At 40.0% G+C, this 144,179-nt stretch overlaps 6 protein-coding genes across 9 annotated transcripts in view; 2 read left to right on the top strand and 4 right to left on the bottom strand.

Annotated features, from left to right (window-relative positions):
* The window catches only part of LOC131129612 (insulin-like growth factor-binding protein 3), a 17,978-nt gene extending 6,386 nt beyond the window's left edge, over positions 1-11,592 (bottom strand). Inside the window, exons 1-3 of the mRNA XM_058073335.2 lie at positions 11,097-11,592; positions 5,718-5,965; positions 4,195-4,314 (exon numbers count right to left, since the gene is read on the bottom strand). Of these exons, the coding sequence (XP_057929318.2) occupies positions 4,195-4,314; positions 5,718-5,965; positions 11,097-11,460 (732 nt within the window). The 5' untranslated portion in view covers positions 11,461-11,592. The remainder of the gene's footprint in view (positions 1-4,194; positions 4,315-5,717; positions 5,966-11,096) is intronic.
* Positions 11,593-33,687: 22,095 nt separating this feature from the next.
* Positions 33,688-58,731, bottom strand: tns3.2 (tensin 3, tandem duplicate 2). Of its 3 annotated transcripts, none has more exons than XM_058072985.2 (16): positions 58,519-58,731; positions 52,502-53,263; positions 50,876-51,012; positions 49,228-49,309; positions 48,416-48,484; positions 40,296-40,452; positions 39,805-40,232; positions 38,578-38,661; positions 38,354-38,491; positions 38,157-38,252; positions 37,747-37,824; positions 37,560-37,637; positions 36,528-36,696; positions 36,363-36,431; positions 36,123-36,152; positions 33,688-35,299 (listed from the first exon to the last, which is right to left on the bottom strand). In XM_058072985.2, the coding sequence occupies exons 2-16, from the start codon at positions 53,103-53,105 to the stop codon at positions 35,158-35,160; spliced, it is 2,361 nt and encodes a 786-aa protein (XP_057928968.2). In that variant the 5' UTR covers positions 53,106-53,263; positions 58,519-58,731; the 3' UTR covers positions 33,688-35,157. The 3 variants fall into 3 exon arrangements, with proteins under 3 accessions (XP_057928968.2, XP_057928967.2, XP_078646151.1); XM_058072984.2 differs by lacking the exon at positions 58,519-58,731 and adding an exon at positions 55,536-55,581; XM_078790025.1 differs by lacking the exon at positions 58,519-58,731 and adding an exon at positions 53,730-53,860.
* Positions 58,500-72,001, top strand: LOC131129419 (PH domain leucine-rich repeat-containing protein phosphatase 1-like). The gene is made up of 17 exons (XM_058072981.2): positions 58,500-60,441; positions 61,411-61,607; positions 61,787-61,912; positions 62,040-62,188; positions 62,659-62,805; positions 63,535-63,762; positions 64,167-64,369; positions 64,453-64,513; positions 64,589-64,684; positions 65,342-65,497; positions 65,579-65,779; positions 66,251-66,413; positions 66,798-66,928; positions 67,016-67,132; positions 67,461-67,655; positions 67,774-68,011; positions 69,463-72,001. The coding sequence occupies exons 1-17, from the start codon at positions 58,827-58,829 to the stop codon at positions 70,594-70,596; spliced, it is 5,157 nt and encodes a 1,718-aa protein (XP_057928964.2). The 5' UTR covers positions 58,500-58,826; the 3' UTR covers positions 70,597-72,001.
* An 818-nt stretch (positions 72,002-72,819) lies between these two features.
* On the bottom strand, positions 72,820-77,110 carry LOC131129422 (MARVEL domain-containing protein 3). Its single transcript, XM_058072987.2, has 4 exons — positions 76,867-77,110; positions 75,708-75,817; positions 75,280-75,398; positions 72,820-74,017 (listed from the first exon to the last, which is right to left on the bottom strand). Exons 2-4 carry the CDS (start codon positions 75,806-75,808, stop codon positions 73,359-73,361), a joined length of 879 nt encoding a protein of 292 aa, XP_057928970.2. The 5' UTR covers positions 75,809-75,817; positions 76,867-77,110; the 3' UTR covers positions 72,820-73,358.
* A 568-nt stretch (positions 77,111-77,678) lies between these two features.
* lg4h8orf82 (linkage group 4 C8orf82 homolog) lies at positions 77,679-79,776 on the top strand. The gene is made up of 3 exons (XM_058073013.2): positions 77,679-77,981; positions 78,054-78,102; positions 78,956-79,776. The coding sequence occupies exons 1-3, from the start codon at positions 77,814-77,816 to the stop codon at positions 79,426-79,428; spliced, it is 690 nt and encodes a 229-aa protein (XP_057928996.2). The 5' UTR covers positions 77,679-77,813; the 3' UTR covers positions 79,429-79,776.
* A 5,661-nt stretch (positions 79,777-85,437) lies between these two features.
* LOC131129440 (carboxyl-terminal PDZ ligand of neuronal nitric oxide synthase protein-like) lies at positions 85,438-142,875 on the bottom strand. 2 transcript variants are annotated; one of them, XM_058073011.2, is made up of 13 exons: positions 142,379-142,875; positions 142,054-142,125; positions 120,924-121,016; positions 119,549-119,607; positions 112,259-112,367; positions 110,799-110,940; positions 108,508-108,704; positions 101,185-101,346; positions 99,910-100,075; positions 96,660-96,836; positions 87,370-87,566; positions 87,177-87,298; positions 85,438-86,827 (listed from the first exon to the last, which is right to left on the bottom strand). In XM_058073011.2, exons 1-13 carry the CDS (start codon positions 142,481-142,483, stop codon positions 86,209-86,211), a joined length of 2,220 nt encoding a protein of 739 aa, XP_057928994.2. In that variant the 5' UTR covers positions 142,484-142,875; the 3' UTR covers positions 85,438-86,208. The 2 variants fall into 2 exon arrangements, with proteins under 2 accessions (XP_057928994.2, XP_057928995.2); XM_058073012.2 differs by having other exon boundaries at positions 108,508-108,683; positions 142,379-142,874.
* Positions 142,876-144,179: the final 1,304 nt, after the last annotated feature.

Below are 144,179 nucleotides of genomic sequence, written 5' to 3'. Positions count from 1 at the left end.
GCGGTCGAGTGGTTAGCACGCAGACCTCACAGCTAGGAGACCAGGGTTCAATTCCACCCTCGGCCATCTCTGTGTGGAGTTTGCATGTTCTCCCCGTGCATGCGTGGGTTTTCTCCGGGTATTCCGGTTTCCTTCCACATTCCAAAAACATGCTAGGTTAATTGGCGACTCCAAATTGTCCATAGGTATGAATGTGAGTGTGAATGGTTGTTTGTCTATATGTGCCCTGTGATTGGCTGGCGACCAGTCCAGGTCGCCTCTCGCCCGAAGACAGTTGGGATAGGCTCCAGCACCCCCGCGACCCTTATGAGGAAAAAGTGGTAGAAAATGAATGAATGAATGAATGAATAAAACCATTTTCCACAAAATTGTGTCTGCTCTTCATATAACTGCGCACTGCTGTTTGTCAAATACAGTGTTTACTACTACGATAGTGAAAGTAAACATGTCTGACTACGAAACAAGTGACAGCGACTTTACTTTTAGCACAAAGTCAAAGGGATACCTTTATGAAGCGGAATAAACTGAAGCCGAACTTCGGCAGATGGAGTTCGAATGGGCAGAGAGCTGTTGACGTGAGTAGACTACACTTGGATCAACTTTTTTCCATGCTATTTTGACTGATAGCTTCTTCAGTTTTCTTAAGAAACTCATACAGGTAACAGATGAGTATACTCATAGAAACGTGGAGACTGAGCATAATACCTCGTCACAGGATTTTACCTGGGGTGTTGGAAGAACAGAAAAACGGGTTTGTGATATAAATTATTTACACTTTTGAACGCATATTGCTTTGAGAAGTGACCCCATCAACTAGTCAGAATTACTTTTTTCAGAACAAAAACTGACCAGAACTTGTCTCACAGGACAAAGTAGGGGGGAAAGTCACTGTTGATGCACTACTCAAGGCTGAGGCGGATTTTATACTACTTCATGTCAAACAATATAAAGTATTCAAATCTGACATGATTTCAGTTTTACAATAAAAATGTGAGTTACACTCAGTTGGGCTATTTGAGGTTCGGTATTTGCTCCCCAGTATATTCCCTGCTTTAAATTGTAAATATATATATTTTTTATGGTGACTTAAATAGAGGTTTGATAGCGCGACAAGGGAAATATAGTCCTAAATATGAATATTTAAAAATGTAGTTGTTTGTAGACATGTTGGTATTGATTATTAAACGAATACAGTTTAAACACCCCCCCCCCCCCCCCCCCCCATACAAAGAGCCTGTGCCTGGGTCCCCAGGGTTATTACTGTATAAAGCTAAGGGATTGGTGAACCCTTTTGCACACATCCTTCTGAAAGGGAACAAGGAAAGAGACAGGGCTTCTCATTCTTCTCCTCCTCCTCTTAAGACACACACACACACACACACACACACACACACACACACACACACACACTGGTACAGTCAGAGCCGCAGACACTGCTGTCCCATTCACAACCCCTACCCACGGTGATTCCTGAGCAAAAAAGGAAAGGAAGGAAAGGCCAGGTGGGCTGAACAGAATAATGGAATGGGCTGACAGAATCAAAAATGAGTAAATGGCTGCAGTGATGACTCCCTAAAATTAATACTGGAAAAAAGTGTGTGTGGACGGTAGACCGGAGGAGAGAAAGAGACCGAGGCATGTAATGAATGGGTCAGCATGGGCCATGCATGGCCTCAGCTGGGGTACTGAACCAATTAATTTAACTGCCGTTAAAAATAGGTTGTTCTGTAGCCAAGGTAGACCAACAAAGCTCAGATATCTCCTAAGGCAGTTGGTCCTTAACCTTTTTGAGAGTTTATGTCAAACTTGGCGGACTTTATAGCCTAATCTAATGTTATAATCATTTACGGATGTACATATAAGTACAACATCAAATTAGATGGAAATAGTTACAACATCTTTAATGTCATTGTGAAAACGTTAACTTCAATCCAAAATGATCAAACAACAAAGTTGGTGGTTTAACACATTAGCATGGAAGTGACAAAACTATATTCTGTCGTAACAACTCTGCACTTTTGGCTAACAACCCAATAGACACCTGATTACTGTCTGCTGCATGGGGCATAATAGCCAATCCACTTTGGTGCGTACCAACGTGCCAACCCCTCTTTGAACACATCAATTACAAGTCAAATACATCGATTGATGACTGACACATTGACTAGCCAATGGTAATGTCTGGTTGGTGGTTAGGCAGTTGGCCAGCATAACAACAAAGAATAGACATAGACAGCACATATTTACATATGTGAGGAGGTTATAAAACACAATGCATAAGACATAGGATAGTAACAAGAGGAAGGGAGGGTTGTGTGATGTTGAGAGTGCGTACATATAAACAAAATAAGCAGAGTATACGTATATGTATATACGTAGCAGACAGTCCAAGATAATTGATAGGTTGCAAGTTACTCATGACCAATAGGAGTGGTCAACAGGACTGTTGTGGCCTGTACTCTAACTACAAAATTATTCAATTTATAAAGAAGTAATCTTACCATGTGGAAATTCACTTATCACTGTCGGGTCTGCAACCAATTAACCGTTATAATGTGGGAATAATATATTTAGAAAAAATTAGCTTGTTAGCTTTTAAAAGAGCCCACTTTGTATGATTTATTTAGGCGTCCTGGAACTTAAGCAATTTGCTGATTAATGATTTTTAAAAAAAATAATCCTGTACAATCCAGTACCAACATGCAGCCTGTGTAACACCACACAGATCAGCTATAACCTGGTAGGGTCGCCAGCAGTTTTAGGTTTTATTAAATATTGCACTGTGGGGAGGGGTTAATAGCAAGGGGTGTGGCCACCCCAGTTGCAATATTTTTTTTTGCACTTTTACCTATGAGGAATTAGTTAAATCCAAGCAATTTGTGACAGCTAATTGCTTTCCGGAACAATAAAAAAAAAGTACCTAGGTTAAAACTTGACTTTCAAACAATCCTGTTTACTTGCATAATGTTTGCGGTTCACAGGGTCCTCCTCTTCAACGTGTTTCCGGTCATAAATCTGTAACTCACTGGGAAGATACATTCCCTTGGATAGATTTAACACAACACCCCACTGACTATCTAAGTACAGGGTGATAAGGGTTGGCACACTGCTACACGCACACACACATACAATACACAGATTAAGACCAGACTTGACACATTCCTAGTAGATATTTGCTGACAGAATACTGGAAAAGAACTACGACAAGACTTATTTTGCACGACAGAATGAGACTACACATCGGGAACTTTGGGAAAGGGTGAGGTTAGATTCTGAGAGGTTGTTTTCATTATGTGTGTTGTTGTTTTGGCTTGGATTGATCTCTGAATCATGGTTCTTTCGGGTAGTTTTGGTGACTCATGCATTTTCAGAATGGGATCTAGCTGAGAGAAATCCTTCAAATCAGAATTAATAAGAAACAAGACTGTGATATTAATTTAACACACCCTTATTTTGTATTCTATCTCTTGTTTACTTATTACAAATTGTGTTCTTTTTCTCTCGCCATGTAGATACATAACATAATACAGACATAATTTTACCATCCAATTCCAGAACAGCTATTTTGATATAAAGTGGTAATTTTGTTTAAACAAGCAACATAGTGGTGGGCCCATTTAGCACAGTCAATGCCTAAAAGTGGCCTCTGGAAACAAGTTTTAACTTCCTTGTTTTCTTGACACTATCGTCCAAAATGGGTTGACTTTGGGTGGCCCAGGTCTGTACCGCAGACAAGAACAACTAAACCACTATTTGTTTTTTGCCTCACCAACAGCACCCCACTCCTCCCTACACCAAAACTACCACCATCAAACAAGCACTATCCATACATTCCCCTGCCGCCACATCTACCATGCCACACACACACTCCCAGGCCACATTCTTACATCCCTACCCCCCACATTCTCCCACACCACACACCCACAAACACACCTGACCGACCTCATTTCCTGTGAGGCATGAGTCAGACGACTGCAGTGCATTTACTGGAGTAATACATGGTTGTTAGTCATTCAGATAATATGGTGGTGATGTGACTGTCAAGGCAACCGGAGCAGCAAAAAAGGGGGGATTGTGCATGTGTGGGTGGGTGGGATGATTTAGTGAGGATTCTTTAGAAATGTTCAGGCACGTGGCAGATCCATTTGAATGTCTGCAGGGTTGTATTTGAGAAAAAAAGAGCGAGTTAGTCACCTGTTTTTTCTTATAGAAACCCCTTCGATCACAGTTGGGTATGCGGAAGCCTCTTGGGTTGAGTACATTGCTGATTTTGAGATTATTTAGGATGCTCTCCATCTCCCGCCGACACGGTCCCTGGAAAGACACGGAATAATGATTCCACTGAGCTCAACATCAATCTTTTTTTTTTTTGCTAACTTTAAAAATGTCGGTCTTTTTTGGAAATGTCATAAAACCGACTGGAACAAGGAGTTACCTCCCCTTAATTACATGTTTAATTACATATAATCAGAGCTGATGATGTTTAAACAACAGCGGATAACTTGAAGGTGAAATGTGCAGGGTTTACCACAAATTGTGCTGTCGAGTGAAGTTATAATGACTTAGTCAAACTAGTGTTTGTATCTTGAGCTCTTGAGTGTATAAGTGGAGACAATACATAGTCAAACAAACACTGAGTTAAATAGCACTGGTATGAAATATATATAATGCATGTATTTTCATGACTTAAAGATATATTTAGAGTCGACTGAGGGTAAATCTGGTGGCTAAATTCAGCAATGAACTTTTTATTGAAATATTTCAATGTAAATTGGTGATGTTATGACATTGTTAGTTTGCAGGTAGAACATCATTTTGCTTTTATGCTCATTGTTACAAGCTCATATTAACATAAATGAAAATGCTACAGTCATCTCTATTGTTCTGATTACGGATACCTATAACTATAACAAAAATTAATCCTTCACTTGTAGCAGCTTGTACAAAAAAAGTCATCTGTTTCATAGCTGCACTTTGTATCAGGAACTCCACTATAGAAATGTGTGGTCGTCTGTTAAACTACTATTTCATTATTAAGTGGAAAATGTGTGCATTGCTGAAACCTTTTTTATATTTACCGATTCTATCAACTTCGGCTGTAGTGTCTTTTGCATAATACCTATCATGTGAATGTGAAATAGGAATCATTAGTATTTAATATACTAGCCTTAGTTTACCGCTTAGAATTTGTAGGTTATGTGTTTTATAGTAAGAGGTAGATCATATTGATTTGAAACTTGCATGGTGCACCCCTGATATACATGATATATTGAATTTTGAACCCAACAGCTTATACAGTGGTGCGGCTAATTTATTGTCATGTTCAAATCTTGTGACTTCTCTTACACTTTCCGCTTGTGAATCGGTGTGGAAACACTGATTCACTGTTTATTTGGCAGTAGCCAATCACAAGATACAAGGGAACTCACGACAAGCTTGTCAACCCATCGAAAATCGCAGGAGGTGATTACGCAATACGTGACAGTCTGAAAGAACATTCAAATCTTCACACAGCAACTTAACACTGAAAAGGTAGCTAAGAAATATACAGGACAAGTACCAATATGGGTTTAGAATACAAATCAACTATTTGACTCAGCTTCATTCAGCTGCCTTGTGCACCAGAGGGTGCATCCTTAACATCATGGCAGCATTTGTTGAATAGTTCATGTATATCAGAGGATGTAATCCTTGTGATACCATCGGATTTGACTTACATACTCAGTCTCCCTTTTGTTCTCCACCGAGAAGTTTTGCATATCCATATTGGCTCCTTCTGACACCGATTCCACCTTGTAGCTGTGGGTCTTCCTGTTCTGATCTTTCTTGATCAGCTTGTTGTGTAATGAGGGCCTGATGTCCGTCACACCTCGACTCTGCCCCGTCTTGACAGTTGATAAACCAGGCAACGCAGTCATTGTGGCTGTCTTGTTGGCGTAGCCATCCTCCTGATTTCGGCCATGGTCTGCATGGGTACGATATAAATGGGTTATGAGAGAGGGTCAGTAGCAAGGACAGTAGAAATTAAATGGACTGTCAACTCGGCATCCACTTCCATAGTATGCCCTGTGCACATCCAGTCGATGTTCAGCTTTCTGACAAGCAGGACACAGCAGATGAGGATGGAGGAAACCAATTCACTACCACCCCTACCAACACTGGGCCCCCCCAAGGATGTGTCCCCTCTCCTCATCTCTCTCTACAATAACAACTGCATCGCAGCTACGATTATGACATACAGTACAATCAATTAATCTGTAAATATGTATCCAATATATTTATTTTTTTTACTCCATTCTTGTGTCTCGCTATGCTCCCTGCCCAAGTACCTGGCCCCACAAAAGCACACACAGCTCTTCTCCATCAATACACTAAACTTTAGAGCCATGTTGTCAGGGCCCATCAAGGAGAACATTTGAACATTTTCTTCATGCAGGTTTTAGAAAGTGTATTACGTCATTATAAAGAGAGAGGTGCAACTGTTAATCCACACGTCCACCATGATCAAATATAATACTATAATACAGCTTTTTAAAGTTTCATAAATTATCATTGTGAGATAAACACAAATAGAGGCAACTGTTAATCCACATTACTATCCAATTTAAGACTATTATATTGTGTTTTAAAGGGGACCTATTATGTTTGTTTTTTTGACCCTTTGTATTGAGTTGTGGTCTCATAGAGCAGCTACACACAATAACCCGCACAGAAAGCTTTTAGATTTAGCAGAATCTGCACCTATCCCAGCTGTATTTCCTTTGATTTGTGCTTCCTGGCAAAACATTTTTTTTAATTTATTCCACCCATGGACCGCCTCAGGGCATGCCCACTCCGCCGTGATTGGTCACACGCCCAAAGTGCTTCCTAACTACAAACCACATAAGAACGTCACAGAGGGGCAGTTTTACCACTCCTTTTGAAACTGAGTGTTTCGAGCCATCCCAAACTTCTTTCAGGTATCACGTCCAGATACGCAAACCTCATTATTAAATGAAGCGTTGGCATCGTTGAACACGAGAATACAACATTCTAACTACATTTAGAAGTCAGAAAAGTGTAAAAAATGCAAAGTAGGTCCCCTTTAAGGTAAAATATAGCTAAATGCAAGTGTTAACTCCCATGTCTGTCATTAACATAAGACTACTACACAGTGTCCCACTTCACTTCATACTTCCATCCAGGATTTACAGAAGCTCATACATTCACAAGTTAATGTCTTCATTAAAGTCATTTTGAAAAGTAATGTATTTAATTTTTTGAATTTTATATACTGCATGTTTTATAAGCAGCTCCATTGTGACATAAAATGTAGGTTATTAAGTCAAATAGACATGATGCATGTGTTGATTATTGATTATTTTGTTTATAGTCAATGATTTGCTTTTTAATGTTTGCCTCCGTATTTGTTTTTGAGATGTACATAAATACAGCGGCTGCAGATGGAACCTTTCAATAGCTAGTAAAATGACTAATATTATATAGATATTGGTAAGATGTTTTTGTGACTACGCCTTTTATAAACACTTAATGTGTTAAATGGAAAAACACCTCACGTTAGCTTATATATTATCATGTGCAGCCAAATGCAGGCACTTGTTTTTATTATTGTTTTTGTTTATTATTGCTTTTATTAAAAAATGGCCATCTATAGTATAAAATAAAATAAAATGTAAAAAAAAATGTTAAATTCTATGCTAATTACCAAAATGCACTAAATGTATGTACTGTAGGCAGAGGAGACAAGTAAGGTATGGAGCCATTTCACAAAAGACTCTGCAGTACACAAGCTAGCCAAGGCTCCAGCACCAGAAAAGCAAAGAACATGACAAATATGTGGCAAAACCTAAAAGTTACCCTAAATCACAAATTGGCATTTAAACACGCGTAGGCTGAAATGGCATAGGCAAACGCACCCAATTCACAGCCAACACAATGCATGATTGCTCAAGTGTTTGACAAAGCCACAAAGTGGCCATCAAATGACCAGAGGTCAAAGGACATGGACAAACTCATCATGGAGGTAATTGTGATAAATATTCTCCCTTATTCAGTTGTAGAGCACTTTAGATTTAAACGATAGCTGACAAAGGCAGAGCAGAGATACCAAATGCAAAGTGAAAAGTAATTCTATACTCAGCTCGTGTCTTAAACATACACAAATGTTGTAGGAAGGATCAAACATCTGTTAGAAGGCAATGCTACAAACTACAGTTCCTTCAAAACTGCCGGTCTGGTTCCACCGAACAGCTCATTTCACAGATGCAACTTCTGCTCAATGTAAAGACCATGTCAGGGGGTCCAACACAGAGGAATACATCAGCCAGGTCTTTTTAACAATGCTCCAAGACGCATGTGCACTTGGTACTGATGTACAATGGTGGCAACGTTGTGAAAAGGATGGCACAAATTCCTGATCTGAGCTGCACTGCCCACACACTCCAACTGTGCATCAATGCCTAGCTAAATGCACAGAGGATGGTACTAGGTGACATGTTGACCAAAATGAAAACAATTGCCACACACTTCTACCACTCAGTCATTGCACAGGAGGAAGTTGGGGTCCGGTGGCATTCAATACTCCAAGATGTGTCAACCAGATGGAACTCTACATTGCATATGCTCAGCAGAAGAAACAGCCATCACCACCTATTCCAGTGACCATGGGCCTTTTGTGTGTCCAGTAGCAGAGAAGTGGGAGATGTGGCCAATCTGGTGGAGACTGACAACACTGGAAGGAATTAGCAATGAATTAAGCAAAGCAGATACCTCAGATGCCTCATAGTGAAACATCTGCTCATTGCAGAGGGACACGCCATTCGAGGAATTCAGATACTCTGAAAACTGTGAACAGTGAATTGGTTATTCACTTGAGACAATCTCTTTGATGAAATGCTCAACCCAACTGGTCATGAATAGGATCCAAAGGGTATCCTGGAGGAACTGGACACATACCTGCAGGAGCCTGTCCCAGACCGAAGAAGAGGGAACCCACTGAAGTGGTGGAATAAAAAGTCTAAGCGCTTCCAGGGATTGTCTGTTCAGGTCAGGAGATACCTGTCATGCCCTTCTTCCTTTGTGCAAAGTGAGAGAGTGATGCAAAGTGGAGCTCCCTCAAAAGAGGGAATGGAGAAAAACGGCTTTCCTGACACAAAAGTGCAACACTGGGTATTAGTATATTGCACTGGCCTTTGGCTAGCAAGTGTCATTGCTCGCGATGATGCCAAAGAGCCTGCACCCCCTCTTCCATCGTTCAAGTGTCTCGCACATTTCACCTTCACAGTGAAATATGTAAACAGACAAAGACAAGAGGACAAAAATAAGACAAAAATAGTGTGCCAACATTGTTCAGTCCACATGGGGAACAGCGGACAAGCTGGAACTATTTGTGCTGCACTTCAAGCTATAATTAAGTTATCTAAAAATAAAATACTAATTCAGACTGTTCAAACTGTTGCATTTGTTTACGCATAATTTATTATTATTGAGATATTGGACATTACACTCATTTGCTTTGTCATCTACGTATAACATAAAGCTAGAATGTCAATGTTTTGTTCAGATGTCTCCTGATTAAGACCAAGTGTTGCAAGAATTTTTCACTTTTGAATATTAAGGAAGTTCTCTCAGTCCATAAGAAATGAGGATGAAACAATAAAAGAATCATTCAAATTCAAACAATGCCCTTGTACCGAACCAAGATCATGTCGTCCTTAGTGGCATACCACCATTTCTGTATGACCACCTGATCATTTTATGATGTGGTGAATCATCACAATCTCAGATTGCTCAGAAATAAGAAAAACAATGTAAACTACAGCATTATCGGCGGTCAGAAGACAGAGGGCGGGCTCAACTTGATAAGACAAAACATTGTTCCAATGTTGACTATCCATGTTTACTCCTTTCTGTTCTATAAAACATGTAAACACAAGTTGAATGTTGCTATGACCTTTAAAAACATACAACACTCAAAATGAAGCCAAGTCTGTCATCATAGCACAGTGAGGATCAGCACAAAACAGCCTATTACTGTGAGGAGGTTAAAGGAATAGTTCATATTTGTTGACATAAAGTTGTATGACATCGCCATCAGCAGTGTAACTACTTACCCTCCCCCAGCCCCAATTGGTCCGGTGAGCCCAGTTCTTGTTAGGGATCCAAGATGTGGAAAGTACTTCCACTTAGTTGCTGGGGCCATTTAGGTAAAGAGTTTGGCTTTTCAAAACAATATGCGTTCAAAAGAGTAATGCATTTGCATCACAGGCTTGCAGGCATGTGAAGAATACATTCTCTCTTAAAGCAGAGGTTGATTTTTCAGGTAATGTTCTGCAATTTTGAATGGATTTATGGATTTATTTTGTTTGTGTTACAATGTCAGTGACTACTGGGTGCACATTTGTTGCAGCCAAACCAAATACCCAAGGAGAATACAGTAAATGCACAGACCTGAAGGCCTGACGTCAGTAGTGCCTAAACACACAGCTGTGTGTATTCACATAGAGGTGGCATGTGTGCCATCTCACCACTGTGAGCAGCAAGTGTTCATTCACACCAAATACTGTAAGACTTATGTACTATGTTGTACAAAGATTAAATGGGAAAAGTGCTCATTAAGTTTGGCTTGGGAGGGTTTGTTATTGCTAGGAGAATTTATGCTGCGTATTTGAGAGCATCTATTTTTTTCAGCACTGCCTTACGTGTGTGTGCGTGTGGTGGGGGTCGGGTGCAGTTGCATGCCAGTTTGTGAGCGTGAGCTTTACACCAAACCTGCTAAATCACAATATTTCTGCCATTTTTCATTATTCAGTATTGTGCGTGATACAAAACTTTCACTAACTTCAGGAAGTGGGGCTTTTTTAACCCTGAGCGACAATGTCACGCACGGCCAGGCTGTATGCTCAACTATAGGCAAGGTGTCAGTTGCCATCATGATGCGTATTTTGCGCAGCCTTGTTCCTTAACGATGCACACCTAAGCTGATATAAAACGTTTTCCTTATTTTAACTGTATGGTCCAGTGTGCCTTATCCGATTGACCCAAATCACAGCGTGCACAAGACACCACATGGGTTGCATAGGCGCACAGGTGCCTACCTTGTTTTTGCGCCGGAACGAGAACAGTGTTGAGCTTTTTAGACGCCTTGCTCGTACATACTCCCCGTCCTTCCAGCAGAGCTTGCAGGGGTCGGATCTCCCCCGGTTGGTGCTGGCAGGTCAATCCTGAGCCGCAGCGCGCCGTGTACACTCCACAAGCCTGCCCTTGGCCTAGGGCGCACGTCATGCAGCAGCCGCAGCCGGGCTCCCTCACCCGCACTGCACAGTCCTTAGGCAGAGGCTTGCATTGCAGAAGCGCTACGGCGTCGCATGGCTCGCATCGGACGACCGGACCCACGGCTGCAACGAATCGCGCTAATAAAACCAGATTGGCCGTGAGACAAAGCACAAAAACCGTGGGCATGATGCCGGTTGAGATTGTCACAGCGGGACACAGTAGGAGTGGTCGCGGAGGCACACTGGGACTCTCTGTGACACTGAGAGCCGGTTGGACTTCTCCATCTGTATTTTCTTTTTCGCGAACTTCTCGTTTTATACAGGCAGAGAAAACGCCAACAAGTCACACCCTCCCCCGTATGAATCATGTAAACTGAGAGCCCTGACATGAGGACCCGCTGCATCCGGCAAGATGACAGACCTGAGATAATAACTCTTTTATTCTAAAATAATACACCTCAATTCAGTCTGCTCAAACATATGACAATAACAAATGCACATCCATAGCAAAATTGTTGTCATATTTTTCAATATTTTTCTCGACAGACCTGATACATATTCACTCATGGCCACCGGAGTGATATTTTTTGCACTTAACATCACTACTACTTTCAATTTAACCAAAAAGTATTAATTCAAAAATAATTCAAGCTGTGACATGTATAGCTATAGCTTGTTTTGTGTTGATTCCGTCAAATAATTTAATAAGAACTGTCAAATTGCATTATTTGACACGATATGAGAGTGTTACATGAGTTAAATAGGCTTACAATGACATTTAATGGCAAAAACTAAGCCTGAAAGTACCTCACATTACCTGACACATTTTGGGAAAGCCATATTATGTGATAGTCACATGACTGTCACATGACGGCCACTTCAGGTCATTCTCCTGAAAGGGGTACGGGAAAGGGTCCCGTCATTTTGAGGGGCATGACGAACAGGCTACCAACAATTTATAGCCATAAACAAATAAATATACATTTTTCAGCAGGTGGACATATAATTATTTTGTGACATGTAAAAGTGTGTCACAAACACGATGATAGAAATAATCCAAAACAGTGGAACCAACGTTTCAGCTGCTGTGATTTCTGGAGTGTAACACTGTACCAAATGCATTTTGCTGCATAAATGTGAGCACATTGCAAAAATAACAAAAAACACTCAAATATGTTAGGACGCAAAAAGTCTATATTATATATTATTGTGTATATATTGAATGTATTACTGTGACAAAGCGTGTCACATTCAAACTGCTAGCTCATGCATTCCCACACTTGTTTCAGCCTCTGACCCGGCAACTTTGGTTCCTCCTCATTACCCAGACTTATTAAAGCACTTCATGTTATTACATAAACAATCAATTCACAGTCAATTATTTTGCCACTCTCTCGCCAATGGTGTGTGGTAATTGTGCTTGACTGTAAGGGTTGTACAAAATGCAGTGTTGCAGACCACACTGCATACCTGGCCCCTTTGTTGAAATACCATAGCAGCCCTCACTTTTCATATAAACACACCATGCAGGACCTGGTGACCCATCACCTCCAATGAGCCCCAAGCATTCAGACACCATTGCACCTTCCCCTGTTGCATGCCAAAAGACCCCACAAGATTTTGAATTATTAGAAAGGGAATGCTCAGATTGTGCAGGCACAGCATGGCCCCCCCTCTATCGAGCATATCCTCCTGTTCTGCAATAACAAACGCAAGAGGTGGGTACACACTGAGAAAATAAAGCAATCAGTATCAGTCATTGTGTGATTTCCACCACAGAAGCAGAAAAGGTGTTGAGACTGCATTATGAATAACAAGCACACTGTAAGGAAACACCCCCGAAATAGCAATAACATTTCTCAGAGCTAAGATTACTTTTCTTATTACTTTACCCTCTCTGCAGTTTTCTGTGTCTGGAATATTCAGCTTCTGACCTTTGGCTTGTTTACTGTCTGCCTGTCCACCCAGGTTTTGAGTTTCCTACCTTTTAAACTAATCAGCAAAATGGTTCCCCCCTGGTGTGAATGGTTTATTTTGTCATGCATGTGGCAGAGTTCAAGCTAATGTGCCATTGCTTTTGTTTTGGACGAAGATGGCTTTAAAACCAGCCCTCAGACTATATACAGTGTAAACCTCCAGGAGGGATATGACATTCATGGCATTTTTTCTTAAAGGAGACGTATTATGCTTTTTCCACATTTCTGACAATCCTCACATTGGAATGTTGTATTCTTGTGTTAAACGAGGCCAAAGTTTCATGTAATGAGGTTTGCACATTTGGAAGTGAGCACTGAAAGAAGTTTGGGATGGCTCAAAACACTTGGTTTCAGAGGGCGTTGCAAAACTGTTCTTTTGTGATGTCACAGAGGCACAGGCTGGGTGTGGCTGGAGGCGAAATTCGCTCTCTGCCTTCCCCCAAGCTCTGCTCACCCTGTTCTTTCCCAAGCTCAGGCAGAAGTTATTGTAGTTGGTGATTCCCAGCAAGAGAAACATTTTTTCGTCTGTCAACAGCATTTCACATGGGACTGTTTTTGTGAACATGAACGTGAAATATCCACCATACTGTTGCTGATGGAAAAGTGCATTAATGTCGGACACACTGTGCGCCCACAGACGTTGAGAGAACCACAGTGCTCACTGTCTGGAACAAGGTAGTCCCGCAAAAAAACGTGTAATGACACATTTCCACTGCCGATTTTGGGCCAAGAGAGAAGAAGCCCTCACGTCCAGGTTTTGAGCTCCAGGGCACCAGCAATGCCTCTGACAAAGCGTGTCCGACAATGAATGCTCCTCCTCGGACAGGCGAAGTTGGAGGAGCACCAGTGGTGCCTATTCTTTGAGTTCATACACGGCAGTCAATTTCCAGTTTAGTTTAGAAAGTGTAGTTCACAGTAGTCAGGAAGTATTTTGGGAGTGTGACCAATCACAGCAAATACATTAAAACAGACCTTTCTAGCGGGAAGCATAAAATCAAGGAAATACTGTTGGAATAGGTGCAGATTCTGGGAGATCTAGAAAGTTTCCTGTACGGGTTATTTCGTGTAGCTGCTCTATTGGAGTTCACAACTCCATTTTTCTCAATGGAGGATGTCTTTAAAAAGTGACAGTGAATTTTCTGAATGCCTACACACCAACCTGGCACATGATCATTTTCCAAAAAGTAAATTATGTAATAATTCATCAAATATATCAAACCAGGATGATTTAATCTGGTTTATTGTGGTTTTAAGTGTGCAAGAGTAAGGGCTACATTATTCGGGTCAAATGTCTGAAGGAGTATGGGACTGTGAAAAGTTTGGGAAGCACTGCTCCAGACCAAACATTCTACATTTGTGCCACAGTCTATATTTAGAACTGCTGTATGACAATAATATAACATTATTTATCTTCCTCAACAGCTGCACCTGCCAATTCACTTTCACACTTGGTCTTCTCCTTTTCAAGGTCTTTTTCCTTTGTGTCTGTGCTCGTCAGCATCCCTGTAGCAGTGGTTGCCAATCTTTTCACAGTCATGTCAGACATCTGACCTGAAGTCATGTACCCCTACTTTTGCACACTTAAAAGACATAAACCACACCACACTACAGCAATCTTCATAGCCTAGGAGTATGTGACCCTAGGCTGTAACACATTCACTCATTGGGAAACACAAAGTCAGATCACTAACACTGGTGCAGTGCACTTAATAATTTGAGGTTTGTGGAAGCTAAAAGATATTGACTGATACATTTGTTCGCTTCAACTCAGTGTGAGAATGTTGCTTTCTGAGCTAAGGCTGGGCCATTTTGGTATTGATTTGATATCAAATAAATACAAGGAAAGTATTGCGGCTACTGATATCGATACCGATACTTTTCACTTGAAATTCTTCAAGATCTTTGACTGATTTTGTATTAGTTTGTTAATCATTATGAGAATCTGCAAAAATAAGATGAAGATTTTTGTATTTGTATACAAAATGTAATGGTACCTGCTGCTGCCTTTAATGCAGATGAGATGGGTTCCATTCTGGGTCTGTGTTGCAATGCCTTTCTGCTATTAGAGTCAGCGACTTCAGTCTTACCTTTTTCCCCCAACAAAGTACGTCTGGCTTTCCATCAAGGAAGTGATTAAGGTGGAATTTTGTTGAATCTTTTTGACTGTGGCTTAGCAGCAAATCATAAATAATGTTCATTGCCAGCTTTTTGTTGGGAAAAAAGGGCTTGGTGGTCCTTTGACAGCAAAGTCACGGCTCATGTGTCACAAGGACATAAATATTGTTAATGTAATGGAGTAATATGCAGCAAAATTGCAAATATGTACACAGTTGTTGATTCGTTGCCAAAGCCTGATTGGTAATGGAGCTGAAGAATTACCCACAATATTTATAAATGGAGCGAAATCAACTAAATAAATGTTTTTGTTTTATTTGCTTTTCTTGGATAATCTCACATCTTTCACATTTTCCACAAAGGCTACCAACAGTGCTTTGTTGAGGAGCACAAAGCTTTTTAAGTAACTGTTGAGCATATATATGACTTTTATACACGAATTGTCTCCTACTTCAATGTAATCTGTATCTAGAGATAAATTTTCTATACCACTTGTCCTCACGAGAGTCGCAGGCATGCTGGATCCTATCCCAGCTGTCTTCGGGCGAGAGGCGGGGCACACCCTGGACTGGTCGCTATATAACCAATCACAGGGCACATATATACAAACAACCATTCACACTCACATTCATACATATGGACAATTTGGAGTCGCCAATTAACCTAGCATGTTTTTGGAATGTGGGAGGAAACCAACGCCCAACCAACGGGAGAACATGCAAACTTCACACAGAGGTGCCCGAGGGAGGAATCAAACCCAGTTTCTCGCCGGAAGACAGTTGGGATAGGTTCCAGCACCCCCGCGGCCTTCATGAGGATAAGGGGTATAAAATGAAGATCATAGTTCTCACAACCCAATATCAGTGAACGTTCCGATTGTGTTGTTGTTGTTGGGTATATGTGACTTTCTTGGCTTTTCATGGCTCAATGTGTTTGAATGTGTTTCCAGGAATATGATCAACACTTCATTTCACTCTTATTTCATAGTTGTTTATTTACCAATGACAGCGGTATGAAAAACTGAGGGAGTACTTTCATTTTTTTATTGTTTGTTTCAACTTTTTGGTGACTTTTTCATGAGCATTTTAAAGCCAAAGATTTGTGTTGTTAATTATTAGTATCAACATGGCAGCTTTTTTACGTTGTGTCTTTGTTTTTTCCACATTTTTGCTGTATATATTGTTTTTCATTTACAAAATAGTTCATATTTCTACAACAATAATAAAGTCACTGGCTACAAAAGGTCCCCAGGTTAGAGAAACATCTGGAGACCACAGAAAACATGTGCAGAAAGAAAGGTGAAAAGAGGAGGTTTTTCTAATTCAGACAACAAACAAGGTGTCCTTTTTTATTCAGGGCATCTGTATGTAAGAGCAGCAAAGAGATAAAGAAGTTAAGGTTCAAGTTATGATGTGTTTGTGGTGAAGCCTGCAGTTTGTCTGGGATAGAGGTAGATCTGCCTGGCAGCTCTCAACAGGAGGTCTGAATCCTACCCAGTAGAGTTTCACTCTAATTGGTCAAAGAGGCCCTGTGGCACCTCAGACTGAACTGCCTGGAAGCCAGGCATGGCATACTTAGCAACATACTGAAGAAACATCGCAGTTATGTGCTTGCAGAAGTTGACTGCATGGCTTGAGGCCAGCAGTCCTCCCACGGGCAAGCAACAGGGCAGAGGAGGGCTCCACTGCGGGAAGGAGTTACAAGACAATCATGCTTCTCAGGTTGCCCCCACTGAAGCGTATGCCAAGTCCAGGCTGCTAAGAGGATCTGTCTCATGTCTTCTGCAGCAAATTATACCCGGTCTGTGATGCTGATGCATCTTCAAGCTGCTCACCAAGCAAATCTTTCTGAAACAATTCCTAAAAGTCGTGTCAGTCTTGAGCAAAAGGAACCCACAATGTTGTTATGATCCAAAAGGTTAGCAACATAGATATATGATTGGTAAATCGAGAGCTTTGCATTTTGGCTTCATTCCCTCCCTCCTCGACTGACTGATGTAGAGTCTGCGTCAGTGTAGATGCTCATAGTCCTTACTTAAACTCCAGTAGAAGCAGTATCTCACACAGAACTGGAGCTGGCACTGCTCAGGTTCAGATCAGGATGACCATTCTCAACAGTCACGCCTCTCCAGGTCACACTGTCGCTGCCAACATTTAAGTCCTAACAGTGTATCAGAATTATAGTGCAACATAGGCTGCTTTTAAAATATTGGGCCCTATTTTCCTATAAGGAGGAAAGGCAGGACACTTCCATTCAAGGGACGCACGTTGGGTGGCGCAAACCTAAAATGTGGGGATTCCCTGTCAGAGCTTGCATGCATTCTCCCCTTGACTTAAGTGCTTTTGTCCAGCGCCCCGGGAAAGTGAAACATTCTACTGCACTTGAAACTTGGCACGTACTAATCTATATGAATTCATACTGCCATTGTGCAACCAGCATATTCATTCATTCATTCATTTTCTACCGCTTATCCTCACGAGGATTGTGGGGGTGCTGGAGCCTATCCCAGCTGTCTTCGGGCCAGCCAATCACAGGGCACATATAGACAAACAACCATTCACACTCACATTCATACCTATGGACAATTTGGAGTCGCCAATTAACCTAGCATGTTTTTGGAATGTGGGAGGAAACCAGAGTCCCACGCATTCATGAGGAGAACATGCAAACTCCACAAAGAGATGGCCGAGGGTGGGCAACCAGCATAGTTATGAACAATTTCATAAAAAAAAATACTCATACAGAACACTAAAAATGACCTAAACTGATAATGCCCAAAGTGCAACTTCACACACATGCTTGTTTTTTTTTTTTTTGCTTGATTCTTCAAGGGGTAGCTAGGGAGTGTTGGAGAAATTAATGGTTACATCTTATCTCTTGCCAGTGGTGGAGTGAAGATGGGGGTGGTATAAGGTTGGTCAAATAAATACACTCACGTCAGTACTGGGAAAAGAGAAAAGAATGACAGTGTGCAGTGATCTCACCCCTTCCATTAAATCTGTCTCCCCTGTGAGACCTTGAGAACAACACATTTCCCATCTAACAGCAGATAAATCCTGTATAACGCATGTACAGGAACATCTTGGTCTGAGGGCCAGTGCTGGGAATGTTGTAGGGGAGTCCTGTGGGGGAGGGATGACAGAGGAAGGCCGCAATACTTGAATTATAGCATAAGATTTATGAGGAGCATAGAGCAATAAAACAATCTGGGTTTTGCATTCCACCTGCTATTGTAATGAGACAATTACACAGATATTAGTCATTAGGATGGAATGGGGGGGGCAGACGAAATAACTGATCTCCATTGTAGATGTTCACATTTACATCTGCATGTTGAACTGAAATGTGCAAACCAAATGTGCAACAGTATTACAATTGCAAACACATTGTGCAGCCAGGAACAAATCACATGACCCCATAAAACATTCATTTTATTCTGTTTGTAATTTGCAAGAAAGGAATTATATTACTTATTCCAGATGCCAGTTTGTAATAAAACTAAATGTAATTTGCCATAAACAGAATATGAATGAATATTTCAATTGAAAGGGACATTTAACTGGTAGCGTTAATATCCATGATATTAGCGTAAATTTTGGTTTCTGATGGTTGGAGACTCATGGGAGCCTACGATGGCAGTGATGAGATATACCATGAATCTAAATTTTGAGACCAGTTGAAAAACAGCAAAAATGTACATTTTGCACGGTTCATCAGCAGATTGAAAGTTTAAGACCGCAGCTTTAAAAGGCAACATCTTGTCAAAATTGTGGATTAAATGTCATTTTCTATTAGGTATTCACACTGTCCTGATTGCATAATGACAAAAGCTTTTTCTCTTTGAGCTCGGACGGATTGTTGAGCTGCCTAAGCAAGGCCTCTTGCAGTGCGTCATTACTGCTGAGGTTGGACACAGTAAGGCGTGGCATGCAAGCCCCTGAGCCACCAGTACCCTCCAGTTGAAAACAAAGAGAGCATCCCTGAGTCAACAGGAATAACCTAGATGTCCTCCCTAGATCCCTGATGTCTACACATCCATCCATCCATCCATTTTCTATACCCCTTATCCTCACTCGCGGGTATGCTGGAGCCTATCCCAGCTGTCTTCGGGTAAGAGACAGCCTGGACTGGCCAACCAATCACAGGGCACATATAGACAAACAACCATTCACACTCACATTCATACCTATGGACAATTTGGAGTCTCCAATTAACTTAGCATGTTTTTGGAATGTGGGAGGAAACCCACACACGCAGAACATGCACACTCCACACAGAGATGAAACAGTTTGGTACAGGGTAGTGAAGGGGGTGACATTTGTTCACTTCCTGTATTCAACATGGACTAATTCACTGTTTATGTACATTACATGAATTATGTACATTATGTACATCCACCAGAACCAGCAAGGACCACCAGGCAACCCAGACCCATCCCCAAGAGAGCAAGGGAGCTGGCCCCACAGAGCAGGGAAGCACCAACCTGCCCCACCACAGCATGGTCACAGGGGGCTCCGACCACCGACCTGACCCTGCATAGCGCAGTAAAAATTACATTAGCTTTTGTGCTGTCTATGTTAGCTACCCAACATAGCCACGTAGAAAGGTCATCGCAGATCCTTTTCCTTAACCTCTGCACAGAGGTGCCACAGGGTGTGAAGATAGTTATTTTCGCAATCATCTGTGGAACCTCTAAGGTCGTACAAAATATTCCGGTACGCTGGTCAATGTCCGATTTCACTTTTATTTTATCCCAATCACTTATCATATAACAATTTTTCAAAACTAGTAAGCCATCAGTTATTGAGTAACCTTCGACTGGAGTGTTGACATTTGTTGTGCAATCCAAAAACCAAGGTCTCTCTAGTTCACTTGGATTTACTCGGACATTTCACACTCATATTACCTGGCTATACAGTCTATGTATTTTTGCCACAACCTCTTGTGAAATTCCTCATGAGAACTTGAATGTCTGACAGAAAATATTTGGAACCTCTCAACATAATAAAAAAGTAACAAAAGTGTGTGCAAAAACACTGTCCTGTGTTTTACATACATTCTGACACACAAAAATGCACACACAATTATCCTGGTGTGGAAAGCCACAAGTTTCTCATTACATCTTGACTTTCAAATAAAAAGTGTTTACAGCCGATGTGTTTGTGTAACTGCCATTCTTGCCTGTATGGAGTGATGAAACCATTTCTAGTCAGGGACGAGAACTAGTTTATTACTTTCATTTGCCATTGCCTTTTATGTTGTATTGCCAAACCCTCAAAGAAATCGAAAAAGCATATTTTCCTACTAATGACGCTATGATTTGTAGTGTCTTTGACATTGGGGTGTTTGTGTGTTCAGACCAAGAATAATTAGACCTCTGGATCCGGATGAAGAGCAGAACACATTTAAAACAATGATGTGCTTCCCAGAGAGACTCTGTGGTGGGGTTTGGGTATGATGCTGAACAACAAAAAATGCCAGGAGATGTTTCTTTCCGGGTATACTGTACGTACACAATACACACATGTCAATGATATGTGAAACAAACGCACTTTCAGGTCCAAAATGTTGGTCAAGAATGCGCTGCTCCCTGCTGAGCACACGGAGAGTAGATTCCCTCCCTCCTTTGTCCTCACTGACCCTGAATACTCACTGAAAGATAAAAAAAAAAAGGTCACAAAAAAGCAGGTGAAGATTTGTGATTTTTGACACCCCTCCTCCCTGCTGCTTTTCATTTGACTTCAGCCCAAGAGCTGAGGCTTTTCTGTTTTGTGTCTCTGTCAAGTGATTTCTAATGACGCATTATTCTTGTGCGCACAACATACACTTAAAAACGAAAATGAATCAGGCCGCACATGTCTCGTTAAGTTGAAAGCCCCTCTTCCAACCACTAAAGTACATGGTGCACCGGTTCCAGGCCATTCACACCAGCATCATAAAGTGTAAATAGGAGTTGTATGTGCTTTGTGTAGGCCGCGCAGTGCCCTTGTGGTTAGTATGTTGGCCACACAGTCAGGAGATCTGGAAGATCTGGGTTTGAATCTCCACTTGGGCATCTCCATGTTCTTCCCGTGCATGGGTTTTCTTACAACCTTCCAGAAAACATCCATGTCAGGTTAATTTGCGACTCCAAATTGTCCATAGGTATGAATGCGAGTGTGAATGGTTGTTTGGTGACAAGTCCGCCTCTCGCCAGAATTTAGCTGGAATGGGTTCCAGCATACCCCCACTCCTCTAAGGAGACATTTTTTCATAGACAAAAATGAATGTGCATGGTGTGTGAATGTGAGTGTGAAAGGTTGTTTCTCTATATGTGCCCTGAAATTGTCGTAAAGCGAACACGTAGGCAGTAAAAAATCTCATTCCTCTCCTGATAAACCTAACTGAACAGTCCCTTAAGGACATTCTACGCTTTTTTATCATTGTTGTAGCCTCAAATGTCTCATTTTGCAACAAATGTTGATGTTTCATTTCAAACTCTTCAATAACGATTTTACATAGCGGCAATTCGAATCCAGGTCTTCCCGATCTCCTGACTGTTTCTCCTGAAACAGTGACTCGGAATATCAGAAACCCCTGCCTGAGTGTGCTGAGTGAGTTGGAGCCAGTGTGACACACAGGTCCTTGGAATGTTTTATGATCAGTACACCCAACACCAATTACCAATGCATTCAATTTTTCTGTAACACAGCAATGCTAAGCATCACAAAGAAAACTACATATTACATGTTGCCTTTACAATATTAAAAGTGTACAAATGTGATGTTTGAGTCCTAAAATTGCAAACTTTGCTAAAACTAAATTTTGCAAACTATACTTGTTTCAAAAACTTAACACTGAGTCATTTTTTGAATATCATATTTCAATTTTAGGGTGGTTTCGGGACTTTTTTTGGGGGGGGGGTCTTAAACCATTAATCAGGTGATGAACAGCCTATTTTAGCTTGCAATACATTTTATTAGTATCACTCCAATTTCTTTTTTTTTTTGTTTGTTTGTATTTTGAAGTTTGACTTAAAACACCTTTAAGATCCAACAGTGCAAAATGTAAATTCTTGCAATTTTTCAACTGGTCTTTTATATAGACCATATTAATCAGGAATGTGTTAAAAGGTGCCAATACGGATCCTTATATATTACTTCTTATTATTTTGTTGTAGTTTTGGCACAATTTACTCAGATATTTGACAAAATAGGATAAAATAAATGTACCTCACATCCTGCAAGTGAGTCAGTTTAAAAAATATATCCGATGTGGTACATCTGCAGCTGGCAAGATGAGTCACAGCAGGACAGCAGCACACATTCACATCATCTTTAGTCACACACACATCCACATCCACACAGTCTTGTGTAGACTGAAAAGTTTGTCATTTTGAAATCTGAGATTAGTGCCCATTTGCTCCTAGCTGTAATTAAATATTCAACAAGGATGCGGGGAAGCACACTAAACATTTCAGCTTCCTATTAGCTAGTTACTTTCGCTAGTGACGACAGATTGATAATGTTGGTATTCCAGCATCACAGTCACCTGACTGGAGAGGACTGGTGGAGACTGATCAGGAGGTTTCAGCAGCCAATCGTAGCTCGGCGTTGCACTCAGTCAATCATCTCGTCACAACCAATAGCTGACCCCGCAGGAGCATTAAAGACTGCCCCCTACATTTGCAGCTGAAGGGTTAAAAAATGCTCTTTAAATCAGCTGGTTGCTTGAATGAAAGGAAAAGGAAGCAACCAGGCCTATTTCGTCTTTCTCCTTGAATGAACCACAATGCAGAGGACAGACTTCACTTCAGTCTAAATTTTAAATGTGGTATTGCCCAGAAGCACCACAAGGATCACAGATCACAGTAGACTGTTATTTGTTGTACCGTATACAGTAGTATAGTACATTTGCCTGCAATTGATGCCTGTCAGTGATTAAATGAGGAATGAGTATGAATGAGTATAACTAATTCAGATGTTATGTGCATGTAAATGTATATGAAAAGAAGATTATTATTTAAATTTTGACAGCTCTTTGTATGACAATTATATATTTCACACCACATAATATCCCACAACTGACAACAAAAATAGTGGCATTTTAAACATTAAATAATTGAATATAAACACCAATATATCATTGAAGAAATATAAATGCTGAGGTTTTGTCGTCAGCCATATGTTTTGAACATTGGGGTGAAAAAAAGGGTGGAGCCGTCTACCAATCACTACCAGGTGGTGAGTCGGCTCTGATGGTGGTGTAGGATGCCGGTCAGACCTGCCAGGCCTAATTGCATTGTGAGAGTCTACTCGGAATGGCCGGTGTCAAAGGTTGGTTCGTAGTGCCGAAAATAAGTCTGACTCATTTCCAGAGTTGGACTCCACCAGGGCTGCCCTTTGTCACTCTTCCGCGTTGATGAAGATGTCCTGCTGGCTTCATCAGGTTGTGATCTTCAGCGCTCACTGGATCTGTTCGCAGCTTAGTGTGAAGGGGCTGGGATGAGATACAGCACCTACAAAAGTCCAAGTCCAGGATGAGGAGGGGTTGGGGTGGGATCCTGCCCTAAATGGAGGGGTATAAGCACCTCGGGGTCATGTTCACGAGTGAGGCAAGGAACGTGAGATTGACAGGTGGCCATAATCTTTGGGAAGTGACTGAAAGGATAAGATTGCAGGTACAAGAGGCCGAAATGAGTTTTCTCTGTAGGGTGGCTGGGCTCTTCCTTAGAAGAGTTGAACCATTGCTTCTCCACATTAAAGAGAAGCCAGGTGAGATGTTTCGGTCATCTGGCCAGGATGCCTCCCAGACATCTAGGGAGATGTATAGGGCACGTCCATCCACGAAGAGGAAGACCCAGGACATGTTGGAAAGACCATGTCTCTCAACTGGCCTCGGAATGCCTCGGGTCCACCAGAAGAACCTGGAAGAAGTAGCTGGAGTAGAGTTGAATTGTACAAGTATAATCAAGTGATATTCTATAATGTAATGTGTTAAGCATGTCTAAAACAACAGCTCCTTTGGGCTGAAGCCATTGAAGGGTTAATCCCACACAGCCTAGATGCGCATAAAGTCATGTCTAAATCAGGTAACACAAAAGTTGCACATTTACTACAACAGTGTGCTTTCTTTTATGAAGCCCATGCCAACCCCCCACCTTGAACCAAAGTGGCAGGTGGGAGAGATAAAAAGTTGGGAGATCCAGCGCACAGGACATCAAAAGGATGCATCACCGGTGAGTCACTTCCACAGCTCCAGATCACTGCCCTGCATCGTGAAAACAGGGCGGTGGGGCATAAAACACTCAGCCCGCACAATGCAAAGCGGGATATGACAGGTGACAGAAGAATGTAATCAAAGTGAATTTTATAACGGCAGCAATGCCGTAGGACACCACAGTCCTGACAGACCATCCACTCTTCCACTTTTAGAGTGTGTATGTGTGTAAGGTTAGGATGAAAGTGTGTGTGTTTTCCATTTAATCATTTCAGGAGTGTGCAGGAAGAGGTTGCCTGAAGTGTCCACACGAACATGGATATTTTAAAAAAGACACTGTTTTGGCCTTTCGTCCATATGTCAACAGACGTTTTTGACCTTAAAATTTTGCTTGATGGGGTCATCAAATGGTTTGACAGTCAAGTGTTAAAATAATCCACCATGGTGGCAAACTGCCTGGACGTGACAGCCCATGGGCTCATCGTGCAGTTTGACTCTATGCTTGATGGCGTAACTTTGTGAGTTAGCAAAGAACTACAGAGTCAACCAACGCATGACGTCCTCAGCGACGGAGATGGGGGGGGGGGCAATGAACTACAGTTCCGGTTTCCACCCCCCTTACCTTTGCTGTGTAAGTGCAAAAGTCAAGTTTGAGTGTAACCATTGTTATGGCCTTAAAAAAGGATGCATTAGTGCACCAAATCACGTTTTCGGGCGAGAGGCGGGGTACACCATGGACTGGTTGCCAGCCAATCACAGGGCACATATAGACAAACAACCATTCACACTCACATTCATACCTATGGACAATTTGGAGTCGCCAATTAAGTCCCCGGAGAAACCCACGCATGCACAGGGAGAACATGCAAACTCAACACAGACATGGCCGAGGGTGGAATTGAACTCTGTTCTCGTAGCTGTGAGGCCTGCATGCTAACCACTAGACCGCCGTGCAGCCACAACTACAATAAGTGAAACAACGATTTAACAACGTGTTACACTGCAGCCATGCTAACAATGCATCGTCACAGCCAAATAAATGAGTCAAGTGAAGGACAGCTTGGTGAAAGCGTGACAATATAACCCCCCTTCTTCCTGTATTTCTTTCTGTGACAGCCTCCTACTTCATCCCTCAATGAACCCAATCTATGTTTAGACTGGCGAGAGATCTCAAGGGCCAACATGAATAAAGCACCCCCGCTCTTGTCTATGCATGGTGATTCTGTCAGTAAGGAGAGTTATAAGTCCTGCCCTTCCGCCACCCCTTGGCAAGTGGCAGTTAGTCAGCTGATTTGTGCTGCTGGGGAGGATTTGATGTTCCACATAGGCTATTTAAATCGCTCCGGCACCTCTCTCTGTGTCTCCCTCACTTTTCCACTCAATCACTTTTTCACAATCTCACGCACCAGCTCTCTTACAACCACATTTGACTTACCGATGTCAACATTTTAACTCACAAGCCAGCCCAAAACATGGGAACTGGAAACAGCACGGAGTCTTCGATGGGTAAAGCTGTTCATCAATGGTCGACCAGGGCTGTAGATTAGACAGCAATAAATAGCCATAAATTCCATTAGTTCAGGGGGTGGCATGAACCAATCCACCACCTCTGTTTGCCTTGCATGTTGAATAGGCCATTCAGTTACGAAGCATGTCAAGAGTGATGAAACAGAGGCAGCTCTCAAGGCAGCTCTCGAGTGGCCTTAGCTGCTGGCTCTCCATCTGCCGCGTATGGTTCTATTAGGGTGAAATGAAGATGTTTCTTCATGGCTGTTCTTCAGGCTACACTGTGCCATCTTTCCGAGTCAAAAGGATTAGGGTTGCTTCGCTCAGGATCATTTCTAAAGCCTGTTGAGTGCTGATTCTTCTCTGTGTCGTTGTTCCTTGAAGTGGTAGGCGATGTGCAGTGAGGTTTTACCTGAAGGAATTACCTGGCAATTTCTATGCATGTGTGAACTTACACTAGGGGTGCTCCGATTGATCAGCCACCAATCGGTATCGGCCAACTTCAGTGAAAAAGTAGGTTGCAACTGGCCAATCACAGAACATGAAGCGTGAATACATAATGAGCATTTTCTTTGGACACGAATACAAATAATAATAAATAATAATAACGAGTATCTGGCTCATGTCTAGTGTGTATACAGTGAGTAGGGTTGCTAATAGCCTTTTCCCACTACAATTAGAAGAATCAGAATCAGAATCGCCTTAATTGTCATTGTAATTGCATACAACGAAATTTGAGTGCAACTCCACGGTGCATTTATTGTCAAATCCGCTGCTCGCGGCACAAACCGGAAGTCCTTTTAAGCATTCGAGAGTGTGACCAACCACAGCGGAGTGGGTGAGCCTGCAGGCGGGGAGTCGGTGGAATAGATTAAAACAGATTAAAACAGACCGTTTCCGCGGGAAGCCCAAAAGCCAAAGAAATACAGCTGAATAGGTGCAGATTCTGGAAGAACTAGAAAGCTTTCTGTGCTGGTTATTGTGTGTAGCTGCTCTATAGGAGACCACAACTCAATTCAAAGGGACAAAAAAGCATACAATTCCTTTACTATCATAGTGTGGAGGGACAAGGCTTTGATCATATTGTTTTCCCATTTACATGCCCTGCAATTTTTTTTTTACTAATTCCTTCCACAAAACATAACTTATAAATTGACAGCTGTGTTCTTCTTTTGTTGTAATTATCTCTTTGGCACATTTCTTTCCATCTGTATTGTACTTGCACTGAAAGCATGATCGTCACAGCAATCAACACAGCAGTAATAGTTGCTCTTATGATGTCAATACATTGGGTTGCCATTTATATTAGTCTCCTTATATTGGTGTACGTGTGTGTGTGTATCTGGTTTTGCCGCCTCCATTCGCCATCATCCTGCTGGGGAGATAAGCTGAATAAGCTCATTGTCGGCCTGTGGAGAGTGCAGGTGCACCTCTTCTTTTTCACCTCCGACCCTGAGCCCTCGACCCCACAAAGCCCTTTGTGAACCCTATTTACTGGTGACTCCAGTGAAACTGCAGTCCATTACCAACATTTCTTCACTCCTATTCTCTCCCTATTTTCTACTCTTCTCAAGAAACCAATTAGCAACAATACAAGTAGGTTAGACTCCCTATTCAGAGTTTGCATTGTTGAACACAATACCAGGAAGCATTGTGAGCGAACAATTAGCAGCAGTGGGGTAGAGTGTCACTGACATTGTTGGGAGTTACACAAGGCTGGGTTTGTTCCCAAAGAGGGAGTTGGACAAGGGTGGAGGAAGCAAGCAGAGGGGTTGCCAGGTGATGAATTAGCTAGAATTCGGACACTTATCTCAAGCAAGACCAAGTCCCCAAGAGGGTGCGCTACTTTTTTGATGGGTGTAGATGTTCAAGTTAAAGGTAACCCTACCTGGATGGGATTATCTCTGCTTTCATGCATTCCTGTATTTGTGGAGGGATGATTTGTGTGAATGAAGTTACCTGTGCCGTTTCTGTTGTCCATTTGTTCTTTGTATGTAGATGCGGTATTTGATTACTCCTAAAAAAGAGGTGTTGGGTCAGGGTCCTCCCCTGACCTCCAGGCCATTAACCCATGCTAATGCTAAGTTGCCACGTGAGGCCCCCACTGACGCAAAAAGGGTTTGCCCGGCCAGTGACTCCATGCTAGAAGGTCACAATCAGAAGGTCAAGGGTTCAGCCATCATTGTTATCCTGCCCCCGCACCATCCACCCCAAACACATTCCCGTGACAGAATGACATCGTGGCTCACTCAGCCGGGTCAGGGAGTCTGGGGGAGGACGGATGGACCAGTCTCATTGACGTAGAGCAGCTGACAGTTGACACTGGATCAACTTGTGAAATTGGAGTTTTTACGGCAGCCAGGTCGGTCCATCCGAAAAAGCGGTGGACACTCACAAATGGCAAAAATGGTCCTTTGAAAAAATATCCTGGATGCAGTCAGTGATCAGGAACATCCATGTACCATTGTGTCCCAAAATGTCATCTAAATCCAACTTTTCAACCCAAAAACAGAATTACTGTGCGGACTCTGTATTTAGTTCCTGAGTGTGCATGTTTTGACAGTGTGCTTTCTCCAATTGATTACCGTTGTTGCACACTGACCAAACATGACCACAATATTTACCCCCTTTTTTGTCTTCTCTTTTGTTTAATGGTGAATTACAATCACAGTTTCGCCTGATAAAATACCTAGCATCTTTTTCCACCCCATGAGAATCAACCACACACACATACATAAACCCTCCCTCCTTTGGTGTCTTGCGTGGATGCTAATGCAAGTTAATCTGTTGGCCTCTGGTTGGCTCGGTGGCTGAGCAGGAACTCTTTGTGTGGAATATTACCGCACTCCCAACCCTTGGAGACAGATTCATCAAGACTGATGCTGACACACAAGTAACCGGGTCTTTGAATATGAATGTGTGTGTGGGTCAATTATGCCTGATATAATACAATGAAGAGGCCCACCATAAAGGCACTACTTTCTCAGATGTGCCGGGGAGCACGTAGGCCAGAAATCTTGATTGGCACGTAGGACGCATCAGTGCGCACGTGAGTGTGTGCATGTGTGTGTCTGATTATCTAATCCATCCGAGCCGTTTTCTGTGAAGCTTTCAAATTTCTCTGTTGCTCAGAGTGTCAGATAAGTGAAACATAATTTATAGATTAGAAACATAATTTCAGCCCTCAGTAAAAAAAAAAAATGTTACTGTTGTGCATTGATTTTTCCCAATTTTGGTAAATATTTTTGAAAAAAAACCCAACAAAAACAGTCTTTGTTGAAATGCATATACAGTAATCCCTCATTTATCACTGTTTATCAATCGATTCCAGACCCAAAAGTGATAAGTGAATTATCCGCAAAGTAGGATTCAGTATTTATACATTGAATATTTTCATAGTTAAAAAACCTGTTTACAACCTTCAAGATACAGTTTAAACATAATATTAACCCTTTCTACTGAGGTCTGTAAGTTTATCATTGCAATATACTTCAGTCTACAGCACAACTAAATACTAGGGATGAGCGCGTACACCACTATCTATATCTGTTCACCCATCTAAATGATGTGGGTGGGGTGAAAAAAACAGAAGTGGGCGTAGTTTAACCGGAAATGTGTGGGGCTTACATCTGTACATTATTTTAAGTCTAAAATTGACATGTATTGATCAGAAATTGTTATATTTATCATTTTCCTGCTGTATGTGTACTGTGTATGTGTGTAAGTGATCTGTAATTATTTTTTTTAATGATCTGTGTGAAGAGTCATGCAAACATGCAATGATGGCAAACAGGGAAATAATCAGCCTGCATTTTTCCCCAAAAAACACAGCGTTCAGTCGCAGCATATTGAGAGGGGGGTGTAATATTTGACATTCAATGCAGCCACTGTGTAAGTGTACCTAATGTTATGGCCATTAAATGCGGTAGTCGGTTGGTTATTGTTACCACTGTCTGTTTTACTGCCAACTGAAAATTAACAAAATTCTAGTAGGCCTGTTTTATGATGACTTCATGGAAAAAATAATAAAAAATACATGCTACATGCTACCCCTGATGCATAAGTGACTTACATACAACAAGCCGGCGTACGTTGTAATGAGTATCCGGCTCATCGCTACTAAATACATGCAGCGCTAACTGCATATAATTTTGCAAAAACATTCATTCTTAATCTTAAAATATATAACAATATATATATATTTTAAATAATTAAAAATAAATTGCCTTTGTGTGCCTGATTGCAGCTGCCATAGAGGCCGTGTTTAAAAATAGAAATTATTTGTGGGCCGCTGTGGTTTTGGTGTGTGCACAGCTACAGCAGTGCACTTAGCGTGCGCTTTAAATAGCTAACTCAAATAAAGTGAGAGTCGGCTAGGGGATCAGAGGCTGAGAGTCGGCCATTCGTTGTGAGCAATTCCAGGAATGTGATCTCGCCGACTGCAGCAAGCAGTAGACATGGCTGCCAGGCCACCAGGTGCTACCTGGTGACTCGACAGAAAATGCAACAGGAAGTTCAAGCAGAGGTCCAGTGAGAGGAGAAAATGGTGACAAGTGAAGGAAAAGAAAGGAAACAGGAGCCCATCCCCAGCCATTTGCTGCAATGGTAGAACTTCTATCATCCTGGAAGATCTCAATAGCCATAAAAAAAGGGAAGAGGACTCCTCCTCAGAATGAAGCTCTTTTTCATCAGCCATTGCCTCCTCTTTTTACATAGTCTGTTAAATTTCTATTCTTTCTCATCCTTTTTACCTTTTGACGGCCTTCTTTGTGGGCAGGCTGTGGGAAAGTTTCCCGAAACGGTGAGGTCATCCACCACCAACACCCCCCACCACTACCAGCCCACTCTCATACTCTCACATCATCACTTCACCCCCACCCTTTATATGCTGTTCCCCTTTTTCCTGACCTGGCTGGATGACGTGTACCATTTCCAGTTCCACAGCTATCACCGCGGAGACCGGGATGTTGAATAGACCTTCAGTCTAAGTCTGTATGGGATGATCTGACTCTGAAAAATATCAAGTAAGACACGGAGGATGAAGAGAACCATTGTCTGTGTGCTTAGCAGGAGACCGAGCAATCTTCCACATACATTATTTCACCTAAATCCATCTGCAGTAATCCACCATTTATTACGGTTATTAATTCAGACCCTACTGTGAATGTGAATGCATGAAAACTGTATTTCCGAAAAGTAAAATTCCTTACTCAGAATTCTAATAACGAACAGCTATGACATACAAACCTGTTTACGACCTTCTAAATACACATTAGAGCCCTCTAGACATGAAATATCATCCCTATAGTCACCTTTACACTCATATTACTCAAAATAGTCTATAATATCAGAGAGCAATTTAAGACCAAATTAAAACTTGTGCTTGTGTGTGTCACTTTGAATGTGTTTCGGATGTATGGAGGACAGGAAATGACGTTGGGGGGTTTAGAGTTGAGTTTTAGCTTGGCATGAGTTACAGTCGCAACAGTAGCTCATTGTGATTGTAACTATTATTAACATTATGTTATCATTATTGTGCCTGTTGGGAGATCATTCAAACCTGCAATAAAAGCCTGCTGTTTGGGTGATCGAGTGTGGAACTTTAAAGTAACATCACTGACACCTAGTGGCCAGTGTAGAATACTACCATCACAATTTGAATGCATCTTCTTAATTCCTTGTATTTGTATTTTACCACATTTAGTCTTTAATATTCTTGAAAATGCTTAATTTTAATGCAAAATTTGCTTAAATATGCACATTTTTTTTAATATGTAGGTTGTTACAAGATCTCGTGTCACAAGATCTCACAAGATTAAAACGTGTCAAAATGTTCTTCCCCCCCTAAAAAGTGACCATTCATTCATTTTCTACCGCTTATCCTCAGGAAGGTCGCCGGCATGCTGGAGCCTATCCCAGCTGTCTTCAGGCGAGAGGCTGGGTACACCCTGGACTGGTCGCCAACCAATCACAGGGCACATATAGACAAACAACCACGACCCGGTGGTTCAGTGGAGGCGAGGCTGGTAGCATACACACAGTGTAGAAGAGTGTAAGAAGCAGAGAATATCATTACAACACTGAAAACAGCTATTGAGCAAAAATTCTGTTTTTAAAAAAAGATGGCGGCGGATTAGGTTGGCGGCTGCACGGCTAAGAGACCCAGGTTCGATTCCCCTTTGGCATCTCAGTGTGGAGTTTGGATGTTGTCCATGTACATGCGTGGGATTTCTCCAGGTACTCCTCCCACATTCCAAAAACATGCTAGGTTAATTGGCGACTCCAAATTGTCCATAGGTATGAATGTGAGTGTGAATGGTTGTTTGTCTATATGTGCCCTGTGATTGGCTGGCGACCAGTCCAGGGTGTACCCCGCCTCTCGCCCAAAGACAGCTGGGATAGGCTCCAGCACACCCGGGACCCTAGCGAGGATAAGTGGTATAGAACATGGATGGATGTTAGGTTGGCTACAATAAAAGGCCACTCCTTGATGTGAAGTTTGTCTATCTCGGGGGAGTCTGGGGGGGGGGGGTGGTCAGACAGTATCTAGTGTAACCACCATTTGCCTCAAAAAGGAAAGGTTTTACATCTTTGAATCAAGCTCATGAAAAATCAATATTTTTGTTGACTATATTTTAAAATGACCTGTATATAATTTTTAGTGTCAACTTATACTGTCCTTTTTGAAAATATACAGAATATAAGAATACATCTCTACACAGTAATCCCTCGTTTATTGCGGTTAATTGGTTCCATAGCCGACAGTGATAAGTGAATTTCTGTGAAATTGTATTCCATATTTATACATTGAATATTTTCATAGTTGTAAGTAGAGAACTTGTTTATGACCAGTTTTAAACATTATTAGAGCCTTCTAGATGTGAAAAATCGCATAGTAGTTATAATAACAGAAAATAAGCCATTTCACACACAATCAAGACTTGTGCTGATGTGTGTCGCTATAATTGTGTTCCAGTGCCGCAGACAGGAAGTGATGGTGGTCATCCAATATATTACACTTTACTTCATTCTCAAGTACATTTATGGAACTAAGCACAATAAACTGTCAAGTTGAATAATTCTTTATGAAGGATGCATTTACTATAAACAGATATTTCACATTGATTAACAGTATTTTAAAAATAAACATGTGTCATATATACTCCATGTTCCATGTTCCATTTTTATATTCCTAATCATTTTCCTTTAAGCAGAAATTAGCCGGGATTCTGATGGGTAAACAGGGTCAAATAAATCGAGTCTTTGTTAAATCCAAGTGCCATAAATTGAATCATCTATCACTTCCCAGCTCACGCCGTTAAAAAGTTGTCAAATACCGCCATCTATTGGCAGAACTCTAAAACACAGGGTTAATATTGAAGGGTTACCAAATGAAAATGATACGGCAGAATTACAATGTGTTGCAATAAGAGTTAACGGTTGTAAAGTCTTGATAAATTATGTGAAATTCATTTCATAAAATATATTAGTTAGTGTTGAAAAGTTAATAGTTGACAGAAACACAGTTTGTTGCAGAGTGATACAGACAATGAAATACTTGAAATACTGCATTGTTCTTCCTTATGTTTGCACGTTTGTTAATACAACTTTTTTCTCTCTTAAAATTTGTGCACCCTTTTTGCTCAATTGAATTTTCCAAAAACTATTTGTTTTGTAATAAATGTTTTTTAAGCTATTTAAATTACGTTTTTTTTCCCTCATAATATTACAATGTTATTCTCATAAGACTATTAAGACTTTTTCTCATTAGGTTATAACTTTTTGCTCTTAATATTTGGACTTTATTTTTGTAAACTTTATGCAAAATTTTCCAATTTTGCTGTTTTTTTTTCTTGTTCATTGGCCCACAGTTTGTACACCCCTGGTTTGTAAGTGTTTTTTTTTTTTTTTTTTGCCAATTTTTAACATGTTCACCAGTGGAATGTTTATTTTTTATGATAAACTGTATACATGAAAAGTGTATGTGTTTGAATGACATGAAACATAAAACCTTTTCCAGTGCAAATCAGATTTTTATTTTTGTACATTTGAACGTGTCAGAGGTCATGTTCAAGCCTGTCTCTTTAGTGTTTTGTTGTTGCCTAGAATAGGCCTTATTTAAATCATGCAAACAGGAGAAATGGAGTGCAGGTTATGTCATTCAAGAGAATATTCTTTTTTTCATGACGTAACGCCATTGGACAGCCAATCAAATGTTATTCCTCAACATGGCCTCAACCAGGTAAAAGAGGTGACAGTTCTTCAAAAGAAAACTTTTGTCTTTAATGACATTCCAAGTAACACATACTTTGACTGAAAACTGTTGTTTTGGGGAAATATGTTAACAATTGTACAGCTCTGAAAAAAAGAGAGACCACTGCAAATTCAATTCTCCTTAACCTCTTAAACCCTGGGTTTAAAATTATTTTGAAATTTGTTTTCCAGAGCGATATAAAAATGTTTCATTCAAAAATCATACACATCAAATTAAAATCAGATTACATAAAAAATATGACATAATAGTACAAATCCTGAGGTACACTGTCTTTTTATGACAATGTACAACATGTGTTAATATACAAAAATACAGTTTCTGGCACACATGAAGTATATTTGGGAAAAATACTTTTATACATCTGAATAAATGGATACATAGTGTGGGGAACATCAAAATGGCACATATTCCATCCAACATACAAGGTAGCAAAATGTCTTATAATGTACACTTAATGTTTAAAATATACTTTTAAAAGTTAAGTTAAATCTTTTTCCAATAAAAAATGGAATCTATAATAAAAATGCTGCTGTATCAATGAGAAAAAAAACACGGGAGTAACAAAAAACGTGAAATATCACATTTTCACAATAAATCCTCTGTGGAAAAAGCGCTATAGTGTGTTTCATTCTTTCAGCAGTTATGGATGAGTTAAGAGAACATTAGCACCTTATAGCGGCAACAGCACAAACCTATGGCGGTGTTGCAGAGTCTTTGCTTGAGCATTTGAACCGCATGTGATTTCAGGTTTTGATTTGTGAACTCACCATTTCAATATCGCTCAGTTGGTGTGGTAACTCAACTTCAATTTGCCTCACTTCTTGTGTGACCCGATCATGACCTTTGAGACAAAGTTGACAATCGCACTCGCTGGCTGCTCTGGGTCGTGTTCAGCAAAGAGATGGCAAATATTTTCAGTCTCGCTCTGAGATTTCCTTGCCACAAACCCAAAGATCCTGGCAGAATCCAAATAAAAATATTGGAATATAAGCACAGTTGCAACGTGTAAGAAAGTGTCTGTCATGAAAGGACCATTGACCATGATGATCAACTTGTAGTTCATAAATGTTAAAATACCGAACATTGATGCATCAATCACACAAAAAATGACAAGGATTTACTGGTTGAGGATTAATGTTCCTGTTATGTTCAGACATATCGTGGACTCTGCATAAATGGTCAAAAATATAATTTCTTCAAATGAAAGAACTATACTCTAAGATCGTCCAAAATGGTCACTACCCACATCTTGTGACCATAGGGAAGGGTGGCAATGAAGATCTGAATCACCTTCTTCACTACAACAAACCTGTGCAGAGTCCACATCACTGCTGACACGGCACCGCTTCGCCTGCCAATCTCCCTCTCCATTCTTCCCTCAATAATGAACAAGACCCAAGGTACTTGTGGGGTGTTCTACTTGGGGAAGTATCTGGAGTTGGGCACCTCACCCGCTCCATCAGCTCATGGGAAGAGGCACCCATATTGCCACATCATAAGGGCACTTTTGAGCTGTTCTTTGTCTGGACCTTGGACCTTTTCGACTTGGGCGAGCCGACCAGGAGCATAAAGCACCTGAGAATTTAGCACTTAGGATCACTGGGATGCAAAAACTCCCCCACCATGAAAAGACGGTTCTGTTTTTTTTTTTAATTTTATGTCTAAACACGTGGTCGAAAACTGGAGGGAAAAGTATTTATTCACAGTTCCCTCAGGGCTTTAACATGACTTCAGATGTTGAGAAAACACAATGCACCATTACACACGGGAAAAACTTACTTTGCTGTAGAACTGCTGCCTCTTGTCCATCTGTGTGCAACACATTACTCATTAGGCCAAACTGTCCAAAATAGCAAGGCATTTAAAAAAAAAAGTAATTTGATAAGTTATTAGAGCCCTCTAGACATGACATAACACACATACAGTAATCCTCGCATTTTTATAAACCATATATAATATTATATATATACCATATATAACAGAAAAATAATATTATGTTTGAAATATCACAGAAATTACCTTCTGCCCTGCGGGTCCAGAGAACAGAAGATGACTGTATTGACTACGTAGTGTCTTCTGAAGAACAACCTGAAGAATAATATACAGACAAAATACATAAGGTAATACTGTTGTAATTGTATAGACATATCTCAGGATCCATTTTTAAAAAGTAAGAACACTCACTTCCTGTGGTTGTCTGTGAGTGTGATTCCCTGTGCTGACACCTTAAAGTGCACAACAGTTGAGGCTGATGGGGGGTCCATGGCGAGTGTCAGCGTGGTCGCTTTCTGAACTGCTTGGTGTCCCGTGAGAGACTCCAATTCCACAGAGCCCAGGTACCACACATTACATGCTATAAAAATATGTCAAACACAATATCGACAGTTCACACAATTACACAAGTAAGTGTAAAGTCTCGTTATATCGATATTCTCGAGAGTCGGAAAAAATACCGATATAACCAGACTATCCATATATCCGATCCTGCGCCGAACTGCATTAAAAGTGGGCGGATCTTTGATATGGCATGTAATTTTCTCCTTGAGTTCATGGATTGCGTATCTAGCATGCTTTTATACTACAATAAATTTTGTACTACAGTAAATAAAAATAAACTTACGCTGTAGTGATTACCGGTTACCGGTACATAATTCACTCCGGAACTATCGTTAAGGAAGGTGTTGCCACCCAGAGGGGTAGGCGCAAGGGACGGGTGTTTTCCGCTGTGTGTGCTGCACTCTGGTGGTGGAAGTGTGAAAAATAAAGTTGACTGGAAGCAGCCGTTCGCCGTGTTCTTTTTTGGTATTGAAATCCTTAAGCAAAGATTGATTTAAGCTGCTTTTGTATCAATATAAGCAGACCAAATTGGCTGGCAGGAGATGAAAAGGGCATCCTAGTAACCGGATTATCATAATAACCGTGTATCGTACTAACGGAGCTAATTATATCATAAAAGACTAGAAATTTGCCGGGAAATGAAAATAGTATCGTAATAAGTAGTAATTCGTTTTAACCGATATCGATATAACGATCTGACTGAGTTGTACAGTATGTTTAATGTCAGGGCAAAGTATTAGAAGCATCTTGATAGTCTGCAATAAAATAAAGTATTCCCATTACTGTATTATCTTTGTAAAAGTAGATTTCATGTATTTTGCATCTTGAGTCTCAAATAAACCACACAACTACATAAAGTACAAATACAAATTTCTGCACCTGCCCCTTGCTTTAAAAGTTCAGCTGCTGAGTTTGTTGCCGTCTTTACAGAAGATTCACTAAGCTCCTCCAACGGGTCTGCAAGAAAGGTCAGACATGTCAATGGAAAAGAAACACAAGCTAATTTATTAGCGGAAGACTAATACAATGCATTCTCACATTTAGTATGAGAGTACATCAAGCCTACCTCTGTCAGGCAGGATGAGTTTGCAGGGCAGAGCGAGAGGTGTGATGGAGTGTTGACACACCAGAGCAGTGAGACTTCCTAACGGAAATTTGAAATGAACATAAGACAACAAGGCATTAAAAACGACAGAAGAATTTCAATCAATATGGAGCATTCAACTTTAGACTTTCATAAGACTACAAAAACTAGGTGAGCAAAGTTAAACTGCTGACAGCACTGGCAAAAAATTAATACAGACTGTGTATTTGACTTATTTTACTAAAACTACATTTCAAATTGCAGTACAGTCATCAATATTGTGTAAGCATCATTTATATAATTTACATCTTGGTCTAACATTTCTGTTTTGGTCCACAAGTAATTGACTGGAATTATCTCCGACATTTTGATTGCAGCGGGAGTATTCTCACCAAAGTACGGCTCATTGGGGCAGCCTTTCAGACGAACTCCTTTCTGTGTGCACTCGATCAGAAAATGTCGAACTAGCTCATTGGAAAGATCTCCAACTGCATAAACACAACACAAACATTACATTCGTAATTGTTCCAAAGAGATTTACAACACATATTCAAGACTAAAATAGGTACTATGTTACACTGCAGCTTACCTTTTTTACTGTGTGTACTGTGCAACACAGATGGAGGGGGTATGGCTACCTTCATAGCCAATCCATATGCCCCGCGGAATGAATGACTGTCTCTTACAATGAAAGAACCTGCTTCTTTATCTTTTAACACTGAAATAGCTGTAACAACAAAAATTTAAAAAACATTAGAATTGTAAGAAATACTGTTAAAATACTGGACACAACTATTAAAGATCAGTATTTACCCTGGTCTCTGGAAATGTCAGGCTTGTACCAGAACTTAGAAGTGTCTTGAACAAATTTCACAGTGTCCTGCTTAGTGCCAAACTCTAAAAGAAAGAGTAGAATATACTGGATCACAAAACTCATACATACAGAAACAAATATCTAACATTTCAAGAATAAAAAAAAAAAAACAACAACTTAAAAACGGGCCATAAGCCTGGCTATATCACTGTAGCTCAAACCGGCCTCCACCATACCCATAGATGTTCATGTGATAGACGTGGCATAATGCCGTTCACTGGACTAACAATGCTGGCTTTTTTTTAACCTTTTTTTTATACCCACTGAGTATTGCATTGTATGTGTTTTTGATCCACTTTTGCACAAAGACTAACCCATGTGGAATGAATTGTGACATGACAACTCATTATCAAAAGTACCCAAGCACTAACTAAGCACAACAAAGTATAATGTGCATACTTTTCTACCTCAAACCTTTATTAACTGTCAGTATATTTTTGTAGTTTGCGCTTATTAAACTTGTTTACAACCAGTGTTGTAAGATCAGTGTTGCCAGGTTCACTTACTAGAAGCAACTTTGGTATTTTTTTTTTAGTCAAGCCACTTGCAAGTTCTCGAGAAAAAAACATAGCCTTCGGTTCATTTCATTTGATATACACTTACTACACATTCACATAGTACTTATGTACGTGTACATTATAATAACAGATCCACAAACAGTTTTTACATACAGCTATTAACATGTGAAAACAGTGCAACTTGCTCAAAATTAATTTTGTTGTTTTTATGCTTGAGAAAGCTTAATTTAGGTGAAAAGCATGTCAAATTTGCTCAGGAAGTAGTCAGGGGTCTCATTTAAAAGTGTTGCTATGCATTGTTGTGGCTCATTGTGTGGAGGGCTCAAAGGCAGAATTGGCAGGCAGTTCTAAAGGTAAGGTAGAATACATGGGCAGGGGTCGGTACACAAGATCAGTTCAGAAAGACAAAGGCATTCAAATACAGCAGGTGCTAGGATGTAACATAGGAGTACAACAAACTAGCAAACAGCAGGAGGGTGGAAAGATAGGGTATAAATAGGGCAGAGGTAATCAGAGGTGATGAGGGACACCTGTGCAGAATCAGGCAGGAGGCGGGACTTCCATGATGAGGGATTGGTAACAGGTGTGACAGGACTGGTTTGCTGTGGACACAACCTTCCTAAATGAGACCCTGGATTGTATGAGTACCTGTTCCACTTGATGGGGCCCCGCTTAGACCCTTGTGGAGGTCAGAGGTCAGTGACGTCAAAGGTATGCTGACACAGCTTCCGCTGTGAGGACTTGAACACCCGCTCAGAGAAGGCGAGCAGTAGCCAAGCTCACCACCGTCACCCCCTCTCCCCTTTTCAGGCAACAATGGAGGGGCATCCGCTTCGCCACCGAGGCTCAAGTCCCTGAGGTCCCCCATGGCTTCCAGGAGGCTGTGCTCCAGGTTGCCATTTAGCATCAATAATGAAGAAAAATCTGTGGTGTCTGTCTCCATGTGGATTTCTGGATTCCTGCCTTTAAGCGCCCCCCGAGGAGAACTGTGGACATTGGGTGTGCTGCGCTTGGTCGGAGTTGAGGGCTGCGAGGAGTTTGGAGTTTGCTGGTGCCACACAGGAGACGGCTTGCAGCTGCATAGGAAAGAAAATTTACATGCACTGAAAACACAGCAATGTTGTGTATGGTGTCTGTACCTGTCTGAGTGTGGGAGGGGGCTGCTTGATGACACAGAACACATGGAACCAAATATCCGTGGACAGGAAGCAGAACTCGCAGACATGTCTGATCTGAAAAGCTCTCCATCAATAGAATTCCCCGTGTGGTTTCCACTGTCCAGGAAACATCGAGAATCTAGAAAAAAAGAGCCAGTTTTTAACGTCTTGAGTAATGTTAAATATTAGGGACGGATGTCAGGACACTGTTTGATAAATTGCCAACATTTTATTCAATTGGAATATCAACAGTTTCCCAAAGGACTGCAATCAATCTGTGGTGATGGGTTAAATGACAATGACGCACATTGCAACAGTGCTTTGAGGTCATGTCTGCACAAATTGCTCGATTTCATGTGACATAACATCAGGTTGTTGTCGGCCCCACCTCAATATCGGGGCTAAACAAGCATATTTGTAAACACAAGTTAAGAAATGCTGCACACACCATACATCTCATTAACTGCAGCCGAGTATGGACCAGTTGACAGTGAGCAACAACATGCACAATTTATACTAAAAATAAAACAAATACATACAATAGTTTTCAATAGCGCTTTGAGAGTATGCCAAAAATACTTGGCACAAAGGCACTGGGGGTTAAGCTTTTTCAGGTTTCTGATTGGCCAAAATGTGCATCACAGCCTGTGAAAGTGTTTTTATGTGGTGTGTACATAATCCGCGTGGTTCGGCCAGCCCCGCGTTTGCCGTGGACTCAAACAAAGTTCCAGATTGAGAGTTGAGAGAGCTAGCCATTGAGCTAAAATTTACAAACAATGTCATTTTTCAGAGAGATTGAGTGATCCTTATTTTACACAAATATCCCAGCATGACAGTAGAAAATTGTAAAACTTAACAAAAAAAGACAGGCTGCACAGCGGACGAGTGGTTAGCGTGCAGGCCACACAGCTAGGAGACCCGAGTTTGATTCCACCCTCGGGTATCTGTGTGTAGAGTTTCCATGTTGGGTTTTCTCCGGGGACTACGGCTTCCTCCAACATTCCAAGATGCATGTCAGGTTAATTTTTAACCCAAAATTGTCCATAGGTATGAATGTGAGTATGAATGGTTGTTTGTCTATATGTGCCCTGTGATTGGCTAGCGACCAGTGCAGGGTGTATCCCGCCTCTCGCCCGAAGACAGCTGGGATAGGCTCCAGCACGCCTGTGACCCTCATGAGGATAAGCGGTAGAAAATGAATGAACAATGAAGACAGCATTTTAAGGTAAAAACAAACATTTCCAACATAACTGAAGCGATGCTTTCAATGACGGAGCACAAGTGAAGCATGCAAAAGTGTGGCATGTAATCTTAAACATCCCAGTTTGACATCCTGACATTCCTACAGCAGTGTGTCATGCAGCAAACATGAGCACAGGCAAGCCTGAAGTAGCATGAGTCACTGCAAACAGTCAAAGAGCTCCTTGTTCTGACAGACGCCCCCAGCCCAACCCCCCCATCACTCCCACCTCTCACCCAATCGTTTCATTCAAGGAATGGAGATGAAGGAATTCGGATGAGTCCAGCCTTTTTTTCAAGTCATTTCACTTGTAATGCTCAACACGCATACAATAAATCACCTTAAGCTTATACAATAACATGTGTGACTTGGACTGTATTTAGTGTTTCAACAGCATCCATAAATCAATGCCACCAAAACTAAATATAGTAAGAGTAAACACTGGAAAGAAAATCTGTTACTACATTATTGCATTCTTTACTTTACTTTTGCACCTCTATAATGGTGCAAAAGTAAAGTAAGTAAAGTTATATTTATTCTTATATTGTCTACTATATTGGGTAATGTGAGGAGAACGATGATTATGGGGTGTTAGTTCATGTCTTGCTAAAACTTGCAATGCTAAAACTATACTTAGAAGGTTGTAAATTTTCGACAATAATATTCTAAAATATTCAATTCATGAATAAGGACTCTTACATCACACAAACTCACTTGGGTTTCTAACTGCAAAAAATGAGGGATGTATATAGAACTCGTATATTGACAATAATTAATTAAATTAATCAATTTAATTAATTAATCAAATTTTACTGTTAAAATAAAAATCATAGAACACACATATTGACAATAGTTAATTACATTAATTAATCAATTTAATTAATGAATCTATTAATTTTACTGTTAACAAAACAAAAAACACAATTGCCCCCCACATCTTTTGCTTAGTAGTTGCGTTATTATTACATTTAGATATTCAAAATAAATAACTGTATTCAATTAGTAACTAATTTTATTTTTAACACAAATTCAAAGTGTTCTTTTAAAACATTCAAGCTTATCCATTGTTTTCTACTCCTTTGCACAGCTCTGAGTGAACACAAAGCCTGCTTAGTTTGTGTTGAAGCTCGTTCACCCACTTCCAGATGGAACATATTCATGCGTTCATGAGGGGGTAGGCGGATTGATCCAAATAATGATAGTAGTGATATCCAAGGTAGTATCAGTACTGGATGGATACCAGTGGGGTCAGGCTATACTGCCAGTGGCAGATTTTAGACCTCTGTTCTAAATAAAGTTGATTTTGCTGCATTTTTATACTCATCTTCATGTCATGTGTCATGTTGCAACTTTTACTTTATCCTGCAATTTGCAACATCTCTGCCACTTCCATTGCATTTTTGGGGAAAAGCTCCTTTCAAATCAGGGATTTAAGGCCACAAAATCTCAAGAAAGACCTAAGGGACTACACTACTTGAATTTATAGTTAACATGGCATCCATCCATCAGCGTGGTGCTCAGTTGGAGCTTACACCAGCCGCTTAAAAGTCAGATAGGAATGCTCGGAGTTAGTCCTACATGAGAATGTGATGAGTTTTCTGTCATTCATTTCAGTCCGTTAAGCTCAGTGATTGCAGTGCCTTCCCGCCAGTTTCTATTCAAAGCTGTGAACTCTAGGAGGCATGTGGCAACCACATTCCTCTGCCCTCACTTGATGTTTGGACAGCCAGCTTTATCCACTCAACTAAGGGGCAGCGATGAGCCAAGTTATGAGGCAGCTGAGGAGGAATAATAACCAGTGGAGAGACGAGTGTGAAGGGCAAGAAAAGTACATGGAAAGTATCATGGTGACAGATTGATGTTTATGAGTGAATATATTATTTTATTCAAATTAATAACAGATAAAAAAATAAGTATCATAGTGGTTCACTACATGGCTGAGGGGCTGTGTGTGATGCCTGCAGCATGTTGATGCTGAAGTAGATTACCGTACTTTCAAATTCTATCCAAGGTATTTTGATATATTCCACAGAAAAAAGTTCCAGACAATCAACTTTTGCAGCTATTCAAATTTCCTGAGACCTTGCCCATATGGTGGAGAAATCATCTCTTTTTCTTCTAAAGTATGTATTTAGGAAAGTAGCCAGTGTTCAGTCTATATTCTACACGAGGACACTGGAATCATGCAAACATTGAATAATGCAAAATATTAGTCCAAACTAAATCTACCTTACCTTTACTGTATGTGACATCACAGTGTTTTCTACTTGGTCTGTAGACATTTTCCTCAAGGCATTAACGAGTCTGGGTTGTTGTGGGTTGTGACAACATCCATCCATTCATCCATTCATTTTCTACCGCTTAGCCTAAAGGGGGGGTATGCTGGAGCCTATCCCAGCTGACTTCGGGCGAGAGGTGGGGTACATCCTGGACTGGTTGTCAGCCAATCACAGGGAACATATAGACTAACAACCATTCCCACCCACATTCATACCATATGGACAATTTGGGGTCGCCAATTAACTTAGCATGTTTTTGGAATGTGGGAGGAAAAACCCACGTACCCAGGTCTTCCCGATCTTCCTGACTGTGTGGCCAACATGCAAACCACTCGGCTACCATGCGGCCGGTTGTGACAACCTAAACAATAATAATAACCGTATTTTCTGGACTATAAGTCGCTCCGGAGTATAAGTCGCACAAGGCCAAAAATGCATACTTAGGTAGAAAAAAACATACATAAGTCGCACTGGAGTATAAGTCGCATTTTTTACGTTAATTCATTTAACAAAATACTTGACCAAAACAGACATTAAGTCCTCTTGGAAGGCAAGTTCTAACAATAAAAGACTAGAGAACAGGCTGAATAGGTGTAAGATATGCTAACACAATGGTTATTCAGCGACACAAAAAACAAACAAGAACAGAAAAGGTGTCCAGTCTTTATGTAACATAAACAGTTTTTTCATTTATAAGTCGCTCTGGAGTATAAGTCGCAGGAACAGCCAACCTATGAAAAAAAGTGAGACTTATAGTCTGGAAAATACAGTATATGACTATGGAAAAACGGCAACTCTGTTTTTACTTACAAATTAGAGTAAGTAATTAGTAAGTAACGTCGCAAGCGTAAAACAAACCTTCCGGCATTTTCAACACAAACTCACAAATGTTCCTTCACCTGCTGCTATGTGTACTACACAGAATAGGGTTGCACTGGGGGGTGCTGTGTGTCAAAAATAGACATTTCTATGTATAGGAAATTGATATGCCTATGGATTTTAGTGGTGGGTCTGGAATGGAAGACCCTGGAGAAGCAGGGAACGTTTGGAATGTTAGTGCAGAAAAATAAGTTAATTTATAAGCGGCGGGCCACTTTGATACATTCTGTGCATACTAGTACAGGGGATGGTGTGGTTGTGCTTGGTTGCTATGGTAACTGTACAGTGTTTGTATTAATATACATTTGCTCAGTGACGTGTGGTGAGGCTCATGGCTGGTGAGGCACTTACTCCATTGGTGTTTTTTTTTGCTTGCTCTTTAAGAGGCAACAAAAACAACTGAAAAACATTTTGTATATGAAATTTTGTCCGATATGCTTTGGTATATAATTCTCCATCTGGTCAGTGAAATACATTTATTAATTCAGCTGAGCATATATAAATATATACATATCGTATATATTTCACATTCAGACCAGTCCAGGAAGTGCCCGCGACTCTCGTGACGATAAGGGGTATAGAAAATGAATGAACGAACGAACAAACAAATGAATGAATGAATGAATGAATCATTCTTGTTTCGCTAAAACTCACTGAACAATCAACTCTCTTTTGCATTCATAGCGACTGTGATTGGCTGGCGAGCAGTCTAGTCTGTACCCCACCGTTCGCCCGAAGTCAGCTGGGATAGGCTCCAGCACACCCCAGCGACTCTAATGAGAATAAGCAGCATATAAAATGGACGGATGGCATTCATAGAAAGCACTGAAGTCTCCTGTTTACTTTGAAACCAAGAACATCCACGTAGACCTTGTAGATGCTGAGAAAATCATGTATTACTGCCTTTCTAGTCGGACTGGTGTATGTCCCACCTAGTCTGTGAGCGTGAACCGATAAAGTCTGCTTGGATGAGAGGCGGAACATCTTATAAGACAACCTGAACAGTCCAGTTGTTTCCTGGGGACGCACTTTGGACAGTAAATAAACTACTATCCAGCAAATTAAACCAATCCCATCAAAAACAAAAACATTACCTCGACATACAAAACCTTTACTTCAATGGGTTTTGCAGGTGAGCGTGTTTTGAAAAGGGGGAGGCCATCTGGGATGAATAAATGCCAAATATTTCTGCAAGACTGAAGGATATTTCAGTGCGTACTCCTTTAAAATCTCAGGCATGGACAGACTACACAAGAGAATAAAAGAGATGAATAACATAAGAGACATGAGCATACACATACCAAGAGATGCAGTCATGATGTGACACCTAATAGGCCAGTTTCCTGTTTGCCCACAGATCTCCTGCTGTTGTACGCTGTAGCTTCCAGTGTGAATGAAACACTCCTATTATACTTGGTAAAACTTTCTTCTTCTCTGGGTCACTTCAGTGTGCTAAGAACAATCTGGATCCTGTCTCACTCCGGCTCTTTGTCAGTTTGTTGCGTCGCCATGGCTAATTTCTTCGTCCCACTGATGGAAAAATAAGCTTGTTGTGACACCACTCGACTTCTGTGTTTCCATGGGGGGAGGGACACAGCGAAGGGAGAGAGCGCTAGAGAATACCCCCACCTCCAACCTCTTCATGCCTCCCTCCTCCTCTTTCTCTGACTGACCACTGAGCATTGTTGAATCTGGGCAAAGACTTTACACCAATCAGAATGGATTGCAGGGAGGTCAAAGGTTACATGTGGTATTTTATGGACTACAGAGAAAAGAGGGTGGGGATCGTGGTGGATGTTGGCGGGGGGGGGGGTTCATGTGGCCGTTTCTATGGCCTCTCTGTCAGGGTATGTGTGTCCACTCCTACCATCTGCTCGCAAACAAGAAAGGGGCGGGCAACACTGAAACATTTACGAGTAAATACAGAGCAAGTATTGCAAATACCGATACTGTAACCAATACTTTTTCTTTACATTTTTCATGAATCTTGAAATATTTTGTAATTTTGCCAATAAATTGTTGATCATGATTATAATCAGAATAAAACAATGGACAAAGATATTAGACACACCGAATACATGAAGGACGAATACAAGCTAGTCTGAATGGATGATTTCCTCTTCCCCTCCCAGATCTCCTTTGTAACAGCGCATGGAATCCATGACCTCTCTAACATTCATTAGCATATTGGTGGGCGTTTCTTCTCTATCTTAGATTTTTATGCTGTTTTTTTCACCTACACATGGCTTTCATTTTTTTGGCACTCTTCCACTTACAAGACATAATTAAAACTGCAAAAGTAACTAATCCTCATCAGTGTTGCGGCGCAGGCACACACTGCATACTTGCCCCATGCATGCTATTTTGAAGTCTTTCTTGTTTGAGACGTTAACTTTTTTGTAAATATGTAAATATTTTTTATTGTTGTGATAATACAGTGGAACTTTGCTGGAGGGTTCAGCCCAGTCATCACTTATCACTTCTTGCATCGCCATAGCCTCTGGTCATGTTGTGATTACAGTAATCACTGTAAACATGACATGAAAATAATTGAAATGCCGAAGCTAACTGTCCCAGTGGGACAAACAGATTCTTTCCCAGACTGTCATCTGGCTTTTCAGTGGTAAACAGGAAGTAGGGGTCTCTGTGAATGGAGAGAGGGTCGTTGTTTTCTTGAAATAGTTCAGCCCAGACATTTGGGAAAAGAACGATTACATTGCTTCGTCTCCTGATGCCTCTATGCTCTTTCTAAACGTGGACAATAAACAAACAGACATGCCATCATACATATCAGACTCGATTTGTTATTAATAAACAGCTATGCGTCATATGTAAAGGGCAGACTTGTCATTGCATAACATACTGTCTTTATAAATATATGTATGAGTTGCAAACTAATATAGCAAATAAACCCTACTCATTGCATAACAGACTGAAGTCAATATTAGTAGCACAGTGGAAAAACTGATAACCTAACAAACATGTCTTTAGTATACTGTATTAGCAAGATTAAACAAACTGCCAAACCAATTTCCAAAAAACTACAGTATATCAGCTGGTGGCATGCGAAGGGGAAGAAATAACACCTAATAATACTTTTTAAATACTTAATCATTTACTTTTACTTAACCATAACCAAGTCAACAAATTACCAACACAAGAGTTGTTTAGCACGTATCTCTTTAGGCACTTGTCCCTCAGGATGTCCCAGCAACAAAAGACCCTCCCCTATACCCTTGTCCTTTTCCAGAACAGGATGTGAATGGACATCCTGTCAGCAGAGGTCTTCCTTTATCACCCAAATATATTATTAGATATCCAGTATCAACTGTTCTCCGTGAATCTTAAAATCTGCTTTTCAAACAACCATCAAAAAGACAAAAATCATAAAGTAAATTAAAAAGACCCGGATACTGAAACAACGAAACAAGATCTTTCTCTCCTTTTACCAGACATGATTTACCAACAACAAAGTCATACCCACATTGCACACCAATAGCAACAACATACTTGCCAGGTCTGTGTGTGCGTGTGTGCGTGTGTGTATGTGCTATGCCAAGACAACATTCCAGCCAGCTCTTGAACCCTGTCTAGCAGCCACCAGCAGTGGATGTTTGAGTTCAACCTTCTTTGGCAGTCAAGCAGAAAATCCAGTCTACATGCTGGCACCTCTGCATATGTAAATGCTCACAAAGAAATCGTACCTTGTGTCCAGTTGTCTTTTCCCCACTGGCCACCAGTCTTGACATGAGAAAATTCAGAAAAGTGTTCCACTGGGAAGAGAAAAATGAAAACAGATAAGATTCCATAACATACAAAAATGGAAAATGTTCAGACACCCCTGCTCTTGGTGCTCAGGGGTATCCGAACATTTTCCATCAAGGACCAACCATTTGTTTTCTATGCTGCTTATCCTGGACTCGTCGCCAGGGCATACATTTATCCCTTTCGTTTGTCCTTTGTAATGCATTTGGAATTGTTTTATGCATGTAAACTATAATTGTAAAAACTATAAAAAGGTGTTTTGTAATAACATTTTTGGGAGTCAACCACTGATAGACAGGCGACATGCTGTAGCTGACGTCGGGTTCCGTTTACCAAGCTAACAGAGGAAGGGCACCATCACTTTTGTTCTTTTTTAACAATTTAAGTTTAATCTTCATTATGGCAGATTTGTCTGACAGCAGCGCATAAAAGAGAAAGTGAAATTGAAGTGGTAAGACGCTCAGTGAAGAAATCAACATCGGTTGCATGTCCGGACACTCCTGCAAAAAAGTGCCAACCCGCATGAAGGATATAGTGGTAAATGGTCCTTCACTTGTGTAGTGCTTTTGCAGTCAGTATCTTGCCGAAGGATACTTTGACATGATCACAGGAGGATGGAGAATCGAACCTGCAACCTTTACGTTGGAAGACGACCACTCTACCACCTGAGTCATGCCACCCCCTAACATAATAGGAAATAATCATAGGAAATAGGAAACATGTGTCTGTGAAAATGATGATGATCTCTTACCATAAGGTGTTGGCGGAGACACTGGGAAGGCTGGAGTCGATGGGACAAATTCAGAGCTTTTGCTTGGTCCACTGTTGTTGTGCTTGAGCAGAGAAAACAAGGAGAATAATCAATAATTCTTCCACGGTCACATGAGATGATAAATTCACACACACCAGCAGATAACAGTCTTGTGACGTGTGTGTGAGTACAGGCTGTGTTTGGAGTAAACAAGACTGTCTCTTCAGGCCAGCCAGCTTTAAGAATAAACAGAAAAAGCACAACTAAAACACAATAAAAGGGAAATATATCTCTAAAGTCAATTTAAAATATTTGATGCCTCAGCTGTTGATATGTTAGTTTACAACAAATCAACAAAATGATCAGTACATAATATTTGTGGTAGTTTTAAGGAGTATTTGATCCCCTCCCGACCAGCAGGAATTTTGAGCCCCACAGATCAGTTATGTGCCCATGAGGACACAAATTAATCCTGTTTCTTCAGCAAGATGAGTGCACCGGAAATTTGCTGTGGGGCTGCATGCAAGATCTCATCATGTGGGGATGGGATGATTCTGGTCTGATCAACCCACAATTACAATACATGGGATGAGCTTGCTAATGACGTCAAGGGCATTGGGACCACAATTAACACACTTTGCTGTGATGAACTGAGATTCATTTATCAATGTTCATTCATTCATTCATTTTCTACAACTTATCCTCACGAGGGTCGCGGGGGTGCTGGAGCCTATCCCAGCTGTCTTCGGGCGAGAGGCGGGGTACACCCTGGACTGGTCGCCAGCCAATCACAGGGCACATATAGACAAACAACTATAATTTATCAATGTATTTAATTTAATGTTTTTTATGTATTTTTTTTAATATCCTGTCTCTGTTCTAAGAAACCTGTCAAAAAATTGTGGACTGTTAAAGTCTTTGGAAGAGGGTGAACATCAGCAAGGGATCAAATAATTATTCTTCCATACAATATGTCTAAAGCTGCTTTGTTATTAATGCTTATATGCTTATATTGATATTATATATATAATATTACATTATATATATATATATATATATTGACATATATTGCACATTTTCTAAAATGTATGACATGTGCATACACAAGTATCAGATTCCTTTATGAATAACAAAGAACCAGGTTGCGTGTGTGCTGCTCAAGATAATGTTCTTGATAGCATTTCTCCAGTGGAGTATTTCCTGATACAGTACCAGTGAACATTACTCACATAAGTCACATTTTTCAACCCATGTGCAGTAAATTGATGTACTTTGGTGTACTTACATTTTTGCCAAGTCACCTTTTCAGTCAATGATGAGCTTCATAATTCAGAATGAGGTTGAAGGTCAAGAACACATTGACCATATTTTAAGTGGTCATAGACGATCAAAATTACACTGACAATCGCCATGGCCAGATTCACTAACCTACCCTAAAAATGAAATTGTAGTATTTGTTCCATTAAATTATACTATTTTTTTTATGACAATCTATTATCTCCCTTTGTATATTTATTATTTTGCCCAATCAGATTTCAGCTTCTATGTGTTGCTACATCAATGTAATCTGCCCAGGGACTTCAGGTCTTCATGTCAAATAAACGTGTGTTTACCATCAAATTATGTGTCATTAGGATACTAATTTTACCTGTGATATTAAGAAAGGGGGACTGTCGATCAAGGAATCCCCTCCCCCTCTTGATCCTGGACCATGCCAACCAGGTTTTAGCATCCAAAGACTAGAGTAGTCAGTCACGTCGCTGACCTGCTTCTGCCGCTTCCAGCCTGAACAAGAGGAGAGACAAAACCAAGGGTGAAGGTGGGGACAAGAGCAATGTGGAATCAGTCAGCCAGACAATGTAATCAAGATACACTATGTTTGCCATTGTGAAATTTAAAAATACGGTTTGCATTTTGTATGTACCATACCATGACTTTAGTTTACTGTTAGAACCCTCTACTTTGGACTAAATTAAAGCAACCATAGGGCATACTGTACATAAACCTCATTGAGAAATAAGTGTTGGTCACAATTAAAAAAAACAAACCCAAAACAACAAGTTAGGTATTTAGTCGGGAACATTGATTGCCAGTGGGCAGGGCAGATAAACTGGAAATTAAGGTTGCTTAACAGACAGGAGGAGCATCAACTGGGTAGATGTCTAAAGTGCCACTCTGTCTGCTGAAAACAATCATATTACCTCTCAGGGAAATATTAAATAAGTAATGGGCTTCATTTGTTAAATGCAAACTTCCCTTTTTTTGTGTCCTGCTAGAATTTCATTGATCCATTAAGTATCTGCATGGCTCGTCTAATTGTAAGAATGCAGTCCAAAGAGATTGGACAAAGGTATCATGAAAAGCACAGCGGGAAGTATCATGTTTGTCCAACTTCAAAAGCATTCCTAATCACTTACAAATACCTGACTCAAAACATCTACAACATGTAATACAAACATCTGTGCACGTAGTCATTGTCCAAGTATCTTAGCTGTAAAACATCAGTGTTTATTATGCCCTTGAGAAATATTTATCACCAGTCCACTGACAGACTATGGGACATACTGTACATTAATCTAAACACCTATTCCACATTTCCTGTGTTCGAATTCCACTAAATGGGTAGGAATGACAGAACCTCTGTTTCCGTGATTTAAAAAAATGCAGGGTTAGAGGTTATTACCAGAAAAGACACAACCTTGCATTGCTGCATCACCACTGGTCACTGAAATCACTAAACTAAAATAAATAACTTATCTGGCTCTTAAATTAACCATGGCTATGATGATTTAAGTGTTGCTTTTGCACACTTAAATTTGGGAAGTGGTGACATTCCATATTACCAATGATTTTTTTTGAATAGAGGATGGAGGTCAGAGATGAAATGTAACTCTTACGCCAGGCTTCACCACAGTGGAAATGAGAGACAGTAAATCTGTCATTTTTACCAGCAGGCTTAAAAAGCATTTGCATTGAGTCAGACATTACATTTTTCATTTTGAGACTATGGCACAAAAGTAGGAATGGAACAATTTGTTTGAACAGCACACTGCATTTGTCTTATCCACTAGTTCAGATATTCGAAAAGTGAAAGTAATGTATTAACTGAATGTCCCACCCACATATTAAAATGATCAAATTATACTGCAGTATTATCCTACCATATTACTACCATACCCGTACAAACAGTTGTTGATCTGTTGAACTATTAACAAAAAAGTCCGCCTTCCGTGTTATATAATTGAAACAAATCGTTTGTTTTGAAAGGTCTTACCAGTTCCATGAGTATTTCCTTTATCACTGAGGCTGCTGCTGTTGAGGGAGGTGGCTCGAGACATGGGGGGACAGCCAGTAGGAACAGGAACAAAGGCGGGGTCCAAATCCAAAATCAGTTGGTTCAACTGTTCTATTGAGTCATCTATGTCCGTAGATAATGAGGCCAACTCATCTTCTTGACAAGTATTTTTGGAAAAAGTTGAGTTCATTGTGTCTGATGTGTAACCCTCATCCAGCAGACCTCTCTCCACCGGTTTCTGGCTGCTGATGCCTCTGGTTGGTGTATGAAGAGCCAGCAAAGGTGACAGCTTCTCATTTAGCACTCTGTCTGAGCTGTATTCTCCATTTAATGTAAAGTTATATTCAGTTTCCATTTGCAGCTGAATCCTGGTGTGAGTGGAGTGGACAGCATGAGCTGATGTCATGGGCTCGTCAGGGTGCTCAAAGGAGCAAATATTATTCTCCATGCCTGAAGAAGGAGCTGCCATGCCATCTCCTGTATCCTCATCTTCCAGTATATTAGTCTCCCTTTCACTGGATGAAGCTTCTCCATTTGCAGACATTCCCTCCTTTGTTCTATCAGAGGAAGCCATCTCAGTCATGACTTCCACTGCTGCCAGCTTGCCTGGTCGTGTCCTATGCTGTTGTTGCACTTACAGTCCAACACAGAGGCCTGAATTATGACCGATGGATGGAACTCATTCACTGTAGATAACTTATTTCCCTCATCTTCTTCTCAGCCCGGGCTGTAGATGTTCAACTGTGAAGACATAATAACTGTGCTCAGTGCCACATTTAAATGGATGATCAGATACAAACGCAGCCCAACAATGGAAGGGTGCAGGTTTGGAATAATTCAACAAATTTAACTAGAATCTTTACTTATTGGAGATAATTTTCAATAATCACCAAACTGTGCACCCTCAAAGACCTGCATATAACCTGCATATTTCTACCAAAATAAAGGTGTTTTTCTTTAGTTTTACTAGGGACTTAAATGACTTTTTGTGAGTAAAGCACAAATCATACAAAAATATACATATGTAATTTCAATTTTTAATTTGGCTGATCCAAGTTTAGGATTGTTCAGCCCGGGTAGGCGTTGGTATTTTACTGAGTGCCATTTTGGTTTGCTGAGAAATTATGTATATTTAGCTAAATGAATGCCAAACATATCATATCACACATACTGGTCTATTGGTGACAAAAACAGTAGTGGGCTTCACCACAGAGGTACGCATTGTGCCTAGTCTGCTGGAATTTCAGGAAGAAGAAGAACTGTGAAAGAAAACATGGAGAAAGGTAGATGTACTATTACAAGAAGAATATCTTGGTATGAAAAGAAGAGGACCACAAATGTGCACCAGCTATTGCTCCAACTTGCTGCTCCTCGGTGCCTTTTAGTTATGATTATGGCTCTGGATTCGAAGGGTAACTTGTTTTTATGGCATATAACACATGGAAATGGAATGCACTAGCAATGTCAAACAGCTTTGCTTTTCTATTTTTCCTTTAATTACAGTGTAAGCGATTTACAATAAATATTTAAAATGGTAAAAATAATACAGTAATCCCTAGTTTATTGCAGTTTATTGCTGTTGCTAGTGTGCATTTCACGCAAAGAGCATGTCTGTCAAAGACGTCTGCCAGAGGTCAAGAAGAGCTGATTGCTCAAGCATACAGAGAACACAGTCAGGCATTCTCATTCACTCTTACTGTTATACTTTAACAGACACAGGCAGCTACACAATACACTCCTTGTTGGAGGCATGCTTGAAAATAAAATATTGAGCAAGGTTTTTCCTGATAATACGTTGCATTTACAGTTCTAGTTAGAAGTTTACGTACACTAGAACACAATTTTTGGCCTAAAAGTGTTCATGTGAACACTTTTTTCCAGGATATAGTCATAATATTATTCACTTGCACAGGAGTGAAAGTTGTTTACTATGGATATCTCACCACTTTGCCAAGGCCTGGAAATTGAATAGGATGTGCACATGCAGGGATACAAGTGTCACTGCATAGCAGCAAAAAGGACAGATGGAATCCTGCAAAAGGACTACCTTCATTATTCAACTTTACTGAAAATCAATTTGGACCTAAATGGTGTTTCAACAGAACAGTGATGGCAAATACATATGAAAACTGGTTTTGAAGTGGATAAAGCAGGCTATAAAAGCACACTACTTTTGCTAATTAGTTGATATGACATTCATTACAGTGTGAAGTGTATGTAAACTTCTGACCAAAACGGCACAGTGCACTACATACTGCTTGCAGCAGACCATACAGTGCATACCAGGACTAGAAGAGCATAGCCTGTTAATTCAAGAGAGGCAATAAATACCAGACATGCATGGTATAATAACCAAACTGATCCAATAGAACTCACTCATTCAGGTGCACCCACATATATAATACATTTTTAAATTTACATAAAACATATTAGATGATTAAGCATTATCATTAATATAATCAGAGAAACACATTACAGTCAGTTCTAGCAAAGGGTATAAAAGCAGCCTACCGCAGTCAGTAGAAAACTTTCACCTTCCCTCTTTAGACAAGCAGAACAATAGCATAGCTGCTGAGTTCTCCCATCAGGGTATGCAGAAGTGGAACAGATGATGACAAACAGGAAGGAAAGAGATGCAAGGACAAGAACAGAAAAATAAGTGATAGCCAAGGAGATGGTTAAAAAAAAAATCAGATAAGCCTAAGATAAGCTAAGCCTCTTCCAGTATTACTCTTTCTGAATCAAGCAGTCACCAGAGGAAAAGAAACTTTTAAGGTGCTAACAGTCCACACACCCTCTGTCCCTCCTATGTGTCTCCCCTCCCGTGTCCCTGCTACACTACTCCCGCGCATCCTGTCCCAGCTGTAATAGGTATCTGCAGAGTAAGTGAGTAAGGACTCGTAATCATGCATTGTTGTGTATCAGAGGAAGAGCGAGGTTGAGGGTTGATCATCCACACCATCACATACTTAATTAGGTAAAATAGTTCAGACTGCACCCACAATGTACTTACTTGTCAGGAAACAGCATGCACAAAGACCTTGAGCTGCACAAATATGGAGAGGGGAATGTAAACATGGGGGCGGGCTCTGAAGTGTCTTGTGTACAGAAGGGGGAGGTGAAAAGGCATGGACAAATTGCAACCTGCAACTTGAACCTGAAAGGCACGAGACAAGCTGGAATTTGGGAGACAGGATCCAGATAAAGAGAAAAGAACCCAAAATGAGAATGTGAGGGATAAAAGAAGAAGGCACACAGATAGAAATGAGGGGATGCAGCTTCTGAATGGGCTGAGAGGATAAAGTAGTGTATTGGAGAAACCCCTGTGGTTCAACACCATAATAATCAAAAACAACATCATGTTGTGTGGGTGTTGCTTTGTTAGGGTTAGAGTTAGAATTAGGTTTCACAAGGGTTAAGGTTTTCGATAGGGAACATCCTGTTTTGGTTCTTTTTGTTTTTTATAGAAAGTGATGAAAATGTCCTAGTTTTCAATGTTTTTCACTGGGCCATTTTATGATGCTTGCAGCTTTGAAATTCATTACATTGGGGACATCATGCACAACAGCCATTTTTCCTTTCAAACTTGTTTTGTACAAGTTTGTATATTTCAGAGTTATACATTTTGAGTGTTGAGTTAGTATGTGATGAGTTTAGTGTTTTTAGTAAAATGTTCTTAGAAAGATGACACTCTGAGTCAGACTGTTATATTATTATATTCTTATATATGACCTCCTGCATTTTTCAAAAGGGTAGACATTGTGAGTGCACTGATAGCTCCTTATTAGCTCCTTCTACTGTTTCCTCACTGACACACAATATATACAATATAAAAAAATGAGTAGTAATTCTGAAGTAAAGGTGATGTCATAAGCCATAAATTAGCCCCACTGTTGCAAAGTTATTTAAAAGTACTTTCTTATACACCCGAATTTACAGTAAATGGAAAATCTGGAATAGGATTGTAGTCTGCCTGATCTGTAGGTGTTCGTCATTACATCCATTCCCAGGAATGTCAGAGGCCATTGTTACACCAACAGCTGCAAGCTGCCACACTGATGACCACACAATTACTCTCAAAACCAACCACATTTGATTCCAAAATCTAAGAAGTTTTATCTCCAAATAAATTAGAAAGAAAACATTTTAGGTTTGTCAGAGAGTGACTGGATTAGGACAGGAACAGAGTTACTCATTTATAATCAATTTCTGTGTAATGTAGGTATTTATTTGTCCAATGTGGCACATTAATTTTCTCTGCTTTAATAAACAGGCGTCTATGTACTTTTGTTCATGTAGCGTAGAACAGTCAACGCAATGGGTTAAATGTGTTTGTTGACATGTTAAGTAGTTCTTATTAAAGTGGACATTTTAGAACATTCTCAGCCAACTACTGTATGTCATGACGGAAGTTTGGGGTTTGGGGCTTGATTCAAAGATTGAGGCAAATGTTTGCATTGTCCATTCCTGCCAGACATGTCACTGCCAGTACTTCCTGCTGAGAGACTGAGAAAGAAGGCAATATTCACATTGCTTCACAACACTGCCCCCACATGGTAATTTGTTGAACTTGTGATGCTATTTTTTTGTCTTTCATCTATTACTTATTTTCTGACCCACTTTGTTTAGGGCCACAGTTGATCTGGAGCCTTGTCGGAGGATACATCCTGGACTACACCCGTCTAACCATATTTACACCCATATATGATTAATTGATTGAACAACAGGTGACAAAGCTACATATGGATGTGAGGGCAATAATAAATATAACATTAGGGGAGTTTCAGAAGTATGTGACTGCTTGTAAGCAGTTGTTTGCAGCAGAACTTAATAAGACAATTTTTCAGGGATTCCAGAAAATTTAAATTAACACAATAACCAAAATTGAACTCCAGAAAAGGAAATTTAGAATAAACATGATAGAAAATAATACAAATAGAATAACATTGGTTGAAAAAGTAACTCATAACTGTAAATTGTGTATTTAGTTCCTGAGGGTGTGAATTTTGACAGTGTAGTGCTGTCCCAAATCCATTATGTGTTATGTACTTACCTCCTCCTGCTCTGAGCATGTAAGGTACAGCCCACGTAACACACACACACACACACACACACACCACTGAACGTTTTTCCTGACCATCCGCCTGCTGACTCAGAGCCTTTCCTTTCTCAAGGTCATAGCCTCAGAGGAAGTTGTAATGACTACTTGTTTGCTTGATGTTTTTCTGCTACTCTACTGAACAGGATCAATATATTACATGATATCACATATATTGGGCCCGAATTTGTCTAGGGACATGTGATGACATTAGGTTTGAGGTTTAAGTCAAGAGTAAGAACATATAAGTTGTATTTACACTTAAAAGATGGTAGTTTGAATTTAAGAGTATGAAAATTAAGTTGTGACCCCACATTTAAGTTGATAGTTTAATTGAAAAGTAGAAAAACACAATTAATTCACTAGATCAAATGTTACAATGGAGTTGCTGTTGCAGTAACTACTGTTACTGCTACAGTGAAACGTGTCACAATAGTATGCACTGATTATGTACTGATATCTGGATTAGCTATTTTTAAGTAATGCAATAATTAATTACATTCATGAAGGAATAATTCATTATTAATTACATTCACTTTGGGGGGAAAGTAACTAGTAACTATAGCTACTTACTTTTTATTTAAAATAGTATGACAAGACAATAATAACACTCAACCTAATGTATTATACCGACTACAGTTGATTTATACATAAACATTTACAAACAACATTTTGTAATATATTCCTCAACTGGCGTATGTGCTACCCTGGAAAAAAGAAAGTGAACTGAGACAATAAAACAGTATATCCTTGGTGAATATCATGAAATACTCGTGGTTCTACGGTCCACAGTTTTCTAATTGTTCTGATCAGGAAGGCACATATCCGAGCGTTTGTTTTGACCCCGAATGCGCCATAATTCATATCCAATGAGACCCGCCCTGCCCTGCTTACTGACCGTCAATCATCTGTCTCTCCATTCTCCAACAGTCAACGCCTCCTCTCACTGGCTTCCATGATGACAAACTACATCTGCATTTGACATTTTTGCTCTTAGTAGAGCGCTAAAGGCGGTATTTAAGTATGGGTTGATCTGGTGCAGTAACTCTTTGGACGAGCTACGCAGCACCTTAGCATGCTAGGCTAACGGAGAGCCACGTTCATTTGACTGGCCGGAGTGGTAAGTAACTGAGCAAGCTAAAGGCTCCACGCTAACGAAGGCGACCATTCACCTGCAGGCTGTCTTTGCTAACCACCGCTAACGGGATGGAACGTGCGAAAGAACACGAGTGTGGGGCCCTTTCAACTTCGCAAACACCGCAGTGGACGCCAGAGTCTAATAATGACAGCGGTCCAGCGAAATCCAGTGGATTTACAGCGATATCTGTCGGAAAGCGACCATCCATCGGGGAAGATGAGGGTGGAGGCGCTGAGGCAAAACTCTTAGGGAAAGGAATTGCAGCCACCTCCCTTCTCCAGATTGCAATAAGGAATGGGATCTATCAAAACCAAGTTGCTAACGCGATCGGTGGCGCCAAAAATAACACGTCAACAGCGAAGACAGGTAACATCTACAGTCTGTCATCCGTCAACAGCAGCACTTCTGCCAACTCTTTGCTGAGCAAGCGACGCCAGCGGCACAAGAGGAATCTGTCTTTGGGTTCCCCGCCGACCAGCTGCTCTCCCGGGGTGTCGGCTGCGGAGGCGACCAACCCCGCTCCCTCAGCCTCACCGCTGAGCACCCTCAGTCTGGATAGGAAAACGTTCCTCAGACAGAAGCAGTCAAAGCAACTTTTGGCCTCCGACAAGGGATGGGTGAGATCGGACCTTAAACGGGGGTGTATTCACGTCCATGATTGGCTCACGCCCTCCTACCCACGACCGGTCCTGTGCACAGTGGATACTACTGCTAAAGAGGTGGCCAGTAAGCTGGAAGCAAGTAAAGCTGGAGCTGTGTTGAGAATCAATTGCATAAATACTGTTGATGTAAATATCTGTAAGACTGGTAGTAATGGACAGACTGATGACATGCATAGTGTAGGAGTGGATCCCAAAGACATAAAGGCAGAGGAGAATGAATCTCTGCAGTATAACAGTCACACAAAACATTATTTTGATGCTAAACTGTTTTCTAATCCATTTTTAGATGATAGAACTGCAAGTAACTCTTCATCTGAGGTTTGTCTGAATGACATTGGCGTGGATTTGAATTTGAGTGTAGCAGACAGTTACGTAGCCTACTCTGGATCCGATATAGAGAGTAGCACTTGTGAGGACTTCAGCTTAGGAGGACCTAAAAGCACAGTACACCAGGACTCGCTAAGTGATGGCACGGGTTTGGGTACGGACTCTTCAGCATTGAGCCCAAACTGTGACAGTGCCCCAGAGGGACCTGACCCATTTGAGAGCTCCTCTGAAGAGATCGAGCTCACATCCTCACCAGCCCATTCCGCATGCATTTATCCTGCAGACCTGTCCACTGCTACAGACCTCACAAATACCCCAGAGCAGTTGATAAGCACACTAGATATTGACAGTGGGGCTACAGCTGGTGACTGCAATGATTCACCCCAACTCATCAAGCCTCCATCAAAATGCTCCAGCAGCTCTTTGACTCGTCCCCTAAGCAGCCAAGCATCAGTGCAGTCTGACACGGAGGTTCGAGCAGGGAACAGAGGCTGGCCAGAGCACAGCAGTGCAAGTCCAACTCCATCTCTCTTTGTCCAGCTGCACGGTGGAGTTGTGCGGCATTTACAGGATGAGGAGAAGCCTTTGCAAATATTAAATGAGTACCTGACTAACTTGGGCTTCGAAGACCCATGGAGGGTGCAGGAGGAGGGGATGAATGCTGGTATCGGCTGCCTGATTCGATTCTACTTTGGTGAGTACTGAGAAATGTATGCACTTATTTGTGTATTGTATGTTTTTAAAAGTGTTTCATTTCTTTACCACAAATCATGAACAATAGGTGTCTGGGAGCTGCTTATTTTGCTAGATATAGCAGGCCAGTTGTGTGCTAGGTTGTTTTTATTCTGGGTGTTCCATGAACCCTATTGTGTTTGTTCAGTATACAATTGTCCTAGTGGGACAAAACTCAGTGTTGTGCTTTTCTCTCTGTACATAGAGTAGTAGTGAGACACATCTGGAGGCATCAGGGGTGCTCTGTTACATACTCAAAATAACAGGTGTATGACATTTAAAATGTTATTTTGTCATGGATGATGTTGTCACTGCATCTAATAAACTTGTAATACTCGACTAGTCCTCGATCAATTACGGATCAATCTTGTGTAGCACTCAGTTTTTCCCATTAAATTACCTTAGTTATTAAATTATTAATTGCAAGCGATTGAAAAAGATGGAGACAGCTGCTGCATATGTCCACGACCCCTGACTTTCAGATGTGAGGATGAGGCGAGGCAAAGCATAGGCAACATAAGATTGTACAGGTTGTCATAACGTCTGTCACTATAGTACGTATATGTAAGAAGAGAGGAAATCATTCTGATTGTGCTTGCCCATGAGAGCAGCTGTAAATTTCAGGAGACCCTGAAGGTTTCATTTTAGGACCAGGGTCATTTTTCTTGGTTTGGCACCTGAAGGTAATTAATTTATTGATTATTGTGACAGGCGTTTCAGCTTTTCCCCTGTTCCGAGATCACCACAGCAAGTCATTTGCCTTACAATAATCACTCCTCCATTCTTACTAATTAATCCTTCATTATTAATCCTTACCAGGGTTGCGAGTATGCTGGAGCCTATCCCACCTGACTTCGGGCAAGAGGCGATGTACACCCTGGACTGGTCGATAATCACTCTTATGATGTAACAAGCCTTTCTCTCTTTTCAGGAAAACCTCGAACTGTAGGTGGTTCAGAGCGTGTGCAGCTCTCTGGTGTGTTCAATGTCCGCAAAGGGAAGCTGGCGTTACCTGTCAACCGCTGGTCCAAACGTCAGGTCACTCTGAGCGGAACCTGCCTTATTGTGTCTTCTGTGAAACACGCACACACAGGCAAAATCCATATCCTCCCCCTTATTGGTGGCAAGGTATGTCATGAAATCCAAGCAAGCCTTGAATTGCATTATAGGATATCCCCATTCGGGTCAGTCGGGTTTTGAGAAAAAGCCTTAGTTGTTTGCCTTAGTCTTTGTCTCACAGTAGATAAGAGAAGACATTCATGATTTGCTTGCGTTGTAAAGAATCCACTTCATGTTCCTTATTGCAGGTTGACGAGGTGAAGAGACACAGCCACTGTTTGGCCCTGAGTTCAGCCGGTCCCCAGAGCCAGACCTACTATATCAGCTTTGACTCGTATACAGAGCACCTACGCTGGCACAGAACGGCCTCAAAGGTGTGAGACTGTACTTATGTGGGAACTTTACTTGATACCACTACCAAATGAAAAGAAAGTGTTTTTAATTCGACACCACGACAATTCTAACTGAACCTTTTTGCTGTCCATCCTCCTGCTGAGTCAGATTGTGTCCCAGAGGGTGAACTCAGTCGACCTGTCATGCTGCAGTCTAGAGGAACTGCCAGCTCAGTTGTTTTTCAGCCAGGACCTCACACATCTCAATCTCAAAAACAACTTCATGTCCTTGCACAAAGGTGTTCCAGCACTTACCAGGTGAGTTTTCAGTACACGCCACTACACAGTGTATGCCATCCTATTTGAATAGGTAAGCATATTGTGTAGCCTGTCGGTACACAGCTAAACTTTTTCTTTCTTTTTTGCAGTCTTAATTAACTACAATAAATTAAAAACTGTGAAAAATTCAGGCCAAAGTACACATGGCCCGTGTGAAGCCGGCCAGTTCATCCTAAAGCTCAACTATGATATTCTATGATAACAATATTTGTATTCAGCTACTTTGCCATCCGGGCCGTCACCAAATCTCTTTGACACCTAAAACATCACATAGTTTGTAACAAAACCTTTTTTTTGAATTTGTGTTTGTGAGGACTTGGCCTGATGAAATCAATAGTGCTTGCTCAAAGTAACATTCAGACCTTCGTCCTTGGTAATTTGCTTTTGCTACAATACTGTAGGCGTTTTCAAGAGGTTTCACACTGTTTTTGATTCAAATCTCTTTGCAGATTTTGTAAACTGAAAAGCCTCAGTTTGTCAAATAATGAACTGTCGGTGTTTCCACTGGCCTTATGTGACATCATCTCACTGACTGAGCTCAACTTGTCAGGAAATAACCTTTCATCTCTTCCAGTAGAAGTGGGAACCATGCTCAAGTAAGTTGACAAAAGTAAAAACTACAATTGTGGGCAAACGTTTATGTACGCACATCATGGGCATGGATGTCATATTAATTAATTATGTATTTTAACAATTTTTCCAGGGTCACTGATTTTAAAAACAAACATTGTATGTTGAAGTTTGAATGTCCAGTGAGCTCTCATTTATGACTGTAAATTGGTTCCAGACCTGTGATAAGTGAATTTCCATGAATTAGAATTCTTTATGTATGAATGGAATAGTTTTGTAGTTAGTTCATGTTCTTCTAAATATGTTTTTTTTTAGCATTATAGCCCTCTAGGCATGAAATTACACCTACATGTAGTCACTTTCACACTTGTATCACCCAATATAATAATAATAATAATAACAGTAGGAAATCGCAGTCAACCACGAAACAGCAATAATGTATTTTGAAAAATCGTGACTGAGTAAAACGGAGAAATTCAAAGTGGCGACGGACAACTGTATATAGGATTTTCACAAATATACATGGTTAAAATTACGCATGAAACATATTTTGTGCAGACATTTATGGGCATATTTTAGTAAGTAATCTGTCACTACATACGTATCACTTACCAGGGCCCAATTTCTGCATATATATTATTGACATATTGCCAAACAGCAGTTATCATTTATACCATTCCCACAATGCAGATATTTTTCTCAAATTCAAAACATTTTTTGTTATTTATTAACAAAACCAAAATCTATATTTGCAGCTTGCAGACACTTCTTCTGGATGCAAACCACCTGAATTCATTGCCTGAGGAACTGGGCTCCTTAAAGGACTTGGCGTACCTTGGCTTGTCCTTCAACTCTTTCACCTGTGTTCCCCCTGTCCTGGAGAAGCTCAGAGACATGGAGAAACTGTGTCTGGCAGGAAACCAGCTCTCTGTTTTGGATATGGCTGAACTGCAGTGGTTGCCTACACGTCACATAGATCTCAGGTAGACAACCCCTAATTCATGTATTGATTCAGATGTGTGTTTTACTACTGTTGTTCCCCTATCTACTTTACGGTACCAACTCTGCTCAACATGGATGCAGCATGGCCTCGTACCAGCCGGGGTCCAAGCATGCTGTGCCATAAACCTTGGTCCCTCCATTCTCAAAATAAAAATGCTTATAAATAAAAAATCTTATGTGGTAACAGCCACATACTGAAAAATACAGTACAATTTCCCTATGTACTATAATATACAATGTATATTACAGTAGTGGAAAAGCTACTGCCCCATATTGAGGCAAGCTGAGTTGAACCCTACTGTAAGGTAGTTTTTATATATTTCTTAGCCAACAAAGTACTAGCTGATGTCCCTCTGTTAATTACTGTATGTTAATGATCATGCAGGCTGAACCGGCTTCAGAATGTGACAGTGGGCGACACGGAGCAGCTAGTCCACATCATGCAGCTGGACCTAAGGGACACTCATTTACAAGAGCTGGATGTAAGGCCTCTGTGGAAACTGGAAGTTCTCCGCTGTGACAGAAACACACTTTCCCTACTCAAAGTCAGCGGACATTCCCTCAAGAGCTTGCATGCCGCACACAATGGTATAGTTGTAGTTGTTAAACACACCATGCTTGGCACAGAATTTCAGTTCAAAAAATAATCAATGTTCTTCTTATGATTATAGAGTTGAAAGAAGTAGAAGTAAAGCCTGTGCCGGAGAATCTGACTGTTTTGGATTTGTCCTGGTACTTATACTCATTTCAAAACAGAAGTGCAAAATATCTGCATTTGTTTAGCAGCATGTTTTTATTTTCTAATAGGAACAAGCTTGGCATAGTCCCTGACTGGGTGTGTGACAGCAATAGACTGGAACTTTTGGACATCAACCATAATTGTGTTACTGAATTACCCATACGGTGAGTGTCAAACACACAAACACAACAATGAAATGTTAATATGACAAAAGCATTTGTCAAATAACGTGTCAATATGAGCCTGTTTTTTACAAGGAAGAACAATGCTGAGGACCACAATCGGATCTGATAATCTTACTGTTTTTTTATTTTTGACTATTTATACATATTATTTTATTTAACAATATATAGAGTATTGTATTAATTTTGCAACAGATACAAATACATAATCTATCCAGTATTGCATTGCATTCTCTATTTTCTTTCCCTATTTCAAAATGATAACATGGGGACATGTTAAACACAGGAAGTAATTGCTGAGACTTCCAGAGGGGCGAAGATTCAATAAGCTCTGTTTCTTCCTACTCCTTCTCAGGAATGTTGTATTGTGCAAGGGTAAAAATGTTGCTCCGTAAATCTAAACTGTTACCATTACCATCATCTTGAATTCAGTATGTTAACAAAAGTTAGTAGAATGTACAGTAATACACAGTACCATTGTTTATTAAAATGATAATGGGCGCATGTTTCCTTAAGGAAAGGAAGATAGAGTTGATTCTGTCTCCTGATAAGGTAGCTAATAACATAGACTTTGTCTTGGTAATGAAGATTCTGGTTTATGATACACAGAGCCTGAGCTTGATGTGTTTTGTGTCGTAGGTTGCTGTCCAGCGGGAGCCTGAGAAAGCTGTTTGCAGGCTGGAATGCTCTTTGCCAGTTAGCTGAGTTGCTGGAGAGATCACAGCTTGAAACCTTAGACATGCAGCACAATCATCTAACTGAACTTCCAAACAACCTCTTCATCAAAGCCCAGAAGTACTTACAATGTCATTTTCTTTTATTTTCATCTTATCTACTACATTTTTATTGTGTTTTTTTGTTGGTATTTTATTGCAGCTTGCAGTACCTAAATGTGTCAGCTAATAAGCTGGAGTGCCTCCCTGCAGCTGGCCTATCACAGGAGAACTTCAGCAGCCTGAAGGAGCTCTATGTGACCTACAACAGCTTGACAGACAAGTGTGTCCCTCTCCTACCGGCGCATGCCCACCTTAGAGTTCTTCATCTTGCTTATAACCAACTGCAGACCTTCACTGCCAGGTAACCGTTGGGTAGTGATGAGAAGTCACCCTGCATGAAGAAAATAACTGTCACACAAAGTCACTTTATCTCACTGGTGAGCCTGAAAAAGGGTCACGAGGGTCGCCATTTTCTTCAATTATTTCAATCAAAGACGTATGACAAACAGATTTGTGTGAAGTTAGACAGGAAATTACAGTGACAACACTTATTTTCTTCCAAAAAGTAGATGTTTGCGAAAAAAAGCTATTTGATTTTTGTTCCTCCGATTTACAGCAAGCTCACACAGGTGTAAGCATTGCCTTCTTGTCATTAACTCTGAAGAATAAAGTTAATTATAGACAGTCAACAACATATTAAAGCTCAATTTTTGTCTTGGAAATTCACACATAAAAATTGAGCACATTGAGCAAGTTTGCAACTTGGATGATGAGCCAACCCGTAAACGTAAAGAATGCCTGTTCTTGATACAATTGCAACTCCCTCCTGCAGTAAACTTGCACAACTGGAGCATCTTGAGGAGCTAGACCTGAGCGGCAACAGACTGAGGACTGTGCCCACAACAATCCTGAGTTGTCAGCGCCTGCAAACACTGTCTGCACACTCCAATTGCATTGATGCCTTCCCGGAGGTACTGCAGCTGCCTGAGATAAAGGTTAGCAGTTACGCTTTCTCACAAGTTCTCTCAATGCCTCACAAGAAATTGAGGGTTTTCTGACAAATGCATGAAATAAGCATAAATTGCAGTTAATGCAATGTTTCCCTGACCATTACAGCAACAATATGCTGAAATATACATGCATGCTCCTGCTTAACTATTATGGAGGAACACTAAATTAAAATGCATCTTCTTTATCTAATAATGGTTATATTCCTTCATAGATGAAAACTTTATAATACCGACCCAAAGTCAACAGTTTAGGCACACTGTATAGCTATCTTTGCCTCATCTTAACATGCGGCCTAATCTCCCTGTAATACCATTCAAAAACTCCCTGAATACAGAAACACACTCTGTGTCCAACCATGTCTTTGTCAGTGTATTGACCTGAGCTGCAACGAGCTAACTGAGGTTACTCTGCCAGAGTCCCTACCTCCCAAACTTCAGGAACTAGATCTCACTGGAAATCCCCGTCTCAACCTGGACCACAAGAGCCTGGAGCTTCTCAAGTGAGAACCTTACTGAAAAATGTATACTATATATTTGAGTTATTGAATTGATTTATGGTTTTGCCGTGATCCTTACTTTCTCTGCAGTAATATTCGATGTTTAAGGGTAGACCTGTTCCCCTCTGCATCAAATGCCAGTGACGGCCATCAAAGCCCTGCAGTCTGGAGCCATGGCTACACAGAGGCCTCAGGAGTTAAAAACAAGTGAGTTTTTACTTTTTGTGTGAACTATGTTTCATATTTTGGATAGCTTATTGCAAGTGTCTGTCATGCTATGGATGTATAAGAAATAAGAAGATAGTAAGGGAGTACTAACAAGATTGTTTGAACCACATTTCCAAACATGTTAATACAATACATTCGCATGACCATTATAATTGAATGAAGCTGATTCCATAGTACTGCATTGTGTAGTTTGCATTGAGCTTGCACATTATGCAGTCTGACCTTTGCAGACAAGCAATTGTTGCATCATGTATTTATATTTGCTGTGCTGAAAACTGCAAGGTCATGGAGTTGCTCTTCCTCTCAGGTTGTGTGTGGCAGCTCTTGCCCTAGACGCATTCTGCGGCGTCCGTGAAGCTCTGTATGGTGTTTTTGATGGCGACAAGAATGTTGAGGTGCCTTACTTGCTGCAGTGCACCATGGGGGATGTCTTAGCAGAGGAGCTCCAAAGGGGCCCAAGCCAGGGAGATTACATGACAAACACTTTCCTCACCATGCAACGGTAGGCAAATTGACTGACTACTGTAATTCTGCAGGCAATAGAAAACGGGCCCTTGATAACACGGCCCTTGCTCCAGCTATCTTACTAACCACAGAATTTCTTTGTTGATCTTGTACAGGAAACTGGGCACAGCAGGCCAAAGAATGGGAGGGTCAGCAGCTTTATGTCACATTAAACATGAGCCAGTGCTGCCTGGTGAGCATGGAGGCTGCTTTACCCTAAAGGCTGCCAACGTAGGCAGATGCCAAGCTGTTTTGTGCAGAGATGGAAAAGCTATGCAACTCTCCACCATCCACACTGTCAAAGAAGAGCTGGAGTATGAGAGGGTCAGGCAGCATAATGCCATCATCACGGAGGTAACAACAAACAATGCTCTTATGTTCGTGTGTTACTGCTGGTCACACAGACAGGATTTATTCTTTCTCTCAATCTGATCCAATTACACACCAAAACAGACAATTTTTGGTGTGGTATGCAGTTTTTCCCGAACCGTTATTACACTGAACCGTTTGCTCCCAAAGACATACGTCTTTATGTTTTACATTACAAAGAGGTGATGATGCAACTCTACAATATACTACATGCAATACTACATACTGTACATTTGGTGCGGTTTTAAGCCGAAAAAACGGCCACAAGGTGGAAGAAGTGCATTTTATAACAACATGACCTGTGTTGTTCCCATTGAAATACATGCTCTTCAGTAACCAGCAAGTGAAAAGGCATCTTGGCATGTTGTGCAAAGGAGGTTATGCATTGAAGAGAAATTTTAAAGTATGCACACATGCGCAAACGCATGGACATACACATTTCAGTTGCAAATGTGAAAAATGTAAATGGTAAAAAAAAAAGTAATGGTATCATATTTGTAAAATAAAATGTTTTATGTTCATGTAAAACAACCATTTTTGTCTTGTATATGATGTGGCGTCATTGTTTAAACATTTTTGGCTAAATATTTGGCTAAATTTGTGTTAAAGTGAAAGTTATGCTGGAAATATATCTTCACAAAAGGCCTTTTTTCTTCCTCCTTTAAACAACTTATATTTTGCTGAAACATACCTATGTCCTACTGCTGATTATGAAAGGACAAAAAAGGTAGAAACTATTTTTCTGATGATAGATGAGTCTAAACCTGCCTTCGGTACATATCGCCCAAGAACACAATTAAATCAGTCAAAAAAAAATCAAAAACAGCCGGTACCAATAGGGATGACTTCAGAAAAATGGCTGGGATTTAATGAGTTAATGACAGTTCAGTGCAGTGAAACTGCCTGTAATACTTAATGTGACCAGCAGATGTATTCACATCTCCTCACCTACAGTATCAGCTCGACTCAATGAAGCAGAGGCATTTCCTACCTTACTACATTATGCTTTTTTGTGCCAATGCAAATGACGCTCGGGCCGCACTTTAGCCATTATTATGCTTGAATGAGGCAAGCGATACCTAACATTTGCTTAAATATGCATGTTTTGACCAATAATAGGCCATATTTAACCACAAAACAGCATGATTTACTAAGAGAGTGAAGCCGCAAAATTGAAACTGCAAAGTGGCGAGGAATGATTAACAGTTACAAGGTAGTACATGACACACAAGGAAGACTATGTCATAAAGACATAATAGAGATGACCAGGGCAATAACAGATTCATTGTGAAACATGATGCATTATGCTGATTTTATTGCCAAATTCTAAACTTCTATTCTCAACGTGATCCAATACCAATTTGAAATGTAACAGATCAGGTGACAGTTATTACGAGCCAGCTTTGACTTAAGGTCTCTTCCACGTCTCTCTATAGGACAATAAAGTCAGTGGTGTAACCGACTCCACCAGAATGATGGGATATTCCTTCCTGTGCCCATCAGTCACACCCCGGCCACACATCTCCCTGGTAACGCTCACCCCACAGGATGAGTTTGTTCTGCTGGGCAGCCGAGGCTTGTGGGACATGTTGTCTCCCAGCGAGGCAGTGGAAGCCGTCAGGAATGTTCCCGATGCCCTGGCTGCCGCGAAGAAGCTTGTAACTCTGGCTCAAAGCTTCGGCTGCTCCAACAGCCTCAGTGCTGTCGTCGTCCAGCTCAGTATCACCCAAGACTGCGACTGCTGCTTCTGTGAGCTGCCGCCTCCACCTCCCAGTCCAGGCTTGGGTGGGCATGTGCAAACCGGTGTTCATCATGCTTGTTTGGTGAGCGGCGACGGGGGCAGCTTACCGTTGCTGCCTGCTTCGTCGGGAACTGTCAGTGAGCTGAGCGAGTTCAGCATGTCTGAAATGAGCAGCGAGGTGGGCTCCACAGCATCCTCAGAAGAGCCACTTCTGCAAGCTGAGCCAGTAGTGTCGCACCTGAGCCTGCAAGGAAGGACCGGCATGCGGCGTGTCGCTTGCGGCACTGGAAGCTTTCAAAGGCAGTTCTCTGGAGCGCTGTCCGACAACGGGCTTGACAGCGAAGACGAGGAGCCCATTCCGGGGGTCTTTTCTAATGGGAGTCGTGTGGAGGTTGAGGCTGATGTCCACAGCCTGCACGGCCGGGGCCACTCTCATGGGCCCTCAAGCACAAGGGTTCATCAGTCCATTGCTTCCAGCCATGACCCTTCACCACCTCCCATCTCGGCTACCCCTTCCCCTATCACTCCATCCTCCCCCTGCCTAGGTGGGGAGACTCTGGGACGTAGGGCACGAGCTAACGGTTCTGTGGCCTGCCAAGGGAGAAACCAAGACGTGATTGAGGAAGCGGGAGATGCACCTGTTAGGAAGCAAGGGGGCTACTTTAACGCTCCTGCCCAACCCGACCCTGACGATCAGTTCATTATTCCACCTGAGCTGGAGGAGGAAGTGCGGCAGATCATCCAGCAGCAGCAGGAGCAGATGGAGACGCACAGCCAGCAAGCACCCACCTACCAGAAACCCATAGACTATTTCATCACACCTCTCTAAGCCATGTCATCCGCCATAGCGGTTGTCATCTCCATCTAAGAATCCAGACGTAGGTCACTTTGATTCATTTTGCACCACTTCGTCCAAAACTTGAGGATTCAGATTGTTATGGACCAGAATGTTTTCTAGTTGCTTTATTTCTACAGTTAACTCTGTGCCCCAGAGTCAATGCATTTTTTATAACACTCATGTTGATTAAATCATCATATTTAACGTATTTGGTCTGAACTAATACAGCATCTTTAATTGGAAGAAGCATTGTGAATGCTCTGAACATAATTTTGACTACATTGCATCATCGATGGTACGTTCCAACAGTGTTGTTTTGTTGATGCTCACACTTCTTTCGGACTCTGTTGTTAAGTCAGTCCTTCCAGGATTTTGAAATTGTTGTGGGGTTTAACACCAGAAAGTGTTGTGATCCTACTTTAGAGTTTTTCCAAAAAACTGCATTGGAATTTGCAGTGTTTTTTTTTTGTTTTTTTTTTTGATGTTTGTTGCGCTAAAATTACGGTAAAAGGTGAAAAATGCAATAAACAGTAATTTTCCTCTGTGTAATTTATAATAGGGACATTTGTTGAAAAATAAGTATTTAATGAACATATATTGGAAACAAAAAGACTGAGGAAATACATCTTACTGACATGGCACACAAAAATGTTACAAAATACGTTGCATTCAGTAAAGTACACCTGTATTTGTGTAAGGAAAGACTAACAATGGTAGCTCAGCCTTCATATAAGAAAACTTTCACAGTTAAAAATCATTCATGCTGAAGATAACTATACGATGCAAATACTCTCAAGCAACATACTAAAGGAACTTCATACCACGTTGATACTACAAGCTGTACTGACTACAGCAAAGTATATCCAAGCTTTAGTAAAAGATAATGTACAGTACATGCACATATGCCAGCAACCATTTTCAATATACAGTGGATCCATGCATACTCGCGATTCAGCACTGGCAGATTTTTGGTCAACATTCAATAATTTTTTCCCCCTGAAAATAGGCTGTTTTTACACAAACATCTCATTCACCCTGAGTCAACACTTAATTTATAAATAATGATAAGGGTAAAATGTACGGCACACATGTACCACTGTTAAAGCCCACAATTTTTTTTTTACATGTTTATATCTCTATGTCAAGCATTGACATTTCAGTAGTCATTGAAGGTACCATAGCTGCTGCGAGATGCTAAAGTGAAACTTACATATAACTTCTACATTGTGACTCAGATTCCATTTGTTGATGCATCATCTTACATTATCATCTTAGTGCTGATGTAATTATTCTCCCGAACCTCTCGTAAATATGAATCACAATAGTCATGCTTATTGCAAATGTTTATCTGAAAACTGAGGAAAAACTGAGGGGAGCCGTGTGTCAAAGGTAAAACATTTTTTAATTCAATTATTCAATTTGAGTGGTCTTGGGAAAAAAAACATAGATAGCAGGGATCTCCCTCATTTTCAAAATTTAGGCTTAGTGTGTTTATCTACAATTTTTACATATATGACCACTTCACACAAATGTATGCATAGTATGCAAAACACCATCAAAGGTTCCCTGTCTGGTCTGTCGCTATGCTTAACTAAAATGCTGATTTTTGTTGTGTGTGAACAAGGAAGTAGGACATGGGTGGGCGACGCCGGGCCACAATTGATTAATTAGACAGTTGATGTGCGTGTTTGAGCGTTACTCGGGGACAAATTCGAAAATGACGATTGGCCAAAATGTGTGGGAAAGTTGTAGTGGTTGGACAAAGCTGTGAGGTGCATATTTTCTGTGAATTTGCAAGATTTGGTGTGATCGCAACATTGTGAAATCCTGGAGGGTCTGATTAGTAAACTGTTTAACTAACTCCAATGAGTTTGAAACTCTTAAAGTGACCTAGTCACTGATGCATGCTAATATTCTCTGAGAGAACAGATTTATTTCTGAAGGCTGTTATTCCATGTTTGTGTTATCGCAGTATTGAGTGGTGCTATAGTGGTTGCGTGAAGAGGATCCTACTGATCGAACCGGCCCAGTGAATGTTCTCACAACTGTTGCATATTTCTCAATGCACAAGAAAGCTCTTTTAATACGAAATATAAAACATGTACATTTTCAGATAACTGCTTCATGTTGACTAATGTCTTTAATAAAGATGGCCATGAAAAGATACACAGTACACCATACTGACCCAAATATAAGACAAACCACGATTTTTTTCAGTATTAATGAAATAACAACTAGTAGATTGGCTTTTGACAGCTGTTGGATGACTGCATCACTGCACACCATTATCTTAAAATTGGCGGTTTGCTCACTTCCCAAGCTTTTAAGATGGCGCTCATGCTTGTAGTATGGTAACAAAAGTTATTAGTTTAGCATCCACACTGCTATTTTTTGCAATAAAAACGTATGTTTGGCATAAATATATAGAAATCGACATAATCAAGCAGCTTTTGGGAAATATTCCAAACCAAAATGCTGTATGCTTGGTTGAAGATTTTATATTCTTCTATTTCTACTCGCTCAGATGTCATGAAACGCTTCTAAAATAAACTTTTAAAAGTTTGTGGAGCACTCTGCCATACACAGAGTGGAAAGACGAGAACAGAGATGCACTTCTGACGCATTTCCTCTTATATAAATCTCTAGACCCCAAAAACAAGACGACTTTGAGGCTTTTTTGGATGTAAAAAAATAATATCTTATATTCGGGTCATTACTATATTTAGAGAAACTGGCAAAGCTGCCTGTCTCATTCATACAGATGTGGTTTCAGCCCTCAGTGGGGCCCTCTGAGGGTGGGATCTCGGCTGGTCTCTGTTCACCTCACGTTGTTTACGCTCTTGCAAATAGCGCTTCACCCTACGGATGGTTTGGATGGTGAGAACTGTTCCGGCAGTATACAGGATTGCCGTAATTAGTCCAAATAACGCCACAGCTGCATCTGCGCCACTGACGTCACAGTTCATCCAAGTGTACCCGTTTCGTGCATACAGCCGCTCGCGCTGCTGGCACACATCAGTGGCATTGACCCTGATGACAAAATGCAGATAGAGGCCAACAGCCACCACATAGGCCACAGCTCCCACTGCCTGAAACACCAGTGCTCCATAAAGAAGCTTATGGGACATATGGTGGGGAGGCTTGTTGCCTGCTACCACAAACAGAAGCGAGACCACGCCCATTGTCAGGCTGAAGGCAATGCCGCCGTAGATTCCCGGTGCTCTCATCTGGCTGTACTGCATGTCCAGTTCTCGCACCTTCTGCAGCTCAGTGCCTTGCAGGTTAAAGTTGGTGTTGATGTTGATGCTGCCCAGACCTCCCATGGAAGACAAGCCTGACATCACCATCTGAGCAGCCACCACGCAGATCAGGACCAAACCATTGGTCAGCACAGAACAGATCAGAACAATACCTGATCATGACAGGAAACATTCAGATCACTATGAAACTTGCAAAGATCATTTACATATACTATATTTCTATATTATTTATAACTATATACAGGGCTACCCCCACCCCACCAAAAAAAAAAAGCGGGAATTTTTGATGCTCGTATTGGCAGACATGAGCAAGCGGCAGCAGTGCCGGACAGTGACCCTGAGCAAGTAAACACTCCGCCATTTTAGTAACCATGGATCAGTATAACAGGTGAAAGTGTGCTTTAGCCATGACATTTTTTATAAAAACGGTGATAGTTTTACAGCTGCACAGAGGGAGTTACAACGTTACAAAGTTATAAAGGACTCGACCAATAACTCTAATGAGTTAAAACAGAATTCAGGAAATTCATCGTGTCCCAGCTGAGATGGTGCAGAAGTCAATGGGGATTGACAATTAGTCAATTAGCAGATTTCAAAAATGCCATCGTACAGGACGACGCCAAACGGAAGTACTGGAATTGTGTCCAGTTCAGGTGTCAAACTATTTTTCAATTATATTTCCAACCATCAAGGCCACGTCCCTGTGGTGGTTGGCCTCAGAGGGTCCTAGAACTGCTAAAGGGGACCTATTGTGCGCATTTTGGCCCTTTGTATTGAGTTATGGACTCCTATTGAGTCAATAGGACAAATACATACGTATATTATACATAATAAAAAAGGGTCGATAACAGAAATATTTACTTTAAATATTGTGTTGCACTGCAATTACTGTACAGTTGCTCTGCCACAATCTAAACAAATGCATTTACCATGAAACATGAACAACCAAATGTGTGTAAGTAATGCATGAATGTCGGATTCAACACGGACAATTAGCCCCATGCAATGATGCTGAAACCAGATTTTTCAAAAGTCTTTACCCTGGCCTGGATTTCCAAATACTACTTTTTAAGGACAAAAATCTACATTTAAACATGGTCATAACGCCAAAATGCATATAAAATTATGTTTTGAAAATCCATGGTCGTGTAGACTTACCCTTAGAGTAAAAAATTACACACACAATTTACCACTAAAACCTCCTGCTCTCTCTCTTCCCATCGCATCCGTTTACTCATGTGAAATGTAATTATGTAAGAATTATTAGGTATTCAACCTTTCTGCATGTCACATAGCATCTTTTGCCTCAGAGTGAAAGTAGTGAATGCAAGAAAACCAGTTTGGCCAGCGTGAAGTCATAGAATCCAGAATGAGCAATGCATATTGAAATCAGTATGAGAAACTCCAGTCTCACCTCTCCTGGAGCACATGTGTGTGCATTTGGAGTTGTTATATTCAACATGTGGCACACCCTGCGTATGTTTGGGTTGATGGTGAGTTTCTCTGGAGTCGTATGGGTGATGGGACGATGTTCTGGGGAACACATAAGATGCTAGAAAAACAACTTTCATCCACTCATTTCTGTGTCAATATTACACATGACTATGGTTTTAAAAGGTAAATAATACTGGTATCACTCACATTGGGCAACTTTTAATGACGTACTATAGATATAGACTGCAGTGGTGTAGAACTGAAGTATATCGTACAGAAAGGTGTTTCTACTATTGCCTATTGTATAGTATTAGTACAAGTACTGTGATATTTTACAGGTAACATATGGTGTTTTTGGATGACTTAATGTGCATACAGTATCATCAACAAAAGTGTCATTGTTTACACCTGTCAGCTGATGAACTCCCCCCATCATGTGGCTCACGGGGCTGCCTACGGTCGCCATTTCTCTCTCGGTGGCCCCGGTTTGAACGGGTTGGTTGGCTCATGGTTAGGGACTGAAAAAGATAAGAATAGAATGTTAAATGACATTCCAATATCACAGAATATATCAAGGAAAGTTGACGATTGTCATGTGTCACCATCCAGCCAAGCAACACAGGAAATTTGTGCATGTGAAGGTTTGTGCCGTGCCTGCAATGCGACGCGATCCCAGAAAGTGGAAACATTTTCAACTTTTCACTTTTCATCACTGTTGCCCAGACGAGTTTCATGAATCAACCAATGATCAGACAGGATGCTATTCAGTAGTGTGCTTGCTGTGTCAAGAATTCACTGAGCAATTTAACATTTCTAAATATTTAATCAGTTCTTCCATATCCTATTTTCAACAATTCCTGAAAATTTCATCCAAATCCATACAGAACTTTTAAAGTAATTTTGAACACAGACAAACAATTGGAGGAGGTAATGACAAGCTATGGAAACATTAAAGGTGGATGCTAACTTTCAAATGTGTTCTTAGCATTATATTGAATTCGTCCTCTTCCTGCTAGGAAATTGCAACCCGCACACACATGTATTTATTAAGTTTGTTCGCAGCTAATCATAGCGATTTGACAAAGTTTAGCTGTTATAAGGTTAGCCACGGTATACCGGAGCCAAACGGTCACCAAGCATTTTATTCAGGTGAAACTAATAACCAAAATCCAACATTTAACTTCGACTTGTGACAAATATACATTAGAAATGTATGTGTTCAATGTGATAGCATATGATAGCCACTGTTGTTCTTAAATTTTATGATTGGGGGGTGTGTAATTTGGAGCCGACGTGGGACAGCACCACAAATGACATGTAGTGACGGTCCCCCAACAAAGTGGCTAATACGTATAGACGACATTACGTCAACACTTTCAAGTTTCATAACTTTTGAATCCGTCAAATCAAGTGAATGTACTGAAACACGAAACACTTACAGCACTCACAGTTACCAAACAACTTAGACACACTTCTATCCCACACCTGGCTATCAGAAAATGTTCGTTGTTACAAAAACTCTATTAAACAATTTCTAAAGAGTGGAACGTGTGTGCTTAAATATTACCGTTGAGTGGAGAAGAAATAAGATTGAAGTCCGAGCAGCTATGTCGCCATTATCACCCTTGAGCGCCTGGCCCAGGTAAAGGAACCCAGCCCTGTCTCGAGGGGAGGGGAGGCGGAAGCGACAGGAGTTTCAGGTATACTATTTCCATTGTTCCGGTATTAGGGACCCTTAAAGTACATTGTTAGACGGGGCAGTGTTGTGGCATTAATACGGATATAGCAATTGTTTTGTTCCTTCTGACAGTATTTAGGAACATATTGATTGACGTACAAATGCGCTCTCGTGCTTTGGTGTGTTCAATGGTGTTTGTGCAATCAGACAACTGCAACTCTTCTACCGGTCAGAGTTGTAATTTAATATTTGTATGCAGTGTTCGTGTGCATTAATGTATTTGGAAGCTCGGGAAATATACATAATTTAAACATTATAACATAATTGTTTTGATGTTGCAAATTCCATACACACTTACAGTAGAAAGTGAGTTGGGCTCGTACAATTTTACGGTGGCCTACTGCAAATATTTACATTTGACACCGATACTTTTACTTTCAAATCAAATCAACTTTATTTGTAGACCACTTTTCCTGCAAGGACATGCAACACAAAGTGCTTTACAGAATTAAAAAACAATTACCACAATTAAAAAGAAAACAATAACAAGGATTTAAGGTTTTTAAGATAATTTATTTTGTTTATTTTAATTATTTGCTGATTAATGCACACATTATATAAACAAAACCTTTTTTATTAACATGGCTTTACATCTTGTGTCCACTAGGTGGCAGTGATCAAATGGAAACACCAACATGGAAGTATTTCCGGGTTACCCTATGACGACAGAGTTGCATGTTGTGGAAGTTATTTAACATTGCATGATGTAGCGACTTTCCCTGGTTACCACAGGTGTCATTTGCACAGGAATAAAAGTGCACTTTAAGCCTGAGCTCATGTTGTTACTTCGGACCACTGCGGGTCTCCGCAGTCATTTTCTCTCGAGTTTACGCAGCTCCCCCTGCGACTGGAGCACCTCTAGAACCGCCGCTGCATACATCCAGGGCCAGAGCCCAGAAGCTCGTATTCGAGAGTACTTCTACTACATTGACCACCAAGGACAGGTGAGAGATATTATTTACAAATCGTATCAAATGATTGTTCCTCCCGTAACATGGCTTGTGGTCCATTTGCAGTTGTTCCTGGATGACACTAAAGTCAAGAACTTTGTCACCTGCTTCAAAGGTATACAAACCTCAACACTAGCATGTTTTAATCACCTGGATACGTAATTGTAAATTAAATCCAGCCTCCATCAGATACTCAAAGAGTTAATTGACGGTTTTGAGTTTATTTATTGAAGTTGTTGACGTAGCTTTTGGGCTGCACATGTCTCCATTGGCGCACTGGTATGCTTTCACTCAAATACAAAAGTGCAGTGTGCTGTCCGTACCCGGATGTAGCGCATACCAACTACACGATCCGCACCGGAAACACTACCTGTTGTTTTTACGGCAGAGCTTCAACGACGTGTTGTGATATTATTACTATTATACTCTAATTTACGAATATGGCCATACTTAATATATATGATATATTGGTTGTTATATTCTTAGCGACACCTTTGCTAGCATGCAGATTTTTCTATCGTCTTTATACCAAGAGTGACCTGCGTAAAAATGCATGTAACACACGTAGCACATGCGCAGATGCACAACAGGCGTAAACGTCATATCCGGTTACGTATACTGTACCTGAATAAATACAAATACAATTTCATCAAAATATTTATAAACAACAACTCGGAAAAGAGTACATTTTATTTATCCACTTGCACCAAGGACAATATATAAGAAAAATAAATATTATGAGCTCTAAACTTAGACACATGTGCTCTAATATGAGCACATGTGTATAATAATGTAATATAATATCTGGTCGTTATATAATAAAAATAAATATTATGAGCTCTAAACCAATAGCGGCACTATCACACTGTGCCAATATGAGCACATGTGCACAATAATGTAATATAATATCTGGTCGTTAAATATGAGTCCAATGTGATGTTATTTGTGGTCTTTTTTTCTGTCTCCAGACAAACAGTTCCTGGCTTTCTTCTTCAGTCGTCTTCGTGTAAATCAGAGTGGACGTTACATGGAGGACTTCCCTTTCCTGTCTCTGTGTGGGAGGGAGAGGAACTTCCTGCGCTGTGATGACCGACCAGTGGTCTTCACTCACCTGCTGCAAGCCAACACGGGAGAGCAGGAGCTTCTGTCGTTTTGCGGCGGTGCAGAGAAGCTGACAGCACCCTTCCGCCCAGAAGCGCTTTACATGCATCCGACCAGCGGACGAGTTTACCACCCCTGCTCAGAACGGACAGGCAGCGTCGGCCTGGTGAGGTCCGCCCTGGCTATTGAACTCAGCCCGTTCTTTATTTACGCTTCAGAGCAGGGCCAATCGGGACAGCCCACGCACTTCCTGTGGGGAGAACAGCAGCACTCGCTGACCAATGAGCTGGCAGGAAGCTTCTCCACAGTGGAGGATGACCGTGGAGCAGGAGTGCCTTAAAATCCAAATAAAGGATTGTGTGAAACAAGTCCTGCCAGAAGGATGAAATTAAACTACTTGTGTTACATTTCACATTCTGATCTTAATGGGGTGCAATTATGAGAACTGCCTTGTCCAGCAAGAGAAACACAGAAAAAACACATCTATGTAATTTACAAGCAGATTAACTTTAGATTTAAACATCTTGGCCTTCCTGTTGTATTTCATGTGATGGCCAGCAGGGGGAGACGTCAACTCTTGCAAAAATCAGCTGAGTAAAGTTTCCTCCAAGTTCCAACATGACCTTACATAACCCTGTTACTGTTAAGTAATATCAATGATAATACAAATAAATGAATGGAAAAAGCATTTGATTCAAGTGCTGATTTGAGTTGGAAAGTTGATTCTTTGTCCATTGTTATCATTAATGTGCTGCTCAATCCCCATGAGGGTTGTAAGGAAGGCCTGACGGATTAGAGCAGGATCAGACAGCACATGTGACAGACGAGTCTTGAGACATGCAGAATGTTCTACTGCCTCCAACATCCGCCAGCATGACTGGTTTAGCTGTGGGTCAGTGATGTTCTATGGGGGGGAGGGGGCATATCCGTAGAGGGCCACGCAGACCTGACCTGACTACCGGGAAGAGAGCATATGCATGTGGTTTGAGGCATAGACCATATGTTGGTGCTGTTGGCCTTGGGTGGGTGTGGTTTGAGGTCCTTATCAAGTTGGACAAAATCTTAATGTGGCACTTCCTATATAACTTTTGATAAGTGTTTATTTGAAAACTACATCCATTGGCATCACAGTAAAATAAATAATGTTCAATGCATAAGATGTGACCAGACATCAGTTTGGTGGCTGCTGGTTGATATCAGTATCAGTAATGAAGTGCTGTATGTCAGATATTAGTCCTAAAAAGTCAATGTTTAGCATCTCTTGTCTTAACAGTCTTGTTTGTTTCTCCATTTTAAACATGTAGTAGATTTAAGACACTTAAACTCAATAATTTAGGTCTGCCAACCAACATTACTGCAGATGTGACTTTGCTCAAAGGCGCTAATTTCTTTGCAGGTCATGCATGCATTCATCTCGTCTAAATGATTCAACAGTCACAATCCACGCGGGTCTATGCTAATTGGATGTGCACGGAACTTGTTGAGCTCCACTAAAGACAAAGTAAATCACATTTTTCTTTGCATTAATAAGGACAACATGGATGATCTTGGTATACAAGGAAATGGGAGACTTTGTTAGTTACTGTAAATAGGAAACTGTATATTTGCTACAGGATAACAGTAATTAAAGCAGCTTGTTCAGTGAGTTTTAGCAGTGATGATACATGTGCTGTTGAAAGGGCTAATTAGTGTTGGTTGATAAAATGATTCACTTGACTTGGACCGCTTGTTTGTTGTCGACCTTTTCTCATTTTCTCTCTTCTCTTTTTCTAGGATTTGTTTAGTTCAGCTTTTAGCTGATGTTCTTCCCCATATATGGATCTATGGCATGTGTATACAGTCAGCCCCCGTTTATAGCAGTTAATTGGTCACACACTCGACCACAATAAATTATTTTTTGCAATATAAAGATCAATGTTAATACAATTTATATTTAGATACATAGAAATACCTGTTTATGACTTTCTTAACATTACAGCCCCAGACATGAAATAACACCCCTATAGTCATTTTACTTTCCTATTATTGTTTGCGCCACACTATGCAATGTTTATTGCAGGCGGCCACCAGCGAGCAAGCTAGTGAGCTAATCAGTTAGCCTCACAATGTATTTATTCCAAATTTAAGAAGCCAACAACTTACCACTTCCACACAGAATGGGGGAACTGTTTTTTTTTTTTTTCGCTAAATCACACCGACATGCCATGGCTGTGACTTCATGCAGGGTCATGTTTCATCAATGTTTTGTGCTATTACTACCACCCACTAATTAGAATTCTGCGTATCATGTGTTTTTCCAATATGTTTTGACTAATAGACCATAGTCTACCACGAAACAGCTATCATTTATTCATTTCTGAAAATACACGATATAGTGAGGGAGCTCTTTGTTGCCCTCTGTGAACATGTGAACACCTAAGTTGATAGCTTTCGCCTTTTCACAACAAAAGATCTCACTTCAATCCTTTGCACAAGGAGGCAGGTGAGGAGTTGCGTGACTAACGATGAGAACAAAACATACAAACACAAACTTAGACATTTTAATTCAATCTATTTCAGATGTTTTCAAGCTGTACAGTCATTACAGAAGTTATAGATTTGAAAAATAAAAACTATCCATAATTGACAACTTATCTTTTTTTTTTGACATTTTTTTTAAAGAAATGTGCCGTGTTCAAATCCTTCATGCTTTAGCTTTCTTCATTTAATCGGAATTACAGAATCAGATCAGCACTTATAAAGAAACGGAGAAAGCAATATCTTTCTGTTCTTATCTGGACTAGAAGAAAATATTTGGATTTTTATATTCACACATAATGTAGAAAATACTTCTATTTGTATACAATGTACACCAATGTTGCATCATCATCAGTACGAACAAGGACTTAAAAAAACAAAACAACTACACAACTATAAGAAGTCTTGCCACCAACACTTGCTACTGCAGTATATCTGTCCTATGTATCATTGGAAGGCATGTTTTGTTGTGCAAGAGTTTGGGATAGGTACTCACACATGCAGGCAAAAGCTCTTCTTGTCTGAAAAATATTTTTGTAAAAATCTGTCAGTGCAGCAGCTAATGTCAATGTCCCACCGGTTGGACTTTCTCACAATCTCTGATTTTTTTTTTCCTTCAAGTCGTACCTGCTTCTTAACTCGGTTTCCCCAACTCTTGCACAGCAAAACACGCCTTTCGATGAAGTATAGGTTGGTTAAACGCTCAGAGTGCAGTTGCACATCCACATACAAAGGAGGCCCGTCATTGTATTGTTCACATACAGATCACAAAAAACAAACAAAAAATATATATAACATAGCCTAAGTGACGTAAAGGAAACATTTCGGAGTGGTTGTCATGTCATGTCATATCCCGAGATACAGTGTCTCAGGAAAGCCAGCTATTTCCTAAACACTTATTTTGTGCAAGTAAAAGGTCATTTTTAACCCATTTAACTAGAGATGTTCCGGTCGGCGATACCTGATATCCTGATAATCCATGAGTGAAATCGTCTGGTATTAATACCGATCACATACATGCAGTGTAAATGTTTAAATGTACTACTGGCTTTAAAAGGGGTCACTGAGGTTTTTTCCTGTGAGGGCTACTTTTATACAGTAAAAATGGTGAAGAGCTACTCTACTATTTATTTTCATAGCTTATTTCAAGCCAAACAAAGCCAATGTGCTTGTTTTACCAAAATGTTTAGTATTTCGAAATGCATTTATTTCTAGTCTTCTCGCATTATTAACTAAAACTTGAATGAACAGCAGGTTTATCCACCTCTGCTGGGCCCCTTCCAGCCGCATCCGCTGCCTACTGAACCGCAAATGCAGCAGACCCCTTCATTGGTGCCTTTGGCATCCCAGAGAGAAAACAAAATGCCGGCACTCGTCCGTCAGCTTGGTGCCACCACTGAAATGAGTGTGCACAACATATGTTTCAAGCGCGGCATGTTTAACCATAGCACTTACAGTCTAAGTTATGTGTAGGTTATGTCACTTCAGGTTTTTAGCCTTGAAATTGCTATGGAAAGCCTGATCTGATGTATTTGTCACAATAGCAACAATATTTATAAGCCACTCAATAAATGTCACTGTTAAAATTATTTTGAATATTTTAGAAACAGTCGGAGCAGCCACTTGGTGTCGTGTTGCTTTTACTTTGATTAATAAAAGCAGCTGTGTTTGTATTTTTGCATGTGTGTCAGGTTTTAAGCATCAGGTCAAAAGCTCTCTCCTCTCTGCCCTGCGTAATCTCAGCATGTGTGACTGAGTCCTATGGGGACGTAAAGTTACAGCTTGAAAGTTGAAGAGGACTTTTGGGGACACGAGCAGCTCGCACGACAAAGAGACAAAGAAGGAGACAGAAATAGACTGGGAGAATAAAGTCAAACAAAGTGTCTTTTCTAGTTCATCTTGGCATTCCTTTCATTGAGCCGGCCACCACCATAACGACCGTTGGCTTGGTATCTTGTGGGGATTTTTGTTACTTTGGGAGATCACTGTGGTCACTTTTAGAGGCCATTTCAACACCTCACAGAAAACACTGTCATTTTCACGGCTTTGGAATGCATGGATGTCTACTACACTGAAAAAGGGGCAAAGTATGAAGCAATCAAAAGGTACAATCTATATGAATGTACTTCTATGACTGGACTCCATGCTAACTGGATATTTTCCAGGGACAAAAAAGTGCAGCGATCTAGTAACAAGCTTGAACCCCTAAAAGCACAATGGTGTACTTGTAATGTATTTTGTAACATATGCAGAGATATAAACACATTCCAGCAGCAAGCTGAGGAAGCAAATCAACAAATAACCCTAAAGTGGGTCAGGATTTCAAAATAGATCCAAAGTTGACAAAGTAGTTGAAACTCAAGCTGTAAGTATACATCTTCAGCCAGAGCGACAACTTATATAATACCCAGAGATTAAAAACACTGTTGAAAACAATCAATGAACAGGCCTCGGTGGTGGTACAAGATCGAAAAAATACATTAAAGAATTGAAAAACAAGTCAGACAACTTGTAAAAAATAACTGAACCAAAACATACTAAGGCACACATTTGTCTTTGGTGTGTTGCTTTATGTTCTTATCTCATTTCTGTGGAAATGTCATTGATCTATCTTTCCCCATTTGCTATAAAAGGACACAAAAAGCTGTCATGAATATAATGGTTTTATTGAATGTCTCTGATATTAACTGTAATTGCATCCTGTATAACGAGTCATTAAGAATATGCCCACTATTTCTGCTACACTGATCATTTTGACCAAGTACGGGAAATCCAATAAAAATAGTTGCCATTTAAGTCCGCTGCCACCATGCACATTAATTAATGCGGGAGGCATCTTGAACATCTTTTGTATTGCTTCTAACACAGACCAGCTGCAAAGCATGAAGCTTGACTATACTTATGGGACCAAATTACTACACGCAAATGAAACCTTATTAACTCATGTCAATCATGAGATCATGTCAACAGATAAATCACATGTGACAGGAAAGAGGAAGTGAGAGAGCGTGGAGGTTACACATTGTCGGGAAATTTTAACGCATACGCACATGCGCACACATGTGTACACCCAAAGTTCAGTTCCAAATGTTCATTCATTCATTCATTCATTTTCTACTGCTTATCCTCTCAAGGGTCGCAGGGGTGCTGGAGCCTATCCCAGCTGTCTTCGAACACAGACGAGAGGCGGGGTACACCCTGGATTGGTCGCCAGCCAATCACAGGGCACATATAGACAAACAACCATTCACACTCACATTCATACCTATGGACAATTTGGAGTGGCCAATTAACCTAGCATGTTTTTGGAATGTGGGAGGAAACCGGAGTACCCAGAGAAAACCCACGCACAGGGAGAACATGCAAACTCCACACAGAGATGGCAAAGGGTGGAATTGAACTTGGGTCTCCTAGCTGTGAGGCCTGCGGGCTAACCACTCAAACGCCATGCAGCCTAATTCCAAATGTGAAAATTGTAAATAGTTCATTTGTAAATAGTTATTTCCATGTTGGAGTATAGTTGTTTATATATTTGAGCTGTCACAAAAGTAGTTATGAAAAGAAGGTTATGCTTGAAATGCTAGTTTTCTCCCTTTTCTAGTCCGGAACTGCTTTTTTTCCTGAAACTTACCTACGATTACGAAAGAATTTTCCTGATGAAAGATGGGAGTCTAATCTTTCTTTTGGTAGGTACATGTTTATATAACCATAAAACACAATATTGAGTTAAGTTAATTATGTACTGATTTCTAAAACTTGTGGTGTCCAATCATCATGATTGTTATTACTGACGTGGACATGGACATGGACATGCGTAACATTTGCGTAACATGGACGCAAAGTTAATCTGTCTCTGCCAGGACTTACTACAACTAACAAGTCTTTGACCATGTGTCAAATGATTCTAAAACCTTGATGTGTTACATGTAAATGTTAAATCTATTCACTCGTATAGTGCTAAGTTCTTACACTAATGAAAGAATGATCTACAAGTTTGGTGTCACCTGTAGGTGTATTATCACCTACTGCCAGTCCTCTGCATCCATGGCTACTAATGCAAGCTAATCCTTTTATACGGCTAAATGATTATTAGAGTAGCATTTGGCAATTGTGTTGCACAGCTGAAAATATTGTCAGCAATCCAAAACAGCCACAAAAAACTGCTGTCTTCAGGAACCGTCCATCTACTGAGCGATTATTCAGTGCAAGAGGAAACTTAAAATCTCTTACTATGCTGTTAAATGCAGAGAGCAACACAAATTGTCTAACAAGGGCAAAAAAGGGAATTGGGGGCCCGGATGCACAAGAAGACGAATATCTGAAATTATGTAGTGAGAGTCAAAGTGCCCCACAGGTCAGCTGGCACTAAATAGTCTTTGCCAAACACCACAGTCAGCACCATCAACGACGAATCAGGACGCTGGATTCACAGTGGTGTTAATTCAATGTATCATTATTAGCAATTCATTTTTCCAAGTATTTTGAAACGCAAAATTCAAAAAGGTAAAAGATCATATTTGGCCTATTTCCTATAGCTTTACTTGAACTAGATTCTGAATGGGAATTAAGAGTGGTGTGAATCTTACTGAGATAACTGGAGTGATTATTCAAAGGACAGCAGGTCTGGGTGTGACTCTGTGTCGTCGACGCCCACTTCAAAGTCTTTCCTGCAGGGGCTGCCATTGGCCAACAAGATCTCCTCATCCAGGCTGATGCGACAGGGAGTTTTCCCTAAGCTGGGGGTGGAGGCCAGTCTGGAGTCCAGACCTGACGGCTTCTGCCGGACATCGCAGGTCTTGGCTCTCGGCTCCGGCAGAGGAGGATCTTTGTTGATGAGGTCTGGCACTGACAGGTGGAGCTGGTGTTCCTCTGCATCTCCTCCACTTGGTTCATCTCCACATATCACTGTATCTACCTTTCCATTGCTTTCCATTTCTGTCTCCCCGCCCGCAGATGTCTTATCAGCTTGATCACCAGTAGTGCTGATCTCTGCTGATGCGTCATCCAAATCACAATTCTGCACATCATCTTCGCTTCTCGGATCCTCCTTGGTGATAAGGGGTGTCTTGTCAGGTGAGGATGAGTCTGCGGTGTCCAGAGAGGATACCACAGGGTCAGAGGAGATCATCATGTCCTGGGTGGTCTTTAACGCTCGAGGGAGGCGCTTCTTTCCCGATGGCGGTGGTGGGTCCAACCGAGGGATGGAGTCAAAGGATATGTGACTGAATGTGAGGGAGTGGACAATGTTGGGGATAAGAAATGCAGAGTTGTGAGCAGGGCTGACACAGAGAGAGAGAACAAGTATGCTGCTCTAATTGCTTGGGCAATCAACACAAAAACATGAACCAACAAACACCAATAATCGCTGCAGTGGTCACTTGTTGAAAAATCACCCTGGTGAGTTTCCAAGCCACCAAGAAAAAACAAACCTAAACATTTGTTTCCTGCTGTACACAGAAGCGCGCGGCTGCCAGTGCTGCAATGCGGGAATGTATGAAAAAACCCAGAAGTTTGAAAATCACTGGATTAAAGTAATTGTTTCTATTATCACATCACCATGCATGTGTGTACCTGTTTGTAGAATCTTGGTTGATTTGGTCCATGCAACTCCACACAGCACCAACATTCTTGTTGACCTCAGTGACCCCGATGTCCCCATGACTGGACTCCTTCCTTCTCAACAGGTCATTGACCTAAAATGACGGAGTGAAGGATAAAATGACAATAGGCCCCACTTTTACTTCAACTGGAACTTACTGCTAACCTTTGCCCCAACAGCCTTTCCCAGATTAAAAGCATTTTTCAGCCTCTGTTGACCTCCAGAGGAAGGCGAGTCAGAGGAGCAGGCGCCCATGTTAGTGTTATGGGATGCTGGAGATCGTCTTGCAGAGGGTTGGCCCTGCCTGTGGGTCTGAGGACTCTGTTGCTGGGCAACAGAATTCTCAAACATACTTTGATCAACTGCAGAGAGGAAGAGAGAATTGAACTGAGTGTATGGAGCAGATATACAAAGGTTGGCCAAGTCCTCACTCAACAACACTGCATAACAACACTGCGTCTATGATGTCCTTTCGCTATATTCGGATGCTGAGGCATTTCAACATGAAGCATTCACAACAAGTTGTAGTACATATACTGGACTGTTTGGAGCAGCATTTTGAAAGATGCAGATTCAAGCTGTCACACTCCACAGACAAGAAGACAACATCCAATAGATGGTTGAGTCCTTTAAAGAGCAAAATATCAGAATCATTGTGACATGACTTGAATACAGTAGAGTAATGAAGTGTTTGCCCCATTTCTGATTTCTTTTTTTCATGTTTGCTATACTTAAATGTTTCAGATAATCAAACAAATGTAAATATTTGCACCATTAGCATCAACAACTGCAATAAAGCATTTGCAATAACTTTAAAAACTGCATTTTGTCTTCAATTGTGTTGTCATTGACTATTTTTTTTATGAACTGAAACATTTAAGTGTGACAAATGTGGATAAAATAGAAAGAAATCAGGAAAGGTGCAAACACTTTTTCACACCACTGTACATACAACATCTAAATGGCATCCATTAGGCCATCCATTTTTGAATCTACAAACAATACATTCATGAGAGAATACATGCACTTCATGAAACCAGTGAAAATGAATCAGGAATGAACAACAGTAAAAAACAGTGAGGTGAATCCCAGGTGGTTTTCAATCCACCCGAGATGGAAGATCTTACCTCATGAAGAGGAACATTTCTCGGAAAGCAGGTAATGAAACAAGGCAAAGCAATCAGAATTCAGAGCATTTTAAACTCTCAAGAGGTAAAGCACGTTGAACTATTTTTTGTTTAATCATAGGAATGCCTCTGATTCATGATGCACCGGGCCACAGGAGAGGGAACCTTAATGGCTTAGAGTGCAGTCTGGCAGTGGACACACATGTCTAAGTGATACATTGTCTTGGCCGGATAAAAGGAGGGAAAAACATCGTCATTTGGAATCAGAAGCAGCCTCAAAATCTGGCAGAGTAAGTAACCTTGAAGGCGACCTGCATGCACAAGCATTTTACTTGCATCCCCAGAGATCGACAAAAGCACATTAGCCAGAGGACCACAGGAAATGAGATGAGGCACGATGAATCAACCCGGTACAGACAGCATTTACGTATGGCAAAGGTCAAGGAGATAAGGAAACAAATATGAAAAAGGTGAAAGAATTTATCGCATACATGCACATTTACAACAGTCATCAGATTGCAAACACAACACTTAGTAGAATTTAACATTCATGCATACATCACTTCCTAGGTCAAAATTATTTTTTTTTTCAAGTTTTTTTAGCACTGCACACTGTTGTGCTACAAATACTGTATATAAATCCTGAAAATTATGATTTTACTTTATCACATCAAAAGAATTGTATTTTACAATACATGAAAAAAATAGCAGAAAGAAGAAACGTTCTTGGAACCCTGCAGCTTGTACAGTGATGCGGCTAATTTATGGCTAAAACAACTACAGTTCCCATGATGCTTAAGAGTGCAGCTTCAAGAACTAATGAAGTGGACGCTAATATCTTTCTTTGAAGTCTTATGCAGTGATCGTGTTTTGATCTGACACATCATATCAGTACGTGTTTGATCAAGTGTAGAATTACTACAGCTTGTCTTTGGTTTGCACAGATTTCCAACCAACCACTCTCGCCAATGGGTTTCGAACGGCTGGACTACTGCAGGATGAAGACAGCTCAAGCTAAAAGGGCTAAATGTGTGACCATAGTGACATCCTGAATGACAACAAAAGAAAGAGAGACTGACAAAGTGTGTGATGAAGAAATTATGAGGCCGTTCAATCGTTCAGCTGAAGACGATTACTTTAGTGGTTTTACTTCCCAGGAGAAGGATGAGGATGCACTTTTCAGCATTTATTTAATCAGAAGTTTATAAAATGTTTCTCTGTAACGTAAAGGCATGTGTGTGTGTGTGTATGTATGTCTGATAGAGAGAGGGAAATATGCCTGTCTGTATCTGCTTCCGCCCAATCATGAGTGCCCTTCTTTTACACACCTCAATAGCAGAGTTGATTTGATCAGACACAGAATATCAAAACTCCAAATGAAGAGTAATGACAGTGTGGATGGTGTTCATGGGGGTCATATTAGTATTTCTCTACCTCTAAACACAGCGTGAGTGAAGCAGATGCCAAATAGCTCAATTTTGGTCTCGTCTGACCGCATCCTATTCTCCCAAGCCTTCGCTCAATAATTCAAGCGTTCATTGGTAAACGTCAGACATGCCTGCACTGCACATATGCCTTCGTTTCATACTCGTATACCTTTACAATGTAAAGGTATGGAGCTGATATTGTTCCACATTACAACTTATGTGGCAATGCCCTGTCTGATATAGAGCCATTACCATAGCAACACAGACTTGTTTGGAATGGAATATTTTCCACTCTGTTTTAGATAAAACACTGCAATGTGCTTATCTACAAGAGACACAACACATTCAAAAGGACCTTTCACTTGGAAAAGGTACATCCTGTTGTTTTTATCTGCGCGTAAGCACACGTTTTTCATTTTCAAGTATGCTATGTCATTTTTTTCCAAGTCGGCTGTTCAGCAATTATCTCCAGCAATTATTTTCTCAAAAACATTAACTTTAGTTGTAGACATCTTGTTAAAATTTGAGTTCATTTCAGTGAGAATTGGCTGTATAGTTAGATGACAAAATCATATCAAATTGTTTTGGGACACCCCGTCAATGACAAACAAAAATATACTTGACATCGGATGAATATGTACACTAACTGCAAGGACAAAAACTTGAATCACCTGGCCAATGCAGTAAAAATCCTGTGAGGTGGTGTTCCCTCTGGATTTTAACTTATTAAGTCCCAAAGTGACTATCTGAAACATTTCGGAGTGGCTGCGCGACTGTAATTTAACCAATTTACCAATTCTAATGCTGTAATACGGTGGCCAATATTACACTTCAACTATATTTCTAGGCTGAATTAATAAAAGAGCTAAAATAAATATTGCTGCGACAGATACTGTATAAGTTGTTGAGCCTTAAAATTGCCATGGAAAACCTGACAGGATGTATTTGTCACAATAAGAAAAACAATTTTTAAAAAGGCACTCAATAAATGGTTCAGTTACTTTCAATGTGTTACTGTATATGCTCTTTTATTTTATGGTATTAAGCACAAAAAAACTGTCAAGCTATTTTCAAAAGAGGAATACATTTCAAATGAACGCCCAATGTCACATACTATGTTTGCAACATCACACATCTTGTCACATCTCATTAATTAGCAGTACTTTTGAAAAACCATCAGAAATGTGTTCTTTGTGTTGCACTTGATCTGTGGTATATCACTCATCATTTTCCTTTAAGCACAAATAGGTCTGGCTTCTTATGGAGTGCAGCTTCTATGAAATAATTGCCTCATTTCACAGTGTTTTATTATCGGCAGTAAGTGCATGATTTAACAATTTAACTTGGAAGGGATATAAGCGAGCAGAGTTGCTGTTGAATCATTAGGGTTTTTTTTTCTTCTAATGGGAGTAATGTCCCATTTCACTAGTGGAATTAACCATATATCCACATATCCAAACCCATATGGTACAAGCACAGGGAGAACATGTAGAAAGGTAGAGCTGAAAAAAAAATCTACCTGCGTCTCCACTGAAGTAGACATGCTAGTGAATTTTGTTGAAATGTAGCCTATGATTGACTGGCAACCAGTCCAGGTTGTACCCCGCCTCTTGCCCCAAGACCTTTCCAGAAATAGGGTTAGGTACTCCTACTAATCCAGGGTTGAAATGAAGTGTGATTACTTTTGACGAGACCGTCACACGGGATTTTATGATTTATTAGTCATATTTTTGCTGCCATCTGCTGAGTAAATAGGCTGTAATGTTGACTGATGACTCAATTAAGTTTTTTTTTATTATGGCACACCTCTCTGGTATGTCAATGCAAAAGCATGGTCAAGAGTTGGTACTGTCACTCAGACAGCGTTCGCACTCAAAACTAGAACTGCACTTTTTTGGGAATTTTACCCATCATCCACAATCCTTATATGACATATATGTTATTCTCTTTTTGGTGCATTTTAAAGGGGACCTACTATGCTTTTACCACTTTTCTGACCTATAAATGAAATTAGAATGTTGTATTTTCGTGTTAAATGATTCCAAAGTTTCAGATAATGAGGTTTGCGCATTTGGAAGTGAGCCCTGAACCTATGGGCAATTTGGAGTCACCAATAAGGATAGTGGATGATAGGCAAAGTAAAAAAATAAAGTAAATAACGGTAACCCCTGAGCTTGCTAGGAAAAAGCTAAGGAACAAAAATGTTTTTTCTTTGCTTCTACAAGGTCTACATGGATGATCTTGGTATCAAAGTAAAGAGGCTTTGATGAAAGACATCAAAAACAGATTTATAACAGAGGTATTCAATTTGAGTGACTTACTTGCCAGTTGTGTTGAAGGACTGAACAGTTTCGCAAAAAAAGCAAACCACTAACTAAATCCAATTCTAATAATAAAATTATTCATTCATTCATTGTCTACCGCTTGTCCTCACGAGGGTCGCCTGCATGCTGGAGCCTATCCCAGCTGTCTTCAGACTGACCAGCCAATCACAGGGCAAATATAGACAAACAACCATTCACACTCACATTCATACCTATGGACAATTTGGAGTCACCAATTAACCTAGCATGTTTTTGGAATGTGGGAGGAAACCGGAGTACCCGGTGAAAACCCACGCATGCACGGGGAGAACATGCAGACTCCACACAGAGATGGCCGAGGGTGGAATCGAACTTGGGTCTCCTATCTGTGTATTGATATCTGGAAACCATGTGGTGTCCAATCATCACAACATATTTTGGTGAGTTAAAGGTTTTATTTACCACTATTTTTATGAATGTAAAATTGTATAGTTATGGTTTTACACGTTTTTTTATGATGTGATGATGATTGAACACTACAAAAAATACCAAGTTTTTTAGGGCACCTCGTCCAAAGTTTGAATCCCTTGTCGGGAAGCTTGTAGAATGTGTTCCTATCAGCAGACAATCTACTTGAATCCACTTTCCTCTTAATGAGTACATTGCTGCAGTATGCATCAGTCTAATACTCAGCATTGGATGGGAAGTTTATTTATCTAATTAGCCAACATTCTGCCTTCTGTTCTCAGCTGTGCACACAAGGAAGTGTTTCTTAATCCACCTTTTCAGCACGTAGACTGTTTTTACCTCCTGTGTTTCCCAAGCCAAAAGAAGCAACTGAAATGAACTTAGACTTAGAGTCTTTTTTCTTCAAATACAACATAGACAAAAAGTAGGGTTCACAAAACCAAGGTCTTTGGTAAAAGACTGCATTTATGTCCCTTGGCATTTCCAGAGCTTGTGTTACTTGCAAGAGAAACAAAGGAGGAAAAACACTGTCCCAGAATGAAGGCTGCTTAATAATTAATTAAGAGGTCAAAAGTCTTAAGAGACGGCAATGCAACTACAGTTGCGATATCACATCCTCTACTTGTAACAAAGGGACGTCGTATTAGTGAGTGCTACCGGCTGTCAATTGCTGTGAAAAGTGGCTGTGACCATCACATATTCATCTGCTGTGGAACACTTACTGTACATAAATCAGAAGGAACTGTGGCACATTTCAGAATAAGAATTGTCAATCCATATCTCTCAGATCAAAGATAAGAATCTTGAACACAACAATTAAACCTCTTCTTCTTTCTGAATGGGGCTGAAACCTGGAGAACCCCCGTAACCTTCATTAAAAGAATCCATATATTTATAAACATTTGTTTCTGAAGAACACTAAGAATCCATAATAGAGATGTGATCTGTGACCAGGAGTTATACAGTAGGAAAGGACAAGCCAGCAGCTCACGGAACAGGGAATACTACAGAGACGCTGGTGTTCGCGCAAGGACACACCCTCCCAAAATCATCCAAAGAAAACAAGACAAGGCCAGCACTCAGCTGGAACCCACAGGACCTTGAGGTTGATATCCGAAGGATGGGCTATACCTGGAGGGAAGTAGAGAGAGCTAGCCTGGTTGAAGGAATTTTGTTGGTGGCCTATGTTTTAAAAAGAATGATAGGCATAAGTAAGTAAGTCGGCTGGCTGCACTATTGCAGTAATGTTACCACACTCTCTTCTTGCATGTTTGTCCCATATTACATTCCAGCAAGTAAATCTGTTTACCACAAAATAGTGTATTAGGAGCGAGGAGTGTATCACAAAACCTCAACAAAAACAACTTCTGAAGGTCAGAGAGACAACTACTTCACAAGATGCACAAACAAAACTAGGTCAAATAAGACTACTTAATCAGAAAAAAATCGCGTTATATAGGAAACCTAATACATTTTTCTTTGGACCTCTAACGCCAGACCCTTGTTGTTTGACTCGCCTGAGAGACTGTCGCTGAAGTTATGCACTTCTGAGGTTCCCCATTTAGTCGCTCCGTCGTTATGTGTCATGACCGACACGCAGATAGGCCCTCAGCTGCACTGCCACCAAAGATTCATTTACTTATTGAGCTATTTGCATCTGGAGGTCCATATGTTTTGAATTACATATCAAACCCAGTCTCGCTCTGCATTTTGGTAACATCAGTGCTGTCTGGCACTACACCCAGATGTCAACATTCGGAAGAAATCCTTGGGTGTGTCTCAGCTGAGGTCCCCGCTGCTTCAAAAGTTCCATATGTTTTTGTCTAATGCCAGTCTAAGTCAAAAAGCCACCCATGAGGCGTTTAATTTAACAGCACAGTTGTTCACATGTGGTTCAACAAGTGGGAGGAGAGTTAATCCAAGAACCCAAAGGGAAGGTTCAAAGAATGTCAGTTTAATGATGAGGAATGTAACCAGTAAAAGAACATACAATTGACTACAAATCAACTTTTTGGTATAAAACATGAATGTCGGAAAAATGTCCCGAATTACTGCTCATTCTGTCAGACGATATATATATAATTATACAAAAAATTTCAGGTTATAAAAAAAACAATTTGAGAATCATTCTAATGCATTATTTATGTTTGTGTAAAGGTACCAGCCAACACTTTTACTAATTTCTCGTTATATAGAATGTTTGTTAAACCATGGGATTGGTGGTTTTGTTTTTCCATAGTTCTAATCAATACATGCACTTTGTGTTTGCCTTAACAGCATTTTTCCATTAGCTTCAGGTTATTTGTCACATATCTACTTTGAACTCGAAACATCATCCTTTAGCATCTTTTTACAATACAAGTGCCGCAAAGCATGCTGGGAAGTCGGAAAGCACTCCCAGTATGCAATGTGGCATCTTTTTGTAAATAGTTGGTCAACGTACACATTTAGTGTTCACATATTTGTTGTTTATTATCCTCTAGTAGTAGTAGTAGTAGTAGTAGTAGTAGTAGTAGTAGTCCCGTCCCCCGCCTCCCGTAAAACTCAAACTGTTGCATAATGACCTCCTGCTGTTTACGACTCATTGCACGTTCCCTTTTGGCTACAGCTTGCCTAAATAAAGAGAAACTTTCTTTTAGCAAGCAGAACTTGAGATACCTAAGAGTGCCACAATATTATATAGAGTAATTTACTTTTTTAATCACTTATGGCCTACCATAACTCAGCTGTTTTTTTGACTAGTTCATGACTGGTTGGTTGATTCCAGACCAAATACTTACTAATGCGGCCCAGTCTCAACCAGACCGCCAATGGCCCCCAGTGAAGTTAAGGTTCAGCATGCAGTCAATGTTGGTCAGATTTTTCTTCTTTTGTGAGTATTTTACAATGTCTAATTTTACTTCACTTTTCCTTAACACACTACGATCAGAAGAGTCTGGCTTATGTTTGGAAAACATAATGGAGGTTAGAGTTAAAATAGACAGTTAAAAGTGACATGCAACTTGGTATTACTTTGCCGCAGCGCACGTAACTAGTTTTCTTTTTCTTTGTGTACAGTATTAATAATCTATAAGAGTGCGCCATAGGCATGAAAGATGGTGAAACACAGACTGCCTGTACACCAATTTAAAGAAGTTGCAGATATCCAACTATACTGTATTCAGTGTGTGGCCGAACTCTTGCACTGATGATGGACCTTTGAATGTTTAAAGGTATTTTCAGTAAGCCTCAAGGGAGAAACAGAGTTGGGTCAGAGGTGGAAGGAAGGATGTTTTTCAGAACTTCAGAAGTGTATGTGCATACTCTTCTCTCAAAAGTGGAGCAAACAAGCAGAGGAGGAGGATCAATTCTTTTCACGTTTGTTGATCATAAAAAGGTACACATATGAATGTTACGTCATCATTAAAAATTAAATTGTGCATAATGGGGGACCAATCAGTTAGTGTCATGAATTGTTAGCACATTATTATTTTCTTGGCATTTGTAAAAACTAATCTAATAAATTTGGAAGACAATTGTGACCTTATGCTGATATGTGACTCGATTACATCTTGGTTTTGGGCAGGGCACACCTTTAGAGTAAGATCCCAAACAGACAATCTATCCTCTAAATAAGCAAGACACAGACACAGGCAGGGCAAACTTGATATCTTATGGAAGATATAAGATCAACGAATTGGACTGGTAACCGAGGGCATATAAACATAGAGACATTAGTAGTTGGAATGACAACTCTGAAATCAGTAGCTTGGAGTGTTACACTGCTATTTCATCTCCCAGACAGTCAGGAGTTCCCTGTTGGTTAAGAACATTTAGCAGCCTCTGGCTCTCTGCATCTGTCCCCCAACCAAAGAAGTCCAACTCTTCCTCCCCTTCATCCTCACCCTCTCTGTCGTCACTGTCATCTGAGTTCGACTCATACTCGGACACAATGCCTGACTCTCGCAACCGAGCAAAGACTCGGCGCCCCAGAGAATCAGCGTCACAGCCTGACAACTTTGCTGTGCTCTCAGGCACCTCCGGCCTGTTGGTTTTGAGAGGAGGAGGAGGTGAGGGGAGTCGAAGTGATGGAGGCCCAGGGGGTCCTGGAAGAAAACGAAAACATTCCAGCTTGAGAAGACGGTCCCTACCTAGTGGGCTTCCCAGAGTTCCATTGGAGGAAGCAAAGGCGTTACTGGTCCCGTCAGTGGAGCACAGCTGGGGTAAGTTCAGGGCAGACACCTCTGGTTTAGGGGTTGTTGGGTCACAGATTACAGGGGGCACAGTGGACCGGAAAGTGATCTCCAACAAACTGTCCAGGGATCCCACTGGCAAGCAAAAGATAAAGATGTGAACAGGGTTAGAATTCTCTGCTCTTGAGACAAGTGGATACAAGTTGAATTCATATAAAGTCAGCCACAGAAAAATATAGATTTATCACGCTGGTATTGATCCGATACCGTTACTACCTTTGGTATCAATACTTTCTGGATTTATCCACCCACCCCTTCAAATACAGTATAGCATCTTCACCTTATAATGCTGTCTGTGTACGTATGTAGATCTACTGGACTAGCACTGTCCTTTTCTGATTGAGACCATAAACAACTGAGGTAGCCCCTGCATGATTATGAGGTTGCCCTGAAATGTGATATTTTATGCATATACTGTATGTTTGTCTGGATATTTGCAGCGGTTGCTGCTCATGGAGGTGACGACCTGAGGTGGTGGAGTGCCATGATTCAGCACATTATGGCAATCTGTTTTTCTTTGTCACTGTCATTGCCTAATTTGTGTTTTCTCTGCACCATTTATCTTCATGGGATATGGCTATTTCTCAGCAGGAATTTAATTGAAATGTTTTCTCTGGAGCTTGTTTTGGTTGGTTGCTGTTTTTTTTTCCAAGTACATTTATTTTGATAGCTAAACTAAATATCCTGACCTTGGCAGCAGACCAAACAGTACACACCGTGTTCCAAATTATTATGCGAATTATATGACAGTCATCATACTTTTCAAGTCAACAGCCTTTAGAATAAATTTTGTATATTATTGAACAAACCTCCCAATGAAAACAGTAATTTTTTTCAAAAATAAAAACTTAAAATGCACTGTTACTCATTATTATTATTATGCAGAGTAGAGTTTGAAAGCATGCCAATGGTTGTTAAGAAATGGTAATTTGTTGAATTTGCAGCATAAGGAGGCATATTTGTTGAAAGCAAAGTTATTTCAATGAATTTTAACAGGTCAAGTTAAAAGTTAACATAAGATCCCTTCAGATCCCTTCATTTTGGAGCCTTTCCGCTTGAATTTCTTTGCAAGATGTTGGAATAGCCTCCCACAGCTGCTGTTTTATTGTGATCTGTCTCCCACCCTCAAAGATTTTTTCGCTTGACAATGCTCCATAGGTTCTCAATTGGGTTGAGGTCAGGGGGAAAAAGGAGCCCAAACCATGAGTTCCTCTGCTTTTAGGGTTGGCCAAATATGTTTATGCATAACTGCAAGCCTCTGGAGGATCCTACACCTTGAGGTTCTTCAGACTTTAGAGGCACGAGCAACTTAAATTACCTGTTTGCTGCTTTTTAGCAAATGCTCTCCTGATTCGATATATCTGTCTGGCAGAAACCGTTGTCATTATGCCTTTATCAGCACAATTGCAGCTGTCATCTGAATCAGCCACGAATTTCTTCAGCGAATGAATGTTTTTTTTGTGAATTATTGAATGTTTTCATGCCTTGCCCAAGGCATTGCAATATTTGACACTTTTCTGTCAGGAGAGAGATCCTTTCTCTTTCCCGTACTACTTGAAATCTGTGGCATGCTTAATAAAGTGGAACGTCATTTTTAAAGTAGTTTTCTTTTAATTGGGCTCACTTGGCAAACTGGTTATGACAGTTGTCTGAGATTGATATCAGTAATCCAAATTGCCCCAAGACACAATGCCTTCCATGAATTAGAAAAACACAAACATGTTTTGTTTATCATACTAAAATCCGAACAATGTGAACACAGTGTATGTCTATTCGCATTATATTTAAGATTGACCATGGACAGAATATATGACACAAACATGAATCCAAATACGGAGGTTATGTACTGTAAAATACCTCACAAAATGACAAATACGCTTGTGACAAACATGACAGTATTACTACTGCTACTGCTCTCAAGCCATTGTGTGTGCATTGTTGAAGCCCCCCCCCACCACCACCACCCCCACATGCACACATTGAGTCTCTCTTCTAGTCAACATTTCTGTCTTTGAGAATTGGACTTTTTCCTTGCCGCTGTCAACAAAGTGCCTTTTCAAGTGGGGTTCAGTTGAATTGCTGAAAAGTGTGAAGAGTGTGGTCTTGAACCTGCTCCATATGAGAAATGCACTGATATAACCTTTTGTGAAAGTTAGTGAAATAAATTCTCAACTGTTGAGGGACCTGTTTTCAGTGGTCACAAGTGTTTTTCTTCGCATAAAAAAATCATACAAAAATAATGAATAAAAAAAGAAGGTATTTTTAATGCAGCGTGCTGTTATCTATGGATACTTTTGAAGCAACACTTGTACACTAACACACAAACAAAACCATACCCACACCTACAACCTGCAAGGCACCCTGGCTAGTCTCATGGCCATTGAGGACAAATGAGAATAGAAAAGACAAGGTATTGGCAAAACAGAGCATGTGGCTGTCTAGCCGCAAAGGTATGATGTCATGTGACCACATGATGAAAAAGAGATTAACAGAGGTAAGCCTCTCTCAGTTACGAGATGGTGATTAAAAAGCTGCTCCTGAATGTTGTTACCAAGATTCAATTATGTGTTATAACTATGTGTTGTTAATCTTGTTGTGTTGATCTACTGGGATCAACCAAAAGAAGATTAATTAATTAATTAATTAATTAATTAATTCATTCATTCATTCATTCATTTTATACTGCATATCCTCACAAGGGTCACAGGCGTGCTGGAGCCTATCCCAGCTGTCTTCAGGCGAGAGGTGGGATACACCCTGGACTGTCGCCAATTAACCTAGTATGTTTTGGGAATGTGGGAGGAAACTGGAGTGCCCGGAGAAAACCCACGCACAGGAAGAAAATATAAACACCACACAGAGATGCCTGAGGGTGGAATCGGACTTGGGTCTCCTAGTTGTATGTCCGAACACGCGCTGTTCCACCATGCAGCCCCAACAGAAGATCTAAATTTGTATATTTAAAATCTTTTTGAATGCTATGTTTTGTTCAGAGTTCAAGCTGAGCATTTCATTTTCTCCTTAACCTCTCATCCTGATTAATTATATTGTTGAAATTTGAATAGAAACATTTCTGCAAGGGGTGAGAACCACTGTTGTAGATGAAATTGAAACAATGTATTAATGTGTGAGGAAGCTATATACTCACTGGAGTTAGGTGCAGCAATTTTGGTCTCCAGTTCCTGGATCTGTTTAACCAGGAGTGAGATGTGCTGCAGCAGATCTTTGTTTTGCAGCAGTAGCTGATGAACTCTAGCCTGGGCCTCCAGTCGAGCCGTGGCTTCTGCACTTAGCTGGTCTTTCAAGAGGTGAACCTTTTATGGGAAGAAATGAGATTGGTGGACAGAGAGGAGACGACAGAAGTCATCGCAGTGTAATGTGGGAGGCATGAACATAATAGGAATCTTTTGCTCTGACAAGATGAAATATCTCTGACAGTTTGAGAATTGGTTTAAAGTTCTAACCAGTAGAAGGGTGATAAAGTAACATACTTTAATACTGATTTATCTGATCTCAGCTATCTTGTGTCTTTTGATAAATATATTAATTTCCTTCAGAATTTAGACAAGGACCATGTTCCTATGATAACAAATGGCAAAACAATGACAAATCATTGGTGATGCCATCCATCCAATTTCTATGCCACTTAATACTCAACCTAAGGAAAGTCATCACACTGAAGCTCGACTGATAATATCTTAGGTACTTCAGAACACTCCGGTACATAATCCAGAAGTTAAAGTGTGACTCATATGTTCTACTAGTGTTAAAGAGATTAGTGTTAGACAAATACATTTTTAGACTTTAGTATAGTTCAGCTTGACTGACATATTCAGTTCATTTGGAGCTGTTAATACATACCAATATGTACTGTATACTGTTCACTAAATATAGTACAAATGAGTATAATTCAGATATACTCTAACTGTGGATGATGATTTATCATGATTTATTTAAAAACGTATTAATCTGGTTGAAAGTTTTAATAATTTGACAGCACTATTTTTTTGGTAACTTTGTGATATTTTAAGTTTGCCAAGTGAAAATAGTACACAGTTTCAGCAACTTCTGTATACAATATTGAAAGAGCAGTTGAATGGTTTGGCGAAAAAACACACAGTTCCTGGGGAAAATCCTACATCTCTGATTAATGACATTTTGGGCTGGTCTTTTTTACTTTTATGCTGATTTACCCCCGCCCCACCTTAGCGACTGCGCTATAAAAAATGGGCATCACTTGGCTTAAGCCAACCTTTTTCAAACACTGGAGTGGAGTAGAATCCATACACTAGAGCTGTGTACTGATTTGCCGTGGTATTATCTTTGACCAGATATAAAAATTAATATGTTCTGTATTGATGGGCTCTGAAGAAAAACCTTGAAGACATTGTATGTATGTACAGTGTGTGTCAGACAAACCCACCTGTGCCACAGCAACTTGTGTTTGCTGCTGTTGTTGCTGAAGCTGCTGTTGGAGGAGTTGAATCTGGTGGTGTACAGATAAAGGGGTGCCAGGAGATAGCACACTTGATGCTGGGAGCAGCATCCTGGGACTGGACATCAGTAAGGAGGCCTCTTCTGAAGCCTGTCAAAATAGGGAGAGCAATGAAGTAGAACAAATAATTAGTTCATTTCATTCATTCATTTTCTACCGCTTTTTCCTCACGAGGGTCGCGGGGGTGCTGGAGCCTATCCCAGCTGTCTTGGGGAGAGAGGCAGGGCACACCCTGGACTGGTTGCCAGCCAAACACAGGGCACATATAGACAAACAACCATTCACACTCATATTCATACCTATGGACAATTTGGAGTTGCCAATTAACCTAGCATGTTTTTTGGAATGTGGGAGGAAACCGGAGTACCCGGAGAAAACCCACGCATGCACGGGGAGAACATGCAAACTCCACACAGAGATAGCCGAGGGTGGAATCGAACCCTGGTCCTCCTGAGGTCTGCGCGCTAACCACTTGAACACCGTGCCGCCCAAATAATTAGTTTAGCAAAAATAATATTCAAACAAAAAAGAGGCCACTTTTAGATATTTTTAGATTTGTTCATCCATCCCAGCAGATGGAAGCCTCATGCAAATAATTTCTGGATGTCAGAATGCTGTTATATTTTTATTTCTATGATGTACATAAGAAAATCATAAGTCCTTCAGTTTGAGTATGGTCGGGTATTAAGCAGAGCCCGCATGCACATGCACACACACACACACACACACACACAGGTTAGAATAGGTCTAGACTAGTAATTCTCAGAGTGTTTTGAACATTCTATGTAGGCTTTCATTGTATAGATACATGATGAGAAACACCATCTGAGGACACACAATGATGCATGAAGCACACACAAAGAAGAGTTGTCCATCACGAGAGAAATATATAATTGATTGCCAGTCTGAGTAGGATCTTCCCGGTCAGGCTGCAAAGTCATTTGGGTAATAGATGGTCAGGGAGCTATGGTGATAGGACACAACACTGATATATTTGGACCTAAGACCTGAAATCACTAGTTTTGGATATTCAATAAAATTGAATGCTGTGCTATCAGTTAAGAGGAAAATCAGCACCTTGACTTTACTCAACCCACCTTAACTGTCAGCTTCTCAATGACAGGAGATCACAAGAGCAAATGTGTGTTCTTTATATGGTAAGTAGAGCAAATTTACACTGTAGCGCACCTCAATGTCACTTACTAAGACCTTACTATAGAGAGGGGGAAAATGTGACTTAGTAATTGGTAGAGAAACCCGTGCTTATTGTTGATTGCAACCTCTGCATACATCCGAGGAGGGATATTGGTTGGAGAAACAGCCCCAAGCTAGAATGTTTCCACCTACATGTTTGACAGTAGGGATGATGTTGTTGGGCTTACATTCAGCATTTTTCTGCCTCAAAACTCATCAAGTGAAGCTTATGCCAAAAAGCTCAATTTTGATGTCATCTGACTAAATTGCTCTTAAAGAAGCAGCATTTTCTACTCTCCTGTAGGCGTAGAGATGCAAACAGGACTTATCTGCAACACACACCAAGACTTCTCTCTTGGAACAAAAGCACAGTGTTGTTTTTAAATTAATTTCACACACACATATTTAGTATGAGTCACCCTCCCCATCTTCTTGCGGGGACACTCAACCCTATGTCCATGAAATACACTAACCAACACTTGGACGTTTCCTGAGCAGTGGAACCGCCTCCATTGCAGTCCTATAAGAAAAAAGGCTGCTGTGTCGGCGGTCAAGATCAAGAGCGTTTGGACATCCCAATATCTCAGTTGGTGGGCTGACCATTCTCTCCATTCCTTTTTAATATAACACTGTTAACCTTGACTTTAGACTCATATCCTTATTCCGACAGTTGCTGGAAGACAATAATTCGGGTGGGCAGTGCCCTGCAAAAGGCTCAGCTCATTAAATTCTCCCAAGCCTTGTCTGAGTCAGTCAGGTGTTTATTGAAAAACTTCAGACCACTATGTACATCTGTCATCTTGAGCAGATATCTTGCAGCTATACAATACGTCAGTCCATTACAGTAAAGTGTGTTACTAATGGTTTTCTTGGTGACTTAGTGACTCCTTTGAGATCTCAATATTCAGTACACTCGTAATTAAAAATTAATGAAGTCAAACCAACTTCAGCAATTACTGTTTATTTCCAATTCGACAGTATTATTTGGGGCGCTGGATCAGGACACAAAAAAAGTTGTTTTCAAAGCTTTTGTTTTGGATTCATTTCTGAACAAACATGCAGGTAACATGCTGTTTTTTTCACAGCACTGCCACTGCAAGAGGCGTTCAGTCAACTTATGTCTCCTAATGCATCAACGGCATTGGAAATTCTGAAATTGTTATTAAACAGCTGTCAGATCCCTTATTATACATCAGTAACTTAAATGAGGTGAATTCCCAAACAACTAAATAGGTAAGGTAGTACTGAATTACTAAAAAAACAAACAATCCAGAAACCAAGGGACAGTTTCCTAACAATTTTTCAAAACTGTTTGTATTTTTTGAAAACGACTACCAGAGAGGGAAAAATCAAAAATGCTAGCTCACTGTTTTTGTATGGACTAGCAGTCCGCTAGTTTTTTTTTGTTTTTCTACTCCCACAGTAGAAATTCACAGATGAAATTCAAACACTTTGTCATAAGTCTCAACGAGCCTTGGAAAGCGGAAGACAGCGGACGTACATGCATGCGTTCTTTCTTCTTCAATGGTTTTGTGTTTCGTGTGGTTCGGTCCATGTGTGCGTATACAGCACCACATGTATGTGTGCCTTGTGTATTACATCATTTTCATTCAGTTATCCCTTCCCGTCTGGAAGCAACTATTTACAAACTGGCACAACGTGGATACAGCTTTTTGTTAACTCGCCAGGAAATAAAAATCCGAAGCACGTTCCCATGTGGAACGACCTGGACCCAGATAAGCGTAAGAAAGCGGATGGATGGATGATGTCTGCTCTTCACAGCCCTTTTTCAGTCTATAATATATATATATATATATATATATGAAGCTTGTTAAGTGTGATATGAGGACAGTATTAAATTATGGCCATGATTTTATTTTCCTGCCAAACCAAGTGCAAACATCCTGAGTTGACACGTGAATACAAAGCCTGCAGAATGATTGATGAGTATTTTCAGACTCCTCTGAGCTCATTTGATCAGAGTGCACCGAGGGACTTGTCAGTTTAAAAGGATCTGACAAGATGATAATGAATTTTAACATATCCAGACTGCTTTCCTTTTCATGTGTGTTTAGAGAAATCATGTAGCCAAATCCCCCCCTTACCCCCACTTGGGGATACACACACAATGCACATGAGGACTGACCGGGAAAATAGAGAAACAATTCAGTGCTACGTTTGCATTTCAAATCTAAAAATCTAAACTCTATTAAGGATCTAATAATTAATGTAACCTGCATTACAAAAACATGCACAGACATGGCTGTATCATGTAATTACTGTAATGTAATTGCTCAATAGGGATGGTCGATTTTTATCGATCTTGCAATATATATTTCTATTTTGTTTCCAAAGAAAGCATCAATCTTTCAGCCACAAGTATCAATACAGTATATAAAGTCCCATTCAAATCCCCGGTGTTCCACCTGGAAGAGTGATTAGGTCAGCTCGCCGCTCCGGTCGCTACAGAGCATTTCTACTGAGTTACTGGTGCCAAGAGAGACAATGGCGGCAGTAAACAGTACAGCACCTCAGTGCTTAAAATCTAATGTGTGGGAGCACTTTGGCTTTGAAAAGGAGGCAAGCTGTGTAATATGAATGTAAAATACTCTGGAAATGCCACAAACCTCTGAGCCCACCTCAAACATCATCATCCAGACAGGTAATGTTGGTGAAGGAACCAAACAAGAAGCTGTGGTATAATCAAAAACAGACCATCCTTGTCACTTGCATTATTGGCTATTTTGGAGAAGCCATTGTTTACTTATTTGGTTTCTACACTGTCTCACTCATATGTTTGGTGTCAAGCTAAAAAAAAAAAAAGGTGTGAGCCGAGGACAGGGACATCACATCACAACCACTTTGCCAGCTCACTAAAGGCCCTTGTGCCAAAGAGCATAGTGATGAAACATTTTAAACCCTCGTTCTACCTTTATCATGCTCTGCTGTGCAATTTCAATCAAAAACAAAATTCCCCTCCAGTGCATGGAGCTTTAAATCCCAGTAAACCACCCACAGTATCTCTGCTGGACTGCCAGCAATTGTTACTGTTCACATACCTCAGGCAAGACAGACCAGAGGGTGTTTAGCTGGTTAAAGACAGAATGTTGATGGCGGGGTGCCTTCAGCGGGAGAGGAGGAAACTTGAATGAAAGCTGTAAACTGAATCAAATCCAAAGCCTCTTTCACAGAGATTCCACAAAATTGCAGTCGCGTGAGAGACGTAACAGCTAAGCAAGCATGCAGTGAAGTCATAGAATGACTAATGTGATCACTTCGCCAGGTCTTCATGATATAGTGGGGGAAATTATTATACTGTATGTTACCCTGGTGATTTTTTTAATGTTACCCACTTACAAGGACATAAAGACTCCATCATTTTTATGGCCAGTTTATTCCAGAATATCAACAAAACACTGAAACCACAAAAAGACAAAGAACTTAATTGATTGTGCGAAACCATGGCATTCTACAAACATGAATAAGTATGAGTGATAAGGAAAACTTCATTGCTTTGGCAGTATAGTTTTGGATTATTGCTAAGCCGGAAGACCCATGACTTGTTCCTCAGTTCCTTAATCTTTTTGCACCCTTAACATTCATTCATTCATTTTCTACCGCTTATCCTCACGAGGGTCGCGGAGGGTGCTGGAGCCTATCCCAGCTGTCTTCGGGCGAGAGGCAGGGTACACCCTGGACTGGTCACCAGCCAACCACAGGACACATAGTATAGACAAACAACCATTCACACTCACATTCATGCAATCTTGACAGCCTTGAAAAAGAGCAAATCAAGTTGATGCCAAACAGCGCCATTCTGGTCTCATCTGGCCAAATTAAATTCTCCCAAGGCTTCTCCAAGTCATTGACGTGTTTGTTTGCTTACTTCAGACGACCTGTGCATGTGTCTTCTTCAGCAGGCCACTCCAGTATCTCATTCCATTACAGTGAAGTGTGTTACTGATGTTTTTCTAGGTGACTATGGTCCCAGCTCCCTCATTAAGATCATTAAGAAGCTCCTTCGGTGTATTTCTGGGCTGATCTCACATATTGATAACCACTAGGAAGACAAGCCAACCGTCGCTAACGGCTGAACTTCAAAAGGTATTGCCTAGCAACTGAACGACTCGTGGCCGCATAGAGCCTCTCGATGAATGCCCATCAGGATGAGGAAGAGCCAGTAATCAGGTACTCTCATAGAGATACTAACAATGATGAATTACATGAGGGGGAATGTAAAACATCTACTGTCTGTAATGAAATATGGCTTATAGATATTCATAAAAAGGTTATTAAAGAGACCTCAAAACCATTAGTGAACATCAGTAATGTATCATTTCAAACCAACAAATACTCAGACAAATCAACACCAGATTGGATACATTCATAACTAGGGCTGCTCCGGGCCACCGATCAGCATGAACTGTGTGGGGCTGCCTGCCAGTGCACAAATAAAAGTTTAACATTTTCAAAATGTCTGGCACACATAACATTCATGCTAGTTGTGTTTGATAGTCATGAACATAACACAACCTAGTGTGTGTGCAAACAAACAAAACGTATCACACTTCCTTGTTAAGCTGTGTTCATAAGTGACCATGTATTCTAGTGATGTCTTCTAGTCAGCCATTCCTCATCTCCACTGTCTGTGCTTTCCTAGTTATGTCTTCTTCTTTCTGCCTTCTCTTCTGGTCTTCAGCAAGTAGTAATAATACTGCAGCTACGGGATAATATTAGGGACTTTTTCTTTACTGCAATGAGAGCTTTTCTTCTGGAGTTTCAACATCTTGCAGGTCATGGCTTCATGGATGCGGAAAGTGGTCGCGCATACAATATTGTTAATTACATGAAAACCTGACTTGGGTCAAAATAAGTCTTGCTGGAGCATGGCATTTCTTGTCAATATTCATCATTTTCAGTCACACATTGTGTGCCTTATACTGTAGAGAACATGCATCAACAGAACACAAACAGTTTGCAAACTAGTCTTCACAATTTTCAGGCCTACCATCTAATTGACACGCCTTGCTATGGCAAATTGCAGGATCATGCAGAGGCAACATTCATGCAAGTGTCAAGGTGGCATTAGTCAGAGCACAGGCCAGCGCGAGCCAGGAGAGGGCAGCCCGATATGCACTCGGCAAGCATTTTCATGACCGACTCTTATACTGTTGTATTGCATAGAAATTTAAGCATAGATTGATTGTCACACATTGCATTGCGTAGATGATTAGCTACAAATAGAACATGTATGCTTGTTTGACAACCCTGATTACAATGCCACAATTTGAAGGTTGTACTCCAGAGTTAACTGCTAATTGCATTCATTAGCGCAACAAAAATAAATAAAGAAGAAATACATTAACTTTCCAAACGGGTGGGCAAAGGTTATGTTTTCAATAGCTTCCACTTTGTAACTGTGTTTCTATATACTGTATGCATTCTTTAATGTGAGAGAAAGAAATACAACATTCTTCATTGGCCATGCCAGTGATCTAAACCCAACAGAGCATGCTTTTCATTTACTGAAGATAAAAGTGAAGGCAGTGAGATCCATAAACACTATCATCTCTTCTATGCAGTTATAATAGTATTTCCCTGTTCACCAAAACACTTAAATGAGATGAGATTGAAAGTGAGATTTAAAGTAGCTCTTCTGTGCAGCCACACATATGTAATGTGAGTTAAATGTGTTTAAATGTGTGATAAAACTGAGGCAACACGCGACCCACTCCACTATACCTTCTCTCATTTTCTATATCTATATTGTACAGTATATAAATTTCCATACAGCATAATCCGTTTTCTCTTGATGAAATAATACTTAAAATGCAATGGGAAGCATGTGCAACTTAATATGTTTATGTGTATATCAATATGTTTTCAGGCCAAACTGTAATTGCTTCAATCAACAAATCTGTGTTGATGAAGAAATTATATGACTTTTAACCCCAGCTACCAATAACCTCTTGGATCAAACATTGTTAATAAATGACGTTCAGACAAAATAAATAAGGCCTGAAAGTTTACTACCTGGATGTCCAATCATCTTGTTACCTTTTCTGAGTGGTTGAGGTCTGATGTCTTGGCTGTGGCGTCCAAATCCGTCACCCCTCTGTTGATGTTAAGTTCCTCTGAGATCGGTATTTGGTTTGTCTCATCAGCATCGATGTCTGTCTCCTCTGCAGCAGTTGTAGCCTTTGCTACTCCTGGTGTCTCCTGAGCTGAGCCAACTAAAGTACACACACATACAGCTGGATGAACACGCACACAATGAAGGTGTGAGCATGTACGCAGGCACACATGGGTGGACACAAACACAAGCAAGTGAAGCACTTGATGCATACATAAAATTTATTATTATTTGTCATGTTGCGTGCAATTAATGCATCTTCAGTGTACACTACTACCTGTTTAGTAGTATTTCATTAAGAAATGTAAAAGGTAGTTCAAAAATGAAAATACAGCGGCACAGAGTAAAAAAGAAACTAACTCAGAGCATTTTTATCTAATACATGCATCTAAATTATGTTGCATTATAGTATATTACATAGTAATAATATTATTATATACTGCATATATAATATATATATTTATCACGATTTATTGGTTCCACATTCGACAATGTTAAGTACATTTAAGTAGGATTTCTTATTTATGAATCAAATATTTTCGTAAGATGCATACAATCTTCTAGAAAGGGTTCACCTTTATACACATATTACCCATTGGAGTAGACACAAATGGAAATAAGCCATTTAAGACATCAATCATTCATTTTCTTTGTGGTTGTCACTCGGGTTGCGGATATATGCCCAAGCCTGTCCCAGCTGACTTTGGGCGAATTGATAAGAAGGTACTAGCTTTCATGTCCTGGAGGCTTGGCATCTTGTTGTGATGTTTCATTCTCACTCGGATTGGACATCTGATTAATGATATTAATTATATTTTCATGTGCTGAACCACTATGCACAATGCAACATCCAAACCGTATAAACCGTATAACTCATAGTTAAACATCACTTGCTTTGTACTATGACCTCATTTCTGTTTTCTTCTGCACTGCACAACCAAGCCCTCGCCTCTCTCCTGCTCTCTAATTCATCGCCTCATTTCCACTTGTCCTTCTTTTCCTCTGTCTCCTTCTATACTTCCATACTAGCGCTTCCTACCAGATGTTTCTCTAACCTAACCACAGTTGTACTATACCATATTCCATTGTTATGCTAATTAGTTCCCAAGATAAACCCGTATGACTTCAATCTGTGAGAGTCTGAATGTGTGTGTATGAATGAGGCTGTATGCATATGGTGTCCCCATCACAAAGCATTGTCCATTATAGTGTGTGATCTCTTGGCTCGCTCATCAGCATGTGAAAGCTGGTTCATCTCTGCAAGGCTGCAGAAGTGAGTGGAAGTAACACAATCCGGCTCAATGCTCTCTGATTGGGGTGGGAGGGTGACTGACTGTAATACTGACTCTGCCGAATGTGCTGCTATTAGGCTGTGGATAGAAGTGTGTGTTGCCATCTTTCTTTGGACGCGTCGCCATGACTTTGTCCAGCTGGCAAACAAAAATGACAATGTCTGAATAAATGAATGTTCATATAGTGAAAGCTGGGAAAATTACTTTTTTAATTACTTGTATACATGGGTCATTTTCCTGAAAAGTGTGACATAGCAAGGGACAGGGTTGGCCGATATGGACCTTTGTATATATTACAATATTTTTGGGATGTATCTAACCAGTTTGCATATTCAAATAAAGTATCACTTGCTATGTTTCAGTTTATGAAGAAAAAACTTGAAATCAGCCAATTTCTGCAAAATAAAATACTACATTGGCTGTGTCACGTAGGGTTGTATCTCGTGTTGAGCTTGTACTGAGCTTGCCATATAGCTACGGCAATCGATGCCAGTGTGTTTGATCACTCTCTTACCAAGCCTCTCTCGCTTTGATTATTCTTACATCTTTGTTTAGACTTAATAACTCAATTTGAAAAGGCCAGAAGGACAAACAAAATACATAAACCATATCCTTAATGAATAGGCATTCGTTAGACGACTGCACACAGCCAGCCCTGAGCAGTTCGGAAGGGATTTTTCTCCTAGCTCAAGGCATCAACAATTCATGAGAAAAAAAACTAGCTCATTTCAAGCGACTTTCTAAATGTGTTAATCATTCCAAATTTGAGTTTAGTTGAGGGGATATAAACCAGACACCTGAGCCAAAAATCCATCAGCTAAAGCATATGCTGTGGAAGCGTAGTGATGGTGGCAAGGCATAGCAAACATTACACAATGTAAGATACACACTGTGTATCAGTTGCATATGCTTTGTTTTCTCACCCGTAATGGAAGAGTCATTGCCATTCTTTTCACCATGGCAGTCCACCTTTCCTTCTGTGTTCTGCTGTGCGTTCTTCAGACTCAGTTTGTGGCAAACCTCGAATGCCTGCCCGACTGTCCGAACAATGCGCATGGCTTGACTCTGGTGTGTGAGGAAAGAAAATACATAGTTAAATCACTGCAATTGTGTGTGATTTTATCTCAGCAGACATGTCACATTCAGGCCTTGTCTGTCCAATCTGTAAGCTGGGTGGAAAAGCAATATGCAATTGGCAGAAAGACTCTTCGCTATTTTCTGTGTTGCGAGTATGTGCTGATACCAATTTGCTGGTATTTCCTGGTTATCATTGTGGTCTTCGTTTATTGTCGCTTCACACCATTTTCTTTTTTAAGTATTTTATTTGATACTTTACTCCCAGCTGTTACTGCCCCTCTCTGTTGTACTATTTTATTACTTATTACTTGTAGCCACGCCGCATGCAAGTTTTGTTAAATAAATATTGTTATACAGTTTCTGCATTGGGGTCCAACTACTGGGCTTTATCTCACCATAACAGTTAGATCATGTTCACTCAAAATCCGCTTTCAGAATATAATGGGACCATGTGATAAAATAAATATGTCTGTTTCATAAACACCCATCTTGAAAACCTTGAAAAAGCACAGATTAGGCCCAGAGAGATCTATGGTACTTGGGTGTGGAAAAAAACACATGGGTATATCTTTCCTCCGTTTCATACAAATTGTTCATTATCATCCGTGAAATAGAGTCCAGTTTTTCACTGAGCTGGATTACAGAGAACAGCAGCAACAAAAACTACTACAACTTCTGTAAGTTAGAAGAATGTGGTACAAAGATCACACCACCCTGTTGAATAATATTCAGTGATTACTCTTAGTGCAACAAACATCTTCTTGCAATATAACAACTGTATGAAATTGGACTCACAGTGCTAGCGTAAATGCCTGAAAGGCATTTCAGCTTTAAAATCAATGAAATATAAATTACTTGCCATAGTGAAGGGACATACTCAGGTTGGATTGTTTCAAGGTACAAAGCTCTGTGGGGAGACAGATGCTTTGACATTGGATATGGTGCTTCCAGCAGCAGGCTTTTATTTATTTTCTAGCCATGCGCAACAGACGGTAAATTACTTCTGATTCATCTAGACTTAAACTCTGGGCCGTTAAACTTGAGAAAACCTCCCTCTTACATGGCAGAGATGGCAAACCTGCCCGGCTCTTTGGTCTTGCCCATGGTAATGGAGCAATGGGACTCTTTTTGTGACAGGTTTGCTTTATCCACATAACGATTTGAGGTTAGGGCGACTTTCCTTAGGAGATAGGATAATTTGTGTGCCACATGGGCACATGACCAATTTGTGCAGCTTAGGAAGCTTGCCGTTTTGTAAGGGATCGAATTCTTGTTTCCTAGTGGCAGTGTTCAAAACATTTCTTACCTTCTTTTTGGACTTGAAAACATTACATCGAAAGACATTGCTGTGTCCATCTCTGGCGATGTAGCTGAATATTTTTAGATCCTGGGAGTCATGAGACACATAGAATATTCTAAAAGACAAAAAAGAGCAATCACAATCAAACATAAACTTGGCCAATCAAGTATAAGAAGGCACATAAAAGCCTTAATTTGCTGCAGTTTGTACAGACATTGTCTTTGAGCTGAGTAATCAGGCAAACCACATCAGTCCATAAATGTTGAGTGATATAACTTATAGTATATAACTTCATTTGCCACATTTATCACATTTCTAGATGTTTCACAGTTCAGTAGCATTTTTTGAAACCATATTTCACTAGACCAGACAAACTTTGGTTTTGTGGTATGTATGCCTGGTAGTGAGACACCCATGCAGAATAAAGCCCCTGGTATGAATGTGAGTGTGAATGGTTGTTTGTCCCTATGTGCCCAACGATTGGGGTATATTTTTATCCACAATGTTGTGGCAGCTAGGCACAATATAGCAAGGATCAAGGTGTTCAATTAAGCATTTAAAACTTTCATGGGCTCACTCTTTTCTGTTATAGCTAATACATTTTTGTCATCTCGTCAAAGTTTCCCAAGCAATGCTGCTTCATATGCATGATAAAGCTTGTAGTATTCAACTTCTCCAGTGCTGTGCCACCACGAGAAACTTGTGCTTGGCAAGTTTTGCCCTCACAGCAAAACTTACATGTTCTTATTTTAGCGGAAACAAAAGTAATCTAGCTCCCTAATGCCAACTTTTATGAACCTTACTCTGAAAAGCATCAGAATAGTTAGGAACCAGAATCAAACTGAGGAATCGGAACCCGAATTGTTCAAATTCAAATAATACCTAACCAAGCATTCCTTTTTGGCAGGTGATATACCACCACAAGACGCTGAAACCTCTCATTGTTATTTCCACAGCCAATATATGCTAATATGCAGCACTTCACAGACTGAATGTATTATCTAAGTGCTAAAGGTGTGAAGTTGTGTAATAAACTGAGCTTATTTTCCAATCGCTGTGGTCATTTTTCCCTTTGATTAATGGTTGGCTGTGAAACAGCGGTGTTATACATCACAGGCTGAAAGGTAATGTACCACACACAATATTGACCACTGCAGTTAAAGTGAAACAGTTTATTCATGGACATACATTTGCTTGAGCCAAATGATTATAGTGCTGTGCACATGAAAAACACTGCAGTAAAACAGCCTTAAACACTCAGCATGTAGAGCTGACACATTTGTACATACCCATGACCTTTAGGCAGGATAACTGGCTACGAAAGGTTCCTACAAATTACATTTAATCAATACAAATTTATTCTAATATTATTTTTTACTTTACATAGCTATAGTCAGAATGCGTAGAACTTATATCTGAACAAGCCTAGTGTCAGTTTGTCAGACCCAAGACTCTTCAACTGACTGCTCATCCAAACGAAACAATGATGGAAAAAAAGAGCCTTGAACCTGACCAAGAAGTCTCAAACACAAATTAGGCGGAGGTTGCACTAATTTTGGCTGTCTCATTTGAAAGATTGTCAATCACGGGAATTCAGGTGAAAACCAGTGGTAGTATTAGTAGTAAACAGTGAAACAGAGGCCAAGAAACTAAAATTTAACTATCTTGGAACCTTGTGATGGATATCAAGCAGTGCGAAATCAAGACAAATTTTCTGACAGTGTGGCTGTCTGCAAATCAACCAATCTAAGAAGACTATTGTGTCCATAGTCACAAAAATCTGTACACAAATCCAGTTTTATTGACTCCTGTTAACTGATTCTGCATATTTAAGATGACCGAAATAGCCAAGACCAAAAGGTAAAATCGGTACATACTCCATTTAAGTGCTGAGTCTGAGACAATTTTAACTCTTCAAATTTTAATGACTATTGTGTTTGGTGCAGTCACCTGCACACAATAATGTAACGATTCCAGTAGACTTTTTTTTTTCCTTATCTAGCAAAGGACTAAACAACTTATTGTGGAAATTGCATTAGGGGTGCTTTAACTTATTCAATCCCATCCCTCTAGGGACCATCCATTTTTGATGAGTTTGACTGATTTTTCAAGGTACACAGAATAGTGTTCTTGGGTTATATAGAAGAAAGATTAGACTCTAATTTTCACCATGAAAAAAATGGTACAATTTACACGTTTGCAAACGAACTGTGTGCGTCTATGCATATAAATATGTATTTGGTAGCGAATGAGTTAACCATTTCAGATATGTGCCATATTTGCTATAAAATAATACCAATATGCCTTTTACATATGTTATTTTCTTACCTGTTTTTACACCTTTTTAGTGAAGATGAGATACTAACAATGGTTTTCTATTATGCATTATTACTTTATATTCAAGATATAAACCACAAAACAAACAAAAAAAATGAGGTCTCTTGACAGACTGGAAGGACAATCGCTCACAAAGACTAATAAAAAAAAAGTAATAAACTCAGCCAGGGAAAACAAATAAAACCATGACCTTCTTCTGTCCTATAAACTCTAATCTGAAGAATCAGCACAAGGAGAATAGTTCTGCGCTATTTTGGTATTCTGCCTTCATGTCTAGTTTATGGACCTCGGGGATGGGTGTATAATACTGGGACACAGTCTGGACTAAAGTAAAACTTGAACGGTTTAAAGACATATTTTACAAATTTGAGCATGAATACTGAACAAAATGTAAAGTTCCAAATAAACAGTATTTGTATTTGATTTGTAATTTTGTTGAAATATCATAGAAAAGTGAAAAATATACCAAGTGCAAACAATCAAAAGATTATCATGGAGGATGGACAGGTCCTGAATCTTAAAACTGAGGTGTTCTACACAAAGCTGAATTCTCGTTAGTCAGAAGAACCAAACTTTTGTTGGCAAGCATTTGTACAAACAATTGTACTGTATATGTTTTGGTTGTTTGTTATAAGACTGTACCATCACTAAAGAGGAGTACAAGAGGTTGGAACGAATATAAGCAAAACTTAAGCTCGTCAGCTAGAGGGGAAAATATATTATATACACAAAGTATACATTATATACATTATATACAGTATAAATTAAACTTTGGGGGGAGGGTTTCACAATGCCTATTCAGTTCTGTTTCACACTGAGCTGCATCTATTCTATAATATTCAAATACATCGTTGGATGAACAATCATCTGCCAGGTCAATAACACATTCATTCACACATCTGAGATGTTTGTCATCACTTTGCAGTAAAGTGAACTCAGCAGAGTTATTAGAAGGTGACATAAAACGTCAGACACTTCAATGATGTGAAGTATTGCAGCATTACTGAGCGGCCTTGTCAACCTTTATTAGTTTAGAACAGTAAATACTGAGGACTTTGTTATCGTGTAAGGTAACTGCTGTCCTTATCACACCTTTTAAAATAATAAAAGACTTGAGAAGCTCCTTAGTACTGTTCAATGTGCACAATAAAATTACTGTACAATAAAAATTGAATCAAAGTAATACAATAAGTGTCCGAATATAATAAATATTGACACTATTGTAACAAGGGATGTAGTGGTACACCGTAAAATGGCAGACGGTTTGGTCTGCCCAGCATGGGACAATCTGCCTTGATTGCAATACATTTAGTACTGTCCCATTTCCCACACACAGTACATATTTCAAGCGAGGGACAGTCTATATATATATATACTATGTGTGTGTGTGTGTGTATTCTGCACCCACAGCACGCACACACATACTTGCTTTCTGATGGAAACAACTAAATTTTCTCTATAAAACACATTTTATACTGCTGATCCCACTCCGAATTAAGCATTTAATTTAATCAACAGTGCCAATATTTGTGAAAATAGGAATCAATGAGTGTGTCTTCAGCTCTTTAAGTTGTTGTGACAGTCCATGGAAATTAAATGCTTAAAAGGGCAGTATGTTGGCCACCCTCATCAGGCTTACAGAATCTCAAGCTGAGGCAGCATGTGAAAGAAATTAAAAGTTTTTTGCTATTGTATTGTGAAACCAACTGTTGTACTATGAAATCATTGCATCATGCAACTAAACCATTGTATTGTAAGACATAGTAGGAGTTGTGAAAATTTTACGGACACTTAGCCACTTAGACAATCTTGGCTGGTGTGAGTTTGTTCTCTTTGACTTGACAATATTAAGTGACAAACACTTGTCTTGGTGATCTTCACAATATTTCCCTGACACAGCAAAAGAATGTTTTGCTGTGAAAATGTGAAAACTAATAACAGAATTTACTCACTGAAGTAGGGCTGGGTGAAATAGACCAAAACTCATATGCCGATATGTTTAGGTTGAATATCAATATAGGATATATATATATATATATATATATATATATATATAGTATATATATATGGATATAAATAATAAAACACAAATACATGTATTTACTTCTAAAGGAAATTTACTCAAGAACTAAACTCCTCATCCAATATTTACACCAAAGCCAACTGAACCCATATAAGCAAGCACTTGCAAACACGAGTTATTACACGAGTTATTATTCACTTACACGAGTTATTATTCACATCCAGACAGGACGAAGACCCTCTGGTTGTTGCATATGTAAACCCACTTGCATCACCATGATGACACACGTACACAAGCCAGGTGTGTTCACTCAGAAGGTTCACTCAGCTCATTCATACCCTGCTCTCTCACTAGAGGTAATATCGAAATAACGGTGAATAAACGGAATAAATGTGAAGCCACCGCGTGGACCAAATAAAAAAAACAAAAAACAAACCTAATCTGTCTGCAATGGCCTGTTAGTGTATCTAATACCACTTGGAATTGCAGTGCTTTGTACATTTCAAAGTAATGAAAAGGTGTAAAGCAGCCAGTAACTAGTATTCACAGCACCATGCTAATCTAATTAAAACACAGATGATGTAATAAACCCCTTCAAGATCTTTAAATCAACAAATGTTTTGCAGGCATCATTGAAAAAAGGCAGCATCATTGCAAAATGGGCTGAAAACTGCAAAAAACTCAGACTGAGTTGTTTTGCACTGCAAATTAAGGCTTTAATAAATTGTCCAGTATATTTAAAACTGGTTGGAAACTAATCTGTTCTTATGTGACAGAAAGGGTTGTAGTGTTAAAGCCGGTCCTACAGACAAAATAAAACATCTCAGAGTGGTGTCACTTTGACATTATTATGTAGGGGTGTAACAGTACATGTATCCGTAACATGTATCTAGATCTACAGTTTGGGATTACTTGGCCTTCCCGCTGAAATGTGTAAAACGGACAAAGACAAGTGGATAAGATGAAAGTAGCGGACCAACACTGTTCAGTAGAAATGGGGAACAGACAATTTGGAACTAATGTATTAATGCTGAACCTTCAGGCAATAAGGAACTTTCATTTCCTAAAACTAAAATTCAGACTGGCCAAACTTTTACTGTAGCACTTGTCTGCATAGTTTGCACTTTCCTGATGATTTTAGCCTTCCATCTAAAAAGACAACGCGAGTCAGACAATTATATTGAGTAATGACCTCCTACATTTTACAATGGGTTGATAAGCTCATTGTGAGTTCCCTAATAACTCATGATTGGCTCCTGTCAAATAAAGAGCAGCCTGGTCCTCACAGAATTTTGTGCAACACAATATGTATTTTTATGACGTGGACATGAGCGGCTTATAGTCCTGTTCAGCTTATAGGGTATATGTACAAATCTTTGTCTCTCTCAAAATTTAGTGATTGTGGCCAACACCGGTGCATATTATACAGCAGGATTTACGGGTAATAAGTTATATGTTTTGCATTTTGTTCCCTCGCTGTACCAAAAATGAACCCAACCGTGACCTTAAAACCAAAGTATCTATTAAACCGTGGCATTACCCCCCTAATTATTAACAATTACAGCAGATATCCACTATTCAGGGCTATTACATTGCAAAGACCCCCAGTGAATGACAAATGACTTTCAGTTATTACACACATCTTCTGTTTTAGGAGAGAAGTACAGTACTATACTGACAAAACAACTTATCAAACTTGTCATCTTCCTGTTGGGAAGTGTTGAGTGAAGAAATTGTACAGTGCACCTTGCTGTATTCAGAGTTAAAGCACTCTTTTTCCCGTGTAGATACTTTGTATTTAAGTTACCGTGGTAAAAGCGATAAAATCTGCAAATATGCTGGGGAGCGAATAATGAACCAAAATTAAGCTTGGATCTCAACATAGAATTTGAGACCCACGGGGATCATTTGTATGGAAAATTGTTCCGTATATATTGGCATGTGCTGTATTATTAACTTACTCATTACCACTTAGCAGCATGCCACAGCATAATTCCTGTCTAGTCAAACAGTGAAAGCCCGGCAGTGATTCAACACCCATTTTTTTAGATTGTTAACCACAGGGGAAAAGATTTCTGCTTCATTTTCTTTGTAGCTAAGACATACAACTAAATTACTGCAGCAGCTGTTAGATAAGAACATCAAACATTGCAATGCCAGTTGAATGATGACGAGATAAGATTTACTCTGCACAAATCAGCCTTTTTTTGGCATCTCCCAACGCACTGTATACTTATACTATACAACAAGACTGGCCTGGTAACTCATCTTTGAAAACAGAAGAATCAAAACACATATATACACAACTGGAGGTAAACAATGTCAACAAACTGCCATAGGTAAAAGAAAATGTGCATTCTGCTTATGTCTTTGGCCAAAGTCACAAATCGATGTTCAAGGAATGACGACTTTTGGGTTTTGATGTCCGCTACCACCTATGTTGTCCTCCTATATGAAGACAGAGATCGTTCCACTGTAGTTCAGTGTTTACTGTCTATGAGGTAAAGGGATATTTGTGTTTGATAGTGTTTGGTATAATTTGCCATTTTCAGAAAATATCAGTCATTAAAATTGTCTCCCTTGCTATCCAATTAAATTTATGAACCACTACCAGGGACAAGCCTCTAACTCGTGCCATGGAGAGCCAAGACACTCCAGATTTTATTTCCAGTCGGTCACTAAAGCAGGTAATTTGGATGCTCAAGATGTCCTTCAATTTGAAGTAAGGAGCTCATCACTTAAATCACTTGCTGGAGAGACTGGTTTTGAGAAAACCCGCAGTGTTTCGGCCCCCCCATTTACACATGCTCTAAGCAATGACCATCACACAGAGAACCATACAACACAAATGTAATTTTGGAAGAGGTGTACTAGAGTACTACCAAATTCTTGGAAAATATAAATGCATAAAGGAAGATACATATATGGCAGCTTACCTGTAAATGGGGTCTTGCATCACCATCATTTTATTTTCATCCCACATCCACTCTTTCTTCTATGTATAAAAAGCCCAACATTAGTAAAATGGGAAATCAAAAACATATTTGGATTACAGTGATTGGAAATAAGCACTATTGATGCATGTAAATTGCATCTATGTTTAGCAACATGAAATGAAAGATATAATTGCCTTTTTTAATTAGTAAATTTGACAGCCACAATTCCTATAGGATTCATAAAAACTCACGCCTTGCTTTAAGTTAAATAATTCCAAATATTGACTCATTGACACATGCATGCAATCCTGCACACTTTTCCCTTTGTCTATCTGCCCCCATGGGACAGTTTGTCACAATAAAATGTCAACACACAGGCACAAAGAAATTATTTATATCGATTCCTATCTCATCTGAGCTTTGTTCACGCAGCATTTCAGTCACTTCTATCTTTGGTCCATGATTGTCAATGTGCTCTGACTTGGAGATTAATTGTTGACCACTGCATGACATTTTAGTTGCCGGACAAGTGATTCCAAACAAGACAATAAAACAAGTTCTATAGACATAGCAATTTGCCAGATAATCTGACATTGAGCCTTTACAATTACAACGCTGTACCTGGTGTGCGTTAAAACAAAGTTCCAAAATCAACACATCACTTGAGCCGTCAGTTTCATCTTCTATCAAATGGACATCTCTGTAGGTCTGTTCACTCCACTTACAGTTTACAGTGGTAACAATTGCACCAGTTTAACACTAGTTTAGTGCTAGTTTCTCCATTTTATGTACCATGTTTGTGGCACTGTTCTTTGAGTGTAAAATTGTGCATGTTAAAAACTCACTGACATACTTCTCTGCATAGATTTTTTGTGGCAATAAGTGCAGTACCTGTATAATCTCCTGTTGTCCCTCTCTGCAAAACTCCACACCATCAGTCACCACTCTGGTTATGTTCACTTGTAATTTGTTATTATTTTTGCATCATGTTGCACATGTAAAACTATGATTATTGTCAATAAAATGTGTTTGCGTTTTAAAAAATATGGGTGTCCCAAACATATTAATTGGATTTAAATTATTTTCTTGGGGAAAACTTGCCTTGGTTAGAGTCTGTTTTGGTGTGAGTCGGAACTTTTGGAAAAGATTATTGACACTAACCAAGACACTAATGTATATTGGCAATGACTCTGTACTCTTATAAGCTTCATTGCTAGCTTGTGGTGCCTGGCCTCTCCAAGATGTGCAGTTTATAAAGGAAAGAGAATGTCCACACGGACAGGAGAAAGCAAACAGAAGAGGTCTGACAGCACAAAGAGTACAATGTGGAAGACACAGCAAAACAAAGTGAGAATTAAAAAAAAAGTTCACTCACTTTTTTCTTTTTTCTTATGGTGACTTTTACACCCTCAACAGACACCATGATGCTGACCTTTTTCTTTTTGATGTTTTTCACCTTGAACTCATACTGAAAAGAGAAGAAACAGAGATTGTCATTCATTCTTACAGTATATCACTTTGCACAATGAACAAAAAAGAATTTCCAAGCAGAGATCATCAAAATGATGCAGCTCATTACAGCATGGCAGGAGAATGAAACGGAATAAAACAGAAAAAAAAAAAATTCCATTTAAGTGTGTGGTAGATGAGTCGTGACACATGAGTTCAGAAAGTTACATGAATAAAAAAGATAATGACAGTCTTTAAGTCGTATGTTGGTGAATGCTAAAAAGGAACTTGGTAAAAGATATCATTAATACATGAGAGGAAATAATTGTTTGATCTCCTGCTGATTTTGGAAGTTTTCATCCTTCACAAAAACATTAACAGTCCAACATTTTTGGTAAGTCACATTTTCAGACAGAATATAAATTGAATCACAAAAGTCTTCAGCAAGAAGCTTGGTGAAAAAGAGACCACTATTGGTGTACTAATTAAAAAGAAAATACAATATAAGAGTTAATCAGCCTCCCTCTAGAGCTCTCTGCATGATTTTACCTCAAAGGGCAAGGGGTTCTGAGAAGATGAGGAATCCATCCACAATGACAGGGAGGAGCTCGATAATGAACTTAATGTGATGCACAATGGCTGCCCAGTGCTCCTCAATGGATTGGTTAAATGGTTACACTTCAGTACATGTGACAAATAAAGCCTTAATCTTAAGAAGAGATCTGATACCTCAGTTATCAAAAAAAAAAAACTATGGCCACCGATCAGTATTTCCATTTAAAAAGTGTGTGATATAGTGCGCCATATGCTACAGAAGGCTCATACATGCACATGCCTGACAAACATTTGTCAATGAACAATGTCTCTTGGCCTTTGTCCCACAGAGAGGGGCTGCCCATTACGTCGATGGCAATTGACCAAATTGCAGGTTGCAGGAGTCGAGTGGGAACCAGATGTGAGCCGCATTACTCAACGGCAACTAAGGCGGCAACTGGATCGGCTTCATCTGGTGACGGAAATCAATATTATCCAAGCATCAAAATCTTTTTGATCTTCAAAATTTGAACTTCTATCTTTTATTTATTAGTTTTTGTGTGTATGGTTGGAAAATAAAACACTGACAAAATCACTAAGGGCTAAAAAAAACATAAAAATAATTATTTCCCCCACTATCATTAAAGGACATTCATGTTTTGTGCCAAAGATGACATCTTACTTTTATTCCAAGTATGTATATGTGGAATATGCTGCACATGCAAATGTTGAAAACTGTATGGCATGACAGGTCACATGACTAACCTTTGCAGTGTTGGTAATAACAGCAATTGAACATTTAATTTCATGCTATGATGGACTAGCCAAGTATCATATCTTCAGTAATTATTCGACCACAATCAAATCTATCATATCAACCATCATACAGCTTTTACTCGCAATGGCACTTCATCTTCTATAGCAAGATGTGACAGCAATGTGATTAATAATGCTGTTGCTGCATCTATCTGTGAAAATCACAGAATCAATGCATGTAATAAGACAGCTATGTTACAAGAAAAAAAAATCAGGATTTCTGCAGCACACACAAAAAAAAACATTCAACTACAAGATTTTTTTCTGGCTTTGTAAGTTAACTGTATATATTTTTAGATATACTTACAAGTGTGGCATGAGATGAGATTCTGGTACAAATTTTGACTGAATAACACAGTGTATAAGTTATTATAAACCAATAGTGATTTCAGAGAACAGATTACACAAAAAATGTCACGGCTCATGCACAGGCACATGTCCGTTCCTCCGTATGAGGAAACCTGGGGCTCTGTGATCTCACAGATAGCCAGTAATAGAAAAAACTCCCTGAAACAGAGCATTCAGAGCCATCCCCAAACTTCTCTTCACTACACAAACGAAAGGGCAAAATTAACATTTAAGGTTACTTTTTGACTTCACTAATACTGTTCCCGAAAAGAGTATCATGAGCTTCAATTCAATAGTGTTTCTCACCTGCTTTATCAAAATGCTGCCACTTGCAACTTTCTTTGGCTCCACTGTGTTAAATTATTGAGGTGACAAACACTGTTGAATTCAAGACACAACTCATGTCAAAAAAGGAAGATGGTGGTGGTTGAATCGTTGCCACTATGGTGGGAAAATGGGCCTCATTCACTATCACCACATCTTCCAAAGAATCTTCTTAGAAGCTGTTCTTATGAAACCTCTTCGTCAGATTCATCAGTGTGTTCTTAAACATATGTAAGCTGTGTTCTTAAATTGATGAATCCCATCTCCATGTAAACCAAAAGGTGCAGGTGAGACGAATTAAGATGGGATTAGCATATGTAAAAGGGCATGAGACTGCAGGGTCATGAGCAGACGCAGATTTCAAAATGCCAAAAGCAAAATGTAAATTAATTGGAGCGCAGCAGGTGAAGAGAAAAAAAAAACCTTTAGTAGTACAGAGGTGGAGGTAACTGATGCAGGAAATCTGCTCCAGGAAATAGATTATATATAGTAGCATTAGTGCAGGTTACACCAACGCCAATAAAAAGCAAGCATATGCTATCACCCTTGCAGTGAACATCATATCAGGAAAAGGATGTACAACAGAGGAGGTGAAAAAGAAATGGATTGATCTTAGCTATCGTTCCCATTTCACGCACAAGTCAGCAGTTAACCAAAAACGCTTGGTTAGATTAACAGGCACTAAGGCACAACTCATACAGTCCGAGTAGCGGCTCACGCTCGGTGACAAGAGTCTCAAAGTTTTTTGTCTGTGTCATAGAATGCTGGTTTAGCTGGTGGACCATGCTGGTCAGTGCTGGTCTATGCTGGTCCATCAGCGTAAACCTTCATACTACAGCATACATCAGCATGGTCCACCAGCTAAACCAGCATAGATCAGCACTGACCAGCAAAGACGAGCATAATTTCCATGTTTTTTTCAGCAGGGGTGTGTCATATTGTATGCTAACCGGAAAATGTACGCAAACCGATGCAAAATGTTGTCATCAATTTTTCTCATCAAACAAAAAACGCTAACCAGGGGCGTATGCTGACCATGGTTCCACTGTTTATGAAGAACATATTTCCCATAAGGCACACGATAAGCAAAAGTGTTGATATGTTATTATGCATATACTCTGTGTTGTAGTAAATTAATGTAAATAATGCTAATAATCCTGTTCATACAAGACAGTTGGCTATGAGGACCTTTTTTAAGCTATTCAATACTGTACATAACTATTATGTTTTAAACAACTATACAAACGTGGTAAATAAGGGATAGCGATTTGAGGCCTTGCTCAAGACCTCTAATTAACACCCATGAGGAAAACCACATTCACTCACATTATTTTACTGCACTTATCTTCATCATTATCTACCAATGGTATTCACTGTACCTCTCTATATTCCCAAAGGAGATTGCCTGTCAAGCTAGCGCTGAGTTCGACAATATGGGTGATGTATGCACTGTGTTAATACAGTACCATAACCTTTTATGAACACAATGACCATCTCATTATGAACAGTATATTAAAGCAACTCCAATGCAGCTCTTTATGAGACTGCTGATAGATGAGATCAGACTCCTGAAAGTAACAGCCAGAAAAACACAAGGTAGCAATAAAGAAGCTTGGTCATCAGATTTACTGGTGACAGCGTTGTACAAACGGAATCTCAATGTCATATTTGTTGAAAATGTTCTATTTTGGTTCATAATGGCACCAAAATATGATTTTTTGACATCAGTCTATTTTGTGTATTTAGATGATGTTGGAAAGCGGTGATACATTCCAAAAGTTAGTTAGCGTGTGTGATTACAATTTACGTTCCATCATTTAGTTATTTCCTCTTACAATGCGAAAGATAATTATATGGTTGGCTGGACTGTTGTTTCATAAAAAAGGGACTTCATTAAACGTTGAAAGGCTCACGGAACCATGGAACTTACTGCTCTAATTAAGAAACACTTACTAGCTGGCTGTTAATAAAATGACTTGAATGTCAGCGTAAAATTGTTTAATTCAGGTGAATCAGAAGCTCTTAGTCAAACATATACAGTATTCAACGTTTAAGGCTCTAGTGCTTCCTCTTCGAGACACTATTTAGCACAAGCATGCTAACTGTTTTCTCTTTAGTATACACACAACAGAAAAGAAATGTGTTTGTTTTTCACATCAGGACTGTGGATGATGGCATAATTCCAAAAAATGCAGTTTGAATAGTTCATTTTTTATAGTACTTTTATCTTCATGAAGACGTGATAGCTTAAAAAGGGACCTACCATGCTTTTTCCACTTTTGTGACCTATAAATGCAGTTAGAATGTTGTATTCTTGTGTTAAACGATGCCAAAGTTTCAGATAATGAGGTATGCGCATTTGGAAGTGAGCCCTGAAACAAATTTGGGGTGGCTCAAAATGCTTGGTTTGAAAAGGCGTGGTAAAACTTCCCCTTTGTGATGTCACGGAGGGGTGGACTTCCTTATATGGTTCATAGTTAGGAAGCACTATGGGCGTGTGACCAATCACAGCAGAGTGGGCATGCCCGGAGGCGTATTTTTTAGCTGTAAAAAAAAAATACAGCTGGAATAGTTGAAGATTCTGTATAATCTAAAAAGTTTTTTGTGCGGGTTATTGTGTGTAGCTGCTCTATAGGAGACCACAACTCAATACAAAAAGTAAAAACTTTGCATATTGGGTCCCCTTTAAATAGTAATATATTTATTACTAAAACAAGTAGCCATGTTTTAAACAGCCACTAAGCCCCCAAAACATTAATAACTGCAATATATCATAGGCAGATTTTTAGGGCATTTTCTAGAAGAACAACATGAAGAGTAGGGCTGTTACTTGAAATCAGATCACTGGGGTTAGGGCTATGGCTTTTGGTATGTTGCCAAATCTTTGAAGCAGAAGACTTCACACTGTGTTATGAGCCCCCGCCCCCGTTCTTTCTTTTATGCTATTTTCCAAACAAGGTTCAGGGAAAGTAAAGGCCAATTTTAAATGGGAGGACAAAAAAGCATGCAAGTTCTTACATCAAAACATCCTGACCATGGTGGCAGCAAACACTGTCACAAGCTCTGACTGCAGGCCATATTTTAGCATCAGGTTGCAACATTCAAACTGTAACACCCACAGGTCTTCATTAATATACACAACCAACTTAGCAGGAGTCTGTAATAAGTGTTGCAATTAAATGTGACTACTACAAGTATAAAACCTATTATAAGAAATTACAATTGAAGATTGAACAATGTAGAAGGCAACATGTTTTACTGCCTCACCCTTATGATGGGAGATACTCGTTAGTCAAAATAAATTTCGAATAGATTTCAAAACATTTCTAGGATATTTCAACATCTATTCTACATTTCAGTTGCAAACAATTTATTTTGAAGGCACATTTCTGAAAAATATAGGCAAACCTAAACAAACAATTCAATGAGTATATGTAAATGCACTAAAACAGTTGGATTCCCGAAATACAGTAGTTTGGTTTATCCATTGTTCACTCTGCCATGTGAAGTCCCATTTAACATGCACCATTTCTAATCCGATGGTGGGCCAAACGATTTCAGCGTTTCCAAATCCACTTAATAGGTGTGACTTTGAGCTTGTTTTTTGTTTGTTTTTGTCGCTTATAAATTCCCAAGTTCCCTGTTGTTTGTGCTTGTTTTATGTATTGTTGCTTCCAAATTGTCATGTTCCACGTTATTTTGGGTTTTTTGAGAGTTGTTTCTCTGGTGAGACCTGGTAGCCCATCTCAGCTGCCATCGGATCGGATCCTTGAAGTCATTATGCTAAACAATTACCTGTCAGAACTGTTGCCCTCTGTTCAAACTTTAACAAGCATCTTGACCTCTATGGTTAGCAGTCTGCACAGAAACAATACAGGTCATCGCAGTGTGATGGCTACTTTTTCCATCACAAAGCAGGACTGTTAATAGCCGCTAATCACATACAGAGTTCTCTGTTTTTCTCTACATTCTTGAGATACCCAGAAACAATTTGGTTCGTAGCTACAGTTACAACCAACAAACATCTACACGCCCTCACTCCATCGCAGTTCACTAAACTCCCCCAAAAAATGTATAAACGTTCACTGTTTCAACCAGCCAATTGGCTTTAAAAAGGGCATACTGTATTTAAGGCTATTGGCTTAAATTAAACTAAAAATTAACCATGTTCAAGCATAAACATGGCTAAATACACTAAAATACAAATACAAGGCAGAAGCAGTATTTTACTTATGAATGTAGTATTATGTCCTCTCCTTAAAAATTGAACACGGTCTAACGAAGGTGTTTACATGTGTGACTGCTGGAGAGAAAATTTTAATTCTTAAATTATTCTTAAATATATTTTAAAAATGTTAAAAGACCCCATAGATATTCCTCTACTCCAAAATGGTTCAAGGATAGCTTTACATTTATTCTGAGTCCAACATGTTTTTTAGCAATTTAGCAATTTTTAGCAATAATGTAGGCGTTAGCAAAAACTCTTATATCACAGTGTAGATGGTAGATCAGGGGTCATACTGGCGGGCTTTTTTGTTTGGTTGATCTGAAATTGGCAGTGGCCGGAAGCTAATCCCTCATTGGGACAAATTATCTTGATTCCCTAGTGAGATGGCGGATTAGAGTACCTCAAAAGGAGCACAGCCACCACCAACATACCAGAAGGGACAAATGGGACATTTACATGCATCCAAACCCAAATTTAAAAAATCATTGTTAGCCACAGTTAAGAAACAAATATTACTTGACATTGAATGTAACCCAAATTGTGTTCAATGTTTTCATTGACTTCTTCCACTTCCTTCCTTCCTCATGCAACCCTGTTCCTAAAATTAGAACAATTGGTTTAATTAGCTTCATGAATTAGTGACTTTGTGACTGATTTCAAATTGCAGATTTGTCAATAGTCGACAGTTCCAAGGACATCATGCTTCAGCTTATACTGTATCTAAAGCAGTTTGCCCAAATATCCCACTAAATAGATACATCATAGCTGTAACAGGACTCATTCATTCATGTGTTACACAAAACCCAGCTGTAACTGTGTATGCTTTCACACAGCAACAAAATCCCCAAATCAGATCATTAGATGTGTGACAACGTTAGTGCCAATGTACACAACACTTTCAGACAGCTTCGACTTCTTTCAAACTAACAAGTTGGGAGAAGGGATTCTGGGCACTGCAGAATACCTTTACACAGGCGGCGTTCCATCTCTTTAAAACAGCTCAGATACTCCCTGCAGAATGGAAAATTGGGTGTGAAATAATGTGAAAAGGGCTCAATACAAAGGATTGCTGCCACATACTGTATGCAGGTATTTTCAAATTAAATTTTCCACACTGCACTGCACTCACACACAAAAAGAGGTGGATTAATCGAAACAGCGTAATGGTCAAACAGGGCTCCAGACTAAGTAGAAGCACCGTAGCTAACTTAAAATGTTAGGAGCGCAAGCGGAAAATTTAGGGGTGCACAAGGAAAACAACATTCACATTTACACTCATTTCCAATGCATTACTGATAAATACCATTAACTCCAATACAGCCCTCTTTTCATACACATTGTCCACCTTTTTCTTCTTTGGTGTTACTCTCCTTTCATCCTTTTTAGGAGTTAGTGTGAAGCTACTGGTGTTTGTTAGCAACAACAAAAGTATTCAATAATAAAACAAAATCGACAAATTAACAGGTAGTGTCGCCAACTTGGACAAAAATGAATAGGGATACCTAGTTGGTAGAGTGTACTTTTGTTTTTTTTTGTTATACGATGACAAAAACCTGAATTTGATGTTTTTACGAGTAATACTAATACATGGGAAATCAATTGTTCAATAATATATATTAGCTTGTTAACATAAGTAACAGATGTTACAAGTTCTTTTTCCTGATTCCGGAGTCGCCACAGCGGATTTAACAGAATAACATAATGATTTCAATATCTTTCTTATAACATAGTATACACTTTGTGTGCAGATTTGCGAGACTGCAGGTTTACCCAACTTCCAGCACAATTAAAGCTACTTGGACAAAAAAGAAAAGAGGTGAGCTATTTGTGTTTTATATGACTGCCAACGTTTCATTTGTACTTCATTTACAAACCCCATTTCCACTTAAAGAGTGTGCCCATCGTGTTTATGTTATTTTGTGGTCCAGCAGAGAGCAAGGGTGTTAAGTGACACTTAAAAGGTAGGTTAGCTTGTACTCCATGAACGTGACAGGCATTTGTAGCTTCTCTATGGGACAAACAAGAGCTCTGAACCAACGTTTGTTTTAAAGACAAAATGTCACCGTGGTAAAAAAAAAAAAAAAAAAAAAGCTAGCTAGCTGCTGCCACCAGAGAGACAGAAAAAAGTGAGTCAGGCAAAATGTGTAAACAAAGATGGGAGAAAAGTAAATCGAATGCGATGGGGTTTTCAAAAAAGAAATGTCCACATAAAAACATGTTAACTCACCAAGTTTAACAAAGCAATCTCAGCTGACGAACGCATTATATATGTACTGTATATTACAATACCTGCACTGCAAATGTGGGGGCACTGAGATAAAAGGTATATACTTAGTTATCTATTAATCAGTAGTAATGTGACATTGTATCAAAATATGATCATCCTAAATACCATTTTTTGACCGTGGGTTCGTGGGCATGTCCTCTTATGCTTGCAACTTCAAACAACCACATGTGTGTGCTGTGATGATACATATGAATGTCCTACATTCATTAAAAATACTGCATTTCAAGTCAATTACGTGAAAAAAGGGGGTTTAACACTTTGAATATAGTGAAATTTCGGATGCGCCAGCTGATCTCAGAAAAGTATGTGATTGCGATGCCTATAATGCCTTTCATAAAAAACAATCACATGTGGCTCGTGCTATTGCAGTCTGCAGCCTCCAGAGAAATCTGTGTGCAGAATAGTGTCCAGCTGCAGTTCCCGTTTAATACCACTTGAGACTAAAGTAAACAAAACTGTAAACCAAAAAAATACTCACATGAAGAAACCAAAGCATACAGTGGAATGTCATTTAAAAAAAATAAAAAAAAGATACAAAATCTCTCCAACATGGAAACCATGAAAATGAAAAACTTTTAATGCCCACACACTGGCTGAAGCTTTTCAAAAGGTTACTTCCCAGCAACCAGAGAGACCCACAAAAAAAACATAAAAATTGACATACTCGACAACCAAATTCATTAAGAGAATGGATTGCAAATTAGCAAGTATTGAAAATGAGCCCATCTAAATTAGGTCTTGTAATAATCACACAAATGTGCAGGTTTATCTGTGAGCATAAACATTTCCAATTGGCTTACAGCCCAAGTGCACTGCTTCTCCTACTGTCAGGCCAGATACATTGTTCTCCAATGTCCCTCATGAACTTCCCTTCCTGAAACAACCGCAAACTTCCGGTACACACACAGATACATACAGACACACACACACACACACAAATTATCTTTCAGCTGAACAAAGAAGGAAGGGTGAGTGGTAATGCTGACAACATACGCATCCTGCATGAACAAAAACATTACCCACAGCCCTAAACCCACCACAAACACTAAAATTGTATACACAAACAAATGCACATACACATTCCAAGATCTTCCAACATCGCAAATGTCAGCTGGGCTTAGCTCTATCTTGGAAAAAACATGACACAGAATTACAAGCAAAAATAGAACAGTGTATTTTCTTCTTAAACTTGCATGCAGCATGACACCTTTTGACAAGACTGGCGTCTGTAGAATCGCAATAAGAACCCTCTTTATTTGCCAGGTCTATGGAGCCCACATGGAATTTGTTGCAGGTAGTTTTTTTCAAATGAGGACCACACTATCAAAATAGCGTAACACAACACAAACATTTTAGATATTTATTCAGGGTTAAGACACAAAAAAATCCCAAAATGTATAATCAATTGGGAGACATATATATTAAATATTACATTGTGTCCTTTTTAATGATTGTAATATTATGCAAGATTTGTAATATGGGTTATATAGGTTCTGACACCTTCACTGATAATGTAAAGTAATGAGGTTTTTTTCCCCTCTCGTGATGGTACACTGTAAATAAAAAAACACATACTACCGTGGAGAGCAAAATTGATTGCTTCAGCTTTTGCGCTGATTGGTAAACACATCATTGGTAATTGGCATTACGTGATTGGTAAACAAATACAAACACTGCCCTTTGAAAATCTGCAGCAGCATTCAGCATGTCAGTGTGTCTGACAAGTGGATGTATGGCTTAGTGTGGACGTTCATGTTCATGTCGGCAACTGGTCTGCAGAAATTATTATATAATTCGAAGATCATTCACATGTCAACCAATCCAGCTTTCCAATGACATATGACACGTTGAGGCACGCAAACGGGGGGTGGCAGTCTGTTGGAGCAACAAGGAGTTAAGTAAGGTGGCTGTGTTATTAGTTAAAACTGGCACGGAATGGTGACATTATAGTCAATCTATGACTTAGCTACTGTACATTGTGCCCTTGTATGACCATTCATGCCGTGCCCTGGTCAACCACTTCCAACTTTGAGGGCTCATGTTCAGACGGCTACAATATTTTTTAAGCTACATTTGCTAACAACAACAAGCTGGCAACATTAGAGCACAGACATGCCTCATGGATTGGAAATCTCTGCATGTGTTATCAGAAATTCCCAATATGTGAATTATGCTGGTGTTGAAACCCAATACAGATCAAATTCAATAGCCAATTATGGGAATGTTGTGAAATCATAATAGAACAAGGAAAAAAATATTCCAGATTTGTTACCATTTGTTTTCATAAAAAAAATAAATAACACACCACAAATGACAAACAGCTTCAGCACCAGAAACCTAAACCTTTTCACAGGTATTGCAATGTTGTGTGTGGGTTTTGCAGTGAACAAGTGAACTTGTCCAAAACGTTAGTTGCTAATCCAACAGGAAGAGAAGGATTGAGCTGCTCCTTCCATTGTTGAGCCAATTCTGGCCAGCAATTTCCCATCATGACTTTAATACCTCGTCACAGAGCACTGCCAAGCACATCTGCCCCGTTAATCAGACGCCCCTCTGTCCAAATATTAGCCAATTTGGCACTGCCACTTGCTTAGTCTTTGCTTGCTGTTGTTCCTGTTTCTACCATGTGCCTATTTACTCCATTCTACTGCATGTCTTTTGTGTTACCCTTTTCCAACTATATACACTACCAGTCATGTCCAAATGTACAGGTTTCAATTGCTAGAGGTAAAAAAGGTAAAGCTTGCTAAAACTGTAAAATAATGTATATTTCAGAATTACACACACAAAAAAAACATTTTCAGGGGCCCCAAAATGGCTCAACAATTTAAAGCTGTTCTGTGTAAATGGAGGTTGATCAAGCCTTGACAATTGGTGGTACAATTTCCTACAGCTGTTCCCAACTTTTCTGCAGTATTTACTCCCTCCTACTACATTGTAGTACTATACTCTTGTGAGCATCAGCTGAACAGTATTGTACTGCAGAAAGTGGTATGAAACGGGGTGTTCTAAACTTCGAAACCGGTACATGGTGCCTTCCCTTTAAATATATTCGTTCTTCATCTTTGACATACATGAAAACATCTTGTTGTGCCTTTCAATATTCTAAGATAAAAGAAAAGGAAAATCTTAATAATTAAGAATAGCTGTTACAAAGCTTTTGAAATATCATTCAAGCAGAAGTGCTGTGATTAATATAGATGCCATATCTGATGACTCCAAATTAACAGCATAACATGGTTTATTCCACACGGTTCTAGAAACTAGGCTGAGAGTATAACCAAGTGCGGTTGGTGTCTGAGGCTATCCCTTTAGGTGCCTTTAATCCAGTGGTGCCCAAACTTTTTTGGCAGTGCCCTCCTCTACGAATTCAAGACCAGCTAAACAGGGATGACTGCTAACATACTTTGAAATTTGCAGTCTCTGCATATATCTGCCAGTGTCCATAATTACCAGACAAACAACATACCTGATGTATGTATAATATATTAATAACTACTCATCAGAATATCAGTTAATGTTATGGTTGGATCTTTCTTTACTTTGAGTCCATGAGTGTGTTTTGATGAGTGTGGTTTTATGAACGTGTTCTCAACATGATGACACAGCTATAATGGCGGCAGTTCATAAAACTCGCTGGGGAGCGTATGATAATCACGTTCATTTCACTCATATTTTATAGTTGTTCATTGGCGAATGACAACAGTGTGATAAAAATGTAAATGTTTTTTTTTTATTGCTTTTTCCGTATTTTTTTGTGTCATGAGCATTTCAAGTGTGATAGAATAAAGAGTATTTACAAGTTTAGGGGAATAATACATATTTAGATACATTGTAGTAATATATAAAGTGAGTCTGTCAGGAGTACCCCACAGCTTTAATGAAAGTGTCAGTGAAGAAGAAAAGTTTCATTAAAACCATATTGGACGACAACATCATTTCATCCGACCAACTGCCTTCCACTACCCCAATAAACACACACGCACACACATATACACACAGGAGCAGTAGCAATCGCTCTATCGTGCAATTTTTAAAATTCTTTCATCCCCCTGATCCACACTAATACCCGGGGGAATTGTTTAGAGCACTACTAGCAGTTCTGCTGTGATAGTTCTAGATAGGACGAACATTTTGTGTATGAAATGTGTCCTCCTCACTCAAGCCACACACACACACACACACACACTTACACATACAATACACGCACACAAGTGTTCATGGCCACACAAAACAGTCGGACATCAAAAAATGTGTCACGAAATATAGCCATGGAGCCTTTTTAGTGGATCAAATGATTGTCTGTGACTCATGTACAAATGATGCCTTTTTGTGCTACTGTATGTTATCCATTAGACACTCAGTGACAGTGCAGCTTCCGACCAGATGATGGCGGTAATGTGTCAGTCAGTTGTTTAACAAGGTCACAGAAGATCAGAAGAAGACATTCAACTACAACCACCAATGGATACATTTAAAAAATAAAAAAAAAGACAAAAGTGGCGCCAGTCCCCGCCAAAAGACTAAATTTTTACAAAGTACAATCCTGACTTCATCAAGTACGGCTTTGTAAATTGAGGAAGAGCAACATCTGGTTAGCTTGTTCAACTGTGAGTGGATTTGATGTATTATTGAAAACAAATTAATGAGATCAATTTAATCTATACAGTGTTAATATTTAATGGCCCCCGGGCCACTCTGCACTGAAAAAAATGGGCCTCAAAAGAGCCCCTTCTCTAATTGACAGTAAACCCTTTAATTACTCCCTTGAAAGTAATAATAAATACAGTTTTACAATCAGAAAAAAAATCTGAATGCTTATAAAGAGAAAGGATGAATGAAAAGGAGGAATGAACAAAGACACGATGTGGCAGCAAGATCAACCAGGACACCACCTTTGTGTTTTGCCATGAGTTACTTCTTCAATCAAATAACCAAAAAAAACATGCTAACTTACTGCACATACTGAAACACATATTACATGAGCCAGGACATGCTAATGAAGAAAATATTGGTGTGGTGGTGAATAATATGGAGTATTATTAAAATGGAATTCATTCATATGTTGGTTAATATTGAGCAGGACTAGGGGCTGTGTCACTGATAATTAAAATACAAATTCACACCGTCAGATGAAGCTCTGCGAACAATCCACATTTGTTTATAAATTTATAAAAACAACACCAGAACAAACATTAATGGGAATGTTCTTAATGTGTTCATCAACAGCCCTATTTGAAACACATTTCTGAAGCCTCTTAGTCAGAGACATAGAGTGAGTACATGTCAAAATTTCAAACATAAAAGTGGAGGATTACCTTGGATTTGTTTAAATACCATGCAAAACAACTTGAGGAGACTAGTTCTAGCATGAGGATACTGACATGCACAGAAAATACAGCCAAGGTGACTGTAGGTGTACGGATAGGCCACTGGAACCATTAAGCACAAGCACAAAGAAACAGATAAGGACAAAAGGGATGACTGTGGGATTAAGGTGTCACCGCAGAGAGGAGGTAGGAGGTGCAATAGTTGCAGTGATGAGATAAAGCCAAATGCCAGGGCTGATAGATCAGGACAGCTCCAAATTCAAGCCTGGATGACTGCAGAATACTGCATTGTTCATGTATACTTTTGTGGGTAATTGAAAGTATGTTGCATATTTGTATAATTACATGGTTGTACACGTGTTTATAAACATACACTAAATCTTGTGTGTGGTATGACATTTTATTTGTAGGAGTGTCACCAGGTATGGCAAGATGAAAAAGTTTTTTTCTAGTTTAGAACAAAGCTGGCTCACAAGAACAGCGCATCCAGATTACACACGTACTATGGTGTGTGTAATACTGGTGTAATACTGGTTAGGACATACTTTGCTAAATATACGTATATATACATTCCAACGCGGGTACTTGACTGCAAAAAGGTTGAGAATCACTGCTGTGCTCTATGTGATCAAATAGCGACCTACTAGAACATTTCTGACTAAAAAACATGTTTGGAAGAGCTACTAAAGCAGACATCTGAGCAATAAAAAACATGCTAAGTACAGACAACATGAATGGAGTGCAAGCTGTCTAGCCACAATCAAAATTGAGCATACTGTGGGTTGCATACTGTAATGACAAAGACGGGAAGGTTAAAGATATGAATATGATGGAAGATTTAGTGGTTAGAGGAACAAGGAGCAATCCTAGATGAAAACGACTAGGAGGAGAAGGTTGGGGGGATGGGGGGCAGAAGGTGGAAATGAGAGGGACAAAGATGGATGAGGATGACAGAAGATTGAGGTAAAGGGAGTGGAAGAGAAGGCAAACTAAAAGATGAGGATGAGGCAAAAAAAATAGAGATATGGGAAGGGGAATGTGAAAAGGGTAAGAGGCACGCCCACTCAGCTTGTAGAGCTTCTTTCAGGGCTCACTACCAAATGTGCAAAACTCATTATCTGAAACATTGGCATTGTTTATTGAATAACAATGCATTGAATATAACATTCTAACAATATGTATAGGTCAGAAAAGTGGGAAAACCATAATAGGTCCCCTTTAACACCTCAGAGACACTTCATACTCTGTTGAAAGATGTGATGTACACTGTTCACTAGGTGTCAGTTACTGTAATGTTCAGTGAGACAACAAACTTGATCGCAGAAACAACAGGGTTTTGTAGCACGTTTGAATTATCTCATAACAGGCACAATAATCCCCAATAAGAATCCCTCGTAAAAACATTGGCTGCTGTTGTGACCATAACCCAGGCAAAGCTGAAACACCAGAACAGTTTTATTAATGTCTTAAGTGACTTATTTACACCTATTGTGTCTCCTATTATGTCTTCTTGCCGTGTTTGAGAAAAAGAAGCAGAAGGGATGGAGAGCTCAAGCGAAGTAAAGCTTGGCGGGGCAGTTAATCATGGTGACAAGCACTTTGCTGTTGCCAGTTTGGGTGGCAAACTGGATGACTGTGATGAGTTATGAGTTAAAATGTTGTCAAATACATTTTCTGTCACAGAAAAAGGCCATTCATTATATTAGCAATAGGAAGGAGGGCAAATTAACTTTAATCCCCATTAAATACAGGAAGCAGACCCTTTCTGGGAAAAGGAAAAGGACCACTGAATCAGTTTAACTTCTCTGATGAAAAGTCTGGCAATGTCACAATTTTAGAAGATTGTCAGAGGCAAAGGTACAATGTGGGGGAAAGTGGCTGTGAGCAGTTGCGATTAAGAGAAGGGATTAAATTAAGGTGTGAGGGCAAAAAAGAGATTGGCTTGACCAGAGGACAGATTTGGGGAAAAAAAACTGGCAGAATAAAATGGGGCTATCCGGGGGTGAACTTCAGTGATTTTACATGACATTATTGATCTTCACTATAAAAACTATATAAAACATTTATGTCAGGTGATGGGCATGCTGATGGAAGGAATGCATCAAGATGCGATAGCAATAGCTAGTGGTATGGGAGTTGCTCCCATACCACTAGCCACCCCCGGAGACGTTTGCATGGCACTGGGATGACACGTGACCAACCACGACCAGGCCAACCACATGTAACGACACCTGCATAGGATCGCTATATCCGGACCACACACCAGCGGTTCCGAACTGCTGCAGAGACACAGGGACATGGATGATCACAAGTTTGAGCATGAACGGTTCGCCAAAGACTCCGGGCGCATGGTATACGACCACACTATGCACACATACAGTACTTGTACTTTACTATGGGGCAATGAGGCGTGACATGGAAACTTTGCACTCAAAACACACAAACTACAAATCAAAACCTCATGGCCCTTGTATGTATGTAAGTTGTCTGAAGCCCTGTAAAATCACCCTAATTTACAGTATATTCCCAAGTTCTATTTCTCATGTTGTCCCACCTTGGGAACCATATCAGTGTCATGCTTGGATCTCAAATTGCCCCTTCAAACCACATGATGCGCATTCTCATTACAGTCTGTTAATCTAGAGATTAACGCAGTCCTAATCATTTTAAATCACTGTAAAGGTCTCCGATCCTATTAACCAGGTAATCTGCAACCATACTTGATAATGACAATAAAATACTTAATTTGATTACAGTCGTGGCCAAATACTTTAGGAGTGACTTCAATGTTTTCAGTGATTCAATCCTTTAAGAAAATGTACTGTTATGTACTGTACATGTTTTTTGTGATCACAAAAATTAAGCAGCAAAATTACTGAAGCACAAATTTAAAGCGGGGAACTGCACTTTTTGGTAGAGCTCATTCACAAAACACATTTGTCTCCCTTTTCTGTGCAACATGAAAACAAGTTAATATGAGCTAGCTAACAATGCATGTCATTTGGATACCATATTTTGACTATGAAGCCCTCTAAACAAAAACTCTAACAATGTTGCATTGTTTGATATACATGCTGTGATCATGCATTAACACGTACACTGATGAGAACATGCAATAGTTGCAGTATCTTGTTATATTTTGATGATTGATGATTTGATGATTAAAGACTACTTATTTTCTACTACTTATTTTCTCGGCGCATTGATACACATGCTTATGCAAGTTCTGTCAACAACAACTGCAGCGGCAACACTTACGATGTCCGCTCTCATTGGGATGGTTGTGTCTTTCAGCACAAGTCCTCAGGTTAAAAAAATGCGAAATTGAGAGCTAGGTATCCACTCTTCTGTCTTTGAATGACACTGAGACGAATGCTTAGTGAAGCGTCGTGTTAGTTACTATCAATGTGCCGTGAGTAAAAATATCGATATTTTTTTATGAACAAATTACTTAACTTGCTTTGAAATAAGAAGTGAAGTGAGGATCATGTCAAAGTCAAGGTGACAAGCAGAGATTCATGTATTTATTTTTGATAGATAGATGATCATCCGTTATCAGGTAGAACCAAGGCAGCAGAGCCAGCAACTCACTGAGGGACAAGAACAAAGCGAGGATGGCCATCAAGTCAGTAACAGTGCAGCACAAGTCTAGTGCAACATCTTTTTTGGACTTCAACCAAAAACACTGCTACACAATGCTAAACACATGAGCACATGATGTTGTTGTGATCATGTGGGTGCATGCTGAAAAGAAGGGCGAGTGCGAAGTCTGGAATGAACTGCTCGTATCAGAGTGCCAGTGTCAGAGATTTCAGTTGCAGGCTTATATTATCCGATATTGGGGGGATTTTGCAGACATTGGATAAATAAATAATCATTCAGAAATTAGATTTCATTGTGAAATGAGATCAAGATTAAAGAAGAACATCGGGAAAAAGCCTCATGGGATCCCACAGTACTGCACGCACCAAAACACTTAGTAGCCCTTCATTACTTTGCAATGTCACCAGTTTGTTATCAGCTATCAGCTCACAGGTGACTCATGCATGCAGTGAACAATGACACCACACAGGGACAGGTTGCCGGGTTACCAGAGAAGCATCAACAGACTGTGCAGAAATGCAATATAGGAGGTAAAGCACTGTTCAAGCAGAAATCCAATCATGGTCCTCTTCAAGCACAAAACTGTCACAAAATAGTCATTTAATCAGATATGTTCGGCACTACAAACACCATCCAAAGGTCCCAGGGTATTTGGAAAGTACTACACTCAAACTTCTTAGCACTTCTTTCATTCCCGATGAATGAACAGAAACTTAATTTTGTGACAATGACTGGGTAAAACTGGTTACAAAAGGGGCCATACTATGATATTAAACAATATTTGCAGTAGATGGAAAATTGCCAAAGGGCCGTGATAGTGAATACGGAAATTTCAGTGTATTGTGTCACTATCAGGCCATTTTCACACTGGAGTAGCCAAACCAAAGGGCCTTTTCCTTTTCCTGGCAACAACAGCTGCCATGGCAGCACACCGGGAGATCTGCTTCACTTTCCTATAAAGTTGAAAAGAACATTTTCAGCCTTTTCTATTGTGCATACATGCGTGTGTAAGAGTGTGGCTGTTGTGTTGGAATGCACTCTCCCAGACAAATAACATAACATACACATATCTGGCCACCGACAAGGCCATTGGAATTTGAAGAAGCTACAAAAACAGTCTGTTTTTCTTCTCAAGCTAACTGACACCATTCCAGCTTTAAAAAAAGGGTCATAGGATAAAATGAGGGACACTTTTTTTTCAATAAATCACTAAAATCTAATGAAAATCAGTCTCAAATAACTCTGCACCACTGGAAACCAATCCAATAATAAGATGCCATGTCAAATGTTGCCAAGCTGGCACACATACACTCATTAAGTCTCCTTTTGGATACAGCTGTAAATCTTGAGTATACAAAGCGGAGGGTTGGGGGCTGGGGAAGGGGGGCGGTGGGAATCACACTCTAGTGCACATCTTCAAAGAAAACTTCCAAACAGTGATGAAGTGCAAGAGAAAGCTGCCACCAGGAAGTCCAAAACAGTATTAAGTCTGCACACTTACACTCAAAAGTACAATCTACCTCCAAATTACAATTTTAGCTCCCATAAATGTTTATTATGTCATACCAAAAGCCTCACCATTGATTTGTCACCGTACCACGTATATTGAACAAATGACCACACTCAAGACACATAATTGGGTACACTTACATCATCTAATGAGATTCATTACAAGAGCAGTATCTGCACTGCACCAGCCATAGTTGTCTAATTACATGCCCCTTACATTGAGATAAACCTATTAGAAACCGTATGGTGCAGTGCTACATCAATGCAAACTACAACGTCGAGAGTAGGTAGGTAGTTGCAAGGTTTACAGTGTGTCTTTCTGGGTAAAAATCTCATGTCACAATGTGGACACCTGCCCGTCTATATGTATGTAGTCATAAGAACGCAAAGAACTACAGAGCCCACCGTTGATGATGTCATAGACGAGAGACGGTGCTGGGGGACAAATGCTGTGTCCCATTTCATGGTCTCGTCTGCATTTCATGGTGTGCATGACGTTATTTCGGTGCGCCAAGACTGTCCCAATCAAAAACTTTGGAAGTTACTTCAGAGTAGACTTTCACTGTATCTAGCTAAATTCTCAGGCCGAAACGCTCAAAAGTTTGGTTGTACAGTCATCCCTTATTTATCGTGTTTAATTGGTCCCAGAAGCAAAGTACAATTTCAATATTAATCCATGGAATATTTTTATAGTTAGAGCATACCTGTTTATGACTTTCTACATGTGATTTTTCTACCTCTTATCTAATCTAATTTCATGCGCTTACCCTTGGTCTTTCAGTTTAAAATCTAAATATTCCCACAATGGGGCTATCGCCTGTGGCATTCGCCTCAGAAACCATCGCTTAAGTGTCTTCAATGTTAGCGTATGCCGTCTCACAAGGCTAACTGCTAACCCTCTGTATTCACTCACAAGAAGCTCTGTATTCACTCACGAGAAGCCTTGACTCCACAAAGCGGCTGAAATAGCAAATGGTTCATTGCACTACGTAACCAATGCACTGTAATCAGATGCAGAGTGAAGCTTCTTGTCATCCAGAGACGAGCAGATGAAACACACGCAGACATTCATTCATTTTCTATACCGCTTATCCTCACAAGGGCCGCGGGCATACTGGAGCTGGAGCCTATCCCAGCTGTCTGGCGGGGCACACCCCGGACTGGTCACCAGCCAATCACAGGGCGCATATAGACACCACACTCACAATGGAGTGGACAATTTAGAGTCGCCAATTAACCAATTTTTTTTTTCAATTTTTGGTATGTTGGAGGAAACCGAAGTACCCGGGGAAAGTCCTCGCACAAGAACATGCAAACTCTACACAGAGATGCCCGAGGGTGGAATCGAAGTCAGGTCTCCAAGCTGTGTGGCCTGCTCGCTAACCACTGTCCACCGTGCAGCCCACACACGCAGACATGCACATTGCACATGTCAATTTATGGACCGTGACAGGCCCGTGTCATAATGTGATTTATATTATTCATGTATTTCAACTCACATTGCATTATTTTTGGCCAAAATGTGAATACCCTTAGGGTGCTGTTTAAACACCTGCACTGTTTTGGATACCAGATTATAAAATCTACAGTATGTAAACGCAACCTATCCCTACCAGTCAGATCTTCTGTCTCTCTGTGAAGGTTGTGGGTAATGGGGGTTCTTTTTGCCCCACAACCTTCAGCCTCTTTTAATTGAAAATCACTGTATTACAGCATTCAACCTAAGCAGCAATACCACCTTGCAAGAGACCTCGCTTGTGCCAATCAACAATCCTACAGAAGATAGAAAGCCATATTGCCTTTGTCATCAGGAGAGGTTAGATAGCGTGAATGTGAACACCATTAATTTTGTGCACATGCTGGACCTTTTTAAGGTCATGGTCTTTTTGATCATCAGATAATAGCCTGTTTGAGTTTATTTGAGTTCATTTACAATAAAGTGCAGACTGAAATCATTCTGCAGTCTTAAGATCTCCGTATAATTTACAGCACACAATAAAACTCCCCTTATTTGCAAAGTGAACAAGAGTTAGAAGAAAGTAGTTAGTTCTGGGGGAGTTGGATGGAGTCAACTCACCCTTATTCGTCTCATGGCAGCCACGATCTCCACTCGGCTACTTGGTCGTGTCACATCCAGACTGCCGATGTACTGTTATCGACGAGGTGAAGCGGACACAGGTTAATGAAGACATAATTTAGTATGAGATGCACTTAACGTGTTTTCAAATCAGAAAGTGCCGAATTATCAACCATGCATCACTTCGCTGCCCAATAAGTCACATATATAAGTTACAATATGTTCGATGTTTAACCCCGTTTTCAATTACTTTTAACAGATTAGTACTCGACACTGTGACTGCGTTGTTAACATTTCAGGTTCGTTTCTCCACTTTTAAACGCACCTTTGCCTCGAAGTTGATTCCATGTTGGAATGCTTCCTCGTTGTGCAACGGGATCCTCAAATCATGCCCATCATCAACCAAGTTATATTTGGTTTTCCCAGGCATTTTAAAAGTAATTGAGTGGTAAAGAACACCAAGGCAGGAAGAACCGTGTCGAAACAAGACTACAATACAATCCAAATCCGCTCAGTGCAGGTTCCTCGTCGAATTGCTCTGTCCCAGCATTGCACGCCACTGCACCGGGAACGTCGTCTCCTGCTGCCGTGTAAATATTCACCTAAGCCGTTAAAAAAAACACGGGGGGAAGCGGCGTGCGGGACGGAATTCTTTTCCTGGAGTTTGACTTTGACGAGCGTCTTAAGTGTGGAAGTTAGTAGCGCCCTGCCTCTCGCTTTACTGGACTGTTCCCCGGCATGCAGGAGGGAGGGTGTGACTGGAAGCGTCCGGCCATTCCAGCGGTTTCCATTCGACCAAAACACACCGAGACTTTCTGGAGGAGGAGTCCACACATTGTGGTACCTGCCCCCTTCTCACTGTGGTACCTGCCCCTTTCTTACTGTGGTATCTGCCCCCTTCTCAATGTGGTACCTGCCCCTTTCTTACTGTGGTATCTGCCCTCTTCTCAATGTGGTACCTGCCCCTTTCTCACTGCTCACGTATGTGCAAGACAAGAACCGGAAATTTCTCTCCAGCGATCAAAGGAGGGGCTACTGTATAGCTCTTGGCTAAGCACTGTTGACAAAGGTAAATCCTCTGATAAACACCATAATAAGTACTGTATGTATGACCTGTAAAATAGTACAAAGAAGGCCCCACGTGAAGCCTTGTACAGTGTAGGAGGGAGCATCAACTCGCGGCCCGTGGGCCACAGATGGCACACCAGAATTTTCAACCAGTCCTAAGATAAAATTACTGAATTCAGCATTGAGTTCGGTCACTAATTTCAGACCACCCTATCTTACCCAATTTCCCTTAGTCACTTGCTGTGTAGCTCTGTGAGATCAGAGGATATTAAGTCCTTTGAGATAATTATCAATAACTTACAAGCTGCTCTGCATTATGTATTTACATGATCAATCATGACGATAATGTGATGGGCATACCTCTTTAACGCATAAGTTAAGCCATATATCTTTTGAAACTGAAACAGCCGACTGTGGAAAACAAACCACATCCAAATGCTCCAAACAGAAATGATCCAAAACCATAAACACATGAAGTGAGATAATATTGCAAACGCTAAAACACGTGGATATCCCTGAGGTCTGGCGCCACTTGCAGCATTTCTCTTCATGCATGTGTTTTGTGTGTGTGTGTTTTTTAATTTAAAGCAAACCCGCTCTGTGTGTTTTATAGTATGTGTTTGTGTTTTTGGAACATCTCTGTGTTTGGAGCATTTGGACGTTGCTGTGCTTCCTGTAGAAACAAGAGTGGAATAGTTACAGTACAGTAAGCACAGACCTTGTAGTAAAAGTGACGTACAGATAGAAGTGTTGGTTTTGACACTGACATAATGTATGTGTGTGTGTGTGTTTGTGTGTGTGAGAGAGAGAGAGAGAGAGAGGAGAGGGAGAGAGAGAGACTGAGATTAAAGGTAGACATCTTGATAACAGATGCATACTTGAATTGTATTATTTTAAACTGATCTGTTCAGTTTGGTATGTAAACATAATGCAAAAAATAAAGGCCTACTTTGAAAAAACAAATTAACTTTCAACACATTGTTAAATTTTTTAGTCTAAAATAAAAAAAAATGTAAAAAAAAAACTGAATTTACAAAATGTGTGAGTCATTCATGATT

This window comes from Doryrhamphus excisus, linkage group LG4, assembly GCF_037039965.1.
Source record: "Doryrhamphus excisus strain RoL-2023G ecotype Guam linkage group LG4, RoL_Dexc_Guam_v1.1, whole genome shotgun sequence".
NCBI lineage: Eukaryota > Metazoa > Chordata > Actinopteri > Syngnathiformes > Syngnathidae > Doryrhamphus > Doryrhamphus excisus.
This window is presented reverse-complemented; position numbering and strand designations above follow the sequence as displayed.

Bases quoted from the DNA above. Each gene is read 5' to 3' on its own strand.
- tns3.2 (XM_058072985.2), bottom strand. From the start codon at position 53,105: ATGACTGAGATGGCTTCCTCTGATAGAACAAAGGAGGGAATGTCTGCA. The intron at 36,432-36,527 runs GTGAGTGTTCTT...ATTATTCTTCAG, and splicing joins CTCACAGACAACCACAGGAA to GTTGTTCTTCAGAAGACACT. The intron at 36,153-36,362 runs GTAATTTCTGTG...TGTTGCACACAG, and splicing joins CTGGACCCGCAGGGCAGAAG to ATGGACAAGAGGCAGCAGTT.
- LOC131129419 (XM_058072981.2), top strand. From the start codon at position 58,827: ATGGAACGTGCGAAAGAACACGAGTGTGGGGCCCTTTCAACTTCGCAA. The intron at 64,685-65,341 runs GTGAGTGTCAAA...TTTGTGTCGTAG, and splicing joins GTTACTGAATTACCCATACG to GTTGCTGTCCAGCGGGAGCC. The intron at 66,929-67,015 runs GTGAGAACCTTA...CTTTCTCTGCAG, and splicing joins AAGAGCCTGGAGCTTCTCAA to TAATATTCGATGTTTAAGGG.
- LOC131129422 (XM_058072987.2), bottom strand. From the start codon at position 75,808: ATGAGCCAACCAACCCGTTCAAACCGGGGCCACCGAGAGAGAAATGGC. The intron at 75,399-75,707 runs GTGTAAACAATG...TGTGTTCCCCAG, and splicing joins GGGAGTTCATCAGCTGACAG to AACATCGTCCCATCACCCAT. The intron at 74,018-75,279 runs GTGAGACTGGAG...TGTCATGATCAG, and splicing joins ACACATGTGCTCCAGGAGAG to GTATTGTTCTGATCTGTTCT.
- lg4h8orf82 (XM_058073013.2), top strand. From the start codon at position 77,814: ATGTTGTTACTTCGGACCACTGCGGGTCTCCGCAGTCATTTTCTCTCG. The intron at 77,982-78,053 runs GTGAGAGATATT...GTCCATTTGCAG, and splicing joins ACATTGACCACCAAGGACAG to TTGTTCCTGGATGACACTAA. The intron at 78,103-78,955 runs GTATACAAACCT...TTCTGTCTCCAG, and splicing joins CTTTGTCACCTGCTTCAAAG to ACAAACAGTTCCTGGCTTTC.
- LOC131129440 (XM_058073011.2), bottom strand. From the start codon at position 142,483: ATGCCTGGGAAAACCAAATATAACTTGGTTGATGATGGGCATGATTTG. The intron at 100,076-101,184 runs GTGGGTTTGTCT...TTCCCATAAAAG, and splicing joins CACAAGTTGCTGTGGCACAG to GTTCACCTCTTGAAAGACCA. The intron at 86,828-87,176 runs GTACACACATGC...CCTCACATTCAG, and splicing joins AACCAAGATTCTACAAACAG to TCACATATCCTTTGACTCCA.